Here is a 140,884-nt window from a genome sequence, read left to right as displayed (position 1 = left end):
CCCAAAGTGTTTAACAGGTGTGAAGAGCAGCCTCCTCCAAGGAATGTGGGAATGCTGCCCAGGAACCCACTGCCAGCTTAATGGAGATGGAAGGAGAGAGGGAACCCAGACACTGATCAGTGAAAGTCAACTTATTTTTAAGCCTGCTGTGCAGTGAGCAGGAGCTGAAGTGCAGCAGGCAGGACTGGGTGACTCTGGGGCTTGTGTCACTTGGCTGTGCTCTGCCCCGTCCCCTCACAGCAGCTGAAAGACACTTTATTAGCAAAAGTGCTGAGATCAAGGCAGGAACCATCAGTACAACCCACCCAGCCCAGCTTCACTCCGGGCAGGGATAAAGGCACATTGTTCCACTGCACAACCCCCCTGGCCAGGAGTGGGGGATGCTCCAAACCCTGAGCTGCACAGCAGAGCACAGGCCACACACAGCCAGGTCTGGGAGATGCCCATTTGCTGGGAACCTCTGTGCTCAAAATACCCAGCCACTCTCTTCCTTGGGAGTTTATTTTTCCCTCAGGAGAATTATCTGATTCTGTGAATCCTCTTCATTTTCCATTCAAGCTCCCAGATTGTGCAACTTCCCCTCTGCACCTCCTTTTGGAAACCAGAGGGGACCAAAATTACCAGCAGCAGTGCAGACATTGGTTTCCTCATCTGCCCCTTTGAAGTCGTGGCTCATGCTCCTAGGAGTGATTGAGTTGATGCTCTGGGCTGAGTGTTTTGTCCAACAAATCAGGGCAGATCTGTCAGGAGTGTCAGAGCTGCAGGAAAAGCTCTGGAGAACACGGGGCAGTGTCTGTGCTCAGCCACAACCTCCGTTCTTCCTTCTCCCCCTCCCCTCCAACCCTCAGGCAGTACCGAGGTCCCAGTGGCCTCTCCAAAGGGCACATCCAGCCCAGTTCCTGAGGATTTGTGCTCTGGAAGCACAGGCAGTGCTCAGTCCCCCTGCACCACCATCCTGGCCAGTCTCCAGCTTTGTCCCCACACTCCAGCCCCAGGAGAGGATGCTCAGGGATCTTCCCTGTATCCCTCAAAAAGAGTGAAGTTTCTTTTGCAGTGAGTGTAACACGAGTTGGAGAGTCCTGGGAATGTCATTTTCCCATACTCTGAGCTCCACCCAACCCCCTGGCATCACCTATCCCAACAAAAGCAAAAGAAACAATGAAAAAACCCATTTTTTCCAAGGAAGAGGGTTGTGGGGGTTTTTTTGGTTTTTTTTTTTTTGTTTTTTTTTTTTTTGTGAGCAGAGGGTCTCCATGAGGCAAGTGGAAAGTTACTGGGAGTTTTTCTGTCCCAGTGTTACGCCACAGAGCAGGACTGCAATGTCCCAAGAAGATTTAGATCTACACTGGTGCCACTGATGTCAGAACTGGGCTGGCATGTACAAATAAATACAAAGTATTTCTGTGCTCTGTCACAATGGCAGCAGTCTCTTTCCCATATTTATGCCTGCAAAATGTTGCCCTGCAGTATCAGAGAGAACGTCTGTGCAATCCAGGAACTGGTGACAAGACTCCTTTAATTGCACTCAGAAATATATTTTTAGGAATAAGACCAAGAAGTCAACGCAGCTTCCTTCTTGTTAAAAACTAAAATAAAATGTCTGATGGGCTGGGAGCAAAGAAAAATGAAAGTATTGATCAGCTCAACAGCTGGGAAAATGATTACTAGTACAAATAAAAAATTTAAAACCCTGTTAATATTCTAAAGATTGTGTGGCTGGGGAAAAAAAAAAGTCAAATTTTATTTGTTTGTTGCTGTTAAGAACTTACAGCTTCTGGAGAGTCAGGTTTCCATAAAAACCTATCTACTGTTTAATTCCACTAAAAGCCTGGAAAATCAACTTCTTAGATATTTAACCTTTAACTCACTGGAAACCTAACAAACCTCTAAAGGAGATGTGACAGCTACAGTGGGGATTTTATTAATTTCAACATCAAGGGGGATATGGGGAACTTTTTAAAGAGAAAACCACTCTTGTCCTTGACCCCAGAGAGCCTTTTGTTCCTCCCACCCACCAACAGGGAAGAGCAGGCTACAAAATAAAATGTAGGAGGCCTGGGAAATTGGATTATTTCTGCTCTGAGTGCCCCCATAACACAAGCAAGTGTGGCAGGCAGGTGCTGAAATGTTTCTTCTCATCCTGAGTGTCCAAGCTAAGGGACAAAGCAGGTTTTCACAGATTATCACCTTTCTCCTCCAGCTAAAGCCAAGGAAAGCTGCAGATGCTCCCCAGCTCAAGGACTTGAGATGAAGCATTTCAAAGGGGAGTTCACAAAAATCAGAGGCTGCTTCTGAAAAGGGCTTCTATTGCTCTGCAGTTCACACAGCAGCACATGAAATTTCCAGAGATTTTTTTTTTTTAGACTTTTAAGTCACCTTAAGCAAAGCTAAATGTCATTTTTAATAGATGACAAAACCACCTCTCAATTCCAGTGCCAGCAGTCAGAAAAACTGTGAAGCAGAACTGCTCCTGCCAGCACAACTCACCCCTCATTTCTTCTGAGCAGTGCAGCAAAGTTCGAACTTTACTCTTAAATGCAGTTTGGGCTGCTTCCTTTAGAAATGGCAAAGAGCTGATCCATTTCTTTCAAAGTTGGCAATAGTAAAAAAAAAAATTTAAAAGTCATAAGCAAAGCCTAGTGATGTTGAACTCCCACTTTCCTCATTTCTTAAAGAAATCCAAGAGCATTTCTGCAGAAAAATCACACTTTCTTAAAGACTTTAGCCTGCAGTTAAGTGCTAGCTTAACTTTTTCCAGCTAAAATTCCCAGTCCAGTCATAGAATCCAAGCAAAAGAGCCACCAGAAAACAAGAGGCTTTACTCCACATCATCTATGATTTATATTGATGATGACCATGCTAAAGCACGAAACAAAGCAGATTAATTTTTATAAATGCCAATGTTGCAACCATTGTGCTGCTGCCTGAAAGTCACTTTTCCTCACTTTTGAACGGGGCAAATTTGCTCTGGGGTCCATATCCCAAAAAAATAATGAATGAATAAAAGATGGAAGACTGATGCCAACCTCACATGGATCATTTCCAGATTCCAGCCTCCCTTTCACATTCTCTTCTCTTTGATCCTCACACGAGTTCAAAAGTATTTGTTTACATCGAGGTCATTCCAGCTGACTCGATAATTCAGCAAGACAAAATGTTTGAAAGAAAACAAGTGGTTAAAGAAATTATTGAGGGGTTTGTTATTTGTTTGTGTCGTGCCATAAAGCAGAAAATTACCTTAAATATTGAAGGAAAAGACAAGCATGAGAGATAAAGCCCAGACAGAAGCACTGGGGTTCTGGATAACAATTTACAGCAGCAAATACTCTTGAACTGTTTAACTTCTGCATGATTTCAGAGCAGGAGAAAGTCTAACTCTGCAGCAGGCAGGCTTTAACCCTAAAAAACCTGTTCAAAACCATGAGCTTCTTTCATCCTTCCTGACTTGATTTTTTTTTTGTTCCTTCAGTTCTTTTCTGTGTGAGTGATGAAAAGTTTGTGGGTTGCTTTTCCCACTCCCCTTCCCATGAACTTGCAGACTCTCTCATGGGCACAGACGTCCCAGTTTGGCTGGAAAAGGAGCTAATGGGTAAAAATGACAAACGTCCTGCAACAGCTTCTTTCCCACTGGGTTATCACCCTGCACAAATCAGAATAGACACAAGCAAATTGTGCCCCACTCCCTCTGAGGTTTTTTTGACTTGGAGGCAGCATTAATCCTATCAAGAAACAGCGACTTTCCAACCTATATTTAGGAGCAGAGCTTCTCAGCATCCCTTGCACGACAGCAAAGAGAGAGAGCAAGGTTCAGGAGAGCAAGAACAGCAGTAATTTAGTGCACTCTGTGATCTGCATTTATGCAAAATTCAAAGAATTTCACAGCTCTGGGGGCTAAAGGGATGAGCTCCCTTCAGGTGCACTGATCACCTGGTGGGACCTGGCTCTGATTTCAGTGGAGTGCAGCTCTGTGTTTGCTGGTTTTGTGCCAGGGTGGGACCTGTGTGCACACATGTGCTTCCCCATCGTGGCAGAAAAGAATACAAACCCCCTCTGTTCCAAATCTGGTCAGATTTCCCAAAGCCAGGGAAAATAGAGTGCAGGTTTGAGAGCTGAGAAACAATTCAGGGATTCATCAGAAATTACACAGGTGTCACAAGAAATGAGTTTTCTTGTTGGAATCAAAACCCCAGCTGTGTACAGAAAAAACTCCAGTGCCAGGTTTAACCCAGGATTAACAATCCTCTGTGCAGACTAAAATCTCTCCCCATCTCTTATCCTCCAAGCCATATTCCTTCCACAATCCCCACCTCTTCACTGATTTAACATTTCCCTAAAGCCAGGCTTATCCCCATGCCCCATTCCCAAGCCCAGTCCCAAATGTCTCCCCAGCACAGTGGATGACTGGGAATGCTCTGGACTGAATTTTATTCCTCCCCCAGCCCCTGCTCAGCCCAGCTTTAACCTCTAGGGACCACCATGGAGGTGTCCTCCCTTTGTCACCACGTCACTGAAGGAATGGCATTTTCATGGTGAAATCACCCTTCTGCCTTCAGAGCTTTCTAGAACTGATAAAAAGACTCATTACCTGCATCAAGCTCCAATAATGAATTACTATTTTGTGTATCACAGTGCTTGAATACAATGGGGAACCAGCACCTGCAGCTACCAAAACTTTTTATATCAACTCTTAAAAGCTGCTGAGAAAATTAACATGATAGCCTAATCCAGCAGGAATGTTCCTTTAGGTCACACTGAAACCACGTTTGACCACCTGATTTCCCCTCAATTCCCCCATGCTGATCTCCTTCCCTCCATTTGGTGGACAGGCTCCAAGAATAGAAGTTTCCCCCACTCAGTTTTACTGAGAGCATGGCCCAGCACACTCCACTGGACAGGAATTCAGCTCCTCGAGTGGCTTTGCAGGTCAGACTCCAGCAGCCACACCAAAGCTCAGATGGAGAGCAGCAATTACTGGAACGTGTGAGATGTGGCAGGAGAGCAGCCTGCAAAGAGTGTGGCCACCCTGGCAGCACCTCCAGAAACTCCTGTGAGGTGGGGATTTAAACTCAGCCAGGTCTTGTGTCATCATCCATCCGTCTCCTTGGCTCTCCCTCTCCGGGAGCAAATGATGAATGTGACCTTCTTTGTTTGAGTTCTTGCAATGAAGCACTGTTTGCATAAGGCTCTTTTTTATTTATTTTTTTCCTGCGGCTTGTTGACTTTTATAAGACATTCATAAATTTGTTCTGACTGCCAGTGAGATGCTTAATGGTGCTAAAGGGAAGGTATTAAGGATAGTCGACTCATGTTAGAACAAGCCACTTGAAAGTAGCTATAAATATTTGTCTGGATTTCATTTTGCTAACAAACAGCTTCTTTTCTTCTTCTCCTCCCATTTGCCCCCCTTAAAGGGTTGATCTCATAAACAACAGAAGAATTTTCTCATTAATAAAAAAGCACATGTCTGGATTTGGGTTTTTTAATAGAAACTTTCCTATTGGGGACATTTGAGTCCTTGTATTCTGTCTGCATGGAGTCAGCTCCCTTTTCAGGAAAACCTTGGCAGCTTAAGACCTCCAGGGTGAGCTCATGTTCTTTTGCACTCCCTCAAACTCATCCCTGCTCTTTCATTGCTCTGGCAATGAGTTTAGGCTAGACTTAGGGACTGCAGTATCCTAGAAGCAAGCCAGTAGCTACACATTCCTCCTCTTTTTGCTCATGAGCACACTGGAGTGTTTTGGATCCCTTCAGCACCGGAGCCACACAATTTGGGAACTCCACCCTCCAGTCCCATTGCTCCAAGGTCACATTGACAGGGACACACAGAATATCCTGCTCTCATTGTCCCTGGGAGCCAAGTCCCCCTCATTGGGAGCTAGGACTGGCAACTGGGGGCTACCACCCGTGCAGCCCCCTCCAGCTCCCTGCCAGCCCCAGGGCAGCAGAGACAGCTTTTCACACCAGAACAGTCCAAAGCTGCTTCTTGGAATCAGCAGGGATCGATGCTGAGGGCTTGTCCCAGCCTCTGGCTTTGGGCAGGCAGAGCCCTTTCCTTCCCAGAATAGTCTCTGCTTGTGTCGCAGCACGGGAAGACCAAAGTTGTGTTGGGATGCAACCACCACTGGAGGTCTGAGAAGCTCCAAACAGCTCCTGCTGGTTCAGATGAGCAGATAGCTCAGCACTCAGCCAGCAGGAGAGCCAAGGAAAAGGGGATGCCCAGAGGAGTCAGATGGGAAGGAGAGGAAGCCTCACTCTTTGAAAAGCAATTAGGAGACCAACAAGGGTGGGAAAATGAGGTTTGGGAGGGTCTTTTTATTTGGTTGGTTTAACTCTGTGGAAAGAATGAGTTGTCAGTCCAATTTTTTATTTGTTTTCTTGGTGTTCTCACAGAGCAGAGCTCATTACAGCAGTCCAGAAAGAATCAGCAAGGAAATCCTGAGCACTGTCACCTCAGACAAGTCCCATAAGAGCCAGGGTGAGTTTTACCTGGGGAAGGACTGTCAGCTTTGGCCTGAGCCAGCAAACCAACTTCGATTTGCAGCTTGAAGTCACTGCTAAAATTATACAAATCCCCCAGAGAGCTGCCCCAGACAGCAAGGAAAGCAAAAGAGAAAATAAACTTTCTAATACAGAGCTCTGAACTGTCTCCAGTGTTTTTTCTGGATCCTTTTGGATTTTCTGGATATGGGCACAGCACTCTCCGTTATAAGGCATCACTGTGGCACAAACAAACCCTGCCTCCAGCACAGGGATGGAAAAGACCTGGCAGATGGTCCAGATCAGCAGAGATAAGAGCAAACTACCACACAGGTGAGGCACCTGCCCGGGGGAAGGCTGCAGTTCCCTGCCAACATTCAGCTCCCTGCTTCTCTTGTTCTCCCTCCTCCCTTTTTTTTCTCTTTATTTTTTTTAAAACTCGTGTATATCACTCAAGCAGCTTTCCCAGTGCCTGCAAATGCTAATTGCCATGGTTTGTAACATTCTGTACCCCACTAGGATGAGATGGCAGCCCAGCAGCCCTGATGGTATCGTGGTGAATGATTTATCCACCGTGCACCACATTCCTGCACTGTGCTGAAGCAATAATGCTGGGGAGAGCTTGGAGTGATTAGTTTGCCTCTGGTGTGGGCTCCAATCAAAGGTTAATGGCCTTGAGCACCCAAGAAGTTCAATTAATGCCTTGGAATGGCCTAGCTGGAAGGCCTTTATTAAATGGACCATTAACACAAGGAACACTATTTCATGCCTTTGTAAACATGAGTAAAATGCTCCTCACATCCAAAGCACCCTGGCCACATGCTAAATTAGCAAGCACCTGAAGAACACTTTGTTCAGAGATGGGCCCCAAGTGCATTATGGACACACATTTCCACCATCAGCACAAGTTTAAGCTCTCTAAAAGGTTGAAAAATCTCTGGTTTCTGACACTATCAGGAAGCAGCAGTTTTTTACCACCTCTACCTCTTCAGTTTCTGCTCCCACCAAAATCCCCAAAAACCTGAAATAAGCACAGTGAAGAAGAGCATCCTTCAGAGTCCCCCAGGGGAGGAAAAGGAGTGCTGGTGCTCATGGAAGGAGCTTTGTTAGTGACTGTGGGGACACACCCATGCCATGAACCATAAAAACTTTGTCTGATTGCTCTGCTCACCCTTGTCACTGAGTGTGAGGGGGAAAACGTGGATGGCAGTAACCAAGAGCTGCTCCAGCAGCTGATTTATCAAAATGTAGAAAGGTTTTTCTATCAATCGATCCATCAGTGCTTCCACCACCAACAATCACATCCCTCCACCCCTCAGAGGAGGGCAGGGAGAAGCAGCCAGATCATTCAGGGACCACAAGATAACTCCTAGAGATGATTCTAGCAGGAGAACAGCTGGGAAGACACCCCCAAGGCCAAGGACTTGCACAGAAATCAGTCACCCCCCAGTGCCCTGGAAGTCACACACTGAACTGGTTTTTATTGGCCAGCCCCAGCTCCTTCCTCTGCTGGAGACTGGTGCAAGGTCCTTTCTCCATCTATCCATTTTTAGTTCACTTCTAAACCTTCACCCACAGCACCTTCCTGGCCAGGACCAAGCCAGCTGTGACACAGCGAGGCAGGGGATGTCACCGTGCAGCCAGCTCAGGTTTGCTCTCTGGGGCTGCCCCTCCCAGCCCTAAACCTGCCTGCCAAGGCAAATTGGATTAAACTCAGATCAGATTATGCCAGAGCTGGGCTGTGGGGACTTTTCACTCTGGCTTTTCTTCGGCAAAAAGGACTCCAGAGGCTCAGCGTGACAACAAGAGAGGGAAAAGGGAGAGAGCCTGGAGCCATGGGGAGAGAGCTGTGCTCCAGGGAGGGGAGAACAAAGAAGATAACTGCGAGGTAAATCAAAGGCACAAGAGCTTAGTTGTGACTTCAGAGAGAGAAAGTGAGGGGCAAGGGGTCAAATTTTACACTAATTAACCTTGTATCAGCAAACTTTGAAAGCCTGAAAGCCCCAGGGGCTGCAGCACGGGAGGTCAACCTGGGCCATCTTCATCTTTGAAACCAAGGGGGAAAAGAGTGACAAAAAAAGGGACAGCTCCACCTTCAGAGCCCAGGCAGTTTGCAGCACTACAGGTCCCACCTGAAAACGGGAGTTTGCTGTGGAATCCCCCTCACAGCATCGTTTAAATTTGTTTTTTAAAATATAAAAATTTAAAAAGCCCTGTGAAAACGCGCACCTGCTCCCTGATCCACCAAAGCAGGGATCTGTGTGCTCAGCTTTAATCATAGGACACTGCTAACCCAGACCATCTGAAATCATTAAACATTTGCTTAAATACATTTCTGGATCTAAGTGTTGCCATGGGTGTCCTCAGGCTGCACAGTTAATTAAAACAACACCTGGTTCTGTCAATGCTGTGGACACAGCAGGAAAAAACAGGCAGCAACTCACAGATATAGAAATTACAAAGACTAATGCATAAAATACATTGAAAATCCATGTCTTGAACAGGATATATAAACAGGATATAGAAAAAGGGTAATTATCTCTGTTCTCAGTGGCTAATCTAAGGGAAATGGTAAGCCTGGTTTGGGTGTTCTGGCTAGAGGAAGCACAGCATAATTGCCATTTAATGCCTTTACTCGTTGGCTTGGAAAGAGAATTTGAATTCTTGGTGTATTACCACTGAAAAAGCATCAGAGGAAAAGGTGCTTTACTCAAACACTGAATACCCAACTTTATCCTGATAAAGAAAACCAACCTCCACAGCATCTTCCTTATTTTCCCCCCATTAGCACACGGGATCCCCAAAACCACTGGGGGATCCACTCACAGCTTCTGCACACAAAATGGAGATTTGTGTTTTTTCCTTATTGGTGGAGTCCTGAATTGCAATCACAAACACCTGGAGTTACTGCAGGACAAATTAACTCTGCTAGAGGGTTACCAGGAAGATGAACCCCACAATCATGACTGAAGGCACTTCTCTTTATCAAGCTTCTGTCTGGAAATTCTGCACACCTTTTCCTCCCGGTATGGAATAAAAATATCAATTTTTCAGGATTTGGGGGAGGTAGTGCCAGCTCTGCCTAGCCCCTAGCCCACACCAAACAAACTAATGATCCCAGCAGAGGGAAGAACAAAGCTGCATTCCCATTCTCTCAGTACGAGGGGCCTGTGATTGAGAACTCCTGAAAAGCTCCTTTTGCTTCCCAGTCCAGTTTGTATTTGTTTAAGCCCAAGGCAGACAAACATGAGAGGAGCCCCCAGGAATCCATAACCACCCTGATGCTTCTGGGTAGCAAATCATCTCCACTGCCATCTGTTTTCAGTCACTTCCAAACGAGTTCTGAAGAGTCAATTGTTTTCTTCTAGGAAAAATAAACATGCAAGCTGCTATTCACCCGATTTCCAGCAATTTTCTGCTGTGGGTAAATGTAGCTTCAGATTTTAGAACTAAGTCTCATTCTCATCCAAAGAATTTTGCAATATAATTACCTCATTTTTACTGACTTGGATAACTGTTGCTCTTTGAGTAAAAAAATAAAAAAAAGGAAAAAAAAAGGGGGGTGTAAAGTCTGCAAGACTAATTCCTCCTCCTGCCCCTTTGTTATAAAATCTTGGAACAACTGACAGTGATTAATCTCACTTGATATTTCTTTGGTTCTCTGTTTGTTGATTTAAAGGCATTTTATGACTGATTGTTTTCAGTTGCCTGGACAGCTGTCAGATCTGTACTGTGGTTTGATTTGGCTTTCGGGGAGCAAAATTATTATTTTTCTTATTTTTACAGCTCCAAAACATAGTGGCTGACGGAGGTGGCCCGTCAGAAACCATCTCTGTGGAACCAAAACTACCTCCAGATTGGGAGAAGATGGCTCAGACATTCTGCAGGCAGATTACACAAGCAAGATGTGGAAGGCAATAACACCATTATTTTATTTTATTACTAGTTTTTAAGATGCCCAGCTTGCACATAGTCTCAAATACAGTGGCAAAATCCATCCTAAGTGTAACATCAGTAGTTTTGTAGGAGTAGCTTTGGCCTTTGGAGCAGCACTGATGGAGCTGATGTGGAGCTGCATTTTCTGCTTGTTTTGGGGCTGGAGTGCTGCATCCAAGCAATTCCCATCCCTGCTTGCTTGGGAAAGGCTGTGATCAGTGAAAAGAGTGTGAAACAGGGCCTGAGAGTCTGAGCCATGAAAAAAAAAAAACATTAAAAAGTGAGGAGAGCTCAAGGGAGGAAGGTGTTAATACTAAATGGCTCAATATCCACCACCTTCAACCTCCTGTCTCTAACAACCTTTGACTTTAAACTCTACCCTCAATTTTAGCCTCTTTTCGTCTCTGCATCTTCCTTTTACTTCCATCTCACCACTGTGGCCACCCAGCTGCCTTTGTGGCTCTTCCCTTCTCTCATGGTGCATCTAAAACCAGGCTAACATTCCCTGAACATCACCCCTGCCTCATCCTCCTGTCCTTTCTTTGGGTTCCAGGCTAAAACCTCACCAGCTTCTACCTCAAACAAGGCTGGACAGGGCTTGGAGCAGCCTGGGATAATGGAGGGTACCCCTGCCCATAGCAGGGAAGTGGAACTAAGTTTTCTTAAATGTCCCTTCCTGCCCAAACCATTCTGGGATTCTCGGATTCAAAATTTACCTGTGAGCTTGAGCCTGTGGAGAGAGCAGCTGCTACTGGCTCCAGATGGCTAAAATTTTAGCACAAAAGAATACATGCTCTTTAAATGCTCCACAACCTGGTGTTTTCCTGGTTAAATGATGGGATCTGTTTGCACATCTTCGTGTTTGTCCCTGTCCAGCTGGACAAGACTGGGAGAAGACAAGGCAAGCACTAGATGGTGGCACCTCAGGGACAGTCACAGCCCAGGGCCCACGCTTAATCCCTCATTCCTTTTTGAAATCCGTGGCTCCCACCACCCAAAGTTTGCAGCACATGAAACAGCCAGAACAAGTGCACAAACACAGTGAAATGAGGGGTGGGACTCATTACTTTGCAGACTCTCACTGCTTGCAAAGGAAATTCTCTCCATCACCTGAGCCACCTTCCCCTTTCACTGCCCACATCACTTCTCAGCCTGCCTCCTCTGGTATTCCTAGATGGAATTAGGATTATTACCAGCTCTCTTAAAAATAAAAATAACCCATACAGTTTTCTTTTTTTAGTTACCAGATTATTATTCACCCTTTCAGCCCATTCTAAAGCATCTTACATTATTCAGATGCAATTCCCCTGCTTTCCTCACTGAGGGCCTATGGCCCTGCTGCTCTTTTCAAGCTTCACAATTCTGTTTTCATGGAGTTTTACTTTTCCTCTTCCAGACCCCTCCTCCACAACACACTGCAAGCAGTGGAAGCGAGCCCCACATTTTGCCCTGAGAGCCTGTGTGTAACAATAGACTTGAGCTTGGTTTTACTAAATCACTCATCCCAACATCTTCTCTCCCTTGCTTTCTAAACCATGGCCATAAATTGTTGGGAAAACAGCAGGACAGTCATATCTTTGCATCCATGCCCTCATCAGCTCTTCTAACACCCTGCAAATCTGGGCCACCACATCCACCAGGCCACGCTGGTGAAGTTTCCCTCACCTTTGCTCACATACAGATCTTTCAATCCAGCTGAAACACCTGGGAATTCTTTTCCCAAATCCCTTCCATTCCTGATCCTCTTAGAGATTCCATCTTCTCCAGACTCATATCCCTTCTCCTCAGCCACTTGGACACAGCACAGATTGGGACCATCCTCGAGCAAATAAATCCCAGTGGTTTTCCCATCTCCTCTGCTTTCCACCACTCTGGTCTCATTTCTGTCATCTGATTCCTCTTTATCCACATTGCCTGTTCTCATACCCATTCACGTCACACATTTAAGAAGGTGGCAAAGAATGTCAAATGTCTTTATAATCCCACTAAGCCACATTTGGCCTCTCCAACCGCCAGCTTAGTTCACTGTGCTCCTTTTAAACAAACAAAAACAACCCCAGAAGATGTAACAACAACAGAAACAGGCGGGCAGCAGAGCAGGACATGCTGAAACTCAGCGTGGTCCCCCATTAGGGGGAAAAATTTGAGTGTTTTAATCCTGACAACGGCACCACAATGAATCAGTGGATCTGACGGGTCAGCCTCTCGGCTGGTGCAGCGCCAGCAGCTTCCACAGGGGTTCATCAGCCACGAATTGGCCCCATATGTGAAAACCCTCCACAATTTGTCCAGTTTCTCCCATCCCCGCGGAGCAGAGCCTCCATATGTGAGATCCCACAGAGCTGTCAGCCAACGTCACATTTCAATAAGTGCAGAAACAGCCGGGGCTGCACAAACCGGCGGAACAATCCCATTGCTCATAAACTGGCAAGTGACCTCCGCTGGCAGAGCTTTTGTTGATCACAACCCTTTCTATGGAACAAAACATAGAAGCTATCACGCCAGAACAGACTCAGTGATCCATCTTCCCCCTTCCTCCTGTCTCCAGCAGAGGCCAAGGTTGATGTTGGAACGGGAGAGTGAAGATGGATCCACGACGCCTGCGAGGCACCTGGGCTGCTTGTGCAATATTCTGTGCAAGATTCTGCCCCTGACCCTTGAAAAACTCTCCTGCTCCATGCAAGTGTGCAATATGTCATCCCAGAGAGGAAAGGCTCTCAGGGGCTGTCATAAAGCAACATATGTCCAAGTCAGACTACTGTCCTTTCTGTCTCTGTCTTTATTTTAGCTTGATTGATAGAACTGAACATCTTCCTCTTAAGATCAAGCATTTGACTTCACTAATTGAGTTTTGTGTCAAAAATATTGTTCTTGCCTAAATTAATATCTTTTCTCGCAGAAGGAGATGCATAGGATTTTTTTTTTCACCTTACCCAGTTTCTCAGGGTTTTAATCCCTTTCTTTGCCTATTCAACACCAAATTAATGTTGGTCCATTCTATTTCTTTGCAGATAAATTCTCTCCCTCCAAACTTTATAATTCTCTTCTACCTTTATTCCATCTTGCCTTGGACATGATTTATATAGTTCAGCTACAACACCATTTGGCTCAGTCCTGAACAGAGATTGCATTCTCAGTTCCCACAAGGCAAACAAATAGATTAGGTGAAAAAAAAAATTTAAAATCTGAAATAATATCTTGTACTTGAAGTAGAGTTCAGGGAAGATGATGAGATGATGCTGATGGCTGTACAATGAATCAGATCCTTTCTAAACTGAGATTTATTATAAAGTACAAACCATTCTTCAGTTCAAAAGTGGAGGTGGTGATCGGACAACTGTTTTATTTGCCTGTCTTTTTGTCACAAAACAACTGATTTTGCAAATATTAAACCCAAAGAAAATATGATCTGAACTATTTCTTTTATTTTTTTTCCATCTCTGAAAGCAGCACTTTTAAAATGCTCTGCCATGCTAACGTGAAAGACTCTCAAATTAATTTAGAAACGAAGTACAGATATTTTTAAGCTACTAAAAGTAAAATAAAATTAAAATTTAAAAGAAAAAAAATGTCGGCTCTCTCAATTTATATATTATTAACACTCAGAACATCTCCTGATTCCTGAGACTGAAACAGAGAGGGAAAACTCCTACATCCATCCCCAAGCTGAATATTTCGTGAGGTACCAACTGCCAGTCCTGGCAGCCCCGCCACCCTCGTTAGGTGATAAATTAATGCTTGGCTCCCGCTGTGCCCTTGCCAAGCGGGCAGAGCTCCAGCCCGAGCCTGGCTTGTCCAACCGGCACCCACCCTCTAGTGGGATGAGGGAAAAGTGCTGCTCCAGCTGCTCCCGGATGGATCCACCCTGCGGCACGGACAGCTGTGGACACCCAGAGGATGCTCCTGCAGCGTGGCCAAGCTGGGATCTTCCCTCCTTTGCTCCCCTCTGCCCTCCACCCCTCTGCAGGGTCAAAAGGTGTTTTAGCTCTGAGAGGTGATTGCAGCCAGGATGAGCTTCTGCAAGAAATCCTCGGATAATCTTTTCTTACCAGCTCTGCACTGCAGGGTCAGGGCCATTTTACTGCATTTTTATAGGGGACCAAGCAGTGATAACCCAGGGAATCAGTGGCTGTGAGTGTCATTCTGTGCCAAAAACAGTGCGGCAGCAGGAGCAGGGCAGGGACTGTCCCCTGTGCTGGCACTGCTGAGGTGACACCAGGATTGATGTGTCCAGTTCTGGGACAGCAGAATCCTTGTGCAAACGGTGCACAGAAATACCAGAACTCCCCGCTTAAACAAAAAGTTAAAAGCAACAAGAGAGAGGGAAATATTTGATATTAATCCTTAGGACACTGATTCCTGTGGGGTTGAAGATCCAAATGAATGAGTGGGCAAGAGAAGCTGATCCTGGAAATAAGTTCACGGAAACAAAAGCAGGAGTCTGAATCCAAGAAAATTTTCCATTTCTGTACAATCAGGGCTATAAGAGCAGAAGCAAACCCGTACATTTTCTTATTAATATGGAAAAATATCAGCCTAAGGCTGGAGAGGGATGGAGCACAGGCTGCACTTGATGATACCAGAGCTCTTTTCCAACCTTAATGATTTTATGATTCTACCTTTCTTTTGTTATAAGGAAGAGACCAAACACACAATCAAACAAAATTGCTTAGGGAAATAACATTTCAGCCCTAATCCATCTAATATGAAAATACATTAGATAGACCAATATAAGTGAAAAGTAATTAAAAAGTGAAGCGTTTTTTGTTCAACAATGAGCGCTGCAGTCGTGGCACAACCTGTGAATGTGCAGCAGAGCTGTAAGCAGCGGAAAAGACCAAACACAATCAAACAAAATTGCTTAGGGAAATAAAATTCCAGCCTTAATCCGTATAATATAAAAATACATTAGATAGACCAATATAACTGAAAAGTCATTAAAAAGTGGAACATTTTTTGTTCAACAATGAGCGCTGCAGTCGTGGCACAACCTGTGAATGTGCAGCAGAGCTGTAAGCAGCTCTCAAATATTAGTACAAAATATAAGAGGTGAGCAGCCTTTAGGGAAAACACTCCTGAAAGGGTTTGCAGACCCTCAGAGATGCTGCTCCAGAGCCAGCCCAGCTCCCAGGAAGGCTGTGGCACATACTGCCCTGGGCTGGCTGGCCTTGACTCTTAACAGCACTTCAGTGATCTCCTGTGAGGAAAAGTTTGGGGTTGTTGAGAAAGGAAAGGTTTGGGGTCAGCTGAAGGGAGCCCACAGGAAAGATGGAGAGACTCTTTACAAGGGATGGAGGGACAGGACAAGAGGGAATGGCTCCAAACTGGCAAAAAGTAGGGTTAGATGGGATATTGGGAAGAAATTGTTCCCTGTGAGGGTGGGATGCCCTGGCACAGGGTGCCCAGAGCAGCTGTGGCTGCCCCTGGATCCCTGGCAGTGCCCAAGGGCAGGTTGGATGGGGTTTGAAGCACCCTGGGACAGTGGAAGGTGTCCCTGCCATGGCAGGGATGGCACTGGATGAGCTTTAAGGTCCCTTTCAGCCCAACCCATTCTGTGACTTGGAGTTGCCCTGGGATTACAAACACAGCCTGTGCAAGCACTACCCAAAGGAGGTTGACAGTCTCCTGTCTCAGAGCCTTCAAAGGAAAATGGTTGAAAAACATGATAAGCAGGTAAATGGCTACCCTGGGGTGATGATCCATCAAAATCAGCTGAATAACACCAGCATTCATTATCAAACTTTGCCCAACATAATACACTTAACCCCAAATTTTAAGTCACTACAAAAAATTTCTCTTTAAATAAAGTGGAAATGTGTTGTAAGCAACTTCTTTTTATTTCACTGCAAAGAATACAATCTATTTTTTTTTTTTTTAGCTGCAGTTCACAGAAGACAGCCTGGTTTACATGGGAAACTGGGGAATGAGCATTCCCTGCAATGGGTCTGCAGAGGGAAAGAAATGACTTCTCAGAAAGGGCCAAGTTCAGGATTTCAGCCTGTACTTTAAGCAGGGGCTAAGAGTAAAGTCCTGCCTGCTGGAATTGTGAAATCTCTGTAAGCAAGTTTATAAGCAAGTATTAGCACAGCTGGCAAAGGCTTTCAGCTAGGAAAAAGTTATTCCACTGGTGAAGACGTGCAGGAGGGAAGCAGATGAACTGAAGTCTGAAAAAGCACAGCAGATGGGGGCTGTGTGGACTGCAGACCAGTCCAGAAGCCATTGCAATATTCATGAAGGACTTTAGGTCTTTAGACCAAAATGCCTTAGCAGCTATTAGTAAAATTTCTTTTCCTCTATTTGTTTTTCCTGTTGCCTGCTCAGACTGGAGTTTTGCAGACAGCTACAATGAAAACTGCTGGAAATGCCAGACAGAGGGAGGAGATGGGCCTGGCACAAAACGTGCAGTGAGGAGACTGCTTTGGGATGTCCTGGTGGAGCACTTCAGCCCAGCAATGGATTTGGGAAGCAGCTTGCACTGAGCTGAATGCAAAACTCACAACAGGAAAAGATGCCTGTTCGTCCCAGGGCTCCACTAAAAAAAGCTGCTGTGAAAAGTCAGGTCACAAACAACCGAGGAAAAGAAATCCAAAATCTACACTGGTGAAGAAAAGGAAGGTAGGGAATTGATGCAAATGAGCCAGATTCCCCCAGGGAAGCAGAAAGAGGGGTCTTGTTAAAGCACCAGCTGTTAGCTCCCATCTGTGTGCGATTTCCACTCCTGCCCTGTGTGTAGGATAAAGCCCTTCCAAAGGGATTGTGAGTGAGCTGCTGAAAGCTGGAGCAGGCCCAAGTGCCCAAGTGTGGCCGGTGTCCCACAGCTCGGAGAAGAGCTTGTGTTTCCCACAGGGGTTTGAGGCCAGATGCCATCTCCAGGCAGGGCAGAGGCAAAGGTCACCTGTGACAGGATTGCCCAAGTGTAGGGAAACCACATGGGGGAAACCAGAAGTTGCTGAAGCAGCAGAGTCCCCATCCCCAGCTGTCCCCAAGGCCCAAGCAAAACCTCAGGCACTCAGCTGCCATCAAAGGTGGGACAGTGACAGCCTGGGAACCACACTGCTGGTCAGAAATAACTCTGTCCCACGGAAAACATGCATGCCTCAAGTACATGGAACTGCAAGAACCAAATAAACTATCATTTTCAGCCCCATCAGGAGAAATCCAGCTCTTAGTCGAGTTCATGTATAATAATAAATTATACAGATATGTCAATAAAATGATCACTGTCTGCAGGGCTGTGGGGCTCTGAGTGACCCATCACTTCAGCTACCTGCTGTTTTACCATGGTAAGTTAAATCAACTGAGAAAGGTGCTGGTTTGGAGGGGGTTCATCTCTCTGTTGACTGGGCTAGGTTTTCTCCTGGACATTTCCAGTGGGTGGGAATAAGAACAATTGCTGACTCTGAGGGCAACTCATGGTTTCCTCACTGTCCCTGCAGGGTGACAGAGATGAATTGCCCCTCATGTGGACTTTTGAGTAAAATTGTGGTGAATTGTGACAGAGATGAATTGCTCCTCATGTGGACTTGGAGTAAAATTGTGGTGAATCCTGTTCACAAAACCCATTCATGATCCTCCAGGCCTTTGTGCCATTTATACAGGCTGGTGGGAATCAGCTGCTCCTGCTGCAACAGTTCAGGCTGGTCCAAAGACCATATTCTGCAGAAAAATGACATAATCAGGTAGAGTCTGGTGGAAAGTCACGTCACAGGGGACAGAGGTCGGCATACGTGGTGTCACAGGAGAAGAGGCTGGCTCTGAAACAGCTCAGTGAGGTAAAGGCTGGCAGATGCAGCAGCAGAAAGAAGAGGAAGGTGTAATGTGGCTCTCATGAAAGGCCAGTCCCTTCTCCAGGACTGAAGAACTTGGGAGCCTCATCCAAAATGAGGCTGCAGCAAAAGCAGAGCAAGCCCTCCAGAAGCTCTGTCATCATGGCACTGGTCAGGCAGCAAGGGAAGAGAAAATCTCACCCTGGAGCACAGCCAGAGGCAACTCTGAACTGCCTGAACTGCCCTCAGCACACCCAGCTGCAGCAGAACCAGATGCCAAGAGACACTTGGGCACAAGGATTGTCTGTTGAAGCCTTCATTCACAAATAAATCCATTTTTATCCCAGGGCAAACACCCAGGATAGGAGACACCAAGGGAAATATGTTTATAGGTTAGATATGGTGCCATCAGACTAAACCAGCACCCAAATATCAAAGTAAAACAATGATAATCTGCTCTGCTGAACGTCATTCAAAGCCATAAATGCTCAAGAGGTACGTCAGAGAATGACACACAGTCTAACCCGAGATTTGAAAAATGAAAACATCCTCACTTAGGTTATGTTGTTTCTGTCCTTAAAACACAGGCTGAACTTTTGGTAGGAGAATAATAGGCTCCAAATCATTTTAATGAGACAAGAGATGAAATTTGCAGGGACTAGGCATCAATTTGAGAGAAATCATATCCTCCTGGCAGGAGATTTAATCATCTGATTATTTCAGGAGACACTTTTTGGCATAGGAGCTGTTTGTAGGCGCCAAAAAATCGTGCAGGTTTGTTCAAAACTTCACAGAAGAGGCACAGAACTATTATGTCAGCCAATTAATAGAGACTTTTGACTGAAAAAAAATAACAATCCATCAAAATTGCCTAAAACAATCCTTTCTCATGTATCTGAATTCAAAGTACTTCAAAACCAAGCGGATCTTACATCACCAGCCCATATCCTGCTCCCTTCTTTTCAGTCTTCATGGCTTCTCTGGGGTGATGATCCATCAAGGTCAGCTGGATAACACCAGCACCTATTATCAAACTTTGCCCAACACAATTCACCTAACCCCAAAATGTAAATCACTACAAAATATTCTCTTTAAATAAGGTGGAAATGGGTTGTGAGAAACTTTTTTTTTTTTCACCGCAAAGAACACAATCGACTTTATTTTTTTTTTTAGCTGGAATTCATAGAAGACTGCAGAACATTACCCTGACTTGTTCTTGTGAATCACTGTCACAAGGCCACTTTGAACCTCTCCTCAGTGCTCCTCAGCCAGCTGAGGACATCTGTGCTGAGCTCTGCTTTCCAGGCACGGGGAGGAATGTGTACGGACACAGATGTGCATCCACACATCCCCGAGGGCTCCCTGTGTCAGGAGGGCTCTGAAAGGGGCACCCCAAGGTCTCCATGCCTAACAAATCCTACCCAGCAATGAGGAAATTGAACAGCCTGTATTTTAGCAAATACAAATCCAAAGAGTTGGTCCTTCTTAGTGCATTGAGCCCACCAGAGGTGTTCATTGAAGGAGAGGCAAACGATGAGGGAACTCCATAACCCTCCTAGACAGATGCAAAAAAAAGAAGAATTTGGAAATACCCCAGTGTGTTCCAGCAGCCTATAACGGGAGACTGGCTGTGGAAGAAGAATTGCTGGTATGATCTCAGGACTCAAGCCACTGTAGTCAGCCAGTCTGCCCACAACGATGGGCCAGCCAAGACAATACCAGCTCTATGCTCTCTGATAACCCAGACCCAAACACAAACTGCATCCCCCTGACTGGCCATGCCACAGAAGCAGGCAGGAGGACGTGGAAACCTCAGGAAGATAGCAGGCTACCTGCTCTCCTAGGTCAAACAGCAGGGAAATTTCTTCTGCTGCTTGCAAAAGCTCCTAATGGGGTCAGCTGAAATGATGGATGTAAACAGCTCCTCCAGCCACAGGCAGTGCCGGATACTCCTACAAGTACTGAGCTCCTGTGGGTATTACACAACTGCCTCTATTCAGGAGGCTAAAAAGGAGTTCAGTCCTGCTTGTATATGCTGGAATCATTACATACAGTGTTCCCATAAATCATATAAATGGGTGTTACTGTGCCACTGGTTGGGACAGCTGCTGTTATTATTGAAAACCCTCCTGGCAACCCAAGCCCGGTGCCATTCAAGCTGAGGCTGGCCTCAGTGCAGCTTGTGCTGGGCTCAAGTCTGCGCCCTGCACTTTTCCCAAAAGATTTGGGCAGAGCTGAGGCTGCTGTGCCCGTTCTCCATCACCCAAGGGTGACGCATGTCGACACAGAGCCCTGTCACCAGCCGCTCACCACGGGGAGCTCTGTCCCCCTCCAGGCTGCTCTGACCCCTTGGAGCAGGGGCTGCTCCACATCCCAGCCTGTTTTCCACTTGGATGGAATGCCTGGTGTGTCACAGGCCACTGGGGACAGCCACCCCAACCTTCCTGCTGGGGACATCACAGACACAGAGGAACCTCAGAGCTCTCAGGGCGCCCAGCAAAGCTGCTGGGGACAGAAGCACAAAAGCAGAGGCAGCTTTTACCTCAGCCAAAGTGCCACCAGTCATCAGAAGAGAGACTTGGCTAAACACAGAGACTGGAAATGACAGAGAGGAGTCCCAGGAGCAGCAGAAGGCCATGGACACCCTGTCTGTGGTCTTGTTCTGCACATTCCACCCTCAAGTCGGCTCTGTCTGAACCTCTCACCCACACACTAATTTATTCCTGTGGGTTTTCATGAAATAGGAATTCTGAAACAAGATGTACAGAAAGTTTAGTACATGGTGTTAAGGCTAGCATCCATCATGCCAGCTCTCCCTCTCCAATGAATTCGTTCTGCTTGTTATTATCATCTGTCTATATTCATAAACAATACCCTTATGATTTTTTCCATGCTTATTTATTTCCTCAGTCACTGACTTGGTTTCCTGAGGCTATCAGAAAACTACATACAAATATTTATACAAACAGATCTCTATTTTGAAATGGTCCCCAGCTACTTCTGAATGCAATATGACATCAACCAAAAATCAAGGCATGCTTGGCACACAGAACTCACTACTGACTATGAAAATGGGTGTAGCTGAAATAGCCCCAGGAAAGGACCCACTAAACTCATATTCAGAATATATTTCATATATATTATGTTTACATTGTATTATGCTATATGATGCATGTATTTACATTCTATTATTATGTTTACATTATATTTCAGTAAATATGGGGCCCAGGATTGGTACATGGATGGGCAAAACTCTTGGGGAGATGGGAGAACAATTTCATGAGGGGCCATTCATGCACCAGCCAGATGTGCTGTTAGAGCTGTAGTGCAGCAGCACAGCTTATTAAGGGGGTGAAAGGATTGAATTGCACTCCTGGACACATTTCCAGATAAAAATCTGATTACACCAGGACGGAAAATACAGCAAGTATTATCTCTGAGGGTTTTTCACACAGAAAACAGCATCCAGCAGTTCTTCCATTTTGGGTTATAAAGTAATTTGGAATGAGGAGGAAAAAACCTTCTGAAATAATGCCTTTGCAGACATGAGAAACTGCCATGTACGGTGCCATGCTGATGAGCCCAGCTATAATCCAGTCTTTGCTTTCTGCTGACTGGCTGAGCTCTGGTGGTTTATGATGTCAGAGGAACCCCTCAAAAGAATTATAGCCTTTTAGTCAGCTCTGAACCACGTATTATTATGAATACTGAACTGGTTCAAGTGCTCCTTTGGTCTTGCTCTAACATTAGACAAAGTCTCAAGCAATTACCTATCTCTTCAAGGAATGTGTTTTCCTTGGCGTGGGATCCTGCTGGAAGCAGGAGGGAACATTTGTGGATACAACTTCCCCAGAGCCAGCACAGGGCAAGGTACAAACACCAGGACAGGGCTCCCATCCCCACAGCCCCACAAAATAAAAGGCTTCCACCACAAGCAAATCTTATTCATCGTAAAAACACGTTCAATAAACACAGATAGGGGTGATGCAGGCGAGAGGCACATCGTGGTGGCAAAGTTCCTGCAAGTTACATTGTGGTGGGTAAACACTACGTTAATTTGGAAACAGATGCCAGCAGTAGCCCAGCAGATAGAGGGGTTCAGGAAGTTCCTGCATCCAAGTGGCCCCAGTAAGATCCATGACAGCAGCAGGACCATAATTTGTATTTTAAAAGTTGTCTGTCCAGTGTTGGTAGCTGGAGCAGGACCACAGCTCTGTGACTCTGCTCCCTACACTGATCCCTGGTTTTTCTAAGCCTGGCTCATAACTGCTGAGATTTGGAGAATCTCTTTAGCCTCAACTGACAATTAACTATTTACTTACAAGTGTGGAGGTTTTTTGTTTATTTTTTGGGTTTTTTGTTTCTTTTTTTTTTTTTTATGTGAATTTCAACTTACAGTACTCATTATTCCACAGGAAGAATAAAAACCTATAAATTGTGTCATGTAGGTCACGGATGCAATACCTCTAAGGCAACATGGTCAACAGGCTGTGCTGTGTGTCAGAGCATCTGCCCAGATCCCACAGGAGTGAAAAGAGAGGTCCTACCAGGCCAGAGGAACACCTGGACCTATGGGTTAATTATTGTCTGATCCAACTGAGAAGTCCTAAAGCAGTGCGAAGACCTTCTATAATAAAAAGTGAAACGTGGTTATGGAAGGCCAGTGAGAGCCCAAGATCAGACTGCAGAGATTATTTTCTCCCTCAAGGCTCTTCCCAGCCCTGCAGGATTGCACTGAATTTCTTGGGTTCAAAACATAAAACAAGAAACTGAGCCTTAATTCCTTCACCAGCTGTTGGCCTCTGCACAGCCATTCCCAGGAGCAGCAGATGCACTGTGGATCCCAGGTCAGCCCAGCTGAGAGCAGCCAGAGCAGCTCCAGAGCACTGGATTGTTTGGACTCTGATTGTGGAATCGCTGCTCCGTGCAGTCTGTGGGTGGTGACTCGGGTGCTATAATTACCACTCTAATTACATTGGCACGTTTCCCTCTTGGCGAGCCCCATGGAATTACAGTCCCGTTACCTGACCTGGCTTTCTGATAGTCCTACCACGATGGGCTGGAGCATTTTGCTTTTGGTCTGGCCACGAGCTGGTAAGCTTAGTGTGAGTTGGAAGGCCAGGAATGCCAAGGTAGGTTTTTTTTGTTTTTTTTTTTTTTTCCCAGAGCAAAAAAAAATGTTGTCAACGTCCGCTTCGACTGCAAGTTTTACTTGTGGCTCCTTCACAAGGTGAGGAGGAGGAGGAGGAATGGAGGAACCAGAACACTGGAAGGATCTGGTACTTCAGAGGAGAAGGGACTAGCAAATCTTGCCTATCTTTAACTTCTGCCTCGTGTAACTGCATCACAAACACACAAAAACTGGGTGTGTCTGATAAATATGTCACCTGGGACACGGGATCAAATTATTTGCATTGTGCTTTGGCATTAATGTCATAGGAGTAATTCTCTCCTCTCCTGTAGATACTGCTTCATAATTTGGTGGGTTCAAAAACTCAAAACCATCCTGTGCTGCACGTGGAACCCAGCTCACCTCTGGATTTGATGCTGCCCATAACTGAGCCCATGTTAACCTTGAATCACATAAAACAAAGAGAATGCTTTATGTGCCATGGAGTCTTCAGGTGGGAGACCCAGAAAATGCTTTTTTGCTCTCTTTTCTCCCAAAATCAAACAGGGTTTCTGCAGAAGAGCTGTGAGGAGTTTCCATGCTCCTCCAAGCTGGATCCCACACTGCAGCCCTGGGTTGGGAGCCAGAGCTGTGTCCCAGCAGGCCGTGGTCTGGATGAAACCAGAGACTCCACTGCAAATCTTTTGCAGATCCTTCCTTCCTTTACAGCACTCAGGGGGATTCGGTTTTGGTGACTTTGCTGAACAATTCTCTAAATCAAAGCTGCTTCTTGAAACTCTCCATTTTTTTTTTTTTTCTGATGGATTTTTCTCCCTGCTGATTTGGAGCCAGCCTGGGAATAGGGGTGCTACAGGACATTCAGCACTTCTCTGTGTCAAGCTGCAGCTGCCTGAGGTAGCCACTTCACTCGAGGAAATTATTTGAGGTTTTCTGAGAGCCTCTTGACAGTAGGTAAAGATTGTTTCAGCTTGTGGGAGTGCCAGCAAGCAGCCTCCATAACCTGAATGACATGCAATGTCATAAAAACTCCTGCTAAAACTCACTCTGTCCCTGCAAGATGCTGACTCTGACGTCAGGGTCTGTCATTTCAGCCATCACTGAGCAGCTCATCTGCATAAGGACTGCAGGTTGGAGATGGCCTACAAGTATCTCCCAGCAAAGGACCCTTCCATGGGTTATTTTAGCTAAGAATGCAACTCTCCACGTCTTGCAGATCTCTTCCCTGTTCTCTCAGGGCAGAAAAAAAAAATGCACTACTGTGAGAAAAAGGGAGAAATGGATGACTTTTGGCCAAAGCTCTTCTGTGGTGACTAAGCAGACTGCAGTCTGATATGTCTCAGTCTGAGCAGCCCCATTTTGATGACCCTGTCACACATAATTACCAACAGAACTTCCAGTTTTTCCTTAGCTCGTGCAGTAGTCCCAGAAATCCTGACTGTTGGGCATTATCTGCCTTATATGAGTTGTAATCTCATCACATTTTTGTTTATATCCACCAGTAATAGAAAACATGCATATCTTCAGTTTGACTTTAAGAATAAAGTAAATATATAATTCTGGCAAATTGTTTGGAATTACAGTTTAACAGCATCTGGTTCAGATATTCTGTAGTAAATTGTTGGCACAGGCATTGCCACATTTTTATTATTATTATTATTATTATTTGAACCAAAATGTTCTCAGAAACATGTGTTTTTAGTCCAATTTCCATGTAATCCGTTTTATGATGGCCACAAAGCTGACGAAGTTTGAAACTTAAACTACCTGGGCAGAAGGGATTGTTTCTGGACACTCATTACACAGCTGATTAACTGAGGAATAAGCAATTCTGGCATGTAACCCGGCGTGTCAGTTGTTTTGGCTTTTTGTCTCAAGGAGTTGTCTTTCTTGAAATACCTCCCCAGGTACAATGTGTACATTCCACCCTGTTTTGCTCACAAATTACATACCTGTCTTTTATGTCAAGTCCAATAGAGCTGCACCAGGTTTTCTTACTCCACATTAAAAGTAACCAATTACTTGAGTAAATACCTGTTTTAAAAATATCTCAGAGTGGTTTCCTGCCACTCTAAATACTGAAATATTCGGCAGCATTTCTGACTCTTATAAATCGTTCCAATAGTTCATATTTTATCAAAGAAGCCACATCAGCTTTAAACCTGTCCATAACTCATTGAGAACATTCCTCAAATACATGATTTTTACACAAGCAATCAGGAAGAAAACGTCTGTGTAATTTTTAATATAATTAGCTTTGGCTTTTTATCCATTTAATTTTCTGTGACTTTATTGTCAACTTCTGCTCGTTCCTCATAAAAACTAGCTACCAGAAATTCAAAATCGATGATGAGAGGGGAAAAGTGGCTTAAAATGCAACCCTTTGAAGCCTCCCAACAGACCTACATTTACTGAGCCTAACAGGTTCTCCAGTGTCGAATCCCATTTCAGTCACTGTCAGCAGCTTTATTCGCACCATCCGAGAACCAGCTTGTGGGAATTAAATCAACGTGTTCCCAGAGCAGGTCCCACACCAGGAGGAACCAAGTCCAAGAGGCAGCTTCCCCCGATCTCCTGACCACGTTCCCAGCAGGGCTTTGCAGCTCTGGGCTGGCCTCGTAATGATGTGTCATTTGCAAGTCAGCACCTTGCACTAAGCCTCGAGGTGGGAAAATTACCCAGGAGAAGAGGCAACACTAAATTCCCCTGTCTTGCTTATTTTCTCGAGTCTGATGAAATCCCACTGCGCTGCTGGGGCTGCACAGCACAGCTCACTCTAACTCTAGTGTGAAATGTGTTTAGTCACAGATAGAAAGCCCAGAATGCAGACCTTGGCACACCTTCCCCGCAGCATCCTCTTCCCTTTTGAAGTCATCAGCCTCTCTGTCCTTCAGAACTGGGTGTGCTTGCTCTCTCCCTGTGCGCTGGAGCCTCTTGCACAGCATTCCTCAGCCTTCACCTGCCTGCAACGGCCTTGCAGGGACACAGCCCTCTTAATAGTCATGAGGGCAGCTCATCTCCCTAAAGACGCCAAACAATTAAACGCTTCCCATTTCAAGGCAGTTGCAAAACGCTCGTGCCACTGCTTGATCATACGAAGCCTCAATCGAGTTATGAAACACTCTTAAAAAGAAAAGCCTGTGTATGTTAACTAAAGGCAGCTCAGAGTGTGTTCCTGAAAGCCAACAGGTGTTCAGAACTTCTGGAAGGAGCTGTGATCCTCTCCAAGTGTTACTGCTCAAATATGTCCTCAAACGCCTCGCAGCAGGACACCATCCTGCGGTCTGGCTCCTGTGTCCACGCAAGCTCCCAGTGCTGGAGCAAAGCTGCAGTGCCTTTGGGATTCAGGCATCCCAAGTGCCCTGGAAACCAGCCCCTAGATCACTGGAATTGGTAGGTATTCTATAAAATCACCCGGCGGTCCATCCTGCTGCCAGGGAGCGAGTTACGCCACGCTCCGAGAGACGCCAGATTTGCTGGAGCATGACCTGTGGATCCCTCACAGCACTCACTCCAAAGTGCAGCCACAGCTCCCTGACTCCCTAAGGACGGGCTGCATGGCACCAGGTCCTCTAATCCCAGGAGCACCCTGAGGAGTGACCTGGAGAGAGAGAAAAGCAGGGAAATCCCACAGCTCTGAGTGCCACCCGCTGCCCAGCTCTGCTGAGCAGGAGGAGATGGGAAATGCTCAACGTGCAGATTTCTTCCCCAAAGTGACACGAGAAGGGGCTATTTTAGGCACGGTTTTGGCAAGGAAAAGATGTTAAAATAACCTTGATTGCAGCTATTAGTACAATATGGGCTGAAAAGGAGGAGCAGCCGACTAAGACAGCCAGGGCTGCGGCACTCGAAGGACGGGCTCTGAGAAATTAGGAGAGCTGACTAGAGGAATCAAGCAGAGGGAGGAGCATGGGGTCTGGAGGATGGAGACTGCACAGAATGCAAAAGTCAAAAAGGTAAAACACGTCCAAATTTTAAAAACTTTAAAAAGAGGCAGAAAGATTGATGAGGAATGGCTGCAGAAGGACATCAGACTGAAAGCAGCCGGGAAACAGCATTACGAGAAAGCATCATTTGCCAGGCACTGGGAAAAAAAAATATATTATACAGATATAATAAAAACTCACTGGTTAGAAGCAGTGCATTGGCTGTTATCTCCTACAACAGAGAAAAACTGCCATCCCTTAAATTCTCCTGTCCGAGTTCAACTCATTCAGCCCCCGGTCTGTGAGCGCTCGAGCTAAGTTAGACCTAGCAAAGGCAATTAAATAGCAAAACTCTTCAGCAGTATAAATAGTAAGAGAACAAGGACAAAAGAAGAGCCAGGCACTCCGGGTGAGGTACAAATGAAGAAGAAAAAGCTATTCCTTTATTAGCCTTGCTGTCAGAAAGGGCAGAGCCCATCCCAGGGGCACGGGGGCTTTGCAGACATCCTCACTGGCACAGCCAGCTCCTCAGAGGAAAGCTGCAAGTTGCAGTTCCGAAGGCAGCAGCATGTTGATAAAAGGGAATTTCCACACGAGCTTGGCACCGCCGTTAAGAATTTCAACCTTAAAAAAAAAAAAAAAAAAAAAAAAAAAAGACGGTTGCGATGTCAAACCCTCCGCAAGGATAAAACGTTAAAATAAAACTTCGCACGGCACACAAACCCCGTGGGCCTTGAGACAAAACCGGGGGAGGCCGGGGCTGCCTGGGGGCTGCCAGGGGGTGTCAGGACGTGCCTGCTGGTGCGTAGCCGTGGAGCCATGGTCCTGCGGCGCGGTGTCACGTCCCGCCGAGGAGACCCTTGCTCGGGGAGGTGTGAGTGGATTTCCTCAAGTGCATTTTGACAGCTGTGAGGAAGCGGGCGGCAGCAGCAGCTGGAGACATTCCTAGCTGCGCCCCCCCCCCCTCGGCGGGACCCCCGCCCCCGGCACGCCACAGCCCCCACGGGGGCTGGGGGGCTGCAGGGGAGGGGGCGGCAGGACCGCAGGGGCCGGCGGGGTCTGATGAAACATCTGATGTGCATTACGGCAGGGGCAAGGGGAGACACGCTCGCCCCTCCCCAGCCAGCGCGGCACTTCTCATCACCTGCTACGGATTTTTCCTACGTCGTGCTGTGGTGTGTGCGTGTCCCCCAGCCCGCTCCAGCTACCGGACAAAAGGCAGCAGCCAGAGCTGCTGGGGGGGTTGCAAGGGTGATGCTGTCTGAGGGGAGTTGTCCCCCCCGGAAAGCAGCGCCCGTCCCTGTTCGCCCATCCGGGTGTGCACCCAGGGTACCACTTCCCCCCCTCAAGTGATGTACTTGGCTCAAATCCCCTCGCAGCAAGCATGGTACAAAATCCCAGGGTGGGGGGGGGGAAAAACCGAGGCAGTGGAAGGTTTCCAAGAAAGTCATTGCAATAGCTGCTTCGGAAAGGGATTTTTTTTTTTTTCTTTGAAATCAAGTCTTGCCATGAGGCGGCAGTGCCGCAGGACGGCCGGCGCTGGCAGCCGGCTCCGGGCACGGGCACCCCGCTGCTCCTCGCGCAAAGCCGGCGGCGGCTGGAGCGCCCCGAAGTTGCGGAGGGGGTGGGAGAACCGGCCGCTGGCTGCCGCCTCCCTCCCAAGCGTCTCAAAATCCCGCTTTTTCACCTCCTTTTTTTTTTTTTTTTTTTTTTTTTTTTTTTGGCTTTGGGCTGCTGATATCAGAACCATAGAATCAATAAGGTTGGAAAAGACCTCCAAGATCATCAAATCCAGCCTTCAATGGAATGTCACCGTGTTCACTAAGCCACACTGTGAAGTGCCACATCTACTCATTATTCAACATGGTGACTACACCAGTTCCCTGAACAACCTGTTCCAACACTCAATCACAGAATGACACAGAAACACACAGAATAAGCTGAGCTGGAAGGGACCCATAAGGATCATTAAGTCCAACTTCTGGTCCTATGCAGGACACCCCAAGAATCACACATTGTGCCTGACACAGCTGTCCAAATGTTCCTTGAACACTGTAAGACTTGGCGCTGTGACCACTGTCCGGGGGGCGGGCGGCTGCAACCTGCCGGCGGGGCAGGGCCGGCCCCCGGCGGGCGGGCGGAGCGGGGCGGCGGCTGCCATTGGCCGCGGCGCGGAGCGACACCTGCTCGGCTCCCTCATGCGAGTGACACCGGGGCTCGGCGGGGATATTTGAGGCTCCCTCCGGCGCCGCCGCCGCCACTCCGCGCTCGCCGCCGCGCCGGGCACATGCGGTTCGCGGGGCCGCGGCGAGCAGCGCGCTGGGCCCGGGTGCGGCACCCCGCGGGGGAGGACGCGGCGGCGGCGGTGGGGGGAAGGCGCGACCATGTGCGCGGAGCTCGGCGGAAAGCTGGTGGCCCCGGCGCTGCTGCTGGCCCTGCTGCTGGCCAGCGCCCGGGTGGCCGCGGGCACTGAGGCCACGCACCCGCCGGAGGGGCCGCAGGACAGGACCCCGCAGCAGAAGGGGCGCCTGTCCCTGCAGAACACAGGTACGGCATGGGGGCACCGGGCTGGCCTCTGCGTGTCCCCCTCCCCTCGCTGCTGCTGCTGCTGCTGCTTGTGCTGCTGCAGCCGCGTCGAGTTATGACAGGCGTTTTATTTCGCTGTCCGACTGTCAGGCGTAAATCATCGCAGGAAATCGGAGCTCGCTCCTAATTACCTTTACAGCCCGGCTCTGCCAAGCACGTGTTGCCCGTGCACAGCCGCGGCCCCGCGCCCGGCTCGCAGCGCGGCCGCAGCCCCGCGGAGATGCTGCGAGCCCGGCGAGGAGAAAGTTTCTCGGCGCAGCGTTTGGAAGCGGGTGGAGGGCCGGGGGCAGCCGGGAGGGTCCGGGGATGACCGGGGCTCTGCCTCCTCCGGAGGGAGCCGGGCAGTGATGCAACGGGCCGGGGGTTTCTCTCCTCCTCTCCCGCCCCCCGCGCTCCCTCCCCCGGGCATTATCTGCCTAGGAAGAGAGAGTTGGGGCGTGCACTTGGCTGGATCGCTTCCCAGCCGTGCAAAGAGAGAGCGCGGGATCCAGACGCTTCCCTTCCCCCCCCCTCTTTCATCCCGCCCCCCCTGCCTTTTCTCCCTTTCCCCCTTTTTTTTTTTTTTTTTTTTTTAACACTCTCCGTGCTGCGAGACGTGTTTAAACACACACGAGCAGGAATGCACGAATGCCCATTAGGGACTGCCACATGTGAATCACGGCACTGTGCAGTTCTCAGCACGCTGGAGCCAGGACATGTGATCCGGCAGAAGGGTTTTGCATCCGGATGCCAACACAAGCACCGGAGCCGCGCTCCCGGCCCCGAGCGCGCCCGGCTCCGCGCTCCGCAGCGCTGCCGCCCCACAAAGGGCTCCAGTGCCCCTTCCCCCCCGCCCCGGTGCGGCTGTGTTTGCGCAGCTTCCCCTCTGTGGCTCAGACAACCCCTGGATCCCACCCCTGTGCCACCCCCAGATGCACTTCAGGGCAGGTAGAAAGGGAAAAAAAAAAAAAAAAAAGAAACAAGAAAACCGTGGGGGGGGGGGGGGAGAAAAAAAAAGTGCGGCGGCAGTGATTTGGGTTTTGGGCTGGTGGCGGGGGGGTCGTGAGAACTCCGGCATTTCCATCCGCGGCTCCTCGCTCTGCCTTGCAGCGGGTGGAAATTAGACCGAAAGTTGCTGTAAAGACTTGCAAATGGACCGCATGGCAGAGGGGGAGGCTGGGGATGGCTGAAACGCGCTGCGGTTCGAGGGGGATTAGGCTGGCTCCCAAGGGCGAACTTTAATTAAAGGTACCACAGGGCACAGAGTACAGGAATTCTTAGCATCCTCAGTTCTGGTCTAAAAGCTGCCCCTGTTTAACTTTATCCCCAGGCTTTTTAAGCAACCACCTTCCCTCTGGCAGTACTACTACATCCATTTTTTTAAAGGACTAGAAGCTGTCATGTTGAGAATTAGATTTGTGGGTTGGTGGGGTTGGTTTGGTTTTCTTTTTTTTTTTTTTTTTTCCTGAAAGTGAGTATTAGACAGCATTTTTTGCAGTATTACATAATATCTGAAAGGGCAGAATAAACACATATGTAACTGCTAGGTCCAGTACATCTATTTTATGTACTACATATAGAAATATAAATCTTTTCTATTGATTTCTGTATAGCTGAGCACACAGTTGCATTTTTATACAACTCCTGCTGCAAAGGACTTTACCTATCAGTGGGAGTTTTGCCACTAACTTGAGAGACGTCCTGACAGGCAAAACCCAGTGGTCTGTAAAAAACCTTGTGCTAAATGACCAGAAACTTGCTCAAAGTACCAAAAATGAAAAATTTTGGCTGACTGGGTCCTGGGCTTCTCATTTTGGCACTTAAATTTGCTGGGGGGGCTTTGCACGAGCCAGAGCGCAAATATCACGCCTGTCCTTTGCTCCTGAGGAACTCAAGAGCATGAGACAGTTCTCAAGTGAAATAGCTTGACGTAAGCATAGTGGATTTGGCATTTACTTCTTGGATATCACTTTCATAACGTAATAGACCCAAGTTTTGGCCTAATTCCTGCGAAAAACGGGCACGATTAACCATTGTCACGCATTTTTCTCCCAAACTGATGTTGGTAGCAAAACAACTCTGTCCCTCTACCCGCCACCAGTTCCTGTGAAGAGTTCTTCAAATTAACTCTAACCAATACTCGTTTTAGCTGAAATCCAGCACTGCCTGGTAAATGCTGGCGATGTGGGATGTGGAGTGTTTGAATGCTTTGAGAACAATTCTTGCGAGATCCGAGGCTTACACGAGATCTGCATGACATTCCTGCACAACGCTGGAAAATTCGATGCCCAGGTAACACAGGGAGATGTCCTACCTGTCTGCTTGCTTCTAACACACACTTGGCATGTACTGCAGCTCCTTAACGCATCTTTGCACAAAAAAAATTCCCAGAGCCGGTCTACTTGCCACGATTCAATAATTCACTATGAATTTTTTGGTTGAAAGGTCCAGAATCAGGACCTCAGGACAGTAATAAAGCAGCAAGCTGTCCTAGGAGACAGGCTGGCTGTAGCTGCAGCTGCCTGGATCCCTTCCACCTCCTGTACCCAGGTTAATTCCAGCAGAACCCTTCGTGGAGCCAAACATGAGCTTAAGAAACCTGGGTGGCTTAAGCCTTCTACACCATGTTTGTTCAAAGCTGACTATGAGGCACAACTTGGGCTCCCAATTCATTTAGAATTATCTCAGCATTTCCCAATGGGCAGTTACCAAAGCTGGCCCTCAAGACTTGCACACAACCAGCCCAGGCAACCTCCCAAAGCTGCTGTACCCAAGCAAGCCTTGGGTTCGAGCACTGACGTTAAAATACGTTACTTCCATGGTATGTGGTATTAAGTTTGTCTCCTTCATTTTCTCCCCAGACCATTTATGCATCATTGAGCCATCCTGTTATTATGTCTTGTAAACCTCCTCTCCCATTTCAGAGTGGAGGGAAGGGAACATTCCGACAGGCCAGCTGCATTTGGCCTGACCAGGCAGCTTGCAGAATGACTTGACTAAAAGCACCAGCTACATGGCACTGCTCAAAGTGTGGCACAAAGCAGAGCTGTCCTCAGGATCCAGCCTGTCCCATGAGGGGTGGTGGGACCACCAAGTAGGGAGCACTTTTTAGGAGTGCTGGAGCTTTAGGCTCAATGATGTACAAAGGGCCTGGCTACTCCTTGGAATGGGAATTGCTGCTTTTGTGGGTATCTGAAAACCTTCAACTTCCAGAAAACACTCATTTATTTTTGCACAATATTTCAGTCAGTGGACAGAGTTGACCGAAGGAGTAGGGAAGGAAAGTTGGGAAGGCAGGGAATGGTGCCTATGGAGGCTGAGAGCAGCCATTGATGCCAGATCCCCAGATACTGCTCATCAAACACAGCCTGTCTCACATCCAGGCTGTCCCCAGTACAGAGCAGAAGATTTAAACGCCTGGAGCTTTATTTAACGTGAAGGTGACTTTAACCTCTGCTATGACATGGCTTTTCACAGCTCCTCTCTATATCATCCCCAGTTATTTCAAGCTGCATTGAATGACAAGACTAACACTGGCCATTTTCTGTTCTCTGCTCTGAAATCCGAGAATTGATGTCAGTTTGGGTTTTATATAAGAATTCTCTTTTTCACCCCTATTTGCCTACTGTGCTGTGTGTGTCTGTTCCTAGAGGGAAGGGCAAGGGAGAGCCTTTGGTATGGGAAACAGAAAGGGGTGAAAGCAGCTCTTTGATGAGCAAGAAACATTTCTGGCTTGAAACAATTTGGGGACAAGGTCTGCTTGCAGGTCTGGGTGAATCTTATTTAGTGTCAGTGGAGCTGGGGCACTGCACTCTTGGGATAAAGGGGAGCAAGGCTTTGGTCTTCATGGAGCACCTGCATAAAAGAATCTGAGGCTGATGAAGAGCTGGGGGCATTGCCTTCCATGGGCCTGTTCTCAGCAAAGCACAGGGAGCAGAGCTGCAGCTGCAGGGTCCAATAAAAGAGGAAAGGAAGGGATAGGTTTGGTGCCCACCAAGCAACTGAGTGAAGGAGTCACAGTGGTTAAAGAGATGCTGCTAAAGCAGCTTTCCTCCACCTTATTTTTTAGCTTCTTGGTGTGATTTTCTTAATCTCACTTTGAATTTCTTGCAACGGGCATGAAGACACTGTAGGATTATGATGATGATGATGATTATTATGAGTGCTGATTTGAGTCCCTCTCTGAGGAAGAAAATACTGATAGCTGGGGAATAGGACAGGTGCATATAGATTGTGCATACATGTCTCTGAGTTTGTAAACTAATTTTAAAATTAAAAAAGAAAAAAAAAACCCTGCAGTTACTGAATGGGTATCTGCTTGTGGTCCTGAGGAGCTCAGCCATGGCAGGATGCCCTCTCCTTTGTGTGAACCTGTTCTGCCACCCTGGAAGCAAATTAATCCAGTAACTCCAGCACTGAATTACTTCAAGGTGCTTACTTTTGCTCTTTCCCTCGTTGGGCATTCATCTGTTGGGGCAGAGGAAACCTCAGAGTAGCAGTGAGGAAGCCCTGGGTGGTTCAGGTCCACTGGGACAGCAAAGCTGGGTAACTTGGCAGGGTCTTTAAAGGCAGAGAAACAGAGAAGAAGGGGAAAGCCATGAAGTGATATCCTTAGCACTGTAATAACCCTTGACATTGTCCTGCAGAGAAGCAGCTGGCTGGGCATAAATCAGCTGCTGTGCTTAATGGACAAAAATACAGACCTACTCCATTTCTTTCCTTCTCAGGGAAAATCCTTCATTAAAGACGCTCTGAAGTGTAAGGCTCATGCCTTGAGGCATAAATTCAGCTGCATCAGCCGTAAGTGCCCTGCCATTAAAGAGATGGTGTTCCAGTTACAGCGGGAGTGCTACCTGAAGCATGACCTCTGCTCTGCTGCCAAGGAGAACGTCCAGGTCATTGTGGAGATGATTCACTTCAAAGACCTGCTGCAGCATGAGTAAGTGCCTCCGTGCTGGTGCAGTCAGAGCGTGGGAGCTCCTTCCAGGAGTGCCAGTGGGCTGTGCATCTGCCCAAGAGCTGTTTCACCTCCTTCTGGCCTTAAGCACCTCTTGTTTTCCCATGTACAGCACCAAGGTAAAGCTCTCTTTGCAGGGCCCCTTGAAGTTTGTGTAGCAGGGGTGAGATGTGACTGTGCAAGGAGGTGAAATGAGTTGGAGTTGGATGTGCCAGTCCCCTTGGTGCTCTGGCAGATACACCATGGGTGGCTGCCATTTCCAGAGGCATCTCACAATGCTTTTTTTGTTTTCTGAGCTCAAAGGCATCATTTTGACCCCAGTACCCTGTTGGAGGTGACAACTAGAGAAGGGGGAAGAGGGTTTATGCAAAGTTGTCAGCAAGATGATAATTTCTTCTTTAAATACATACTTTGAAATGTCTTGTAGTTAATTGTCCCTGAAAGAGCTGCAGTCCCCCAGGTAATCTCCCATTCATCTTATTCTTTATTAATCTCAGATGCTTTTTAATAAAACATGGGGCTGTACAGAATGAAGGCACAAGTCAGATTTTTGAGGACTTCATTCCTCTGACTGGGAGCACAGCTGTCCTCCAAGGAATGGCAGGCACAAATCCTACTTGGAATTGATCAAAGCTGCTACATGACAGCAACAAACCAAGCAGAAGCTGTTTGTACTGACTCTTTGTGCACAAATGCAAAAATCAGAGCCTGTTTTTCTTGCAGGTGAACATCTCACTCCTGAAACAAGAAGGCTGTGAGCCACAGCCTGGCATCAGGCTTAACCTTAGAGCATCTTCCTACCACACCTCTGTGCCTTGATATTAGCACAGAAACTCCAAATCCCAGCAGTCACGAGAGACAAATTTTTTTGCAGAATCACCTCTTTGGGAATTTTAGCCTTGCATTTTATGCTCCTCACTACCCAAAAGAGCTGTGCTCTGATTCCCTTAGTGCTGAAAGCCACCCCCCACTAATATTTCAGCTGCAGTTGCAGAGAGATGCTTTAGTGCCAATTTACTGCCATAAATCCTCTGCTGTGGTTTGTTCAAGCTGGACATGGTGGCCTGAAAGCAAGGCCCTTGCCCTGGACATTCCTGAGGCTGGGATCAAAGGCATGGCTGGGGGCAGAGCTGCTGTGCCCAGGGCCATGGGCAGCATCCTGCTGGCTGAGAGAGAAGGGCAGCAGGGCTCCATCCTGCCCAGCAGCAGCACCTCTCTGGGCACTGCCTGGGCTGTGTCAGCAGCTATAAATTGGGTACTTGTCACCAATTAACCCCCCCCATCATTTGGGGATGAAAAGAAGCGTGCGAGCCAAAAGCCTGTCCGAGGAGGAGTGAGTTATCCTTATTTTATGAACAGGCTCAAGCAGGAATGCTCAGAGGCAGCTGCTTATTTCTGGGGAGCTGAGCTGGGGGGTTGTTGGTTGGAGAAGAGAGGGTCATTCAGCTGAACACCTATAATTTGCATGATCTCATTTAGCGCTTCCTACACTCCAGCATCTCCCGGAGTGGGAGCTCGGCTCTCCTATGCGGGACTCCCCAAATAGAACCAGCCAGCCTCCTCCCCTCCCCTAAATTTAGAGGCCATCTCTGAAGCTCTTGAACTAAGGAACTTGTTCGAGATCAATAGGCAAGTGTGGCAGAGCTGGAAATAAAATCACGTCTGCTGACTTGCAGCCTTGTGCTCAGTTCAGGTACTCTGGTCAGGCCGGCTGAAATGCAGAAAGTAAAACAGGCAAGGAGAAATGGGCCAGTATTAATCCGCAGGGCTCTGGCAGGCTCTGAATACCTGAAATATTTGGCAGCTGAGCCACTTTTTAGTCATACCAGTGACCTTTTTTCTTACAAAGATTTCTGCAGAGGTTATGCCCAATTTCAAGAACTCATTTCTTGGGAGGGATGGACGTTTATGTCCTTTTGCTGGATCACTTTGTATGCAACGTGCTCAGCTCTCTCTTATCTCCTACTTTACATTTAAAACAAAAACCTAAGAGCAGGGGAGCAAGTGGCAGCTCTCAGGCTTGCTCTCTGTTTTGCTCTGACTGTTCTCTCCCGATGAGTGTTGGGAACGCGGTCGGGCAGCGAAGCCTCCTCCTGAGTCAGCTGTGGGGGTCAGGCTGATTTGCTATGGTGGAAGTGGTGACAGGCCTTGGCAGATTGGTCCCTGCTGCATTCCAAATAACTTTTTTTTTTTTTTTTTGAGCAGCAGGAACAATCCAGCCATGGGAAATATTTTGAGATAGGGGGAATAGGTGGCTCTCCAAGATTAGCGATTCAAAATGAGTTTAAGCGGTTGGTAAAGTTAGACACTGATCGTAATCTGTTGGTTTTCCTCATTTCTTCTGTCTTAAGTGAATGAGAATGGATTCAGACTTGTCCACGGGCACTAGAGCTGGTGGATGGGGTGCCCAAGAGGTGCAGCCCCACCACCCACCCCACACAGCCACGGGTGCTGGCCCCGGGCAGCTTTCCCCTTGTGCTGTGGCTGGTTCCTGCCGTGGAAGATTTTTAAGCACGTCCTTCTGGGCCTGCAAGCAGCTGAGCAGTTGTGTCAATAGACAACATCAATATTGACCCACAAAACTTGTGACCACAAGTATTTTAAAATTGCTGCACTCGGTGACCTGTGGCTGAGAAGCCCAAGTGCCTGTGCTCGAGCTGCTGGTGCCTTGGGGACACTCAGGGGTGGGTGGGAAGCACAGAGGGGATTGAGCCAGGGCATGTTTCAAGGCCTTGTTTGGCTGGGAAAAGGTGGCTACTGAAAGCTCTGCAAGGAAATGAAGAAATAAAACTTGGTGTGGGAAGAAAAAAGTGCCACCAAAGTGGATTCCAATTGTCTGAGCCCTGTTCAGGCAGATCCTGGGTCCAGAGAGGATCTTGCCTGTGATGGAGACCAACACCCAGTGCTCCAGAGATGATGAGGAAAGCCAGAGACTCTCTAGCTGAGTGAGAAAATGCCTCCCTCTTGCAAACTGGGGGCTGGTGGGTGCTCTGTACCTGCCATTCACCCAGAGGCAGAGCCTGCTTGGTGAAGCTGATGGCTCTGGGCAGGAGCAAGTGTCCTTTGCCTGGTGTCCTGAGTAACAAAGAGGGGAGGGTATGGAAAGAGATGGAGGCAGAAAGTGTGAGACAGTTCTTCCACTTGCCAAGCCAACAAGACCTCATCTGTTCTCTGGTGAACATTCCAGTTCTCCCAGAGTATCTCCAGGGGGAGAGCAAGCAAGATCAATCAATCCAGAGAGGCTTTGACAGGATGCCACTGTGCATTTCCTGCAGCAAAATGCCTGATTAGAATATGGTATTTTCCATAATTAACGTGGGCAGAATTGCTGCTGAGTCAGGGGGTGCCAGGGACTCACACCACTGGATTTGCTGTGCCCAGGGAGGGTGAGGCAGATTCTTCACTGATTCCCTGGGATGGATTTTTAACTCTCCTCTCACTGCTCCCTTTCCCTCCAGGCCTTACGTTGACCTAGTGAACATCCTGCTCACCTGCGGCGAGGAGGTGAAAAAGGCAATAACCAGGAGCGTCCAGGCCCAGTGTGAACAGAACTGGGGAAGCCTCTGCTCCATCCTGAGCTTCTGCACCTCGGCCGTGCACGGAGACGCCGTCCTGGGAGCCGACAAGAAGGTGGGGGAAGGCAGCCGGGCCGCTGCTGGCCGCGGGGACATGGTGGCCCACGCCGACGCCGAGCACAGGGAGAGCCCGCGAGCAGCCAAGGGAGAGAGAGGTACCAAGGGCCACTCCAATGCCCGGGTCAAGGCTGGGGGCCACGGTCCCAAAGGGGCCCACGGGGTCCCGGACCGGGCAGACGAACTGTCCGACTTCTCCGACATCCGGAGGTGAAAAGAGGCACCAGCTCCCCCTTCCCCCCGCCCTCCCCCGGAAACCTCCTCCCTTGAGTTCCATCCTCCCGTCTATGGACATTCCAAAGCATTTCCCATTCAGAGGTCAAGCACAGGGCATTGCAAGATATCTATGGACCTCGGCATCAGTGTGTATATAGTAGCAAAGGGAGAGCAGTGGCAATGGGTTATCGATCCAGCAAACTCGGCGCTCGGGTGGCAAAATGTCTCCAGCTAAATTCTTTCCCCCTTTTTTTTTTTTTTTAATGAAACGGACATCATCTGAAATTTAGGATCTTGTTTGGGGGTTGTCGCGTTGGGTTTGGTTTTGGGGTTTTTGGTTTTTTTTGGTTTTTTGGGTTTTTTTTTTTTTCCTTTTGGGTTTTTTTTTTTTTTCCCTTTGGTCTCCTTGGCAGGGGAGAAGGTTCCAAGCGGGCTCTGCCAGGCTGCATGTGGCTGCTTGTGGCTTAGCACCTCCAAAGGTTCAGGGCACAGCCTTACAGCAGATGGCTGAATTCCAGGGGGATTTGGTTTCTGCCTGTGGCTGGGAACGCCAGCGCTCAGGGCTCTCTGTGTGAAGCTCTCTAATGAAGGAGCTGCCCCGTCTCTGGCACAGGAACCGTGTGGTCTGGAGCTCCACCACTTTCTCTGAAGTAACTTCTGAGCCATTGTTCCCACCTGGGCGACGCTGCCTGGTTTTAAGTGCCCCCTGTTAGTTTCTAACAGCTGCATAACTTGACACTTGCTGATCACAGAACCATACCCAGTCACTTCAAAGGCAAGTAATCAGCTTCCAGACAAGGCATTGTGACTGTTAAAACTTGCACAGGGTGGAGGACCCCCAAAAGTATTCTCATGGACCTCTGAAAACCCTGTGCATACTCTCTGCTTCCGTCTGCCCCCTCAGTGATACAGGTCTTCCATCCTTACAGCCCAAGCCTAAAGGGGCAGGTGTGGGCTCAGACAGAAAAGGACCCTATAAATCCCCATATATTTAGTTCTTATCAGGGCTGCACTGAAGGCCCATCAGAAGGCTGCCTCTCCTTAGCAGTGTGGTGTGGTTTGCTGGGATGTGGAGCCCCACTCCAACCTGCCTATAGCTTGGTTTATCCAAATGCCAAAGACAAGGAGGGGGGATTGACTTGGGTTTTGTAATTCTTGTGCAGGTGACGACAACCAATCTCCACAGAACGAGTTAGTGAAGGGGAAGAGTGTCAAGAGCTTATTGTCTTTAAGCAGTTTCAAGTGTGAATGAGGTGTTTGGCCATATCTCTCCTACCCCCTATGCAATTGTTATTCTCAGGTTGCAGCTCTGCAATCCTATATTCCCAGATATTGTACTGGAAGTGGAGGCTGCAGCACCCACAGGGACAGGAGGGTGAGCTCTCAGCTTCCTCTAGAGGAAAAAGAGAGGTTTTCTTAGAAAGTGGGAATCACACTGGGGATTGGAGCCTTCTCATTTGGAAAGTTGGGGAGGAAAGCTGTGGGGGCAGGAAGGCAGTTCAGCAGAGACAGAACGTACCCATGAACTAACGTACGTCTTGCTGCATGGTGGGAAGGAGCTGCATAAACAGGAGAGGAGGGTGTTGGAATTTGGCTACAATTTCCAACTCAGATTTCAGTTCCTGCTAAGTGAGCACGGCTCCTAATAGCTACATTCAGGGTTTAATGCAGGGATCCACCCGCAGAACTTGGAGGCACTGCTTTAAATAGCAACCACGTAGGAGGCAAGAGGGGACAGTTGAGTTGAAAAGGTGTCTCTGTGATCACCAGGTCTTTGCTTAGAGACGTGGCCTCGATCCTGCCCGATTTTAGCAAAGTTCTGTGATGAAATTTTCATTTGGTTTCAGTGGGAAGAGCTGGGATCAGGCCAGGTGCTGTAGCAGCAAAGAGCTCGGTGATGGTGCAGTGAGTGTGGCACCTGCCCCGTGGGGCTGGTGACAGCTCAGCCACCCCTGGGGCACCTGGGCTGCCCCACAGAGCACCCTGGTTTGGGCCTGACTCTCTTGGCCACCTCTTCTGCTCCAAAATCCTGCTGGTGGTGCCCTAAGAAGGTTTCTGGCACGTGCCTCCGTGGGTTTCCTGCAAGTGTCGTCTCCCCCTTGGTGGCACAGAACCACCACGAAGAACAAGCTCAAACCAAAAAGACAATCCAAGCATTTTAGCACAAAAAAAAAAGAAGAAAACTATTAAAAAAAAAAAAAAAAAAAAAAAAAATAAAAAAAAAAAAAAAAAAAAAAAAAAAAAAAAAAAAGCTAACACAAACCAGAAACAACAACTTGCTACCAATGTTCTTGCATTGAACTAAAATAAGATCCCTCTGTCATTAGAGGTCTTGATTCACCAATGGGAACCAAACAGAGATCTACATCTTTGAATGTCTCAGTCAACATATCACCTCAGCATGCATACAGTTTTATTTGTATTCATTGGTTCTGTGGGGAAAATTGTGTATTCCCCTTGTTTAGTCAATGAAAATTGGGGAGGGGTGGGACAAGCTGTGGGTGGGAGGGATTTTTGTATAAGGCATCATTTTTTTTTTCCTCTGTGTGTGAAGATTTTATGTGTTCATCTACTGATTCCACATATGCTATTATTGTAAATATTTAACATTTCTATTTATTATAGTGTCCCCATTTAAAAAAAAGAACACTGCTGGCTATGATAATTTAAACGTATGTCATGACCTGTGTTGTATATATTCATGCCACTAGTATGGTTTTTTTTATGTTTAAAGCTGCGTAAATATAGTTTTATACAGTTCCATAATGTTATTGACAGCATAAATCATTTATTTATTGTTAAACCTTTCTTTCATATCTAACAGATAGGGTGTGTTTTACCTGAGATTATTTTATTGTGACATCTACATAGCCTTAATTCTTTATAAAAAAGAAAAAGGAGAAAAAAAAAAAAGTCCATTTAGATACTGTATGATGCTTTAATTAACATTCCTTATGAACTTGCTGTTCATGAAGGAGGTTTAGCTTAAAAGCCAAGGTATGAATGTTTCCTTTATGCTTTGCATCTGGAATGAGCCTTGTTCTGGAATGAAAATACTGCGAGAGAAGCAAAACGCCTACAGGAAAAAAGATAGCAGTAAACCCTGGAAAATGCTGTCCTAACTTACAGTGCTGAACTAAAAGGAGAAAAATAAAATGAAATAAATAAATAAAAGACAAACTGTCCTTAATTCCAAATCTCTGGGAGAAAAACATACTAGTTTTATCTCGTGTAGAGTTTGCAGCCAAATAAGCTTGTAAATACAGAAAATGCATATGGCTTTAGACAAAGCTCTGTACCTTTCACACACTATTATTTTCCTTAAACACTAATAAATGTTTTGAATAAGTCCTGTGGCTGGGTTTTGTGTAGCTGGAGTTCCAGCTGCTGTGAGATAAGGGGTGGGAAGAGCCCTGTGAGGCTGAGCCAGCAGCTGCAGCCAGGCAGGGCTGAGGTGCCTTGGCTGCTGGTGCCCACAGCCAGGCAGTGGCACAGGGACATGGGGACAGAGCCAGCCCTGCCTCTGGAGCAGGGCACGGGCCCCGTGTCATTCCCCAGGAGAGGGAGACCTCCCTGCTGATCTATCTGGGACCTGGAGGTCTGGTTTGAGGCAGGAAGGGAGATGCAGAATCAGCTCCGGGGTGGAAAACAGCGAGCAGAAGCTCCTGCAGTTCTGCAGCTCAGACAAAGCCCCTTCAGGAGGTTTCCCCGAGGGTTGGGGTCACTGCAGCTTGTCAGAGCCACCTCCTGGCTTTGGGTCAGCAGGTTGAGCTTGGGGCAGAGCAGTGGGGCAGCTCCTGGGGGTTTCTCCTCACTGCCCTGGTGATCCCAGATTCCCAAAGCCCTCGGCAGCTGGCACACCACGCTCAGCCAGGCTGGCTTCAGGCACAGCCCAGCATCCCTAAGTGCATCCCAGAGGAGCCAGGGAGGGGATCTGTGGCTGACCACAGCACCTGCCTGTGGCCGAGGTGTTGGCAGCCCCCAGAGCCCCGAGTGCTGGATTCCAGCCAGACCCATTAACAAATACAGCAGCAAACCTTTCTGCAAGCTGCAAGAGCTGATAAGGTTTGTCCTGCACGTAAGAGAGACTCAGTTCATGTCACAGAGCAAGTTACCCTTTCAAGATTTTACCCTAAAACCAGAGGACATCCATTTTCACTCCTCACTGGCAGCTATTAATAACCTATCAGTAAGTACCAGCCAGTGGCTCATCACAGGAGCTGTAATTCTCTCTTAAATCAGATATCGAAACCTTAGATTCTTACTGGAGTTTCAGCAGAGGAGAAAAGCAAAATCCTAAGGTTTACAAAAAGCAAACTGCAGAAACAGCCCTTTGTGTTGTCTCCAAAGTCATTTTCATACCGTGTCGGGGTGTAGGCAGCAAAGGGATGGGGAAATTATGAGAAAGCACCTCAGAACATAAAGCACGGATTTTTTTTTTTAAATTTTTTTTAAGACTGCTTGCATGAAAAAGCACATTTTTAACACTCCTTCTGTGGGGTTTAAAAATAACTAATCCAGTTGAAGCCTTTGGATGAGATGGGCTTCACAAGCCTAAATGTGATTTGCAGCAATGTAGGACCTGTAGCATTTCTTTGCCTGTAGGTGCAGCAGCTCTTTATAATCCTGTCATGGACTGTCAAACACCAACGGGAGAGTGCACCCTGCCAGCAGAGCTGTCACAGAGTTTGGTGGGATGTGAGCTCAGACCAACCTGCAGCCAAGGAAAAGCTTGTGCTGGACCCTTCACTGGCATTCACCATCACAGTGCATTTTTTTTTTTTTTTTTTTTCAGGAACTGCTCCTCACCATGGCTGCGATGCAGCTGAGGCAGCTGCATTCTACCTCTACCATCCTCCCCACAATTTCAACCAAAAAAAGTTATTTTTCATCTCCCAACGTGAAAAATGGTGAGCCTGCATCCTGCTCCCCAAAGTGGCAAAAGTTAGTGATGGAGAAACGATCCCCAGCTCCCCTTAGGGCATCACGTCTCACAAAATAGCACAGTCAGTAACAGAGTGCTGACATTAAAAAGTGCAGAAGCACAGGGAGAAAAAGAAACACTAAAACAGACTGCAGAGCAAGGATTCTGCATTGCACAACCCACTAAAATATGTTTAATACCAGCTACAAGTCTGCTTCAAGGCTGGAGTGATCTTAGTTCAATTTGCTCCGAGTCCCTTTACAAGAGAGGTGAGGAAAACCAAATCCAGCAAATTCAAACTGCAAATGCACATCCACAGCCAGCTGAACAAATCCCCCCAGAATTCATACTTGTGATCCATTTGGACTTATCCTCTTTACGGGCTCCCCTGTCTTGCCTCCCAAAAGAACAAAATTAATTCCAGATATTGGCTTGCTCAGGCATACCAAAACATTTACAAATGTATATGGCAATTTACATATGTCAGCCCACACGGTGAGCTGAGTCAGAGCTGCTGCCAGCGCTCCTGCCTGCTCTTCCCAGGTTCCCAGGTGCTGCCCTTCCCTCTCCTCCTTTGCCTGGAGATGCCAGGAGAGCCCAGGCAGCTCCAGAGCAGCTCCGTGCTGCGTCACGCCTGAGGAATCCATCCCAGTGATCTTCCCAGGTGAGGGAATAGTTAAAAGCTTGCTGGGAAGCCTCTCAGCAGAGCATTTTTAAAGCTATTTCCTGACATCTCACCAGAAACACAAATCCCACTCAGTTTTCACTGCTAGTTATGTTCGTGTTTCCATGCTCTCCTCGGAGACTCTCGCAGGAAAGGCTTCTCTCACACCTGCTCCAGGCACTAATTTTCCTGCCTGTTCCCCCAGGGACAAGTTCAGCACATCCCCAGCCTCGAGCAAAGCCTGAGCCATGGTGGGCAGCTGCCCTGTGAGCAGCCAAAAGGGAATTATGGAGGGGGGATGCCAGGGGGTGCAGCTGGACCCTCCCCCCCCCAGAGGCAGGAGCTCCACTGGTGCCTCCCAAAGCCTTTCCTAGGTCTTTCCTGCAGCACCAGCACCAACAGGTCCTGGTTACAAGCATAACCTTGTAATTAATGAAATCCTCACTATTTTTGTAGCTGTACGTTTTCTATAGGGGAAGAACCTCCCAGCCAGTGCATTTTGCATTTTGAAATGAAAACCTGGTGTCTTTCTTGATTGGGAATGTGAAATGGGGACTCGAGGGTTAGAGGCATGTCAGATTATGGGAAGCTGCAGGGGCTGAGAGTTCCTATCTCCGAGAATACTGCCTGTTACAGCCTTAACCTTTCTGCAAATACCATCCTTCCCTATAAAAACGTGGCTTGGAGTTGATTTAGAAATTCTTTTCAAGTAAGAAGCCGTTCTTTGGAGAGTCTGCAGTGAGGTTCTCCGTGTAGATGGAGGCTTTTTTAAGGAATTCTGCTGGAAGGAAGTACCCCAGGGCAGTGCTGGATATGCTGCCACACATCTCAGTGGCTCTGGTGACACCACAGACACCAGCCCTGGCGTGGCTCTGCAAGAGGAACCTCAGCAGGGTTGAAACCAGGGCTGGCCTGGCTGACACAGAGCAGGAGCAGCACCAGCTTCCCCAGTGCCACTGGAAAGAGCAGCTCATGGAAAAGCTAAAACCAGGCTGCATTTCAACCCAGCACAGGACCAGCCCTCTGCTAGCTGAGCCATTATGGCACGAAATCCCTGCTAGAAACCCCGCTTCCATTTCTCAGATTTTCTGCAGTTTGTAGCTGCTTTTCTATATCCCACAGTCACACCGGGCTACATTTGTCACCCATGAATAATCCCACTTACATTGCAGAGTCTCTTCCTACCCTGGAGAAAAATGCAGTGGGAGGTGTGGGGAAGCTCAGTGAAAGCTGACAGCCAGGAGAGACTGGGAAAGGCCTACAGAGCTCCTTATTTAGATGTCCTATTTTAAGATAAAATGAAGAGGAACTATGCACATTCAGCATTTTGCTAAACTGACATGAAACCAAGTCACTACAAAATCAGTTTGCAGAGGGATGCAGCGCATATGCTTGAAGCCTTCTGTAAAATATTATTATTATTATTTATGATTGCAGTAGCTCCTGGCTCTCAGCAAGCCCCAACCTTGGGGCTACTGATCCGTGTATCACAGGAGAGAACCCTGGCCAAAAAAAGATTCCATGGGTAGAAGGAAACATTGCCCTTTGCCTCCCCATGCAGAAAATGAAAGAGTGCCTGCCTGGGCACTCAGCATTAGCTGCCTGCACAAGATGCTTTGCAACAGCAATGACAGGAATTATGTGGTTTTCTCCCACCTACACTTGCTGACCCAAAAGCTGCCACTAACTGATGATGAGTCTGCAGGAGCTCATTAGAAGCGTTTCAGCCTTACCGAAAGAGGGATTTAAAGCAGCCAGGAGGGCTTGGAGGGGGCAGAGGATGCCCAGGGAGGCTGGAAATGCTCTGCAGCAAGAAAGGAGAGTCCCAGCAGCCCATGGCAGCAGAGCTGACTCTGCAGATTCCTGGGAAAGGAGATGTGGCTCTGTGTGGGACATGGGCTGGGGAAAGCTGGCCACAGCCACCAACCCAGGGCTGGGCAACGAGTCTGGGGTAATAATTAAAGGCCCAATCTTGGGTTCATCAAAACCTCTAAAACAACCCATTGATAATAGTAGCAGGACATTAGGATTAGGCTTTTTCCCCGATCACTGAAGCTTTCCTGACTCCACAGGCTTATCAGGGACAGTCTTGTCAAAGCCAGAAAAGAGATGAGGCTGAAAATAATCTGTCCTCAAACTTCCCACGTTCAGAAATGCCTGATCTGAGGCACGGGGTTTTCATGCAGCACTCCCTAAGCACAGCAAACCATGGAAAAGCAGGAAATCCATCATGCCTTTCCACATAATCCAGAACTGTACAACTCTTTAAGCATGACAAAGATAAGCCTTGAATGCTGCTTTTAAAAGTCTGCAATAAAGTTTGCTAAGGTTTATGACATAATATACCCTATTGCTTGAATTCTGGCCATCCTGCACTTTCCTTCTGCTGGTCACATATCACAGCTTTTGCACAGCCTGGAAAAAAGGCCAGGCCCTCTCTTTAAAGGAGGAAAGGACAGCTGTACCTCCCCAAGGAAAAGGGTAACAGGATGAGACCATTTTGGGGGGGAAAATATAGTAATTATTCTGAGCAATAGCATAGAAATCAAAAACCTGAAGGGGTGGAGTGAGAAAGGAGCAGAGACAGTAGTGAGAACATGGGATGATGCCAGTTCAGCACATAAACTCATTTAGGAGCTTGCTTGGAACAAACTGTTCTTAGGGCATTGCCAGACTGACCAGACAAGAACAGATTTCAGCCCAATTGACCAACAAGTTGGTCAAACCCTCTCTCGTGCCACTGCCAGCCAACCTTGTAAACACTGAAGGTCAGATAAACATCCAAATGTTGCAATTTATTGGATTCACATTCCTCTGGCGATTCACCTATGTTTTCTTCTGTCGGGACAAAGGGTTGTGGGCAGCTCACAGGAGGATCATGTTCTTTACCAGCACGAGGCACGGGCAGGACAGAGAGAGCAGAAGATGAAATGTGAAGCCCAGACTTTATAGGAAAAACAAATCCCCAGTGCAACACCCATCCTCCTCTTCAAATGAAAAAACTCAAGTAACTCTCCTATCTCAGCAGCTCTCTACAGGACGAGAAAATGAGTGAACTTCAAACCCTTTCAGGGGTCACAGAAGCAGGTGCTGCCGCTGAGGGCTGGCTTTGGGACCACACCAGCGGGGAAAGGAGGGCTCTTCCAGGGCTCTTCCAGGGTGGTGACAGTGGAGCAGGCACGGCGTGTGCCCGGCAGCACGGCGGTGACGCACGGCTCGCCGCAGGCACGGCACATGAAAGGCAGGGTCAGCTCAGTCCAGGAGATGCCCCAGCCCCACACGAGGCCACTGCAGTGCCACAGGTGCAGCTGCAGCCGTAGTAAGGCTTGCACAACCCCTGCTCCAATACGCCGGAGGACACACACCCCCACGCTCACAGTTTGCTCCTGCGGCAGAAAAACAGCAGGGCCAGAGCCAGGGATCCTCCTGCGGGTCACACTGATGTCACAGGAGGGCTGGTGCCTCCAGTCTGTCACCAGGATAAAACAAAAAGTATTCTGATTGCAGTCTTACGGCCCACGAAACCACAGCACGAGAGCACGAAGCTGGCTCTGGTTTCTCGTTATCACGCAGGTGAAATTGCCACCAAAACACAGGCCAGGAAGGACACCCCCAGTGTCTACAGGCTTTAGAAACAGATGCTAAAGCCCATCCAGGGTGGGAAGAAAAAAACTGTGGGAATATTTGCCATATCTGCATATCCCTAGTGAGGAGCTGCAGAATCAGGCAGGAGCAGGGTGGGATTGGATCAGCCACAGGAACAATCCCAGCCGCCTCTGCCTCGTGCCCTTCAACAGCTCCCAAAGACAGGGCAAGGACTCAGCAGAGAGAGCCCTGCAGCACTGCTGGGTTATTTTATTTCTGGCTTTGAACTCCAGGACCTTCCAGGGTTCCTGGATGTGGTGTCACTCACACCAGGTGGATTTTCCCGGGGTCTCTGGTGCCTGCTTTCCATCTGACAGCAGCACAGCTGAACCAGAGGGATGCAGAACTAATCCTGGGGAGAAGGGAGCCAGAAAGGGATTCCAGCAACGCAAAAAGCAGAGGGAAATGCTGGAGTCTGTGATCAGTATCAGTGACCCTTTCATTTTCCAAGAAGCAGCAATGATAAGGCAGCTCTGCCCAGGTGAAAGATATCAGCAGGGCTAATTGTGGCTGGGCAGGCTGATTCTCATGGCAGTGCTCTTATCTCCCTGGATTCCAGCTCCCAGCAGCTGCTGTCACTGCTCAGAATATCCAGCAGCACAGAGAGAGAGAGGAAGAGAAGGGGGTAGAAAACAGAGGGGAAAAAGCGAGGAGAAAGGGAGAGGCAAGGAACGAGAGGAAAGGAAAGTGTAAGAACAGACAAGACAGAAAGGGGAGGAACAGAGAAGATGTGCAAAGATGAGAAGGCAAATGGGGACTCTGAGCTGCTCCACAGTTCCCTCTCACAGGGGTTTCAAGGCAGTGGAGCTGACAAATAGCTCGCTGTGGGTGTATTTCAAGAGGCAAACTCAGCTCGACCCTTCCCTGAGGACACCCATCCTCTGCAAGGAGGGACTGGGACCGCGTAGAAGACACGGGGAGTGAAGAAATTACTGCAGAGACATTACCTCTCCACTGATTACTAATGAGCTGCTAATGAGGCTCAGCCTGTGCACAGAGCCCAGCGCAGAGGCGAGGCTGCTCTGGTCCCCAAAATCCGCCCCAAGAGCCAAGGGATGTGCCTGCCCAGCAGGAGGGCAAAGCCAGGACACAGAACTCTGTGTCCACCACCACCACCACCTCCTGCCATTCCTGCACCCACCCACCCGTTCTCTGGTTCCCTCACCCTAGCCAGCTGCCAGATTTTGGGCAGCCCCAGCTTGGAGCAGGAAGGAGCTGCGGGCAGTGCCCTGCACGGTGCCCAGCACAGGAGGGAACGTGCTGTGCCCACGCTCGGCCAGCTGGACCTGTCAGACCTGCTGCAGGTGGCCCTCCTGATTATTACCCTCCTAAATCCAGGTAAATACACGGTGCAAGAGTCCCTGGGATGAGGAGGTGACGCTGCAAAGAGCCACAGCAAAGGATGAAAGGAGCAGTGAAGTGACTGGCCCAAAACCACAACAGCAGAGCCCAGCAGAGGACAGAATGGGTTTGTTGCCAAAATACAGGGGTCAGGAGCCAGCTGATAGGTGTTTTGTTTTCCAAGGGGCTCCAGGTATGGCCCAGGACCTCCTGCAGGCCAAGCAGGACTCCTGAATTTACAAAATTAACCCAAAGCAGTGCTGGGTGTCCCTGCTCTGCTCACGCCAGGCTGCAGCTCTGGGCACTGGGAAAACATCTCCAGCAGAATCCTTAAGCTCAGATGGAAAAAGTCCAAACCCCTCACAACAACTCTTTGAGCTGTGTGCTCCAGGAATAAATGTCAGGAGGGTGAGAGCAGAAAAGAAGAAATCCTCCCCAGTCAAGATCAGTGCCAACAAAACCAGTGCCAGCCTGAAAATACCTGCTGGGTCATCCAGCAGGGGCAGAAGATGTACATTGGTGGAGATGTACATTGAATTATTACATTTTGGGTTTGTTTTTTTTTTTTTTTCATTTTGCCTACTTGAATTTAAAATGACATCAGAAATAGAATCAAAATTATGCCATCATGTCTTGAAATCCTTTGCACTACAGAGAAAAATTGCACAAATTATACAGGATGGGAATGTTTTAAAGGAAAGTCAAACTGCTGAAGTGGTGGAAGCCACATACCATGACCTGAACGTGGCAAAAAACTCAACAAATTTTGAGGAAAATAACTTTTACTGCAAATACAGAAAAAATTATCAGAATCGTTCATTCTGATTTATTCAGTTGGTTTGAGGGGGGTACTTTATCATTCAGGTGTTAATTAATGAATTGAAAAGCAGGAAAGTTTATTTTCCATTTCTATCCATCAAAAAGTCCAAAATATATTCTATTACTAAAACTGTCAAGACCTTGACCAGCAAAAATACTTCATTTCACTCTCTACTTAAAGATTCCCTCAACAAATCAGCTTTATACACAGAACAGGCCTTTATACTCTTTATTTTTCATCTGTAGTTGACACATTAGACAGCTTAATTTAGATAATAATTCCTTCTCATTTCTTTTCTGATTTACTGATAAATTTCATAAATCATGAAAGAAAACCAAGTCTTGTCAAAAAAAAAAAAAAAAGACAAATAAAAATGCCCAGCATAATTTTCTTATGGAATAAATCATCCTTCTAAAAATCTGAATAAATGCCTGATAAGTGGAACAAAGTAAATGTATACAGGTATGGCAAATCCAGAACAAATTTTATGTAAGTATTTTGGGCTGACATTCTCTGGTCAGCCACAGCAACCCAGTTTAGGATCCCTACAGGATTTTGCTGCGGGTCACCACTCCTGGAGCAAAACCTGCCTCCATCTCAGGAGGAGTTTGGTACATCAGCTGAAACCATTGGCAAAGGTCAGTTTGTCCCCCACAAAAAAACAAAACAAAACAAAACAAAACAAACCAAACCAAAAATACCCCTCCAAAAAAAAACCCCAAAAAATAAAGAGAAAAAAAAAAGAAATACCAAACCCCCCCCCCCCCCAAAAAAAAAAAAAAAAATTGAAAAAAATAAATGAATGAACCAAGAACCAAGAACCAAGTTTTCGGACTGGAGAACTGCAAGGGCAGCTTGTCCTGTCCCCAAGGTGGGGAACTGGGGCAGTAAAATCCTAAATTACTGCCATGAGATTCCCCAGAGAACATCAGCCAGGAAATCTGACTGCAAACCAGGATCCCTGCAAGGAAACAACTTGCATCCCACATCAGTCTGGGACAGGACTGGGCTTCAAAACGTGAATATCTTGATTTAAAGCATGACAATATCAGTGACTCCTTGACCCTGGAGCAGCCCCATGCCCAAACCTTCCATCCTGTGCACGGTGCAGAAAAGGAACAGCACCATGGCAAAGGTGGCTGAGGCACTTCCACCCACCTGTGGGGCAGGCAGGGCGTGGAAGCATCCCCAGGGAGGCAGTTTTCCCTGGGCAGGAAGGGCAGGAGCATCCCCCAGCTCTGCCGGGGTCCCCCACTGGTCCCCCAGTGCTGCCAGCAGCTCCTGCAGCCTGAGAGCCACAGGGACAGGTTTGGGAGAGGAGGAAGAGGAGGGAGAGGAGGAAGAGGAGGGAGAGGAGGAGGCCCTGGCCCCCAGCAGCAATGCCCACCCACACTCCTCTCCCAGAGCCACAATTCCCTATTCTGCAGCACCATCTTCAGCAAGAGGGAGGAAAACCCCTTCTGCAGCATCCAGCGGGAGGGCTGGACCCGCAGGACCTGCGGCTCCAGCCAGCAGCAAAACAGCCACAGACGGGAGCTCTGGGCCAGGGATGGGAGATCTGCCATCCCAGAAAAACCCCAGCACGACCAGGCTTGGGAATACTTTGTGGGATTGGGTGTTTTGTTGTTACGCCGCGCTCACAGCCCCTTTTCTGCCTGCGGAAATGCAGCGTTGGGCTGCTGCGCGCCCAGCTAAAATCAAATTATCTGCCAAATTGTCTTCTTGGGTTTGCTGCCAGCAGCCTGCCCTGCATGGCAGGAAGGAAATGTGAAACAAACGTGATTTGCTCGGAGCCTAAAACGTCAAATGTGGCCCCACAACCTCTAGCACGCTGTCCCCAGCACCAGAATTCTCTCCCATGTGAATTCAGAGCATCAGGAAAAACAAAAAAAAAAAACCCACTTTCACACTCTTCTGCTGATGGGGAGAGGACACAGAGCAGCTGGAGGTTTCTAATTTGTTTGAAGACACTCCTAGTTAGGTCTCCTCATTTCTGGAGAGGAGTTCATTTTTCTCCTGCCACTTTTCTCCACTTTCTCATACAACTCTGAGGGTAACAGCAGAGGAGGTGCAAGCACTTAAAATAAAAATAATATTAATTTAGAACCTCCAGAAAAATGGATGCTGGGCTCTGAAACAGTGGAAAGTTGATATTAATATAAGTAAATGCTGAGATATTATTTCAAGAGCTATTTTAGTAAAAGAAAATAAAATTTAAAGAAGGCTATTTTCAGGAAAGTTACACTCAGACCACTTGTGTCATTAATTCTGAAGTTAGTTGCATTTTTTTAGGAGAAAGATAATCCAAATAGACCAAAATTACCTGTTACTAATACATGAGATATTTTAAATTCTCCATTAAAAGAAAAGCAGAGCAATGGGCTGCTGGGAGGGAGAGCAAAGCTGATCCTTTTGCACACTCAGGGAGAGTCTGGCCTTTGGTGTCAGGCTGAGTGGGTGAACAAAAAAACTTATTTCTACTGAAGGAAAACCAGGGCAGGGTGAGAACAGCCCCGTGCCAGGGGCTGACTCTCAAAGGTGAAGCTTTGACTCCTTTTGGCAGCCCCAACCTTTCCCACCCAGCCACAGCTCAATCTTTGTGATAAATTCTGCAAATTCAGAGTTGTGCAGGCCACAGATTCTGATCGGGATTGCCAAAATTATGGACATTTTGTCAAATTATCGGGGTGGCAGTTTGTTCCTGCGTCTTTTTTATTCATAAATTCTCTTGTCCTGTGAAGTGCAGAGCTGCAGCTCCCGCAGCCTTCATCCCTGCCTCCCTGCAGTTCCTTTCTGCTTTCACTTGAAGGCAACCTTGCACTGCTCATGGGCAGAGCAAGGGGCTGGGGAAGCACTGCAGGGTGTAGGAAATGGGTTTATAGAGAATTCTCAAAGCCTGGCAGAAGGCTCACGTAGTGCACATCTGAGTGCAGACCTTGAGATAAGAAATGCTGGCTCAGAATTGCCATGGGATGGACAGACATCGCTGAGAGGGAAATTGAAGTAAAAACAGGTTTCAAAGGATGGACTTGCAAAAAAGACTGGATACTTTAGAGAAATAGAACTGTGGAAGATTCACTGTAGTAAGAACCACAAGAGGTAATTTTAAATTATTAGCTTTGAAGCATTTACAGCATGGTGTGACTAAAGCTAATAAGCCAAGAAACACTTATATGTATTGTAATTAAAAAATAATTAGTATCTGATTGTGATAGCATAAATTATAACATTTGTATTATCCCATCCTTCACGTGAGACTAAAAATAGAATAAAAGTTTTTTTAAAACACCTCTCAGCTGGCCTATCTCTAAGTCAGAAAAAAGCATAATCCAACAGCAGGGATCCCAAAATCCCAGGATGGGCCAGGCTGGAAGGGCCACAGAGGGTCCCTGGTGCCACCTCCCTGCTCCAGCAGGGCCATCCCCGAGCTCAGGGCACAGCAGTGTGTCCAGCCTGCTCTGGAACGAGACCCCACAGCCCCTCTGGGCTCTGCTCAGGGCTGGCACTGCCCAGGAAAAAAGGTTTTCCTCATATCCAGGTGGAACTTGCTGGGATCTGCTCCTGCCCCCACAGATCTGAGCCCAGCTCGAAGCCCTCCCTCCCTCACAGGGCTCAGACACGGGGAAAAAACAGCTTAATTCATTATACAAAATCTGATTAATGCTCCTCTGAAGAGGATTTAACCCCTCTCTGCCCACAGCCCTGCAGGGAGCAGGGAAGAGGCTCAGCAGCTGCAGGAGAACAAACAACTCCTGCCTTGGCTCCTCTCCTCACCCAAAGCATCAACAGCGGCCACAACAGCAGGGACAGCTCAGTTCTGAGCGGGGCCACAACCAGCTGCAGAGTGGGATATTTCCTAATCAGCTGTCCCCGAGGAATTTTATCCTTGGATCCTCCTGGAGCTGCTTATCTGGGCCATTAGTGAACTTGTGAGGGACAGGTGAGATACAGCAGGCAGGCAGAGGGCAAAGGCACTGCCTGGCCTCAAAAGCAGGGGCTGAGAGCAGCCAGGCAGTTACAGACCTGTCTGTGATGCCAGGAAAAAGCACCAGGAGAAAAAAAATACCTGAGAAAACCAAAATGAGCAGCAGGGCCTGTGAAATGGTCAGTAGCGAGTGGCGCGTGGTAATGGGGTTTGTGCAGAGGAAAAGAGCAAAAGGAGAGGCAATACAGGAGAATTCTAGAGTCCAAGGTTTTAAATTGGGCTTTTCCATTAATTTCAGGGAACAGACACATTGATAAATTACACACATCCACTTCTTGACACTGCTTTGGAAGGCATAGCCCACAAGATTAGTGTGCATGGAGCTGCATTTATGAAACCACTCTTCAAAGCAGAGCAGTATTTAACATTTTCTTCTTTTCCTTCTGCTCAAAATGACCATCTGGCAACAGATTTTCTGGAAGGAAGCCTTTTCTCTGGTTTCTGTTTGGGGACAAACCTGTGCCAACTTCCAGCAGTTCATGTGATTTAGGGATGCAGAATATAGTTCTCCTCTGAAACGTGCGTGGGCTTGGAGTCAAATTCAGACAGTGAAAAGATCTGGTGTGAAGCAAGCTGTGGGTTGCAGTACAATTTTCTCTCTGTGCATGCAATGTGCCAAACTGGAGAGATTTGTATCCCTTTCCCTGCAGTGTCAGGCCAAATGGTAAATTCTGGATATTATCCCCAGTTATTTTACCTACCCAAGCACATCAAACCTGCCTGAAGTCTCATTTAAAACTCCAAGGAACTTTCATTTGGAACTGTAAGATGCAAGATCCTCCTCAGATTTAGCAGGCACAATTACAGTCAATTAAATTTTCTTTAAAAATAGAATAAAATCTCTCTGCAAGAAGCCAAGAGGTCTCAGGGGCAAAACTTCCCATTTCAGGAGGGTGTGGGAGTCCTGAAGGACTACCCTAAAAGAAGAACAATTATCTCTGTGCTCATTTTAGAAAGTTTTAAGAGCTAAACTGTCTTGCCTGAGCTCAGCCATCAGTGCACACAGAGAGACACAGGCAGGGGGAAAAAAGGCTCCTCTAATGACCTGCACTGCCTCTGTGACCATCCAGCCCCAGCTCCACCCAGTGTGGGGGCAGAGAAGAGGAAATGAAACCTAATTCCCTGCTTGGAAACTTCAGGCCAGATTTCTGATCTTTTTTTCCAAATGCCAGAGCTCTGAAACCTGGCTGTGTCCATCTGGGATGGGCAAGGAGCTGCACACCAGGGCCTGGGAGAGCATCAGCAGGAGGGGGAGCTGGGCTGCCCAGGCTCAGGGTCACCAGGGGATCAGGCAAGGACAGCCACATGCATCCCTAGGGAATGCCACCAGTCTCCCACTGCTCCTCAGAAAAGTCTCCAGGAAACCCTCACTGAATAATCTTTTTTTTTCCTTAAAGGTTTTGTCTTTCTGTGTCTAAAATTTGGGTGGCTGGTGTTGGAGGGTGTTTTTTGATGGATTAAAAATAACTTGGCTTTTATTTCTTGGAGATAAAATGTGGCTGAACAATATTTCCAAGGGAAGAGGTTTGTGTCTGAGTAGAGGAAAAGAAGGAGGGTAATTGTGCCTTTGTGAACACAATGAAATGCAAAAATAGACATTAAAACCTGGGGGAAATTAATTACTTTATACAATTCCTTTCAGCTATAACAGTCCCCACTTTTATTGTCATTTATTACACCTACATCCCCCAGCTGCACAGCCCAAGGGATGTCATTTGTCAGGCAACCTTGATGCACAGCTTTCCTTGCTCCCAGGGAAGCCACAGCTCCAGCCCACCAAGGAGCCCCTGGGTGTTTGCAGGAGCCCAGCCCTGCAGGGAACTCCTGTGGGTAACACTTTTAACACACACAAAAATCAAATGGTCGAGGTAAGAAACTCCATCAAAGCATTCACATCAAGCAGGCTGGGGAAATTCACTGGGTGAATCTGTCAAGGAAAGAGCCGAGCACCTCCCTTGCTTGGAGAAGCTGGCCTGGTTGTATTTCACCAGATTAGAGCAGAGGAAGCCTCAGTTCCCTGTCTGTGGGCACAGATAACAGGGAGCATTACCTGCTAAAATCAGACAGCAGCAGGAGATGCTGCTGTGCCCTGCCAGAAGCTCTGAGCCTGCTCCCCAGACAGCTGTCAGCTCCTGGGACACGCCAGCTGTGCCTTGGCTGCCCCCACACCACAATCTGCTGCCCGTGTCAAATGTCCCCTTTCCCCAAGTCTGCAGGGCTCAGGAAACAGAGGATCCAGACAGTGCTTTATCTCAGTGACAACTTTTTCTGAAATCAGCTGGGGAAAACACGTCCAGCTATTGCCAAAAAAGATCTCCCACAGCTACTGGCACCCCCAGCCCCCGGTTACGTGGCTTCCCAAGTGGCACAAGGGATGACAGATTCATATTAATTCCAGTCAGCAAATGGATTATAAATACTCCCCCAGCCAGTTGCCACCTGATAGGACTGTCCTTGAGTCCTCCAATTGTGGAAGGGACTTGTCAACTCTAAATTTACCCACCAGTATGTATTGTATAAAACATAATACTGTGTGATCCTCGGGAGACACTTGTGCTGCAGCCCAGCATGGATTAGACCAGAAACTGCTGGTTCCATCAGCCAGACATCTCACTATTGCTTATCTCCAGCCTTGGATGGCGGGGAGGAGAAAGGGATGGCTTTGACAGGATGCCTTGGTGCTCCAGCCCTGGAGTTGCCACAGCAACACATCGAGTCTGAGTTAACCAAGTGATCAAAAGGCAGGCCCACCTCACACCTTCCCCATGAGGTAACAGCTTCTGTTCCTAAGGATGGCCTTTCCCAGCAGAAAAATGTCCCACCCCCCCTGATAAAAGTGAAGCCACTCAAGGATGGGGTGTCCCGAAGCAGAGCTGACACCAACAGGCTGAGATAGCATTCCCTGCAAAAAGCAGGAAGGCAGGATGCTGCAAGTTTGTACAGATGGGCTGTTCACATGAAGAACCACAATTAGATGGGTTTAAACTTACAAAATGGAAAGGAAACAAAAAGCAAGCAAGGAGCTCCACTTTTTCTAGCTTTAGAACGGTGCAAGTGCCTGCAGGTGGAGCAGATGCAGGTGTTGGTGGCACCTGTCTGCAGCAGATTTTCTCATCCCAAAAAAAGGGGCTGCCTGAGTGGGAGGACAATTTGTAAACCATCAGTTCAGGGCATTTACCCAAGAAAATCTCCTTTTTTCCCCCCTGTTTCTTGTTCATGTACAAAAGCTTTCCAAACTGGCCAGCTGGAGAAGCCTCTCGTCCCTGGCTCTCCACCTAATGGAGACTTGACTGATATTTCCATTATTTTCACTTACTAAACACTTTTTAGCAGCTGAGCCAAAAGTCACCTGGCTCTTTTTGGAACCTGTATCTACCTGCTTTATTTGGAAAACCTCAGGGGAGAGAGCAAGTTTGGGAAACAATGCATCCGTAAAATCCCAAGGATTTTTGCTTTGAGTGACTGTAACACATCTGTGCATTAAGGAAAATATTTCACCTTTGCACCAGGACCAGCAATTTTTCTTATCTACATGAGAATCACCTAAACATAACCAAGTTACCCTCCATTTAATAGCAATTTCTCCAGGCTTTCTCCATGCCTGGAATGCTGTAGCATCTTTTAACCTCCAAAATTCTTTTCATTCATGCTGCAACAATCTCACATGGAGTACCACAGATGCTTTAAACCTCACAGTCTGCACCTTAAATCCAGGATATTTCTATCCTGGATCTAATCCTAAATCTAATCCTAAAATTCCTGGATATTTCCTCTCCACACATGGGATAGGCAAAGGCAGAACCTCTCACAGCTTCAGAGCACTTGGACACCCCTGAAATGAAGGAAGAACTGAAAAACTCTGAGGTTCAGGATCTTGCTGTGGAACAAAGCCGGGAGCTCAACAACAGGGATAAAACTAAATATTGAATTGTTACTTTCTACACGAGCACTCTGCATCCTGTGCACTTTGGGACACACAGGCTTTAGGGGGGAAAGGCAGAGCTGAAATAAACCCAAAAGCCTGACAGGGAATGTACACAACAGAGTCACATCCTGAGTGCTGCTGGCTTTGCAGTTTGCACCACGTCCCTTTCCCCTCATGTGTGATACGTATAAAACACATAAAAAGTAGCTCAGAGTGACTCCAGTCATACAAGGGGCTTTTTCAAAATGAGGATTTACTCCAGGGCCAGTGGAGCTTACAACAAAAATGTACACAGAGACAGCAGCATTTACTGCCCTCAAAATGCAGAGCAGAAATCCCTATTGCAGGACATTTTATCCCACTGGAACTTTAATCCAGCTAATGCTAACAAGTGGCTCAGAATAAATGTGCTGGGAATGAGGGCAGGAATGGGAATGGGAATCTCTTTCCATTAGATCTCCACCGTGGTGTTATCCCTGTCCATTGCCTCCTCCTGAGCACCAGCACAGCCAAGGATCAGCCTGCAGAGCTTCCCCATCCCATCCCTGGTGAAATCCACATTCCCAGGATGGGAGATCCGTTGGGATTTTCCGCTCTGTTTTGCCACAGCTTCCATCACCTCCAGTGCAGAGCGCTGCCTGAATGTGAACTACTGGATCAGGTTCATATTTTGTAAATATTATTGTTCTTCCATGAACTTTGGCATCAATGAGAGTGAAGCTGGAGAGGCTGGAATATGACACAAGGCTTTGGGGCTTGGCGCTGTTATTTGCCCATTTTTTAAAAAGTGGGGAGGGATAAGGAAAAGGATAGTTTAGAATTGTGGTTAAACACTTTTTTTTTTCCTCTAGAGACATTGAGGATTTTGGCTTTGCTTTGTTTATTCTTCCTTGGGACTAAGTAAAGTCATATTTTTAAACACAGGACATCGCCCCCTTTCCTTTTATATGCTGAAATCCTCAGAGTTGCTCTAGACAGGGCTCAGGCTGCTCTGGCTACTTGGAGCCAAATGCATCTTTCAGAGCGTTTTCTTGTGGCCTAAGAACACATTCATTTTTTCAGTCATTCCACTTTGATGTACCTTTGTTCACTTTCCAGGGGCAGTTCAGTTTCATGACTTTTTTTTCTTTTAAATCACAATATGTCGTTAAAATTCCTAATTTTTCACCTCAGTTCTGTTAAGAAAGTTGAAGCATACAAGAGATCCTTGTAATTCAGATATTTAAAATTTGATCAGCACTTTAGGATCTCATTGAATCAGTGCTTCAATATTTCTTTATTTCTCATTGAGGAGTTTATGATATTTTTACCTTTTTTTGAAAGTGGATGCCTGATCTAACTCTGACACACAAAACTTAGGGCACATTATTACTAAAGCATGTTTTGACAGTGAAAATCAGTGCTCTGGCTGAAAGCATCGATGTACCCCCTCATTCCAGGATGGAATCCATGGAGCAGCTAATCCTGAACTACACATACAGAGGCAGTGATGGAAACAACTTCTGTTGGACACAGTGGAGGGGAAAAAAACTCAGAAAATAATTCAGGGTGGAGATTTCCACCTCCCCGGGCTGGCTGTGCCTAAAATCCCAACCCAGGGAATGAAGATCCTGGAGGAGTCAGTCTCCCTGCGTGGACAGTGTCCCTGAGCTGGAGGTCGGGAATTCCTTGGGCACAGAGGGGCTGTGCTGGGGCAGCTGCAGGGCTGGAGTGGGGAAGGCATCTGGGAAGAAGCAGAGCAGAGCCTGACAGCTCAGAGAGGGCCAGATGTTTTCATCATTATGGAAAAAATCCGGTGGTGCCTCTTTGCCCAGAGAAACACTGGAGGAGGAAATGTCCTCTTGAGCTCTGATCAAGGCTGAACATTAAAACTGCGCCGGGCCGGGGTCAGGAAAACAACAGAAATCAGAGGAAAGGAGATTTTCTGACTCCAGCTCTAACCTTAAATGTGAAGGTGCCTCAAAAAGCTGCAGTGCCTCCCCAGGGACCTTTTCCCGAATCAGAAAGCTGGATAGACAGGGCCTGGCGATGGGGTGAGGGTGTTTCTGCAGCACCATCATCCCCCTGCAGCAGGTGCTGCCCGGGGGATGTGCCCTCCTGCGGACACACGACCCCCGGGGATGCTCAAGGACACATCAAAAACGCAGCCAGGGGCTGGAGATCCCCGTGCTGGCTTTAAAAACCGGCTCTGAGAGCCCCCGCTGTCCCCCTGCCCCTGGGGGACACAAACCCCGCATCCCAAAGCCGAGATCCCCCCCAAGCCCCTTGTCCCGGGGCTGATCCCTTCGCTCAGATTCCTCCTTTCCCAAAACCAGCGCGGCCCCCGCCGGCTCCTCGCACTAATTTTAGCTTTCAGGCAAGGCAGATACGATGTCATTAAAAACCAAAAGTAACTCCAAAGGACCGCCCGGGAGAAGAGAGGACAAAAGAAAGTGGCAACAGCCAACCCCAAATCCTTTCGATTCTACAACAAATAAACGCTGCCCGCGAAATTAAAGGGCGATTGAGGTTTTGTGCGTTTCACTTCGATTTTTTTTTTTTTTTTTTTTTTTTTTTTTTTTTTTTTTTTTTTTTTTTTTTGGTGTTAATTGACAAATAGAAAAGGCGACGGCAGCGGCTGGGCTTGATCCGGGCAGAGCTGGTGGGGAGGAAAACACCGAGGCACCCGGGCACTTCTCCCTCCATTCCGCCAGTTTTTTGGTTGGATTTCCAGGACTCCAAGAAAAAAAAAAAAAATAAAGGCTGACGTTTAAAAGGTGTTTTCCCCTCTACCGCTGAAAGACGGGCTGATAATTAAGGCAAAATTTTGGGGAAAAAATTCAAACCTGGTTTTATTTATGCGACATTTCTTTGAAATAAAAAATAAATTAATAATAATAATACTGGCGAAAATATTCAAAACTTGAAAATTTTACTCAGAATAGGAAAAAAAAGAACAAGATAAAAACTTAGAATAACTTTTACAAGATTTTCGTTTCTTTCTATCCTTTTGTTCTTGCCATGCACTTGAAATATCTGATTTTTGCCTATGGTAACTTACAGACTCATCACGCTGGTGAAAATCCTTTCTCCTGCATGTATTTACCGGTTTCTCTTTCTTACACATTTTAATTTTGCAGGGATTTCTTCCCAAACATTTGCTTTCTACAAAAGAAGCCGGGGGAGCACCCGGAGTTTTTGCTTTCCGGAGAGGATGCAAAAATGAAACAATTCGGAGAAACCCATCCATTCCCCGTCACACCTTTACAAAACCCAACAACGGATAATTTTCCCCGCTTCCCAAAAACAAAAAAAAACGGCTCAAAGTCCTGATTCTGCTCCGGCAGGGTTGGGCTTTTCGCGGTGCCTCCGTTGCGGGATTCAGGAGTGGGGAAGGAAGACCCGGCTCTGCCAAATGCATCTCAGGGCAAAAATAATCGCGGGTCCGAGAGCTCCGTGCGAGAGGAGGGTATTCCTTTCTTCCTTTTTTTTTTTTCTTTTTTTTTTTTTTGTTTTGTTTTGTTTTGTTTAATTTTGGTAGTTGTTGGTTTGTTGGATTTGAAGGATATTTTGGTTTTTGAGGAGGGGTTGTTGCGGGTTTTTTGAAATTATTTATTATTACCTGAAAGAGGCGCGGCGCTCCCAGCAGGAGCTCACCCTGGGGAGAGGAGGAACATTTCCCAGGGCAGCGGGGAGGCTCCCTGGGACAGCCCAGCGCCAAGTGCGGCAAAAACAGCGCGGCCGAAGCGGGAATTCGCTTTTCTGGAACACGGAGACGGGCAGGAGGGGCAGAGCGGCCATCCTGAGCAGGCCCCGGGGACGGGGAAGGGGACAGGGAAGGGGACAGGGACACACAGCCCAGGACAGCCGATTTCATGGCTCTCCGGTGGTGGGGCACAGGCTGGGAGCAAAGGGGACACGGCCGGGAGACGCCGGAGAGGAGCCGGGGGTCAGGGCTTGTAACTCAAGTCACCCGGGTTCATCCTGCCATCCGTCTCGGCGGAGCTGATCCCTCAGGAAGGGGCTGTTCCCTCAAAAAAATGGGCTTTTCCAGAGGGTAGGGGCCGGGATGGATCCTGCTGCGGGAGCCCCGGGGGAAGGCGCAGTCCGGCCCCGGCACCCCCGGCAGGGCGATGCCGGGATGCGGCCGGTCCCTCAGCTCTGCGGCTGTGTGCGGGACAGGACACAACACTTTTAAGACAAATTAAAGCCCGAAGACCCTCTCGTGTTAAACGTGACTCCCCCTGACCGGCCCGGCTCCCCCCGGGGCTCCCGAGGAGCGCCAAGCGCGCACGGTGACATCGCAAGACGGATCGGATTTTACACGGCCAGCAGGAAGTTCCCGAGAAGTCAGACCTTTATGTCCTCTGGAAAGCATCGTGCGGACAGACAAGCCGCAAACAGCCTGAAATCGTGCTGCAGTTTCGGGCTTCCCGGCCGAGCAGCGCTCCCGTTCCCAGCGGAGCCGCTGGGACACCTCTGCCCGGGCCAGGCGGACGGGGACAAAGCCCCGCCGTGTTTAGAGCTTTGTCCTTCGAAGCAGCCCAGACTTCCCAGTGCCCGGAAGGTATTTCGTTCTTGTAACTTTTCCTGTCTCCATCACTGGATATCCCGCCCGCGGGACGCGTGTGACAAAGCATTGTCACATCAAAGTCTCGTCGGTCGTTTAATTCCCCTTAAAAATCACAGTACGGCTCTTGCCCTGAGTGCTTCCCCATGGAAACATAACGAACAAGCGCTTTGGGGATTACCTGGACGGGTTAAAAAAACTTTTTCAGGAGCGCAGAAAACCGGCGGGTCCGAAACAAGCACAAACAACGCGACCGCTGCCCGGGGAAGGGGACAGGGCGACGGGAAGGTCGGAGAACTCCCCCATCGCCCTCTGCTCACCAGCGAACCCAACTTGGTTACAAGTAGGAAAAAAAAAAAAAAATTACAGGCAGGGTAGAATTAAAGCTTTTCATTTATCTGCCCAGCTCCCAGCTTTCGCTTCAGCCGCGGGGGGAAAAACTCTTCCAGCACCCCGAGGTGCAAGAAGCAGCTGAATTGTCAGATTCCAGGCACGGAGCCCAGGGCAGGAGGGGAAACTCCACGGAGGCATTTGCTCTCCAAGTCCTCTGCCCGAGTCCCCGCAGCCGAGTCACCGACAGAGGCGGAAAGAGGCGCCCGGGCCGGCCCCGGGCTGCGGGAGCGGGGCTGGGCTGTCCGGACCGAGGCAGCACCGGAGAGGTTTGACCGGGGGGCTCCCGGGGCTCCGCACCCCCTGTCCTGCCGTGCGGGGGACGCTCTGTACCCGCCTGCTGCACTCCGTGCTGTGCCCTGACACCCGGCCGCTGTCCCTGCGGTTTGCGCGGAGGGAAGGGGCGCGATTGTTTCCCAAAAATAGGTGAGCTGCGAGCCGGCAGCGGTGGCGGTGGCAGTGGCAGGGCCACCTGGCTCCCCTGGCCGGTACCGGGCTGGTCCCGGAGGAAGCCCCGGGCTGGCAGCGGCCCCTCGCATCAAAGTCCAAATTCTTTTTTTTTTTTTTTGACGGCCGGAAAAGGCGAGCTTCGTTAGAGCTTGAAAGGAGAGGGGAAAGAAGAGAATAAAAAACAATTTTAAAAAATGGGGGAAATAAAGAGGAGGGAAAAAAAAATCTGGGAAGAAAAGGAGGTTTAACTGCGGCGAAGTGAAGTGCCTGGACAGCTCCAAAGCAGGTTTTTTTTTTTTTTTTCCCCTCTGCAGAATTCCAGAGGAGAGAAAGCAAAACCTTCCCTGGCCCCAGCCGTCCCCAGCAGCCCTCAAGCGCCCTCCTGGAGCCCCGGTGGGACCCCGACACGCACGGCCATCCCTGGCAGCATTTATTCAGCCAGGGCTCGCCCGTTCGCAGCACCCTTTCCCAACGGCTTGGGAAGAATTCCTGCCCGAAGGACCCTGGCGAGCCCTCGGGGACCCGCAGAGATGCCGGGGTCCCGGCGGCTCCCGGCGCCACGGTGGGAAGCGGCAGATTGGCACCGGTTCTCGCAAGGAAACCCTAATAGGCTATTTCTGGACTACTGGCTCTTAACAAATCTATAGCACCTGAAGTGTTAGCACTCAATTAGTGACAAGGTTTCAAACCCCAGCGTTTACTGGCGAGGTATAAACAGAGTCCTCGGGAGATAGCTGGGAATTAGAACGGGAGGGGGCCCTGGACATCTTAACCGGCTGGGATTAAGAGGAAAACTTTTTTAAAAGGTACCATCTCTCTCTCTCTAAACAGTCCGAGGTGTCGAAAGCTCCGAGGGAGAGAGGATGTGCCCTCTGCAGCTAATTGCGGGGTTGGGAATTTTTTTTCTCTTTGTTTGGTTGGTTTCAGTAAGAAAAGGTTTTTTTGTGTGTGTGTGTTTTTGTTTTTTTGTTTGGTTGGTTTCAGCAAGAAAAGGTTTTTTTGTGTGTGTGTGTTTTTGTTTTTTTTTTTTTTTTTTAAGAAAAAAATAGAAATTAAAAAAAAAAATACAAAAGCGCACTAAACCAAACATTAATCACATTCAGCAGTCCAGGAGAGAAGCAACGAGCGGGTGTGGACGACAACCCTCGCCTGCGAGAGGCCAGAGCAGGCTCAGTCCCCAGGGGACAGAGAGAGCAACCTGCAAAGAGAGTGAAGCCGGCGGGGGACAGAACAGGACACCCCCATTTCCCCTGACAGCCAGAAAAAATAGCAGCGGGTTTTCGCCCTCTCTCCCGCACTTACACCCCTGGGGCCTGGGTCTACGGAAAGGGGTTTAGGGCGCTCCTCGGGGTCCTGCCTCGTTTTTGGTTTTTTGGTTTTTTCGTGATTTTTTTAAAAATGTTATTTAAACTCGAACAAAAAGGAGTCCGCCAAAGTTCAAAGTGATGCGGGAGAGTTCGGGGTCCCCCCGGGCTGGGCAGGACCCTGCGGGCTGCCAGCAGCGTCCGGAGCTGGGGGAAGCTTGGACAGCCGGAGCCTGGCTTCAGGGGGCTGCTGGAGAGCCCCGGGGAAGGGATAGAGGGGCTGGGAAAGGGGGGAGGAATGGGTGCTGAGCCCCGACCCGGAAAGTCCGTGAGCTGCTGTACGTCAGTAACTTATTCATCAATCAGCCGGACACAGAGCAGACCCGGCCTCTCTTTGCGGAGTGTTTGCTTTTTCACCAATTATTGCGGCCCTGCAGCTCTTTTTGTTGATACAGTAGTTCTAAAAAGTGCTAATGTTCATTTATCAGGGGGCCGAGCCCGGGACTCCCACTAGTTGTGATTCTTCCAAAAATATAAACACGAAGAGAAGGGCTAAGGCTAAAGCCCCCATTTGTTTCTAAACTGCAGTATTAAAAGTGATGCATTGTTGAAGATAAAGCGGAGATAACGCTGTCTGTCTCCAATGAATGTCTCCCCGACGCATTAATGACATTCCAAATGATAGCTCCGGCTTATCGTTCAATTAATCACTTCCACCCTGTGCAGCCGGGCCCACATCGATCGGCAGCCGCCGTGTGACCGGGGGGCTGGAGGGAACAATCCCCAATCCTTGAGGCAATTCCCAATCCTTGAGGCAATTCCCAATCCTTGAGGCAATTCCCAATCCTCAGGCAATCCCCAATCCTTGAGGCAATCCTCAATCCTCAGGCAATCCTCAATTCAGCTCCCGCCCCGCCGGGATGCTCTCCGGGCCCGGCTCGGACCCGCCGGGTTCCCCGGGCCCAGGGAAACCTCCGGGGCAGGAACAGCCGTGCGAGATCCAAGCCTGGCCCGGGAAGGGCGTTTTGGCCCGGGATAAAGGAAGGGAGCGCTGGAAGGCGCCTCTGCCATCCCGCAGGATGGGGATGTCGCCAAGGCGAACCTGAGATTTTTCTCTGGGTTTGGGGAGGATCGGGGTCGGCTTCGTTGTTTTAGCCCGTATCTAACCTATAAGCTTGTAATAAAAAGGAGGCAGCGAGGTTCAGAAAGGCCGCGGAGGGCCAGGGATGCTGCAAACACTCTGCAAAGCCCCTCCACAGGCCCCTCTCCCGAGGCTGCCCCCACATTCCCGGGCACTGCACCCTTCCTCCTGAGCAGAAGAGCATCCATCCCCTGCAGATATTTCCCAGGGAAGCCTGCAGGAAACGCAGCCGCGAAGATCGTCCCCTCCCCTCATTAAATCACAATATTTCAGGCCTCCCCGTTCGCAGGGATCGCTCCGACTGTCATCGCCAGGTCCGGGGCTGCCAGCTCAGCCCAGCGGCTGCAGCGCCGGGGATGCTGCGGCTCCGGGCAGCGCCGCCCGCAAAAACATCCCAAATTCAAATTCAGCTCCCCGGGGCGCCGAGACACAAAATCCCGGGGGGCAGCGGCTGGTTCGTCCTGCTGGGGGTGGGCAGGCGCTCACCTTTCCACCCGGCCCGGAGGGTCCCTGCTGCGGGAGGAGAAAGGATTTGCACAGCTGTGACCCCGCCGCTCCCGAGAGCGGGGCTCAGCCGAGAGCCCCCCAAACTCACCGCAGCCCTTTAGGGTTTCTCTGCTCTGCTCCCACCGAGCCCATCCCGTGCCTCTCTCAGCCGGGCGCTGGAGCGCCAAAGGAGATTCTTTATTTATTTCTATTTTTTTTTTTTCTTCCCCCTTAACCCCGGGCAGCGCCGCCCGCAAAAACATCCCAAATTCAAATTCAGCTCCCCGGGGCGCCGAGACACAAAATCCCGGGGGGCAGCGGCTGGTTCGTCCTGCTGGGGGTGGGCAGGCGCTCACCTTTCCACCCGGCCCGGAGGGTCCCTGCTGCGGGAGGAGAAAGGATTTGCACAGCTGTGACCCCGCCGCTCCCGAGAGCGGGGCTCAGCCGAGAGCCCCCCAAACTCACCGCAGCCCTTTAGGGTTTCTCTGCTCTGCTCCCACCGAGCCCATCCCGTGCCTCTCTCAGCCGGGCGCTGGAGCGCCAAAGGAGATTCTTTATTTATTTCTATTTTTTTTTTTCTCTCCCCCCTAACCCACAAAGCCCTGAACCGCCCCTCCGCAACCTGCGACTTTGCAGCTAAGGTTTATTTGAGCGGCTCCACGCGAGTTAAATGAATGAACCCCACCTCTGCCGCATTAACCGGGGACCACGCACCCACCCGAGCTGCGGGACCCGGCCGGGACAGCCCCCGCAGCCCCTTGCTTTGCTTACTCCTCTCTTACCCCTTGTATTTTGCAACATCTTCACCCGCGCTTGTTTTGATTGATTTTTTAATTTTTTTTCCCCCCCAGACAGTGTTGCATTTTTTGTTTGAAAGCTTTACAAACAAATGAGAGGAAAGCCCAATCGGCATTTCCCTCTCCAAAGCCAGGCAGCGGCTGCTCAGGGTCTGTCAGCTGGACTTTGCAGTCACTGTGCTGCTTCAGAAATTCTGTATAAACCCTGAGCGCGGATTTCCCCTTGAGCGCGCTTCACACAGCAGTGAACTCCCGTTTTTTAGTTCCTGCCATCGGATATTGCAGAATACTAAAAACGAAACCTCCGTTCTCTCGTTTAAAAAAAAAAAAAAATTAAATCAGCACATATTTGGTTGATGGTTTCCTCCCGGCCTGTTTATTTAATCTGACTGTATGATAGATAGCATCAGATAGTGACTTTGTACGCATTAGGCCATTCTTCTTTTTTTTGTTTTTTTTTTGTTTTGTTTCAAATGGATGAGCAACCCCTCCTCTGCAAAGCTGGACAAATGCAGTGCCGCCCCTTTAAAAGAGCGGAGCTGTTTTTGAGATGTATTACTATATTAGGTGACATGGAACTTTGCATCTCTCATACCATCACCGCAATGTTGGCCAATAGAAAGCTAAAGTCACCCAAAAACTGCCTAGTCCCTCCTTCCCTGGCCTTATGGTCCGCTCCTACCTGGCCCAGTGCACAAGGCAGGGCTACTCTCGGGAATGCTATGTGCCCCCTCCGGGAGCCCACGCTCCAGCGCTGCTCCACCTTGCCTGCTCCCCACCTACTTTTCCATGACCCTGGGCTGCGGCCGCTGCCCCGCTGTCCTCCGCAATGTTTCCTAGCCCTGTGACAACGACGCCCTTCTCGGTGAAGGATATTCTGAACCTGGAGCAGCAGCAGCAGAGCGGCCTGGGCTCCATGGAGCTGGCCTCGCTGGCCTCCCCGTCCTGCATGCTGGCCAGCTTCAAGCAGGAGGCGTTCAGCGCCGAGCCCCCGGCCCTGGCCGAGCTGCGGGAGGAGCTGCCCGAGCCGCCCCCCGGAAAAACCGCGGCCGCCTTCCCCGGCTCCTACTACGGGAAAAGCTACGTGGAGATGGACTCGGCCAAGGAGGCCAAGGCGGACAAGAAAGGTAAAGACAAGAGCTGCTGCGAGGGGCTCGATGGGGATCCGCCTGCGGGGTGGGGTGCTCGGCCGGGGGTCCCCAGGGCTGCGGGGGACAGGGGACAGTGCGGGGGACAGGGGACAGCTCCGCAGCATCTTTATCCCGGCCCGGCCCTGCGGGAGCGGGGCTGACCCCACCGCGGGGAGGGTCCCGCTGACCCCGGCCCGCAGACCCCAACGGGACGGGCAGAGCTGCAGGGTGACACGCGAGGCCTCGAGTTTGGACAGGAACCAGGTGACAAATGCGACTCCTGACTCGCTTGGAGGCCGGGGTGGGTTTCGGCACAAAGCTGCGAGTGATAAATCCAGGCTGGGGCACAGGCGGGCGAGACGCGCATCAGTGCACGGGGCAGAGTGGTTTTCAAACAAAAAAAGACGAAAAATTTGCTGCAGAGGTACCTAAAGAGCGGGGCAGGAGCGGGCAGCCACAGCGGCCTGCGAGGCCGAGGAAGAGCCACGACTCGCTCAAGTTGTATCCTCTTTATTAAATACTGATTTATAATTTTTTTGCACAATTTTCTCCTTCCGCTGTTTTCCCTTCTCCCCTTTATTTTGCTGCAGAGCTGTGTTCCCTACACAAGAGCCTGGAGCAGGAGAAAAGAGACCTGGAAGATCCCGAACGCCCCAGACAGAGGAAAAGGAGGAAACCTCGCGTCCTCTTTTCTCAAGCCCAAGTGTACGAACTGGAGAGAAGGTTCAAGCAGCAGAAATACCTCTCGGCCCCGGAGAGGGACCATCTAGCCAACGTCCTAAAGCTCACCTCCACCCAGGTGAAAATTTGGTTCCAGAATCGAAGGTACAAATGCAAAAGGCAGAGACAGGACCAGACGCTGGAAATGGTGGGGATCCCTCCCCCGCGGCGGATCGCCGTGCCGGTGCTGGTGCGCGATGGGAAGCCCTGCCTGGGGGAATCTTCCCCCTACAGCTCGCCCTACAATGTCAGCATTAACCCCTACAGCTACAACGCCTACCCCGCGTACAGCAACTACAACAGCCCCGCCTGCAACGCCAACTACAACTGCAGCTACCCCTCCATGCAGCCCGTGCAGCCCTCGGCACCCGCCAACAACTTCATGAACTTCAGCGTGGGGGACTTGAACTCCGTGCAAACTCCCATCCCGCAGGGCAACGCGGGCATCTCCACCCTGCACGGCATCCGAGCCTGGTAGAGCCGCCCGTGCCGGGGGCATCGGGACACTGCCGGGGGCATCGGGACACTGCCGGCGGCATCGGGACACTGCCAGCCTGCGGGGCTGGCTCAGCGGGGCATCCCGGCGGATCTCAGCGGTGTGGTGCCCATGGACGGGCTGGGTTTGGGTGTTTGCGGTGTTTCGTGCGGGGCCAGGCAAGCACCGGCGGGGGATGCCCGCATTTCCCGGCCCCTCTCGCTGCCTTCCACCCGGCTCTTCGCCCCGATAATTCCCCTCCTTCCTTCCTACAAACCAGCCGGTAATTCGTGTGACTTGTTCCCAACAACACCCAGCCAAGCCCTGCAACTCTCTCCTTTTTTTTTTTTTTTTTTAACTTTTACTCTATACTAATTATTATTGACATCCACATTTAATTTTTGCACTTCCCGTACGGTCCCCGCTGTTCGGTCAGTTCGGCATCTCGGCACCCCCAGGCGTCCCTTGCGAGGCTGGGCAGGGATGAGGACAGACAGACTCCCGAGGGACACGGACACTCCGGCCCGCCAGGTCCCGTAGGGTTCTGCACTAAAACGTGAGTTAGCATGGAAATGCACTGTCCGCCCCTTGGAACGTGTTGCCCTTTGCTGTACAAGCTGACGGAGATCAGCGAGTTGTCATTAAAGAGAGTGGCTGAACCTGGACTCCCTGGCGTTCTTGCGCATCCCGGGGGGGTCGGGGTCTCCCATCCCGGGGCTCCCCCGGGCCGCCTGCCCGCTCCGGGAGCCTTTCCCTGCCCGTCCCCCCGGGTTCGTGCGGCCCTCCCGTGCGCTCGGCATTCCCGTTTGGCCGCCTGCAAACGGTGTTTGTATTTTAAGGAGTTTTAAAAATTATTTTAAAGTCTTTTTTCGAGCTCCCAGCCCGGCTAAGCACCGGCCCCTGTCTCCGGGATGGGATCGGGACCGACCCCATCGTTCCCAGTCTACGGGAGCGCGGGGCTGATTTATTATTCCCTGCACAGAAATCGCTGCAAGAAGAAGTACCGACAGCCCAAGTCATAACCCAAAGCCCCCAAACTGCCACGGGAGGTTTTCACAGCCCCTGCAGATCCAGTCCCCATGGGGAGAGGCTCGAATGACCCCCCCGGCTGTCCCCAAATGCCCAGGGAAAGCGAGCGGGGCTCCCCAGCACCCGGCTCCTACCTCTCCTCTGCCGCAGCCCCAGCCCCTCGGCCGCTTTTACGGTAGTCGCTATCAAATGTCAATTATTGGGAGTGAGAAACAACAAACATTGTAATTCAGCGCAGTCACAACATCCTCTGAGAGTGTCTGAGGCTGTCCGGCCGGTGACAGGGCGATTAGGGGGACCTGCACCCCCTCCTGCCCCGGCCCTATCGGCCCCATCAGTAAACAGGGATGGAGACAGGGTGGCTGTGGCCCTGGGACAGAGGATGAAAGGCTGCCGGGGAATGGAAGCTGCCTGCAGCCTCTCTCCCTCGCTCCCAGCCCCACACAGCCCCCGAGGCAGGATTGCACAGATAAGGAGCTCCCAGCTCCCTCCAGCCCCTGCCAGGGGAGCCCTGGGCGCTGCCCACCGACCCCTAATGCAGAGGGCAGGGCAGACACCTGTCTGGGGCTCAGGGCTGGGCAAACAGGGACCTTCAGCCTCATCCCGAGGGGAATCTGCCTCGGGGGACTCACCCCACAGAGCCACCGGGACGTGGGGTCTGTGACAAAGGGGACCCGAGTCTGCCAGCCTGAAGCAGGGGGACAGGGCACCCGGGCAGGCCAGAAGGAAGCAAAGGCCACTGCCCCTCGTTTGGAACCATCTCCAGGGCTCCACGAGGGCTTTGCCTTAGGAGGACACAGGATCCAGGTGGATCCAGCAGAGCAACTGGGAAATGCCCTGCCTGAAAAGAGCCAAGGTGTCCCAAGAACTCAGGGAAAAGAGACTGGAGTGGGGCAGGGGAAAGCTGGGTTTAAACTGATGAATGGTGGGGGCAGTCACAGCTTGGGGCCACTGCTTGCCTGAGCTGTCAAATGGTCACAGTGGTGCCACCGTGCCACTCCTGCTGTCACCCCTGCAGAGCCTGGCCAGGGTCAGAGCACACAGGGAGCCCTCAAAAGAAGGACAAGCCCTGAGTTAACAGGGAGCAGGCATTGAGAGTTAGCTAAAACTTAAACTTTCAGAAACCAGCCCTAAGCAGGGCCCTTATTTGGGTGGCCAAACAAGACAGACAGCACTGAAACTTCAGAAAAAGCCACAGGAAAAAGTAACTCCCCACATCAACACAGAACCCTTCTCACACACTGCCCACATCCCTTCCTTTCCTCAGACACTGTTATTTTCTCCAAACATGCTTGTTTTCCTCCCATAATAACCCAGAGCTACAGCTGTCAAGAAATCACACTGTCCAGTGGGATTGTCCCTGCTGTGGCTGCTCTGGGCACCAGCTTTGGGTCTGATTTCCAGGGCTGCACCATGCTCAGTCTCAGCAGGGATGAATGCCCCACAGCTCACACACTCCCCTCCTCCCCAGGCTCCCTGCTCCTGCGGGAATTGCATCCCGAGCAGATGCAGGGCAGGGTGAGACGGGTTTGGAGCAGCAGCCGGAGCCTTGGAGCCGGCTCAGAAAGTGATTTAGGAGGGGACACCAGCACAGCTGGCTGGGGCACAGCAGCCTCGGTTAAAGACCTTCCATTAGCTGGATGAATGGGAAGTGCAAGGAGATACAGGAGGAATGACCTGATGCCTCAGGTCTAGCTTTTCTATTTTTCAGATTCTGTGCTGCTTTGGTGTGTGGGTTTGAGCTTCATTTTAGGGGATGGTGAGCTCTGTGCACAGAGCAGGGACACAAAATTCCTGCTCCAGCTGGACACCAAGGACAAATGATCCAAATCTCAGCCCAAGAGCACAAACCCCGTGGGCTGGAGAGAGAAAAACAAGCAGGATGGGAGTGCAGGGGCTGAGCTGGAATTGGACACTGAACTGCAATGTGCACATGGAGCAGAGCTGATCCCAGGGAGAGACCCCGTGACAGGTTATCCATTTTGGGACCATTTTGGGTTGTGCTGCCCAAGGTGGATCCATTAAAGCCTCTTAATCACTCCCCACTTCATTCCTTAGCTCCATCTAGTCGCTGTTCTAGGCCAGCCTTCCCAAGGCACCAGAACCCCCAGCACCGACCAAGGGGGCTCCCTGTGCTCCCAGACCCCATTCCTGCTATTCCTGCCCTCCAGCTCAGCCTCATTTCCAGCTGCAGCTCCACACCAGCCCAGCCCACAGGGTCAGGCAGGGGCAAAAGGTCCCCCCAGGACTTGCAGGAGCAGTGGGGCCGTGCCTCTCCGATCCCAGACCTCCGAAAGGCTCAGGAAAACTGCACCAAGCAAACCTGGCCTGCTCCTGCCTGAGCCTGGAATGCTTCCCATCTCTAGAGCAGCACTAAAACCTGTGCCTAGGAAAGGCTGATCCACAGGGAAGTGCAGGATCCAGGGAATCTGAAATTAGAGATCCTCCAGTGCCCGGGGACAGGCTAAGGGGAGTAGGGAAAGAGCTTGTAATAAGATTAATAAGATTTGCACTTGGATTTGATCTCGCTCTTCCCTTGGGTTTTTTTTGTTGGTTTTTTTTTTGTTTGTTTTTGGTTTTTTTTTTTGTTTTTGTTTGTTTGTTTGTTTGTTTTGGGGGTTTTTTTTGTTTGTTTTGTTTTTTGTTTGTCTGTTTGGGGTTTTGTTGTTGTTGTTTGGTTTTTTGGGATTACGCAGCCTGGCACTGGCATTCACGTTCAAACCCAGTTTTGGGGGTTTTTTTGTGAATTCAGTGTCCCAGCTCTACCTGAAGGTGACAGGATGAGAGCAGCTCAGTCTCCGCGAGACAAACTGCACATGGCAAGTTTATCCAAACCCTTTGGAATCCACAGAATTTGTACAGGAACAAGTTGTCAGCTGTAAGGGACTGATACCAAATCCCTTGCCTGTGGCAGTTTTGTAGGAACTGAAATAATTGTTGGGGTTTTTTTTCCCAAAAAAACACCCGTGCGGTTCCTAGAGTGCCAGAATTTTATTCCTTAAGTTCAAGGAGGTTTCACGTCGGAAGTTATTCTCTGGAGTCCGAAAACAAGATAGGGTCCTGGCAGGAATTAAGTGTTTCAGTGTTCCTGGGAAGCTCGGCAGGAAAACAACAGATCAACAACCCTCTCTCCCCGGCCCCTAATTCATCTCACTGACATCAGTTTAGATCAGTATCAGCAGTAAGTGATTTCTTGTTAACGGGGATTATTAAGAAGAATCAACACCTTTAAAATGCCACTCCAGAGCGAGAAAGGGATGGGCTTTCAGGCTGGAGTCCGATTTTTCATTCCTGGGTGGTTTGTTATTGCCCAAAACACGAAATTAACGCCGCGTTTTGACGCAGAGAAGGGAAGCAGAGATTTCTCCCAGCAGATCAAGCACATTTGTGAAAGTTCATCAATCAAGGTTCAGCAAGGTGACACAGAATACATCACTCGAAGATCTCTCCCTGTCTCCTGCAGTCACTTTAAACGCTGCCGCTCCAGCGTTTCATGCACAAAAAAAACCAAAAAAAAACAAAACAAAAAAAAACAAAACAAAAAAAAAAAAAAAACCCCAAAACCCCAAAACATTTGGAGCCAGGATCATCCCGAGCAGCCCATCAGCCACATCTCCCCTTGTCCTGCCCACTCTGCGCTGAGGAAAACGGGTGAGCTCCTCTGCCTCTCATGGAGGAGCTGCTGGAACCTCAAATGAAATAGAAATTATTCCAATGGAGACAGATGAATATGCTGAGACGGAAAATAAACTCTTTGCCGTGAGTACCCGGGAAGAGAAATTCACATTATCAGAGCATTTTTAAACCAGCTCTGTGTGTGAGCAGCTGGAGCACTGACCCCACTGAGACTGTAACACATCCCTTAACTCATCCCTGCTCAGAATAACATATTTTTTGGTGTCGACAAAGAATCCCGGTCAAACAGCTAAATCACAGGTCTGAGCCAGGAGATTGGGCATCTTTCCCAGCCCCTTAGAGAGGGGCATCGTGTTGGCAGCAGGTTCAGCTCAGTGCCCACTCTCAGCAGTCCAGGGGTGCTCCCACACAACTTGGAGAGTTCACTCAATACCTGCTCCGTTTGGAGGGCTGGAAAAATAAGCAACAACAAAAAAAAACCCCAAACAAAACACAACACACAAAAATACACAAAAACAAAAACACACCAAAACAAACCAACCCAACAACCCCCAAACAAACAAAGAAACAAACCCAAAAAAACCCCACACCACAACCCTTGTGAAACGGAATAAATCCTTTAGTGATCAAAATAATTTTATTTCTTAGAGTTGGCTAAGATTAATTGGTCTTGGGGGAGACATGCTGGAGCTAAATTACTGCTTGTGGAGATGAGTAAGCTGAAGGCATGAAAGACACTGCTGTGGAGTGGGCAAGGTCAGGAGTTAACAGGCTCAAATGGGGGGAAAGAAAAGCAGATTTGTTGAGGATTTCAAATTCTGTGAACTGTTCTCAAAACTAGTAAGACAAACAATTTAGAAAGGCATTTTAGAGGAGTTTTAGCCCTAGAACCAACAAATCTGGTTGTTGAAGAGGTTATTTACTCCCACAATCAAAACACCTGCTCTCACACATTCTCCAGGGGTTCTGGGCTTTTGGAGCAGGGCTTGGTGCTCTCTGCTGCCACAGGAACACACCACAGCTTATTTTAGCACAGCAGACGTTTCCTAAGTAGACTGCATTGTCCTCCAGCACAAGCTTGGGAATAATCACAATACTGACTCCTAGAAATTGTCCCCAGATGCCGTTTTCTTGCCCAGGATGTTTTTGCACCCAGAGCAGAAGAAAAGCTGCTGTCAGAGCAGTGGAGGATCAGCACACAGACATGGGCACTGCTGGCTGGGAGCAAGGGGAACCATTCAAAAACAGGTCACCAAAACCAATTCATACTCATTTCAGTCAAATAAACAAGTTTCTCACATTTTTAAGGACCAAAAAAAAAAAAAAAAAAAAAAAAAAAAAAAAAAAATCAGGATGAAAACTGCCTCGACTTCAGCAAACCTGATGGTGCCAAGGAGATGATTCACGCTGTGTCGAAGGAGGAGAATTTAAATCTCACTTTTTTCCAGGTCTCATGTGCTGCTTTGTGCAGCAGCTGCTGCTGCTCCCGGTCTGTACAGCCTCAGGGCCAGGAGCAGCTCCAGGTCCAGCCTGCGATCACACACTTCACTTTACAGACTGCCTAATCCCTGGGATTCCCCAGGGACAGGGCTGGGGGAGCAGGAGCCACTCTGCTCGTGCCCGGCAGCTCCCATGCCAGGCTCCAGGGTCCTCCTGCTCGTCCTGAGGGTTAGAGGTGTCTTCCTGCTTGTTCTGGGTTTTATTTGAGTTCCACCCAAGTTCCATGCCCAGGAAATGATCCGTGTGCATCCGTGGGGATTGCAGGAGTCCCCATCCTGGAGCCACGGACACCCAGCCCTGCTCAGAATGCAGGTGCAGCACTGCTGTCCTTAGGAACAGCCTTTTCCAAGCAATGAAAAAATAAAATAAAATAAAATAAAATAATAAAATAAAATAAAATAAATTTTTGCTTCATTTAGGCATAATTCTGAAGAAATTAAATCGTAATTGCTGCCATGAAAAGAGATGCTCAGCCCTATCTGCCATCCAACACTCACGTGTCCATCTGGGATCAAAAATTCCCCTTTTACATGCACACAGAGAAAAATTAACTTTAAAACCCCCCCAAAAACAGTGAGAGCTGCTAATTATTGGCTTTTCTGAGAGCCAGACATGAGGTGATCATTTGCCTGGTTAGACACCAATTTAGAGCCCCCCAATATTTCACCTTGAAAACAGAAACCTAAATAACTTCTTATACAATGAGGCATTCAAACTTTTCCACTCAAGTCCTCATTATCTACAGCATTTCACTTTTGTACACACAAAGATTATTTCCCACGTAACAAGATGATGAACATAAAAAACTCAGTATTTACCAAAAACCCCAAAAATAAGAGCACACGAGAGAATCACCCCCCATGCAGCACGTGGAACAAGAGGAACAGCTGTAGGTTAATTTCTAAATATCCTCTTGAATTCTCTTCCCTCCCTGACCACATTTCCAGCCCTGTTTGCCTCAGCATTGTGGCTGTGAAAACGCTGAGCTCTGCCCCTTTGATCAGCTCCTGCAAAGCCCTTTCATGTCCTGCTGTCTTCATTAGCTCAGGTTTTAATTGCTGGCCTTGCCGGGGACAGACAGGTGGTGCAAGGTCAGGGCAGGAGATGATGGATGGCTCTGGGCAGCGCCTGTGCAGATGACAGCCACCAAAAACCCTCCCGTGGGGCAGAGCCCTGTCCTTGGGCTGGGATCAGCATCCCGCAGCTGCAGCCACCCAGGCCCTGCTTTGGGTCCTGTCAGTGATGATTTCCTGCCCATGTTTCCCCAGTTAGAAGTTAAAATCTAATTCTGATGAGGTTTTCTAAGCCACACACAGAGTTACTGATCTGAGCACCACCATCCCTGCAAGCTCCTGGGACCAGCGCTGCACACCCAAAACACCCAGGAGCAGGAGCTGAGCTCAGGTAAAAGCAGGAGTCAGTCCAGACTGAGGCACAGGTGGCTGGGAATGGAGAGGCCATTTCAGCAATTAATTCCCATTTACCCATTAATTTCTCATGAATTAATTCCATTTTACACCACCTTGTTATTAAGATAAAATCACCAATTTTGCAGACTATGGTGTGTGCCTTCAGAACTCCCTAGCCCAATTCTTTCAAAAATCTTCCCTGAGATAATTCTTTGGTTTTATCAACCAAGATAACATCATCCTATTCACTTCTGAGGGGGATGCAAGGAGAGGAGGTTCAAAATCAGCTGAGAGAAAAGTGTGGGCTCCAGGTCTTCATTCTGTATTTTTATTTTTTCCTTAAACAGAATTGATAACTGGATTTCTTTTCTTCTTCGAGTCACTGACATTTTGTGGAAAACTTCTTGGGGGAAAAAAGAAAACCTTAAATAAAAATCAGTCTGGGAAAATCCAGCTCTGCAGAGTGCTTGTCATTGCTGCAGCATCTACTGCTTGTTGCTTTGCTTTTTTTTTGGGTAAACTTGAGAGTTTTGAGGTCTTGAAATCTAGAAGCCAATTTTAATTGTAGCTCTGACATTTGTGGAATATTGAGATGGTGGTTTCACCTCATGCATGGCATTACAGAGGTAGAGCTCAAGTGAGGAACAAGGATCCTCCATCACCTGGAAAGGCTGAAGAGACAGACAGAAATCCCTGCTCTGGATGGAAAAATGGGTGGAAAACCTTTGCACAGAGAGGAGCTGACTTTTCAGAAGAGAGAAGGCTTTTGCTGCCCTGAGCTAAAGATAGGATGAGCACAAGCAGCAGCTTTTTAAAGCAGCAGATCCCTCCTTATCACAAACCCCGGGAGGGAACAGCATTTCCACAGACACAGAGCTTCTCCTCCACTCCAGCATCACCCACAGGGAGAATCATCCTGCAGGGACCTTCCCTGAGCTTCTCCCTCGTTATTACCCTGATTTTCTGCCTGGGTACCACAGGCTTGGCCTTCTTTTATCATTTTGACTTTTGACCTTGGGCTGGAGGGGCTCTGCTGTGCCCCCAGTGCTGCTTCCTCCCCAGCCCAGGGCACGTCACAGGAGGGGCTCGGTGCTGATGGATCTGTCAGGACCAAGGGTCAAGTTTATGTTGATCTACAGGTGTCAGGAGAGTATTGATCCTCTGGTGAAGGTCCCTGAGGGGTCACCATAAATCCTCAGGGGATGAAAACCCCACGTAAGCCGCTTGCAGATGTTGCAGAGGGAGGCAGAGAAAGGAAAGCAGCTGCCCAGCAAGGGTTAGCAGAGACCCCCAGAGCAGCAGGGGAGGCCACCTCTGTATTTGCTCTAAGCCAGGGTGGCCAAACCTATAAAAAGGTGAAAGCATTGAGCAATTCAGGCCCCTGTCAGGGCAAAAGAAGCTTTTTTAGCTGGAGCTGGGATGGCTTTGGTTTGCCCAGGGCCAGAGGCAGCCTCAGTACACACACTTTGCCCTCTTTGGTCAGCACTCTGCAGTCATTTCCCTGACAGTGGGGAATTATATACACCTCAAAAAGTGCTTTTCTGCACAGGCACAGAATGGTTTGGTTTGAAAGGGACCTGAAAGATTAACTCATTCCATCTCTGCCGTGGCAGGGACACCTCCCACTGTCCCAGGTTGCTCCAAGCCCATCCAGCCTGGCCTTGGGCATTGCCAGGGATCCAGGGGCAGCCACAGCAGCTCTGGGCACCCTCTGCCCACCCTGCCAGGTAACAATTCCTTCCAATTTCCCCTCTTTCAAATGGAACCCACTCCTCCTTGCCCTGACACTCCAGTTCCCAATGCAGAGTCCCTCTCCCTCTCAGCCTCTGGAAGCTGCCGTGGGGTCCCCACCCGCCCTTCTCTGCTCCAGGCTGGACATTCCCAGCTCTCCCAGCCTGTCCCCAAAGGAAAGGTGCTCCAGTCCCCTTATCAGCCTCGTGGCCTCCTCTGGACTCACTCCAGCAATTCCATGTCCTTCTCGAATAATTTTAGAATGGGATAACTCAGTTGGAAGGGACCTGCAGAGACCATCTCGTCCAATTCCTTGATTTTGCAGACAGAAAACCCCTTGCATCAGCTACAGCCACAGCAGACACATGAAAAGAATCCCCTCCCTCTGAATTTCCAGCTCCTCAGGCAGCACTGAAGGTCCCCAAAGCATCTGACAGTGACCCACACACCCCCGTGACCCCTGGAGCCGGGGACCAGGCAGATCCAGCTCAGGGTTCCTGTAACCGGATGATTTAAGCCCAGCAGCTCTGGCAGAGCGTGATGCTCAATCCCTTTATCATTCTCCTCTCCCTGCAGCAGCCAAAGCCAGGGCTAATTTTAAAAAGCAGCGATACGGGGCTGCCGCAGGAACACACGTTGCAGTTGGCTGCTGGGAATTGGAACAGGAATGGGCACGGACTGCTCTGCAGCTCGGGGGCTGTGCCCTGACCCTGTGGGGCTGAGTTAAAATGCAGAAGGATAACCTGCCAGCTTGTTGAAGCCCAAAAGTTACAAAATAAACCTGGCAAGTTACCTTATTTGAGTGATCTTGGGGGATTAATAAACCAAAGACTGAAGCAGGTTCAATGAAAACCAATTAATGATCAAAACCAAATTTTTACCCTACTCTGTTCCTTTGGAAAAATAATCCTTTAACATATTAAATCAAGATAAAATCAGTGCCTTGCATTTCGTCTCTGCTGAGCAGTGACAGGACCCAAGGGAATGCCTGGAGCTGTGCCAGGGAAGGGTTAGGCTGGATTTTAGGAAAAGGTTCTTCCCCAGAGCGTGGTCAGGCACTGTGAGTAAAGAACCTTATCCTAAAATCCAGTCTAAACCTCCCCTGACAGCTTCATTTCTCCCACACCTGAGTGTGAAGCCAAGACTGGAGAAAGTTTTAAAGCCACCCTTGCTGCCTCTGTTCCACTCTGAGCCCAGCCAGGCTGGAACTGGCAGGTTTGTTCAGGGAAGCTGAACTTTATTTCACAGTGCTACCTAGTGGTTTCTGCAATAAATGATCAGCTCCTCCAGACAGAACCTCGGTGTGGAGTAAATACAGATGACAATAAAAATCTGAACTTCCATCTCTGCCTGAAATTAGTTAAATTGTAGGGGGGGGAAAGAAAAAAAAAAAAAAAAAAAAAAAAAAGAAATAAAAAAAAAAAGGAAAACACACTTGCAAACGAATCCCAAGGGTTTCTGAGCGGATATTTAACACATCAACAACCCCATTCCAACTTCCTACAGCTCTATCAGACGCCAGGAAAGGAATCATTACATTTATTGTATTTACACCAGGGTTTTTCCTCCCTCACCACTGCCAGGGATGGCACAGGAACACTGAGCAAGTGGCACCCACAGCTCCTCAGAGCCTGTCCCTGCCCTCTCCCAGCTCTGTGCTCAGAATTTCTGGGACACTCAGAGTGACAAATCCTCCTCCCCTCCAAAAACCCATCCAGGCCCCTCTCAACCTTTCCTTTGCCCCATTACAGGGGCTGCTGCACCAATTTCTGCTCAGGATCACCTCTCCTTCCTGCTGCCTGTTTGGATTGATTTTCACACTGATCCATACATTTTCCTTGGCAGAAAGGAAATTATTTTTTTTGCCCACACCAGACAAAGTACAGCAGCACAAATTAATAAAGTCCTGTTCGAACCTGACAGGATCCAGTGGTGATGTTAAATCCAAGAAAATGTTAAATCAAAAAAAAAAAAGTTAAATGCAAGAAAATATTAAATCCAAGCCTGAGGCACAGGTGCTGGACCTGACAGTTCTCCTCTATTTAGAAGGGGAAGGAAAGTCTTTGCTTCCCTGGGATCACCAGATGAAAGGAATCGTGTAAGTACTAAGTAGTATTAATAGTCCCAGGCACAAAATATATATATGAGAATAATATGGCCAAACAATACTTAACAGTTATTTCCAATAGCAGCATTTGTATAATGCCATCGACACTCAACTGCTGATAAGCTGGACACACTTAAGGAATTTTAATAAGCCTTTGAAAAGCTTTAACTGATGTGAATTAAGCCCTGAGATAATCCCGACGCAGGGCTATCATTCTTCAGTTAAAAATAATTGATCTTGGACGTAAACGTCACGTCTTGTGCCCCGCAGTACAAAGGCACAGAAAATGTCATTTGTCACCAGCAGTGCCCGGGGATGATGGGCACGTTCCGAGGGACCCGGGCTGTGCTCGGCCCGGGAACTTCCACCGTGGGGTCAGGGACGAGGCTGAGACCCCGAATTAACAGCACAGGGTGCTCATTGCAACAATTCACTGATACCCGAATTAACAGAACACGGTGCTTATTGCAACAATTCAGAGACACCCCAATTAACAGAGCACGGTGCTTATTGCAACAATTCACTGATACCCCAATTAACAGCACAGGGTGCTTATTGCAACAATTCACTGATACCCGAATTAACAGAGCACGGTGCTTATTGCAGCAATTCACTGAGATACCCGAATTAACAGCACACGGTGCTTATTGCAACAATTCAGAGATACCCCAATTAACAGCACACGGTGCTTATTGTCACAATTCACTGAGACCCCGAATTAATTAATGAGCACACGGGCGGGTGCTCATTGCTACAGTTTACTGAGATTCCCCAATTAACAACACGGGGGCTCATTGCCACAATTCACTGATACCCGAATTAACCCGAATTAACAGCACACGAGAGTTCATTGCTATAATTCCCTGATACCCGAATTAATTAATGAGCACACGGGTGGGTTCTCAGTGCTACAATTCACTGATACACCTCAATTAACAACACAAGGTGCTTATTGCCACAATTCACTGACACCCGAATTAATTAATGAGCACTCGATGGATGCTCATTGCCACAATTCACTGATACCCGAATTAATTAATGAGCACACGAGTGGGTGCTCATTGCTACAATTCACTGAATCCAGTGCCCCGGCGAGGGCGCAAAGAGCTGCTGCTATCTTTTGGCTTTAATCCACCAAAATAGCTCTGCTGCCATTCCCCCCTCGCAGGGGCAGAAGCAAAGTTTTCATCTGCAGCCGAGTACTGAACATAAAAGGTTTTTCTCCTTCTATATTTACTGTTTGTTGTTGCTGGAGTGAGGCTTTCTCCCCTGGCATTTCCTCACTATCTTTTCTGGAATCCTCTGACAGACACTTTTTTTTGACGAGGTGATAAGACCAGGAAGCTCTTGTTGGGATCTGCAAAACCTAAATATAAACCCACACCTTCAAAAAAATTAATTAACTTTCAGTAATGAGAAGGTAATTTCCCACTTTCTCACTCTCAGCATGAATATTACCTTATTTATTGCTTACGAAGTTATTCATCATGAAGTCTGTGAAAGATCAGGAACAAAGTTTGGGTCAAAAAGACCAAAGACAAAATTATTTTAAACAAATCTACAGATAAAGACACACGGTGCTTATTGCAACAATTCAGAGATACCCCAATTAACAGCACACGGTGCTTATTGTCACAATTCACTGAGACCCCGAATTAATTAATGAGCACACGGGCGGGTGCTCATTGCTACAATTCATTGAGATACCCCAATTAACAACACGGGGGCTCATTGCCACAATTCACTGATACCCGAATTAACCCGAATTAACAGCACACGAGAGTTCATTGCTACAATTCCCTGATACCCGAATTAATTAATGAGCACACGGGTGGGTTCTCAGTGCTACAATTCACTGATACACCTCAATTAACAACACAAGGTGCTTATTGCAGTAATTCACTGACACCCGAATTAATTAATGAGCACTCGATGGGTGCTCATTGCTACAATTCACTGACACCCGAATTAATTAATGAGCACTCGATGGGTGCTCATTGCTACAATTCACTGACACCCGAATTAATTAATGAGCACTCGATGGATGCTCATTGCCACAATTCACTGATACCCGAATTAACCCGAATTAACAGCACACGAGGGTTCATTGCTACAATTCCCTGATACCCGAATTAATTAATGAGCACACGAGTGGGTGCTCATTGCTACAATTCACTGAATCCAGTGCCCCGGCGAGGGCGCAAAGAGCTGCTGCTATCTTTTGGCTTTAATCCACCAAAATAGCTCTGCTGCCGTTCCCCCCTCGCAGGGGCAGAAGCAAAGTTTTCATCTGCAGCCGAGTACTGAACATAAAAGGTTTTTCTCCTTCTATATTTACTGTTTGTTGTTGCTGGAGTGAGGCTTTCTCCCCTGGCATTTCCTCACTATCTTTTCTGGAATCCTCTGACAGACACTTTTTTTTGACGAGGTGATAAGACCAGGAAGCTCTTGTTGGGATCTGCAAAACCTAAATATAAACCCACACCTTCAAAAAAATTAATTAACTTTCAGTAATGAGAAGGTAATTTCCCACTTTCTCACTCTCAGCATGAATATTACCTTATTTATTGCTTACGAAGTTATTCATCATGAAGTCTGTGAAAGATCAGGAACAAAGTTTGGGTCAAAAAGACCAAAGACAAAATTATTTTAAACAAATCTACAGATAAAGACAATGGTTGTTTGGGTTTTATTTTACCTCAATTTCTTAAAAAAATATTTTTATTGGTTTGTTTTGAATAAGCAGGTTACTACCACAAGCCAGTGAAAGTCAGGAGCCACATTAAATCATCTTCATTTTTGTTGTAGCTACTTTCAGACATCACCTCTGTCATTTAAACAAACGGGAAAAACACGATGAAGAAATTGCAAATGCTGCTAAGAATATCCAAATGAGAAGCAGCAAAAGCAGCATCTTTTAAGAACACTTCTGAGGAAGGAACCCTTCATTATTTAATCCAAACACTGCATTGGTGGATGTATTTATAGATGCATTTATAGATGTATTTATAGATGTATTTATATGTTTATCAACATACAGAACGGGAAGGCTTGGCTAGATTTGAAACAGCGAGTTATTTTTTAATATATATATTATATTTCTGTGAATATACTGAGCAAGGGGAGCCTTGTTTCTCTTGCAAACATCAAGTTATCATCAGACACAGGACAGGAGGCCGGCCGGATCAATAGACTTGCTCAATATAGAAAAATCTTATCTCGCTTTCAGGCTGGCTGGCCATAATGTCAGCACCCAGATGCCTCTGACAGAGTTATCTCCCATCAGCAGCGGCAAAACCCGCTCAGGGCTTGGGTGACACCTCGGAAAAGCCAATAACCCGAAGAGGAGAGTTGAGTCCCGCTGTGCATTTTGGAGATGAAGGGCAGGAGCTTTGAGGCGCTGTCAGAGCGCGGCTCCGGCCCCGCGGCTGCCACCAGCGAGCATCCCGGGGACAGCCAGCCCGGACCCCGCGGGGTCAGCTCCCACAGCGCCCCTGGACGCCACACGCAGCCCCGCCGCTGTTGAAAAGGAGAAAGCGAGAAGCTTTCATGTGGTTCTATATATACGCGGCTCTATCTGCGGCGCCGGTGTGCGCTGATGCCCGCGGAGCCGCTCTCCCCGCCTGCCCTCGGCGCGCTTATCGCGGCCCCCGGGGACACACGCGGCTTTATCGGCGGGCCAGGCTCGGAGCAGCCGAGTGGCATTTTCCTTTCATGCCATCCCCGACACCCAGAGCGGGGCAGAGCCTCCGCAGCGGCCCCGGCCGATAAGAGGGATGCGGGAGCCGGCTCTGATGTGGCAGCGGGGGACAAAGGTCGGCGGAGATAGCATCGGATCGGCCTCGCGCTGCAGGGTAAAAATAAAAGGAAGCAAAAGTGGAAGCGGTCTGAGGCTCGGCAAGGTGTGACAGCACTCACGGGAGCAGGGGTCACTGTCCCCCAGCTGGCCAGGGTCACTGCCAGCCCCGCGGCAGGAGCAGCCAGGGCTGGGTGGGTCTGGGGCAGCGTCTGCTGCCCTTCACCAGATTTGCTTCTCAACTCGGAGTCACAGAGTATTCAAAGTTGGAAGGGACTCACACAGATCACCAAGTCCAGGTCTTGAGTAAAAGGCCCAGTCAGCAGCACCAGCTGAGCCCACCAGCCCTGCCCAGCTGAGCCCCCCAACCCTGCCCAGCTGAGCCCCCCAACCCTCCTCTGACCAGCTGAGCCCCCCAACCCTCCTCTGCCCAGCTGAGCCCACCAGCCCTGCCCAGCTGAGCCCCCCAACCCTCCTCTGCCCAGCTGAGCCCCCCAACCCTGCCCAGCTGAGCCCACCAACCCCAGTCCAATTATTTTTACTGGCTTTGCAAAGCTGCAGGAGCCTCATGATTCACTCATCATTTCAGTGCCCAAGGCAACACCTGGAGGTGTTAAACTGAGTGGAGATCTCTGTGAACACACCAAGGGCCTGGGTCTAAACCAAATTAAGTCAATAAAGATCCCAGTCCCTTCCTCAGACTGTAGCTCTCTTTATGTGGGAGAGGATTAAAGCTTCAAGGCACAGGTACAGTGAGCCACCACCTCTCTCAATCCATCACCAAAAAACTGGCACAGGGTCTTCATCACAGGTTCCTGTGAGAAAACCAAACCTCAGCTCGGTGGAACTGTCATCCCCTTTGTGGCACAGAGTTTGTACTATTTTATATAGGCTAGCAGATGATAATAAAATTGTGTTTATTCAACAGCCTCAGCCTGAACAAGTCCACAATCAGCTTTCGATAGCAGCAGGATGATTTGAGAGGTTGTGGTACAAAGCACCTGCAGCCTGCTTGGAGAACAGTTCTCACCTTTGTGGAAGGAAACTCAACAAGCATTCACTCGGTGACAGAAAGGGCTTTGCAGCAATGAACAATCACCAAGACACCACATCTGGGGAAAACACTTGCTTCAGGTTCTCTTCTGTGAGAATCACACCATTACAAACAGCGTGGCAGAGCAATATTGAAGATGATTACAAACAGGGTGGCAAAGCAATGTTAAAGCTGATTTCCAACCTCCCCTTTTTCCAAGGGAGAGCCCCACATATTTGCAGACAAGCATGCACATGTCCCCTGGATATTCTCAGCCCCCAAAGATTCCAGCCTGGCTTGCTCTGGGCCACTTGGCACGTGATAGCAGCCACGCACATTTGGCAGAGACATTTTTAGAAACCTCCAAGCTATGAATTCACCTTTCCATTTTGGTAAAGTCAGTTATGTGGAAAGCATTTCAAAAGCACAAACTTCATTTCCCCTTGATTCTTGGAGGGGAGGAGGGAATAAACAGTATGATCCTCTTCATTTGTTTTCCCAGTGTTATCCTGCAATATTTCTGTATTTGATAACACCACAATCAATAATAAAATGAGTCAAATCAAGTCAGTCTCAGCACATTTATAGCATATGTTAAATTCCCAATGCTCCTCAGACCCACGTTTATTGCAGCCATTAAAAGGCAGCTTTCCAAGGAAACACAAACCTAACTGAACGCTCTGGAAGTGACCCTCATGCTGCAGATTTCGGGGATGTAATGGCACCTGCTCCTGCCCACAGGCTGCCCACCATGGGCACGTGGGAATGGAGAGCAGGATTAGATCTACACCCACAGCCAAATATCCAACAGCACTGCCTGGCTCCTGACACTCCCAGGCTCTTCCCCCTTTTTCCACAGGTGCTCAGACAAAGCAAATTGCTCTCAGCGGGCTGGACTCCACAGCAGGACATTAAATTCAGCACAAACCTCCAAGTTCCAAACCTCTAAATGCGCTGAGACATCAGAGCTGCCTCATCCTCATCCCTAAGTGGCTCCAGCTGCTGAGCCAAACACCCCCAGCCCCTTCAGAGGCTGCAGCCCCCCTTGCCTGCAGGACAGTTAATGAACCAGCCCCGGACAATGAGCAGGAGTTCATTAACCCACTTGATTGCTGCCAGCTGGGTGCCTCAGCCCCACAGCTCCACAGCAAGAATTCAGCCCTTTTTAAGCTCCTAGGGGTTCCTCGGTCGTTGTTTTAAGGAAGTGTTGTTCTTCAAAGGAAAATTACTTTTATTGCAATTGTTTTGTGACAGTAAATCTCCGCCCTCCACCTTTTGGAGGGCAATGGCCCAGGAGTAACAGGGGCACTCCTGTTTGCTTTCACCTGTGTATGAGCCCTCCAGCACAGCCCTGAACACTTCTCCAGAGGCCAGTTTCTGCCTTCCTCCCCAAACACTTTATACTCCTGCAGTCCCTGGTCTCAGAAGGGCTCCAGCCCTTGGCCTCCAAGCCATGCCCAAGAGCAAAAATGCAGAGGCCATTCCCTTCTCACCATCCCTGATGGCTCTGCTGCACTTGGTAATGCAGAAAATGCTACTCCCTTTCAGAAAACCAACACAATGCCATTTTTTACCCTGCACAACACAACCTCGGGCACACAGCAGCAAGACCCCAAGGCACATCATCCTGAGTGCAAATATAAAACCCTCTGCAGACACAGAAAAACTGCCCAGGCACAACTTTCCACATTCCCTGGATCACACAACAAAAAGCCAGGCACAGCTCTTCCCAAAAACGCTGCTCCTGCTCACTTTGCCAAAAAAAAAAGAGAAATCAAATCCTACCTTTACTGCAGGAGCTGAGTCTGTGAGCAGGAGCAAGGCAGAGAGCAGAGTGGGTCTGCAGGGAGGGCGTGTGAGCAGCAGCCAGCCCCAGCTGGGCACTGGTGGAGCTGACTGGGCACCCCACCGTGCCAGGGTGGCAATCCCCACCAGCTGTGCCCTGCCCTGGGCTGGCACTGAGGCACTCCTGAGCTGCTGCACCAAGCCGCCCTCCTCACCCCAAAGACAAACAGCATTGATCTCGTTGTCTCCACTGATTATTCCCTGCCAGGGCTGTGGCCCATCAGGAGCCTGGGAGGTTCCTGGCTGCCTGTGGAAGGAAATGATTCAAGAACCAAGTGCTCCAGAACTACCTGCTGCATCCTGGAGTTTCTCCTCTTCCCCTCTCTCAAAGAATCCAGTAGTCCTTGCTAATTTTTTTCCCTAATTTCTTTGACTCTAATTGTCTCTCTGTAAATGCCAGTAGGTTTATTTACAAAGATTGGATTTTTGAAGCGGAGTAATTTCTCTTATTCAAGCTCCCAATGTGCACATCACCAATTTATTTTGTTCTTGGTGCAATTCTGTATCTCAGGAAAGGCTGGGAGGAAGAACTGCCCTGAAATACCAGGAATGAACAGCATGGAAACCACATCCATCCTGTCCAGTCTGCCTCAGGAGTTAAACCCTCCAAGTGCCAAATGAACACCTTGGCAGTAATTTTGTAAAGATAAAGCATGAACTGAAATTATATAAAGAAAAGGAGGAAAATGATTTTTGATTTCAGTAGATTGCCAATCTAATTCTTTAACTATTGTGTGAATTCATAGTAACAAATGGGGTTCCCATTTTTGCTTTGCTCAGAGCCCTCCCAAGGCCAGAGGGACAGAGCCAGGCTGTGTTATGCTCCCAGAAAAACAATCCATAAGCAACTGCTGCTGAAGAAAAAGCAGAATTTTTACACTGAAAGGCTCTTCCAAGCCATTACTTTGTTTTTAAACAAAACTCCGTTGACATGAATACAATAAATATTTTATTAATGGAATGTGTGAGTTTTTCTCTTCCATCCTTCCTCTTACTCTCAGCACCTTACACACAGATGTCAGAGCAGCTTCCAGTCCAAGCCAAGGACAAAACTTCATTTCAAGGCAGAAATCAGTGAGAGGTTGAAAGTTCACACTGGCACCTTTGAGTGCCCAGTCCCTCAAGTGTTTGATTCCCCAAACCTGCAGGCCAACTGGCATTTCTTCTTTCCAAGCATGATCTATCAATCTCTTCTGAGGCAGCTCCCAAGCTCCGTGGGGACAGCACAAATTCCTGCCCACTCTAACGCTCCTCCAGCTATTGCAATATCCCTTTATTATTTCATTTAAAGCCCCACCGTTATCAACCACCTCTTTCTGATTATTTTTTTTTAATAGTTCAGTGATTGTTGGGATTTTACAAAAACGGGAAGAGTCTCTTTTTGAGGATGTAGAGCACTGTGGCCAGGAAGAGGGCCAGGGCCAGGAAGATGAGCAGCTTGTCTGTCAGCTCCCGGCGGTTGTACTTGGTGATCAGCTTCCTCCCCAGCTGGATGGTGCCAGACATGGACTTGAATTCCTCATTTGCTTCCAGGATGGTTCGGGAAGAATTGGCTGAAATGAAAGAGGAAAAAAAAAATTAAATCAGCAAACCCAGCAAAGTGTGTAAGGATGAGACATTTGGTAACACAAAGAGTGCCTGAGGGATCCTCGTGGGTGAGACATTCACAGAGTTCTCACAGCTCAGGGTGCAAAGTGAAATAAGAGCACTGAAAAGCTTAAAGATCCTACTGAAGTTCCTGAATTTTGAATTTTTGGCTTAGCAGGTCAAATCTAGTTCAGGTTTTTTTAGTCAGCACTGCTGGAAGCAGAGTGAAATAGGAATGGTGCTAGAGAGAGAAATCAAGCAGCAGCAGGACAGGGTAATAACTGAATGTATTAATTGCACCACTGAAAGTGTTCCCCCAAGCCCCAGCAGTAAATCAGTATGGACTTGCAGAATTATTCAGCTCAAACAGTTTTTAATAGTAATTTTTGACAGACAGAGCAATTCTTTGCCTAATAAAAATGAGAAGGGTCAGCTAGAAGTGTGTGAGAAAACGAACACATGCCCCAAACTTCTCAGCCTTGCTCCTTTCAAATTGCTAAGCAAAAGCCCTGGAATGCCCTTTTCTCTGCTTCACAGAAAGCACAGCCTGCAGGACAGTGCATTACCCTACACTGCTCACAGAAAGGTCAAATCCAAAAATCTGTGTCACAAGAACAGAGCAGAAACAGGTCTGCAATATTTTGCAAAACATTTCATCCCATCCCATCCCATTTCAAGAGGCATTTTGATCCTAGTGAAAACAGAATACTTGTTTCCCAGACAAAGCAGAGCTTCCCTGTTCCACAGCCTCAAACACTGCATCCTAGGGAATGCTCAGGAAGCAGGAATCCCCACTACTAACTCAGAATTTGCAGCTGGGTTTTGTAAACGACCTTTGGTAGCTTTTCCCTTGATGAATTCCAAGTGCTGTTCATTCAGAAACAGGGTGAAAAAGTGCCTGCCAAACTGTCCTTTTAATGGGAGAAGGAACATGCTACTCCTGCAGCAACAAACTGTGCCCAGCTGCCACCCTCAGATGGGGCAGAAAGCAAGGAGGGCAAACTTGTGTTATTTATCCTTGTCTTTAAGGTTCCCTCCTGCCCAAAAGCACAGCTAGGGAGAGGCCCAGGCAGCAGCTTGTGAATGCTCCATGAATCACCAGTTCTGACAGGTCACTTGATTTATGGTTTTAGGAGCTGAAGCCAAGGAACTGGGTGAAATCTTGGTTTCACAGTGCCTGATGCACTGCTGACAGAGCAAGTGACCTCGGGTTCAAGGCACTTGATCTCAGTGTCTCAGCCATCCCAGCTGGAGCCTGGCTGGAAGCAGCCTCCAGACACTCCTTGCTCTGTGCAGGGACTTGAACCCAAGCTTTTGTTTCCTCTGCTGTCCCCAAATCTGTGCCAGGACAGTGGCACTGAGTAACACCAAACACACTCTGGGCACTGTGTGAGCTCAGTTTGCTTTTACAAGAAACTCAACCTCATCCTGACTCCTTTTTCTTCTCAGGATCATGGAACAGAAACTCCACAAAGTCCACTGATATTTCCTGTTTATGTCCAGCTGCTGGAGTTGTTCAGTCCTTTAATCATCATTGTAGCACATTCTCCTCCTCTGCTCCTCTCCCCAGGCTGACAGAGCTGCCCAAAGGTGCTTCCATGCCCCCCTCCATGCCCAAATGCCAGCTGTACCCAAGGTCTGCACAGTCTCCTCGCTCTGCTGCACCTGCTGGGACATCATCCTGCTGATGCCCATCAGACTCTCTGTGATGTTGCTTGCACTCTCTGCCAGACTTTCCTTTGTGGTTTTCCTGAAAAGAGAAAGAAGCAAAGCAGGAAGAGGTAAATTTTTTTTTTTTTTGGATGCTCTGGGAAAATGCTGCTGATAGGGAGATGAGAGCAACACTTGGCATTAAACATCTCTGCAGTGTACAAAAGACACAATTGGTTTTCACTGCATAAGAAATTCAGATTATTTTCACTAAACAATAAAAATAATCACAAAATATGAAAGTCCCGAGCCCAAACAGCCCAGAATCTCACAGGGCCCTGTAGTTCACCACTTGTTCACCCAGGACTGTGTAACTCCATGAGCTGCTGTGGGAGCACCAACACAAACCCATTTTATCATCCTGAGTATCCCAGCTGCTGCTTTCAATACACAGCCTGCACACACACCCAGTTCTGAATGTGAAAACAGCTTGGATAATGACCCAGGTCTTGTCTAGAACCTATCTGGAATTAATGTAAAAGACAATATGTAAGGCTATGAAGGTTAATTAATCCTCTTTTCTGCTTATACATGCCAAGAAAACCTCAATTCATCACAATCCTTAACAGCCCAAATCTCCACAAAAAGGAAATGCACTTATAAAAGAAAAGCTACACTCTATATAATTAAATAAATCACAAATATGATGTCACTTCCATTTAAAATGAGTGAATATAGGAGACACTGCTTAAATCCCACAGTACAATGGGACACTCCAATACCTTTGTCTCAAGATGTCTCTTCCCTGCAGCAGCTGATCTTTCTCAGAGTTGTCAATAGCAATTTTGCAGGCCAGATTTGCCTTTCTCCAGGCTGCCTGGTTGCTGAAATCACAAGAGCAGAGTGTTGTAGAGTGATGGGAACACCTTGCAAGCACAGACAATTTTCACTGAAGCAACCACCACAGTAACTGGGCACCCCTGATACATGCAAGGACCCTCAGAATCCAAGAAATACTTGGGCTGGAAAATACGTCCAAGATCATCAAGTCCAAGTTGTATCCACTCCCCACCTTGTCCCCAGCCCAGAGCACCCAGTGCCACCTCCAGGGATGGGCTCTCCAAACCTCCCTGGGCAGTTCCAGTGCCTGAGCACCCTTTCCATGGGGAAATTCCTGCTGGTGTCCACCCTGAGCCTGCCCTGGAACAACTTGAGGCGGTTTCCTCTCATCCTGGATGCCCACCTGGCTGTCCCCTCCTGTCAGGAGTTGTGCAGAGCCACAAGGGCCCCCCTGAGCCTCCTTTTCTCCAGGCTAAGCCCCTTCCCAGCTCCCTCAGCCCCGCACTTTCTCTGTATTCCTACACACAACAACAACACTCTATCCTCACATTCCCACTCATCAGTGCAGCATTTATGAACAAGGGAAGAAGAAAACTGTGCCAGCTGTCGAACAGCCTACTCCTAAGCCACCGTCTTTGAGCTCAAGTGCTCAAAGGGACAGACCAGAGTCAGGAAGTCAGGACAGGAGAAGGGAGCTGAACCCTTCCTGTCCCTGACCTCTTGGTCTGGGACAAAACACGTGTCAGGATCTGTGCTGCCAACCCAGACTCCGAGAGACGCTGCACCAAAGTCAGCCAATCTCTGCTTCCAGCGGGCTTGGCAACAGCCCCAGACCCACCTGAGCATCTGCTTCTTGTGGTTCTCCACCTCCCGCAGCAAGGCTTGTTTCTCCGACTCCTTGTCCTGCTCCTTCGCCATCTGCTCCAGCTCCTTCGGCGGAGAGCACAAACACCAGAGCCTCACCAACCACCCGCCACTCGCACAGCCCAGCCCCGGCCGGATTCGGAGCAGATTTATCTGATAAACCCCAAACCCAGGGCTGCGACTCCCCAGATCTCAGGCGGGACCTCCAAACCCAAGGCCGGGATCCCCCAAACCCCGGCCGGAACCCACAGCCGGGATCCTCCAGCCCTAAACCACAGCCGGTGGGCCCGGAGCACAGCTCGGTGCCCTCAGCAGCCCCCGGGCCGGGCTCCTCACCTGGATGCGGCCGCGGAGGTGCCGGAACTTCTCCTTCACGGCGGCATTGAGCTCCGTGAGGGCGCTGAGCGGCCCCGGGCAGTCCCGGATGTCCTGGAACACAACGGCGCGGTCAGCGCGGGCCCGGCTCTCCCCGAGGCCGTGCCGGGGTGTCCCGGGGCTGGCGGCGGTACCTGCACGGCCGCCTTGATCTCCAGGTCGAACTTGACGATCTCCTGGTGGCAGACCCGCAGCGGCACCGCCGCGGCCGCCGCCATCTTGGCCGGGCAGGGCCGGGCCGGGCGCGCGGGCGCCCCCTGCGGGCGGCGGGCGGGGACGCGCGGGCCTGAGGGGACGTGGCGGGGCCGGGGCCGATGGCGGGGGGGGTGCTGCTGCCGAAGGAGGAACGGCAGAATTCCAGGATCACTGCCGGTATAAAACACCTCCGAAACCCATCGAGCCCAAGCTGTGCGCGATCCCCACCCTGTCTCCAGCCCAGAGCACCGAGTGCCACGTCCAGCCCTTGCTGGGACACTCCAGGGATGGGCTCTCCAAAGCTCCCTGGGCAGTTCCAGTGCCTGAGCACCCTTTCCATGGGGAAATTCCTGCTGTGCCCACCCTGAGCTGCCCTGGCCCAGCCTGAGGCCGTTCCCTCTCCTCCTGGCAGGGAGTTGTGCAGAGCCAGGAGACTCCCTGGAGCAGTTCCAGGTTTACATCCAAGAGCCCCCTTGGGCTCCTGGCCAAGGCTGACACTGGGCAGGAGCAGGGTGGGGGAACACCAGGGCACTTCTGCACCCCCAAAACGAGGAGCAGGCTTTTCTTTTCCCTTTGCCTTTCTCCCAAACTCACCCCTGTGCTGTGTCCTTCCCCTCTGCCCTCAGACCATCTCCACAGGAGCTGCAGGCAGCAGTTTCTCCAGGCACTAACCCAGCTTCTCCAGAGGGTCCCGCTCCAATCCAGCAGCGCTGCGAGGCAGCTCTGAGCATGAGGAAGGAAAAACCAGATATTTCCTTACCTGGCTGTCATCCCTTCCAAAGGAAAGTTCCTGGAAATACCAGGAGGTCACAGACTTGATTCAAGGCAGCAGAAGCCGTTCACTATCACTCCACACACACAATGACTCGAGACAGTATTTCCTCCACAATTTTTATTTTAAATTACAAAGGATGTTGCATACATTGATGAATTTGTATCTGAATAGAAGTGCTAAGGGATCAAGGGTGACAGAGTAAACAAAGTCAATAGTTTAATTGTGCCTCTTTTCAAAAAAATAAAACTGCACAACTATTAACCAACATTTAACATTGCAACTCTTAACAGATCATGCTTTGAACAAGGTAAATTTATTTTCTAACAGAGACAAGACTTTCAGTAAGTTTTTCTGAGCTCCAGTTGGAAGTTGATTATAGAATATCAAGGACAGCATTACAATCATGACCCCAAGCATAGGCAGAACAGGATGCCATGTTTTGTTTAAAATGCCTTATTTTTTTTTGCATCTGCATGTGCCATCAGCCTTAAGAGTTCACCCAACCACAAATACTGAGCAAGAAGTTTTCCTTGGATATATAATATTCCAGGAAGATAGATTATTCCAATCAGAATGTATGAAAATCCATCATTATAAGAGAGATTAAAATTAAGTTTTCTTACTAGGTTCTGTTTCCTAAACAGAAGATTTTGATAGGGTGGGATGTGCTTTTTCCAACACCAGAAAAGCCAATCCAGAAGTTTTCCTTACAGGAGCTAGTTAAATCACACAAATTTGACTTTAAATATACCCAACTAAAAATTACTTTAAACTCCAGAAAAACTATGAACAATGATGTTATCTAAAAAGTTTGGAATTTTGTTGTTTTTTTTTTTTCTTTTATGGGGGAAACAAAAAAATGCAAGTGTGGCTTAAAAGAGCTCTGGTTGCACTTTTAGCTCCATAGCTTGTTAGAAAGACAATAAATTCAGAGTCAGTATTTGCTCCCATGGAAGTTCATGGATGTCTAAGAGGCTGAGGATTATATTCAGAGTGCAAAGACACCTTCTCGAAGCACTGGAGGGAAAACATGGCATATTGTGAAATGCAGGTTGTAGAAAGACAGAGATTTTTGTTTGCTGCAAAGATACAGCCTCAAAGTGCCATCTTTGATTAATGACATTGTAGAATCCCAATTTCCATTGGGAGATATTCAAGAGTGGTGTTTTCTCAACAGACTAATGCCCTTAATACAGTTACAAGAAGGATCAGTCACTGAAGCAGCAACTGTTTGAAATGTACTTCACACGATCCCTGGGGTAAACAAAATAAACTTCAGCTGTGTGCAAGGCTGTGTCAACAAGCCAAGACCACATCTAGCAGCACACTCCACTAGGTGATTCCAACTGAAGCCTCCAAAAGAAGATCAAATCATGCTTAGATGCACTCTTGAAACTCGGGTCTCAAGGCCAAATACAGATCCTGACATTCACGGTCCAGAACTGGGTTGTGCCTCAGCAGAATTTCAGGAAGACGAGCAAGCACGTTTGAGGAACAGAACTGCATTTGCTATTTCTGCTGGAGGCAGCTTGGATACAACCCCTGGAAATTCTCCTGATAAAACCTTTTACAGCTTCTTTTAAAAAAAAAACAACAAAAAATAGCTATGTTTAAATGATTTATGGAAAAGCACATCCAGTCATTATAGCTGTGAATAAGCTGTTTCATTAATGAAGGCAAATATTTGATAAGTACTGGGGGGTGTATTTTAAAAATAAATTTTAAACTGACACCTCTACATTTCCCAAGTGTCTGTTTGCTTTTAGGTTAGTTAAAAGACCTTTCATCCATTTTAGGTTGGTTTTTTGTTTGTTTGCCTTTTTTTTTTAAAAACCCCAACTTTTCCCTGGCCCTCTTAATATGGAAAAAAGTCAATCTATAAATTAGGAACTGAACACAGCTGAGCCTGACTCTCACATCAGCTTTACAGCAATACAACTTTATTAAATCACAATGATTTCAACTGGTATGATAAGAAAATCCAGCCCATCCACACGTAAACATAGCTTTAGTATTAAGCCTCTCTCATCCCAAAAACCAAAAAGTACTCACCAAGTATCAGTAAATGTGTTCAATAAACCATAAAAGGAAGCGTTAGCAAAAGGGGTTTCGGGTTTAAAAACACCCTTCAGGAGCACCCCCACGTTTTGCAAGGCCATTCAAAAACTGGTCTTCCATAAAATACAAAAGGACTACTGAGAGAAACTGCAATCAGCCCTGTCCGCACTCGCTCCAGCACGCTTAGATCAGCTCTGATTCCACCTCAGAAGCTTGGACGAGTTCAGAGGGAATGAAAAACACTTAGTTCTAGATGTACAAGTAAGGCACAATATAAAGCCACATCATCATCTGTCATGAAGGGAGGGGAAGGACGAGGGTCATACATGGTACAGCAGAACAAGCAGCCCATCGATTCCAAGTGTGGCACCTACGTTCAGACTGACGAGATCTCGACAAGAGCAGTTATGACAGCATGCTTTTAATATGGAAACAAATCCTAGAGAATCCAGTGTATCAGAAAAAGGAAGAGCTTTCTGGTTGTATTAAATCAAAAAATAGATCATTGTTTTTGGATATAGGATTAAAAGTGAATATTCACAATGCCTACACTCAAAAACAAACAAAAAAAAAAAAACAACCCAGGACTTCATTAAGATCCACATACTATGTATGAACACTGAAAATCTTTAGAAAATGGTCTTCTCTAAAGATCACCCCAAAACGCATGCCACAATTGCCAAAAAACAGAACATGTACATTTGTTGGTTTTTATACCCTTATAAGATTTTTGTTTGTGATAAGTATACACTAAATGTATATATTTTAATGACACTAGAGGAAGCAGATTGTTACTGGCATTAAAGTACAACCATTTCTAGACGGTTTAAATGCCACAGAGTCCCCTGGTTAAAATGTAAAGCTGCACAGCTTGCCTATGTCACCTTTATGATAAAGTTAAACCAGCAAAAGGTCTTATCTTTACTCTACATTTTACTGCCAGGTTTTATTATCTCAAGTATCGCTGCAGCATTCTGACCAGCCCAGAGTTAGCAGCAAGTGGCAGGAATCATATAAAACGCAGTTTCTTTTTTTTTTTTTTCTTTTTCCTCCTTTTTTTTTTTTAAACAAAGTGCTTTTCTAAGATATACATACATATAAATAGTTACAAAATAAAGTGTCAACATTAAAAAGCTCAACTATTTCAAAGCTTTAACTTAAAATAATACATAGGAAACACTGAAATGCGAGGGTATGGAACTCACTAAAGATTCAAAGTCTACTTTGAAATGCGAGACCAAAATCATAGTCTGGTTTTCAGACAAAAATAAAAGGCTATAAAGTTGTGTGTTGCCCAGGATTCCCAGGCAGTAAAAAAAGGGGGGGGCTTTTAAATACCTTGTCAGTTGAATTTGTCCCAGAAGTTTTTACCTGATTTCAAACTGCTCTCTCTCCATGCTCAGATGCTGCCTCGCCTGCAGGGTTTGGATGGAGCTCAGGGACAAGCCCCGTGTGCCAGCCCTGCTCAGGCACAGCCTGCACCTCACAGGACACATTCTCTGTCGGGGTTTTTGGGGCCCTGGGCAGCTCCACAAGAACAAGAGGAACACACCAGACCCACCGTGGAAAGCAGCAGCCAACTTTCACCTCACCTGAACAACAACAACAAACAAACACCTCGAAGGAAAACACCCACATTCCACTCAGATTTTGCAAGCCTTAAGTGGATTTACGAAGTTTTGCCTAAATTGCCCTGGGTATTTGTTCAGTCTCTCGTAGGAAAGACTTTCTGCACAGCTCAGTAGTGGTATTTTGGCCTCCTCCTCCCTTTTGAGTCTTCCAAAATCTTTAGGTACAAAGGAAGCTGTGAGTGTGGCAGGGCCACCACTTTCACCGGCCACTCTTCCTGCACTGTTACCGATTCAGGCTTTTTTCTCTTATAGTACAAGCTCGGATATAAAAATAATCTACTTATAAACAAAAAGGAATCACAGTACAAACAAACTCAGACAAACCAGAAACGAAGTGGAGAAGTTCCCCAAAGGGAGTGGGGAGAAAGCCTTCATGGACTTTTGCATTTTTTTTTTCAGCAGCTACATTTGAAAATATTTGGTATTTCTATTTTCAGTAAACAGTGTTCTGTCATCTTTAAATAGGGAGAGAAAGAACAGGGAGGAAAAGGAGGGGGGGTCCATGAAACCAGAGAATGATCTTGCCTTGAGATAAAGGACTTTCTCATCAAAGGCTAAAGCTTTTATCTGTACGTTAACACTGACTACAAAGCCAACTCTTATTAGCAGAAGAGCAAATAAGAACTTTGTGTTAATAGTCTTCAATCATAGAAACTACTGAATTAACAAGAATAAGTCACATATAAGTCTGAAGAAGCTAGTTTCGAAATACCTGTACAAAAATATAAAAGTCTATAAATTTTTTTTTTGTTTTGTTTGAAGCCTGTGTTGATCCTTGGAAACATCACATGCATAATAATACATCAACTGGAAAAGTGGCAACTAAGGAATTAGATATTTGTAGCTCTTTTTTTTTTTCCTCTTTACATATATACATGTTACAATAAAAATAATTTTATTTTGGTTGTTTGGTGGAAGTATACTACAACAAGCTAAATACTTTTTTTTTTTAAATTCTCAAAGTCGAAAACTATTTTACCAATAGCTTACTAAAATCCAAATATATTAAAATCTCCTACAGTAAGTGCAGAGAAAAAAGATTTAAAGACTCCAAGACGGCCACCAACTTATCTACCATGGAAGCGAACTACAAGAACAGCAAAATAATATTGTTATGTATGAATGCTCCTTCTGTAGATAATTGGACCCAAACAAAAAAATTCACAGTTCAGTAAGATCCCTAACCCTGACCTTTAATTTTTTTTCTTTTTTTTCTTTTGTTTTTACATTCAGTACAGTATCATATAAGCTGTGCAAAACTTTACTTAGACTGGCAGTTCGCCATATCAGTTGCATTTGTCTTTGGTACAAAAATAAACAATCGCATTAATGTGCAAGTATTTGTTTTCTTCCGGCCAAAGTACCGAAATTGAGTTTTCTAGAGCCATCTTTTATACAATACATAGACTCTGTGGCATATATCTACATTTTCAACATATTCCTATATACATTCAAAAATTTTTTAAGAGCTGGAACAAATACATTAAAACCTAAAATCTCACCATCTATACAGCTCGGTTTTGCCCCTCAGGGTTTTCTTCATACAAAACTTTACCAGCTTATACTGATAGCTCTCCCCACAAAATACAAGGCACAAAGAATATACTTTTTTTTTCTCTTGCTTGCACGGACATTTAAATACTCTATTAAGCTCAGAAAATTAAAGTCTTATATGGCACACTAGCTCTAATGCTGTGTGTGCTATGTACAAGTTAATGGTTGCAAAGAAAGCTTATTGGTTTTTTTAAGAACAAGAAAAGAAAATCCCATTACTTAAAAATAAAATAAAAAAAGAACAAAAAACTCCCTACATTGACAGCTTCACCAAAAAAATGCTTCCTCTTACTTCACTTGGACCATAAACCTGTCACAATGTCTGGCAAATGCTAAAATATTTTCTCTAGCAAACCCATATTTTTGCTTCTAAAACAAAAGTGATATATTCTGGTCCTAGATCATTTGAAAGAGAACTCTCATTTCTGCCCTTGAGCTTGAAGCAGCTTTGAAACTATCTGGTTTATGGTCCAAAAATGCTCCGCAGCATTTTCTACCACGCCGTGATTTGTTTTCCTACACTGTTACTTGAAACCAATGGAACCTACAGGTGAGTGTTTACAGAATGCTAAGCTGACATGCAGACCAGAATGCCATTTACAACGAGGAACTGGGCAGCAGAGGCAGAACCTGCCCGGGGAGCAGCTCCAGCCCTGTCCTACACCTTGGCCATGGGTATCCGCAGCCCCACCAGGCCGCCCGTGGGGTCTCCCTCCGCTGTCTTCTCCAGCACCTGGTTCACAAACTCTGAGGTCTGTCCAGCTACAGGAAGTCCTGAAAGGGAGGGAAGAGAAGCTGCTCTCAGGTCACATTGCTACTGATGCCTTCAGGTTTTAGCTTTTATGTGTTTCAGGTTCTGTGCTGCTTTAGTGTGTGGGTCTGGGTTCATATCAGGGGATGGTGAGCTCTCTGCACAGAGCAGGGACACAAAACAATTCCTGCTCCAGCTGGGCACCAAGGACAAATGATCCAAATCTCAGCCCAAGAGCACAAACCCCGTGGGCTGGAGAGAGAAAAACAAGCAGGATGGGAGTGCAGGGGCTGAGCTGGAATTGGACACTGAACTGCAATGTGCACATGGAGCAGAGCTGATCCCAGGGAGAGACCCCGTGAGCGCTCGTGCATTTTGGGACCATTTGGGTTCATCTTGGGTGCAGCCCTGGCTGGGCTCTTGTGCTGCCCAAGGTGCATCCATTGAGGCCTTTCAATAAATCCCTGCTTTATTTTATTTATTTTTTTTATTTTTTAACTCTGTCTGGCCTCTGTTCTAGCTCAGCCTTCCCAAGGCATCACTACAGGTCACACAAAGCCAGGGGACACTTTGGTTGGGACAAATGGATTCAGGAAAGGGTTCATTTGTTCCTCTGTATCAGAAACTCTCTGCAATCAAATACAGCAAGCCCAGAGGAGGCACCAGGATGATCAGAGAGCTGGGAGAATTGGGGTTGTTCAGCCTGGAGAGGAGAAGCTTTGGAGTGACCTCACTGTGGCCTCACAGTGCCTGAGAAGGACAACAAGATGGAGAGAGACTTTTTACAAGGGATGGAGTGACAGGACACAGAATGGCTGCACACTGCCAGAGAGCAGGGATGGATGGGATATGGGAAGGAACTGCTCCCTGTGAGGGTGGGCAGGCCCTGGCACAGGGTGGGCAGAGCAGCTGTGGCTGCCCCTGGATCCCTGGAAGTGCCCAAGGCCAGGTTGGACATTGGGGTTTGGAGCAGCCTGGGACAGTGGGAGGTGTCTCTGGTGGAATGGGATGAGCTCTGCGGTTTCTCAGGGCATTTATGATTCTACATCTTCATATCCAAGTAAATACACAAAGCTCACTGCTTACCAAGAGTGTCTTTAATAAGTATGTTCAACTTTTGTTCCATGTTGATTCCTCTGTCATCTTTAGGTACCTGCACCCGATTAACTATTTCTTGTTTAATGGAGTTGATGACAAAGAGTAAATTATCTGGAAAAGAAAAAAAAAGGATTAGCTTTATATCACATTCCCTTGGAAGGGATTCACAGTTACCCACACACAGCTATCTGTGTCAAATGTGTCACATCACACTTACTGTAAAACTAAATGTAATAGTTTACATCAAATATTACCAATATTTTCAAAATTATTTACACAACATGCATACATTTACATAATTTACACCTGCAAAGTAGCTCAAGTTACCCAAATTACATTAATTTCATTCAATGAGCTGGTTTTGTACCACCAGAATTGTTGGATTTGTACCAACTCTTTTCTCTATGAGCATCACGGTGCAAAACACAGACTTGCCCAAACAAAAGGAAAATTAAGATGTGAAGAGTTGTATTTACCATATTCCGTGTTGAGACCCCAGAGTTTAACTTTATTGGCTTCATACTGGGCTTTCTTTTTTAGTCTACAAGCCCTGTGGCAAGAAGAGGGGAAAAATTAGAGCACCACCAGAAATTGCAGAGTAGTAAGAGCCACACGAAGTCATCAACCAACCCTCCCAGAGCTGTGATGCACAAACTCATCCATCCTCACTCACCTGCACTGAAAACACTCTGCTACCTGCATCTGCTCACATCTGACACTTGTGGAATTTGCTACTGTCCCAGCTGTTTTCCCCACAGCTGAGGAAGCCAATTCCAGTGGAAACACATCCCTACATAGGAAACAGGCAAACCACAGCTCCCAAGGTGCCAGCTGCTCTGCTTTTTGATAAACTGGAAATTGCCATTTGGTAAAGTGGTAACTCCCATTTGATAAAACTGCCACTCCCATTGCAGGAGCTGCCACATGAAGCAGAATTTCTTTAGGCAAAAATTATTTAGATCTTTATCACTCACATGTAGCAATCCAACTTTTCTCATCCCTGCAGCTCTACCCAATGCATACCTGGAAGCCAACTTGTTCTTTTCTTTCCTTGACCTGGGCCTGGCAGTTAAGGGAAGTTCACTGACAGGTGTCAGGTCACTGATCACTTTATTCAGCTTCCTCAGCTCATTACCAATCTGGAGGAGTTTTCTGGGGTTGGGAGTCAGGTCTTCTACATCAGTCCTCCGTGACTTCTTTGCTGCGTATTTTCCTGTTTTAAATATGCAGAAAAATGGGTAGGGAAGTGACATAATACATACACACTCTAAAATAGGCATTTTTTGGGTGCAGTTTGAGTTCCTTTGTTCACTGCAGAAGAATGGGCCGGAATCAGGTGATCCCTGTGGCCTCTCACAATACAAAAAGCATTTCCACACAAAGAGCTTTGTACAATTCTATCCAGATCAGATAAGAGCAAATACTGCTGGCCAGCCCACTGGATGTGACAGAGAGCATACACACAACTCTGCTGAAAAATGTATGTCACAAGTTCAAACCCTGTTGTTTTGCTCCAGCTGTAAACTTGTTAACTCATATGCAGCCAAAATATCCTCCTGCACACTCCAGTGGATTAAACTCCTAAATAATCTTGTTACCAAAGTCCTGTACACAGAAAGAGTACTGAGGCCTGGTGCTGAAAAAACTCTTCAGCAATGCTGAGATGAAATGATCCACATAAATGCCAGTTAACCTTGTTTATTACATGTATTTGAAGCTATTTAAGGCCTGGTTTTGCACTTGACTTAAAGGTCAAGTGGTCAAGTGTCTGGTGGGTTTGAGTCCTCAGAGTATGTTTAGTTATTTGGTTTTGGCTAACAAATATAAAATAATGGAATCACAGAATGGTTGGGTTGGAAGGGACCTTAAAATCATCTTTTTCTCCCCCTTGCCATGGGCAAGGACACCTTCCACCAGACCAGGTTGCTCAGAGCTCCATCATGAGAAAGAGCAGTGATTGGACTTTAGGTACTGATATTTCACTACAGGATAAAGAAGCTTTTAAAAACTAAGGACATTTTAAAAATTGCTTTCTTCCCTGAATAAATCTACAAGTAACAGCAACAACAACAACAAAATCTTATGATTTAAGAGAAGGCCAATTGCCATGTTAAAGGCAGTAATTTTCAACTCTAAGGGAACATTAACCTTACAACCAGGGAAGTTGGTTTAAATTGCTCCTTCAAAGCCAAAATCAAATGGAGCAGCCTAAAAGAGGTCCTGTGAGAAGAAAACAAAAATACCCCTAAGAGTTTGCTTTGGTTGATGTTAATCATGTTTGTGGTGCAGTAATTGCTCACTGGGAATAAATCAGCTATTAGAGCAACTGGTTTAAGTTTCTAAGAGGGCATCTTAAGGAAATGGATTATTCCCAGAGGAGTAACTGCTTCACTGTGCTGCATTCACAGGGGAAAAACAAGGAGGGAGAAGCAGAGAGAGACAGCTGTGCCTTAGTGCTTGTCCTCAGCTCATACCAGTCCCCTGAACTTGGCACCCCAGAGCCCTCCCAGCCTCCTGCTAACACAGGCAGCACTGACAGGAACAGCCACCAGCAGCAAACACCAGTCAAGTCACCATCCAATATTTACAGTATCACACTGAGAAAGCTTTGAACTCTCGGGGTTTCCACTGAGAGCCCTTGGAAGTCACAATTCTCAATTCATCCACACTCCTCTGGAAGAAACCACACTGAAAGTCCCTTCTGTGTGCTCTCTGTGCCTTCCCTGGGCACTGCAGAGGAACAGACTTACAGTGCTTGAATTTTCACGGCCGAAACCTCTCAGCACTCGCAAGGAGCACAATTTGGCTTCTGACGGTGTCACAAGGAGAAAACAGTCATCTGTGACCAGAATGAGGATTTCTTACCATGGTGGAGCCCATTCTTCTGGTACATGTTGCTGGGCAGGGTGTCCCTGTCCCACTCAGATGGCCTCAGCATCCTCTCCTGCTGGGATGGTGTCAGCTGCTCGCTGTACTCCCAGAAGTATCTTCGCTTGCCTCTTTTCCGAGAGGATATTGCAGTCATTTCTTTCAAATCCTCAACAGAATCGTTTTCATACCCTAAAAGGATGCAGGGATTGTTTATATGCTGGTGACAGAATTGTTTGAAGCCATTTAGCAGCAGACTGAGGATTCAAGTTGAGAGCAAAACCACAGCCAGCTCTGTTTTGCATTATCTAACACTCTGTTTCCAGCATCAACTGCTCTTGGGTACTTGCCTTAAATCCAGGGTAGACACTGAGCCACTGATGGGGCTTCATTAGTTGAAAAAACCAGAATTATTTATGCATTTAAACTCTCTTTGTGTTCTCTGACCCCCTAAACTGTAGTCCCCCACAATCCCAGCAGTGCCAAGTACAGATAGATGTTGTTTGTGCAGATGTTGGACCACGTTCACCCATCCTGACAATTTTCCCCATGAATTGGCAGGAACACAATCCTAACTCACCTCCACATTTGACAAAAAGCATGGAAAGAGAAGCAGATTAAATAAAAAGGATTAGCAAAAGACAATAAAGAAAAAATTATTCAATTACAGAACACTCTGAGTTGGAAGAGGCCCACAGGATTGAGTCCAACTCCTGCTGCTCCTTTAGTCCAAAGACCTGCAGGGAATAAATCCAAGCACTGATCCCTCCTAGGCTGGAGAAAGGGGCTCTGGTATCAGGACAGTGACCAAAGGGCCACCTAAGCTGAAGGGATGTGGACCCACTGTTCAACCTCTTCCTCCTCTTTAGTGGGATGAGAAGAAATGACCCTCAGTAAAGCTGGACAGTATTTTAGAGGTGAATTATGATGCACTTGATATAATGAACTGCTCATGAACGACATGGAAATTGTAATGCCACTGCCCACATCACAGAAATATTTTACTATAACTATGTAAACCCAAACCACAGGTTCTCAAACCCCAGATATGCTTCAGAAAATAAAGATAATCTATACTAAGGTTAAAAAAATTCTCAAACCACTGCATGACCTTTTGTGCTAAATATTAGTTTACATTTACTCCAAAAGGAGCATTTCTAAACATCACATAGTGTGATAGAGCTAAAGGAAAAGCCACCCATGCATGGACTGTGGGCTTAGCAAGCCTTGACCCCATATGCTTCAGCTCTGCTTCATCTTCCAGCAGCACAAAGAACACTTTCTTCCTTTTAAAACACTCCATTCAATTAGTCTGTTTGCACTTGAAAAACCAGTTGAAAGAGGAAAAACAAACTTTCTTGCTTTGGTTTGACTCTCACATCATAACCCAAAGCACAAATAGAAGTCAGGTATGCAGAAGGATGAAATCCATCCTGAAGTTCTGTTTCTCATAATTTCATCAACTCATTTACATGGGTTCCCTGGTTTGTTGGAAAGGCAGGATTTTAAAGGCAAACCAGACAATGAAACATGCTTTATAAAACATTTGTGCTGTATAGCCAAAATAATTGACAATTTACATTAAATCCAGTTTCAAATACCATAAATATCTGTAACTGTAGCTCCATTTCACTCAAATGCTGTTTTTGACAAAAGTATCAAAATACACTCAAAAAGCCCACTGACTTTCCACCTAAAAAAAAAAGCTATGTAACTTATTATACAGAAATACATAAATTGAGCCCATCTTCATGATAGCACAGAATTAATCCAACCAATGAAAACAAATCTCTGTAAGAGCTGAAGTGTACAAATGTACAACGAGGTTAAAATCAGGACTTCCTGTTTGCTTATTCAAACTGTAATTAAGTTAGCAACTTCAATTACATTGACTTAATACATCCTGCCTTGCAAGCCCAACGCTGACCTGCTGCCATTATAAAGTTACATAAAAGAACCCAGAGCAGTGTCCTAACCTCACACAAACTTGTTTAGCTGCTCTGCACTGTATTTATGCCTCCTCTCAGCAAAGATCACACAGCAGGGCAGGCTTCTAAGAAATCTGAAAGGGTTCTTGCATTTAGCTCTGAAGCCCTTCACATCCCCCTCCTAAAAGTCCTCCTTCACATCTCCCCCCGTGGTTTCGGGTTTAAATGAAGCAGAACAGAGAACAGGGTGCACGTGACTCCTGCATCTCACCAGGTGAAAGCCAAAAATAGCCCCAGAGAAACAAAGCCAGAGCTCCTGCCCTCCATCCCTTCAGCACAAATCCTCCCCAGTGCTTTTCCCAGCTGATGCTCCAGGTGCTCACACTGACCCAATGCAGCTTCTTAAAACAATCTCTGTGTCTCTATCAGCATTTTTTCATTCATTTCTTCTCCAGTGCTACTGACAATGAATAAATTGCTTTATTTCCCTTTTCTGGAATCTCCTGACTACTCGATGGCAGGAACAGTCTACTAAATGAGATAGGAAAAATATACTCAGTAATAGCAAAACCACCATGTATAAATGCTAGAAAAGGTCTGGGCTGGTAATTCCCATAATAAACTACCTTTCCCATCTCCCATAATAAACTACCTTTCCCATAACAAACTACCTTTCCCATAATAAACTAATAAAGACCAAAATTGCTAAATTTGTGTCACGGTGATAATAAAAACACTGTTGTCCAAACTTGCCTGAGAGCCAGTCACATTTTTAGCTATTTTTCCTTCACTATATCTAAATATTTCCTCAGATAACACTTGAAGAAAGCATTTCATTCACTCTAAAAGCATACATGAAGAATAACCAAAAGCAAATTATGTATAAAAAACCATCAGAGGGTCAGCAATAACTAGCAGATTTTTGTCCTTTCAGTAAATTACATCCTCACTCAAAATGCCAACTGATTTTGCTTTCAGACCTGTGGAAGGTTTCATTTTCCTGTGCTGTACCTATTTTTGGATACTTTACCCATAATATTTACCTTTAGAGGTAAAAAAGCAACACAAAATACAAAAGTGACATGATTGGAATACCTGGGTATGTTATTTCCTAAAACAGACAAATAGATGATAAAATTTTTAGTATGACCACATTTGAGGTGAATGGTTTTAGGCTTCATTCACGGAAGGGTTTGGCAAGGTTGGACAAGCCCAGATCCTCAGCTACTGCTGCAGAATGTGGATTGTCGGTCAGTAAAATCATTAATTAATTAATTCCACCCACAGCATTTAACACAACCTCTCTTTTTCAGGCACCAGGCTCCCAGTGCAACACATCCCCCACGGGCTGCAGAGCTGGAACAGCTGCTCAGGGCCCCAGAAAGCAGAGGGGAGTTCACTTCAGAAGAGAGGAAGAGGCTTCAAAATGTTAATAAAAATGTGTTGTGTGCATGTGAAAGCAGCATAAAGGGCAGAATGCTTAACAAGTTTAATGCCAACGCAGGAAATCTAATTAGAAAATAATTTCATCTGAGAGTTCATTATGACAAACACTGACAAGCTTTAGGGAAGCTGCTGTTCTCAACAAGGAAAAATTTCAGCTGCTTTATCCCCTCCAAGTTACATATTGCCAAATGTCTGAATACTTTAATTCTTGTTCTCTACTACAGGGCATTTATAAGATGTGAATATTGTAATACTTTCTGAAGTGAAATTAATACTTGGGTACAATCCTGTTGTTTTCTCTGCAGAATTTATTTTTATACAATGTTACTGTTTTGTTACATTCTAGGTGAAGGTTAATTCTTATTCCTGCTCTTAGAACTCCATTTTTAAAGGCAGGAGAGAGAAATTCAGTATCCCCTGACCCCCACTAAGTGTTACTGCTGAAACCACCTAGAAATAATTCTATTAATTTCAGTCATTGTTTGGAGTCTGTGGAAAAACTGTACCTGAAAGGAGGACTTAAATAATTCTGAAATCATTTCACTAGGGATGTGACTTCATCCTGACAGATCCAACTCTGGATAAATTCACAGCTACAAGAAGTGCTAGAAAGCTCTGCACATCCTACCAGAGAGCTACAATAGAAAAGAAGGCCACACTTGCAGGCAGCTGCTCTAACCTCAGGCTACAGCTGGGCTTCCTGTATTCTCTATCATTATTTTTGTTGCACAACCACAGTTGATGCAGTTTTTCACGAAACAGGGCAACAGAGACTTTGCATGCTTTGAATAAATTGCATTTTGCAACGCACTTAGAAAACGTGGGAGGAGAGTTCACAACTTAAGATCAGTGCTGCTCATCTGTAACTACCAGGAGTTAAAAGCTTTCCTTCCCACTCAGAGGACAAACCCACCACCCCCACGTCACCGAAGCCCAGCTGTGCTGGTACCTGGCTCTGAGAAGGTATCGCTGATGTCATCGTCCTTATCGTCCTCGTAATCCTCCTCCTCATCATCGTTCTCAGACAGCTCGTGCTCACTGCCAAATCCTTCATCGTGGTCCTCATCTTCAATATCGTCCTCATCCTCCTCCTCCTCCTCGGGCTCTGCTTTGGCTGACTGTTCACCCAAAGTGTCTGTTACAAAAAGGGAATAATTGTGCTCTTCTTTCTTCTGCGAGGAGTCCGACACGGACGTGCTGGCGGAAAGGCTGCTCTCCCCCACAGCCAGCCCTGGGCTCTCCTGGGGAGGGCTGAGGAGCAGCTCTTGAGTCTCTTTAAAAGGCAAACCAGGAGTTGTGCTGTGGCCATGGGGGGACTCGAGTCCTTTTCTCTCCTGTCTCTTTGCTACAGCCCCACAGTAGCAGGTGTTTTCCTTGGCTGTGTCAGCGTGCGCCTGGCTCAGCACGGGCCTGCTCTGCGGCAAGGAGTTGATCTTTACTTTTGCTTTTTTAACATAGTCTTTACATTCAACGTGAATGTTCACCTTTTCACTGCTGTACACGTTGGTCTTGGCCATGATCTGTGCACTGGAAGCAGGCTGGCTGCCAGGCTTGCTGGCCTTCTGGGCACAGTCCGACAGCGCGGCCTCGGCCTGCACGTTCTTGGAGGAACAGACCGGCGCCGCTGCTCTGCTCGCCATCTTTTTGCCAGGTAACAAAGGATTTAAAGGGTTTTGTTTCACACTAAAGAGCAAATCAGGGTAATAGAGTGAATCTGAGACAGGCTGGGAGTCCTCGCTGTTCAGCTGAGCCAGTGTGGGTGTTTTGCTTATCACCTCTTCATCCTGGTATGGGCTTGAAAAGTCATCGAGGCCCAGGTAATCCACCTCTTTTGTTCCCCAGATGTCACAGCTGGTTAACTTAGTGTACTTAGTTAGGTCTTCACAGTAGGTATCCCACTGCTCCCACTTGGAGGTGAAAGCAGCTTCTTTGTCCAGGATGTCTGTAAAAGACTCCAAGTTCTCAAGGTCTTTGCAGTCCTCCATGAAAAGCAAGTTGTCCCTGGAGCTTTGTTGGTAGTCCATTTCTCTGTCCTGTGCACAATAAGGTAAGTTAAAAGTTAATACAAATAAAGTATCATCATCTCTTTCCTCTCCTTAACCTGGTAAGGAGAGCTCAATTCTAGTGAAGTATGGGAGAGTGGTGACAGAGGAAGAGACTTCAGCTTTCAACTAAAAGCTTCTTTTGAAGGTCAGAATGAAGTTCAGCTCCTGTGCTTCAGCGACAGGTCTTTCTGAAGACACTGCTCTTCCTATAACACTGTATTTTTTTGCTATTGCAAATCCATCTCCTCATCAGGAACTAAACCAGTACCAATATCCACATATTTAAAATATGAAAGACATCATAAGCATGTCTATAATCTAGGTCAATCTTTGCTGTGTGCTTAACAGAATACACTTGAGTTTATCAGTTCCTGGAAAACCTCATTCTAACATGACCAATTAATGACCTTTCTCCTTTGATGCAGGGAGAAAATGAAAAAGGGAATGCTCATACAAGTAGCTTGTGAGTCAACTTTATTTTCCTTCCCCCTGCATTCACAGCTTGGGTGAGATGACCTTTCTCCTTTGATGCAGGGAGAAAATGAAAAAGGGAATGCTCATACAAGTAGCTTGGGAGTCAACTTTTATTTTCCTTCCCCCTGCATTCACAACTTGGGTGAAGCAGAATATTCCCTGTGAGGGTGGGCAGGCCCTGGCACAGGGTGCCCAGAGAAGCTGTGGCTGCCTCTGGATCCCTGGAAGTGTCCAAGGCCAGGTTGGACAGGGCTTGGAACATGAGTGCAAGGTGGATTTGAGCCTGTTTGAAGAAGTGCCTGCTGAATAAGCATCACACTTGCTGGACAAGCAGTACAGCTCTTCCCTAACCAGCAGCCAGCAATAATGAATAATTTTCCAGCATTCTTCAACCAACTCCCCTTTATTCCTACAGGAACTGGTGAGGACATGGAATTCTGGGCACACACAGGTGACCTACCAGTTCATACATGAAGTCTGGATCCGAGCTGCTCGCCAGGAGATCCGTGCTCATCAGAGTCTGCTCTGAAAACAGGTGGCTCCGAAAGGCATCCCCGAAAGGAGGGTCCATTCCACTCACACTGGGCTACAACACAATGGACAGACATTTCAAACATGATATGAAAAGGCACATTTTCATCTTCAACAAACAGAAAGAGGATCACCATTCCTCCTAGTCTCAGAAGGTTTTTAGCACCGCAGATAAGCACATCATTCCCCAGAGGCAGAGAATGCTTCAGCAGCAGCTGACAACATGCAGGAGCAATCAAAGGACACATTTCTATCCACCACAGAGCTGCAAGAGCATTCACTGCTCCTTCATTCTTCCCTGCTCTTTCAAAGTCTTATGTTTACCACATTTTGGGATACGTTGGCATTTGTAGAGATGAGGGCCAGTACTGGCAAGATCTGGGAGTCCCTCTAATACAAATAATTTCGTACTGAAGCAGTGTTGACTGTGTTTAGAACCATTAGGATTCATAAAACTTCCATATAAAATTGTAAGGAAAGCAAAATTTATGACAACCAAATCTAGATTGTTACCTCTCTCTCAAGAACGAAGTGAAATTTGGCAAAAAAAGCATTATGCAGGATGACTGGGCATGCAGGGAATGGGCAGCAAGGCCCATTTAATTCCAGACCTCAATTTCTCTTCTAGACGCTCTCACCCTGAGGGTTGGGAAGGCAGAGACACTGTGCTGCTGAAAGTCATTCAGTGTGCTGAGTGTGAATCACTGCAGTAATAAAAGGCTGTTCTGCTCTCCAGGCATCCTCCCTCACCCACAGACAACGTGGCTGGGGCTTGAACAAACACAGGACCAAGAGCAGCACCACAGCTTCTACCACACACACTACAGGGACCCTACAAAATATATATCCTTTCATCTCCTACACATCTTCCCTCCTAGTGCTGGTCAGATTTGTTCTTAAACAGAGGCAAAAATATTTACAGAAGCAAATAAAATCCTAGCAGACTTACCTGAGGCATTTCCAAGCCCAGATTCCCCAAATCCAATTCCAAACTTCTTGTTTTATTCACTTGTAGATTCCTTTCCAGCTTTACTTCAGTCTCAGGGAGTTTACACCATCCATGCAATGAAATTTTTCCTTAGGATAACTTCAGTTCACCCTGATGGAGCTTTTCTATTTGTCGACTTCTGTGCAGAATAAACACAGCAAACCCCCAAGGAGGTGAGTAATCCTTCACCAACAAGGTGAAAGCTTAAAAAACAGCCAAAGGCAAGAATTTCCCCTGAAAGTTGATTTTTTTCTCATTCTGGAATGTATAGAAATTTTCTTCCCCTGGCATCTTTCATTGAATGAAAAGCTACAGATGCTAGGGAACAGAGTTGCTGCAAAAACATTTTTGGCCAAGTTACATTTTGTTGCCTTTTCTCCTCTCTGCTGAGAGCAGCAGCTCTATAGACACACCTGAAGAGAAAACCGGCCAAATTGGGAACAATAATCAGCACACTGCTGGGTATCCAGGAGAGAAACAACCTTTATGACTAATGTAACAGAGCCAATAAACTCTAAAAATGTCTCAGGCAAAAGTCTCAAAATACAAATTTCAAAACAGGCAGAAATGCTGTTTCGGTGGTATCTCCTCCTTTTCTTCAGGGATGAATCCATTCAGCATCAGATAAGATTACATCAATCATTCACACAGCAACATCTAGTGGTAGAGGATCACAGAAATCATCCAGCAGCAGAGCAGAAGAGACAGGTTTCCCCAAGAGAACAAATTAAAAACTGTCAAACTCACAGCTGTCTAATAAAATATCTTCTCTATTAATTCAACTAAGGCATATGTTGAAATTGGACCAATTTATCTACTGGTAGTGTTACCAGTTTAGGAGTTTCTGCAGACCTGCTCTACTTGAGATGTTTGTCTAATGACTCTTCGGAGCTTAACCCAGCATTTTGAACAGTGTAAGGAAAACCCTCACTCAGCATTGCTCCTAAGTCAGACTTTGGTGCAATCTGCTCAGGCTGTGTTTATTCTCCTCTTTTGAAAAACAAATAGTAAACTCTAAGTGTTCTCCCACAGCTCAGAACCCTCCCCCAGCAGCACATGACAGCATCCCCGTGATTATTCCCACTTTCAGATGGTATGTCAGCTAGTTTGTCCTCTTTAGCATATGGACTATCAGACTGTGGTAAAAACAGACACTATGCAAAGAAGCCTTTACTTATCAAAACAGCCTGCTTTGCAAAGAGCAGCTGGAATATAAAGAACAACAGTTCCAGGTCCAGTTCCACAGGAGTTCTCAGCTGAACCCTCGCTACCCCTCACAGGGCCCTGTGGTGAACGAGCCAGTTCCTTGGGAGAAAAGCTCCTTTCTGCTCCAAAACCTCCAGGGAACCCTTGATTTATTTAAAAGTGACATTTAAAGTGAAGTTTGTGCCTCAGCAAGCCCTGTCTCCCTTCACCCACAAAGGCCACACCACAGCAGGATGGTCCTTCCCAGGTGGGGACGGGGCAGGAACGACTGAGTCACTTCACCTGGGCTAGGAGAAGGGGTCTGTTCTTCAAAACAAACACAGGGATGTTCTCAGACACAAAGGGAGAGGCAAGGTTATGATTCTAAACACCTGAACACTTTCTTTCCATGCAGACTGATGCCTTTTCCATCAGCACATCAGATGAATGATTTGGCATCACCACCAAAGCACCTCCTGCATTCACAAGGAGACTGCCAGAGTTCTCCATGACACAAAGGGCAAAGAAAGGAAATATTTGCTGCTTCTTCACTGGCTATTCTTTGTTGTGTTTTTTGTCAGAATATGGGCCTCAAGCTGTTCCACACACAGCCAGCAAAGGGGGTGAAACTTCATCTCTACTGACACTGATTTCAGTAACAACCAACCAACACTTCCAGGTGCCAGCTTTTGGATCACTTCCAAATCCTCCAAACAAACATTAAAGGCTCAGAATACTTTTACTATCTCCAAGACTGGAGTGATAAACTTCTTGCACTATTTAAGAATGCCAGTGCATGACCTCTCAGGTCACAGCAGTGTATCAGCTGACCCAATTATTCCTGTAATTCTCTTTATATTTCGTTTTTGATATTTTATAATATTAATATTTAAATGTGACTTGGATCCCAGTAGGATCTAGTCAACTATTCCACAAGGCAGGGTTTTTCTTAGCCGCTCTGTGGAGGAGGAAAACACAGTGAGGCCATGAAAAGAAAGACATTGCCTCAGGGAGCTGCACAATCCAGATATCCTTCACGCTCCCAAAAAGCGGCCCTGCTTCCAACTGCTTTCCAAATTTCCCACAAAGATCAAGGTCACCATTAAAAGCCTCCTGCTGTTTACACCTAACTACCAGTGTTTCTTCATGAACTGCTAAATAAAGATGTATGGCACAAGTCAATGACACATACAGGAGCACAGGTGTCAAACTGGAACTTGCTGTGAAGGAAAGTAATTTGCAGACTGCAGTTAAAGTCCCATTCTTACAGAATTTATCATTAGTGGCACTTTCAGCCCAAGACTGAGTTAGAAAAGAATAGTCCAGCTGTTGTGTTATCTATAATGAATGCAGCTCTGAATGAACTAAAAGAGCTGTGGCAGAGCTCAAGTACAGCAGCACGAAGAATTACTGAAGATAAATATAGCAGGAATTTCTACTTCAGGACAATTTCCATTAATGCCTTCCCAAATGCAGATACAGGTGGAATACAGAGCCCGAAGCAGCGGGCAGGGTGCTGCTCCTCTGGCAGCAAACAGCCTTGGAAGTGTCCAAATTAAGGTGATTAATCACATTAAGGTGATTAAGGAGCCTGGCCCGGAGCTGGTTCTGTGTCTGCAGGTCTGGAGTCACATCAGTGCCAGCTCTGCTCCTGGGAGGAGGCTCCTGAGGAAGGGCAGGACACCTGAGGGGAGCCTGCGACACACACGGAGAGGGACTCTACAAGGAATGGGGTGACAGGACAAGGAGAATGGCTCCAAACTGACAGAGAGTAGGGTTAGATGGGATATTGGGAAGGAATTCCTCCCTGGGAGGGTGGGCAGGCCCTGGCACAGGGTGCCCAGAGAAGCTGTGGCTGCCCCTGGATCCATTAAAGTGTTCCAGGCTAGGCTGGATGGGGCTTGGAGTAAGCTGGGACAGTGGAAAGTGTCCCGGCCCATGGCAGGGGGTTAAAATGACATAACCTTTAAGGTCCCATCCAGCCCAACCCATTCCATGATTCTGTGATCTCAGGAACAGCTATGTCCCTCTAACATTTAGGAATCTGGGCTACTGATGGAGGCATGCACATGGACATTGGCTAAAATCCCATCAGCCATCAACAAGGAACCAAAGCCTGTTCTATAGAGTTAACATCTAATTAATCTAATGACAAATTCTAATTAAAAATGATCCCCTGTATTTAATATTTACCTTCTGAAGATGAACAGTGGTTCCAGGATGCTCAGGAAGACTGAATTTCCCACAGGGGAGCAGCAGGTGCATTAGCTGGGATTCCTGGTGTAACCCAGCCTGCAGCAGGAGCTGAACTCCAAACATGCAGCATGCAGGGACACAGTGCAGCTCCTGTGCATGTGCTGCATCTTGGGCCACTAAAACACCCTCCTGCCACAGCACAGCACCTCCAAAGAAGCCCCTCGAAGAGAAAACCCCAAAATTCAGCTTTTAGCTCTGAAAGTCTTCCTCGGTCACCTGCATGAATCATTTGTACCGTGGCTGTAAGCAAAGCTGCTATTTCTGGCCCAGTTCAGCTGTGTATTTGTACCACTGGAAAGGCACATGGAGCCTGGCTGTGCTGTTTTGTTGGCTGCACAGTGCTCATTATCCCAGCAGCTAAATGCCTGCTGTAAGTGCATTACAGGAACAATTACACTTTCATGATGGTGACTGCATCACACAGCACAGCTTGTCAAAGTCACAATTTTGATGCAGGTATAAAAAAATAGCTCATGAGAGCCTGCCAGTACTAAACCTGAAAGCTCAGGCTGAAACATTCATGGCCAACTATGAATTTCAGAGAAAGCACAAAAACTACACCATGTGCTTGGAAAGAACCATTACGTACCTTGCACTGTTTGTGATATCTGGACATTTTATTAAATACTGGAGTTAGACATGCAAGAAATTCTCCTGCACGTTTCTTAAAAACATTTTTTTCATTCCACAGTTTGTGCCAACTTGTTTGCTGTTACACCCTCTGCTCAGGGCAGTCTTCAAGCTGAGAACGTGCAGACTGCCCAGGGTGGTGTCCAGGAACATCTGGAAATGGCACTCCAGGCTCTGCTCTGGTTGAGAAGGTGGGAATCACTCCCAGGTTGGACTCAATGGCTTTGAAGAACTTCTGCAACCTCAATGAATGTTTATGTTTCTTATTTTTGTTTCTGAATAATGTTCCTTTTTTTTTCTTTTTACATGATTCTTCAATGATTATCCAGACTTAAAAAAATTCTTTTACTTTTCTCCCCCACCACAAAGACTCTAAGTTTATTAGTATTATTATTTCATAGCAGTGAGCAAAGACACTCTTAAAATGTCTTCATATATTTCCACCCACTGCAGTCTCATTCCTGGACTCACAAAAGCAACCAAGTCCCTCTTGTTGATGAAGGATTGTTGGTGAAGGATTCCTATTAAAATGCCAGCATCGAAGGCATTATGCTCTTTTTTGTCTTGGAGAGAAAACAATACCTGCTTAAAACCCCCAGATCCTCAGTCTGATGGAGCATTGCCACTTAAAAGAACTAAAGATATTCAGACTGTTTCACTTCTACTAAGCCTCTTCCCTTCAGGAGAGGGAAACTGTTACTTCACTGTCTCTGTTCCTGTTCCTCCACTGACCATCCCTTCCCCCTAGAGTGGTATTTTTCCAATCCTACTTGCCCAGCAGACAGACTTCAAGACCTGGAAGTGACAGCTCTGAAGAGAAGCTCTGGTCTGCAATGACACACACACCACCCCAGGCAGCAGAGCCCCAGAAGAGCACAGAACTCAGGGACCCCCCAAGCCAACGCCAGCTCCCAGCTCTGGGGGTGCCCCAGCTGCGTCAGCAAACAGCAGATCCCAGAAACTGATGGAATCCCAGAGTCACAGAATGGTTTGGGCTGGGAGATTAAAAATCATCTGGTTCCACTCCCCTGTCATGGCAGGGACACCTTCCACTGTCCCAGGCTGCTCCCAGCCCTGTCCAGCCTGGCCTGGGACACTGCCAGGGATGCAGGGACAGCCACAGCTGCTCTGGGCACTGTGCCAGGGCCTCCCCCCCTCACAGGAAAGGATTTCTTCCCAGTATCCCATCTAACCTCACTCTCTGTCAGTGTGAAGCCATTCTTCCTTGTCCTGTCACTTGTAAATTGTCTCTCCATCTGTCCTGCAGGTTCCCTTCAGGCCACAGCTGTGTCACCCCAAAGCTCCTCCTGCCCAGGTGAACAACCCCAGCTCTCCCAGCAGAGCTGCTCCATCCCTCTGCTCCCTGGTGCCTCCTCTGGGCTCTCTCCAGCAGCTCCAGCTCCTTGCAGGGCTGGGCCAGCTCTGCAGGTGGGGTCTCACCTGAGGGGCACAGGGCACAATGCCAGCCCCAGGGCACGGGGGGCTCCCGGGGCCAAGGCAGGTCCAGCTCTTGGCCAGCAGCACCCCCAGACCCTTCTCCCAGGGCTGCTCCATCTGTCCCAGCCTGTGTTTGTAGCCCAGCCTGCACTGATATTGACCCTCACGCAAGAGGCAGAAGCAAAAGCAAGTGATTGCTTTTTATACTAACAAACATTCTGCGGCCACATATTTTGTAACAAGTATGCTCATATTAATATATTCCTACTAGAAGCACTTTTTTCTATGTTCTGCAACAAAGACTGAGATTTTATTCTTATTTTAGTGCCAAGAGTGGGATGTGCAGCACGTTAAACTTATTAGAACTATATTAACGGACTTAAATTAATTTTTAAAAATGGTTAAATTTAAAATAGTCATAGTATAAACCTTATTAAAATAACACTGCAGAGTTAGGAGAGTTGTTTGCATATGAGAATTAGTAGTAAAACTAACATTTAATTTTTTTTTAAGCTGTAGTTTTCCCCTGAATCAGAGTGAGGTGAAAGCAAAGGCAAAAAACAAAAGCAAAATTAAACAACAATTCAACTTCCAATCTCCAGCAATATTCTACATCCTGACAGGATGGCTGTTCTTATATTTTTTTTCTGACAGAGTCTTTCAGACTAAGAGAAAAATTAATTCTGTAGTTTCCAGGAAAAAACAAAAAGCAACACAAGTCTTATGATGAAGGGAACGGTACAGTCTGGTCTACTCTTCGTACTGTGAAATTACAATTGTTATACTCTCATACAGAAATTTAGAAATGGGGCATCTGTACCGAACACTTCAAAGCCAGCACCAAATTCGAAAAACGCATCAGTCAAAATTGTCCAAAAAGTAAAAAAAAACCCTGTGACTTAAGAGTTTAAAACCAGAAGGATTTAAAAAAAAAACAATCAGGAAGATTTTTATAGCAAGATCTAAATCTTAAATTTACAATTTTAACAAAACTCTTGGTTTAACTTTCATGCCAATGCTGACTCTCAACCACTTCTTATGCAGTGCCAAATCTCCTGATCAAGGTTTGATGTTAAAATATTCAGCTGAACTTCCCAAATCACAGAGCAGAGACACACAGGCCATGGGAATGTAAACCCGTGGGTTCCCTTACTTATCCCATCAGTCTATTAGAGGGAAAAGCTTCTGTTTCTCTCCAATTAATTCCTGCTAATGCTGACTTCAATCTCTGTCCTTCACAGGCTGTTTGCCTCTCTCATTATTTAAAAACCACCTGGGGAGGTTGTTCAGGGGGTCTGGTGCTTCTGCTGCAGGAACACTCTCATCAATTCAGAATAATTCCTTCTGGGCTCAGGTGAACTATTGCCTATGGACATGTCTGAGGTCTCTGAGCTACTGTTATTTATGCATTTAGAAAGGAATCTCGCTGAGATTATTTTAGCAGGAAAGGTTTCTTGCAGAATGATCACACCCAGAGCAGCTGTGGCTGTCCCTGGATCCCAAAAGCCAGGCTGGACAGGGCTTGGAGCAGCCTGGGATAGTGGAAAGTGTCCCTGCCCACGGCAGGGGGCTGAAATGAAAAAATCCATAAGGTCCCTTCCAATATAAACCATTCGGCGATTCTATTATTTATTTTCCATAGAAATTCTAATTTCTCACTTAAGGAGCCAACAACAGAAATCGACCACATTTCTAAAGCACCTGCCTCTCTCTAAGTTTTACTATGAAAACACATTTAATGATAATCATAATTAACCTTCCCCACAAGGATGCTCAGAAGCGACCTTAGAGGCCTTTTAAACACAATCTTTAAAACATTTAGAAGTGTTTAAAGCCAACAGGAGTATCTGATTCTGTTCTGCCTGTTATGTGGAGCATGATTTCAAACAAGTTACCCCCAGAGTGGCAGCGACAGAAAGATCACGATCGCTTTAAGTGAGAATCGCACATTTGGGCTGGCAGCGCCTGTTGCAGGGGAAGGCTCAATAAACACCGTGGGTTTTACACCGAGTGAGACAGGGAATAATCCCGGACAGGGAATTAGCCCGGACACCGGATCCCCTGCAGCAGCCGCTGCCCTCAGAAATGCCGTGGGCTGCCAGGGAGCAGGGAGGGCACGGGTGGGGAATGACAGCCGTGCGGGGACACAGGTAAATAATAAAGATTGCCTTTGAGTCCTCGGTGGCACAAGGGGCTTTAATCGAGGTGTTCCCAGCTAGGAACAGGCGTGAGCTTAGAGCAGACACGGAGAGGTGTCCGACAGCCGTGTGGGGACACGCTGAGACCCGCGGGCTGCTCCTGAGGCGGCCCGGGCAACTCTCGGATGTTTTATAACCCAAATGTGCGGGACACGGCAACGCGCCCCGTCCTGCCCTGAGCGCGGGGAACGGGACCCCCCGTGCGCGGGCACCGCCCCGGGCCGCTCCCGACGCTTAGGTGGGACAGCCCCCCTGAGGCAAAGCGCAGCGGAGGGACGGGCACCGCGGGCGGACCCCGCGGCCTCGGCCCCGCGCGGTGCCCGCGTCCCCCCGCTGTCCCCCGGCCCGGCCCTGACCCACTAACACACCTCCGGCCAACATGGCCGCCCCGCCGCCCAGCGCAGCCTACCCCGGCCGCCGCCGCCCCGCCCTCCGCGCCCGCTCATTGGCTGGCTGCCCCGCCGCGCGCGCTCCCATTGGCCGCCGAGCCCGCCGCTCACCCGCCCAGCGGCCCTTTCAAGCTAGGGTGAGGCGACATGTAAACAAACCCCCTCCCGCCGCCCCGGCCGCGGCCCCGCGACCAGCCGCGTCCCGCGGGGGGCGGGCCCCGCACGGCGACCCCCGTCAGGGCTGCGGGCAGCCGGAGCGCACCCGCCCTGCCCGCGGGAAGCCCCTTCGCGGGGCCGCGGCTCGCAGCCGTCCCGCCGCTCTGTCGTTACATATGGAGCGTGCCGGAGCGGGGACGGTCCCGTCCTGCCCTGCCCCGCACTCGCGGAGCGGTGACCCCTCTCCGCCAGCTCCGCAGCCTTCGGAGCGGAGCCGCCCGTCGGGCACCAACACACCCCGCACAGAGACCCCGCACGGCCGCGGGTCAGCCCCGGGCATTCAAACAGGTCGCAAACGGAGGAGGCGACTACGAGCCCGAAAGGAGGAGCAGGAGCTGCCGAAGCCTCCTCTCGGCTCCCGGGCAGCCGCTCCGCCCGCACACCCAGAGCGGCCGCGCTCCCCGGGCAGGACGGCGCTTTCCTCTCCCCGGCGCTCGCTGCGAGACTCGCTTTCCTTGTAAAGGCACGGGCCGCTCCTGCCGGGCGGAGGCTGGAGGGGGCAAAGCCGACAACTCTCCGCTCAGCCCGCGCTCCGTCCCTGCAGCCCCTTCTCACCGCCCCCAGCCCAGCCGCGGGCCGCAGAGCCCCGCTCCGGCACCGGACACCCCCCGCGGCCCCGGCAGCCACACCCCCCCGGCGGGCGAGCGCAGCGGAGGGGCCGCTGGCACCATCCCCGTCCCGCCGCCCTCGGCAGCCGGGCACACACCTCGGTCCCGCTCTCCCTCCGTGCCTCTCTCCCTGCAGCCCCCTGCCCGCCGCCGCCTCCTCCCACCGGACCACCCGGGCCCCCCGGCCCCCAGCGCCCTCGGTGCCGCGCAGCCCCCCGGAGCCCCGCGGTCCCCCCGAGCCCCTGACTCACGGTGCTCAGCGGGGGCCGCAGCCCCGCGCGGCCCGGCCCGGCCCCTCCATGCGGCCCCGGGTTTGTTTGTTTATGTCCCTTCCTGACGGGTTCCCGGAAATCGCGTGACTCGACCCTCACGTGGCCCGAGGGGGCGGGCGCGCGGGGGGGGAAGGGGGCTGCGCCGTCCAATAGCAGAGGGCTGTCTCCGTCACGTGACGGCGGCGCGGCGCGCGGGGGGTATTTAAGGCGGGGAGGCGGGTGCCCGCGGGCAGAGCGCGGCGGGGCGGAGGCGCGGCCGCGGCTCCCGGGGCCGGGCTGGGTTCGCGTTCCACGGTCCGGTCCTGCTCTCTGCGGCTCCAGTCACGCACTTATCCCCTGCATCCGTCCGTCTACCTACCTGCAGCTCTGTAATTTTTCCTACTGTCTTCAGCTACGCGCACAACCACCTTTCACAGTGACAGGTGGCTGGCCTGGACTGCTTCAGACACAACTGGAGAAATTATTACTAATAAACATGATAAAAAATAGAGCCACCCGTTCTCATGTTGCTATTTGTAAAGAATGTATTCTATTCTTTAAAGAAGTTTTTGCATTTCACCCCAATTATTCTATTTTTGCCCCAGAGAGTCCATGACATTTAATTCTGGGAACAAGGGAGCAGCCACCCACCTCTGGTAACTCAGCCCTTCACAGGAATAAAATGCTTCCATGATTTCCACTAGAGGAAAAGTAAACTTCTATAGAGTCTCCAGGACAATTTCTTGTGAGGGGCAGGCAGAGATGCAGGTATTTGCATTTCCTAAACAATGTGAACAAAAGCAGTTACAAGCATTTGAAATGACCCTGACCTGAATTCTCACTCTACACATTGCCAGTTTGACTTCAAAGTCTTCACAACTTGACTGTGGAGACAGCTTCCTTCACCTTCCTCATTTTTTACCCAAATATATTTCAACACAGGCACAGGTTTTCCATTTCAACCACAAACTTCTTTCTTTTATAGTTGAACACTCTGCTTTCTCTGCTGCCAGACAAGAGAGGGATGTGTGATCAATGCTCTGGTACCTGCACTGTTTGTTCAACACCAGTGTCTGAATTCCCTCTGTTCTCATTTCCTGCAGTCATGCAAAAAAAAAAACCCAAAATTATCCCAAGCAGTGTCAACTCCTGGCACACAAGGAGCAGACCATTCCCCAGCCACCATGCAACATCCAGCAGAACACACACAAAACATTATTCTTTCAGCTTCTTCAGTCTTGCTACCACCTGGCATCTCCTTCAGAGGAAACATTAACCACTCTGGAAAAGGGGAATGTCTTTCTGGGAAGCATCTAGGTGAAAATTGCTCTATGGCTTCTTTGTCCTGGCTTGGAATAATTCTTTCAATTCAGCACCAGTGAGACACCCCATGGGAACTCTGTTATTTCTCTCTTCTAGAGCAAGTGATAGCTTAGAACCTAAAATAGAAAGCTTGTTAAAGACAGTGGTAACACAATAAACAGCACTCTTTGTCACTGAGTGTTTTCTCTTGGGGTATTTCACTTCAGGCTAAATATGACAAGCAGAACATATTTCAAAATCTCAAATCTGTCAATGATATCTTGGAGTATTTCTCTCCCTCTCTTCATACAATGTCAACATATTTTATTCTCCACACACTTCACAAATCAAACAACAACTTTTAAGTTTTTATATGATCACTTGGTTTCAGTTTTCCTAGGAATTATTTGCTACAGACTGTGTACCATGACAGTGTACAACATCTTGCATGATAAAATACAGCTCTTAGAAGGTAACATGACAAAAAAATTCACTATTCCAGTCCCAACAGCTGCTATGCTTATTTGTAACAATGGGCACGTTCTTCCTTCTTTTGCAATTCACACTGTCCAGTTTTGGATCTGCAAGTTACATGTCAGGATCTTGGAATTTCCTGTGTAGTAATGAGTGCTGTCCCACTGAACAAGTTAATGGTGCTATCCAAGAGGGAAAAGCAAATAAAATATTAACCATTCCCTTATGCCCTTGTGCTTGACAATAAAGGGAATAATTGTAATTTATCTGGATGTGAGGCAAGGAGGCACTCAGGGAGCAGCACTGATACCCTCTGAAGCTGCTCCTCAGCAAACAAATGCCCAGATCCATCCCAGCTGACACTGAGCAGCCTCAGGAACCTCTTGCCTACCATGTGCTTTCCCAGGTCTGCAATTCCACGTGCAAGGGTCAGGTCAGTACAAAACTGGAATATCTGCTGTTCAATTCAAACCATTTGTTCCTACAATATCCTCCAGGGATTAAATCAGCCTCCTGTCACAATCACAGTGAAGGCTTCATCCAAATTAACCACGTTACCTTTGCTACTCTGAGTCCCCCTCAGAAAATGGGAAGTTTCTGGAAAAGAGGCTCTCAAGACAAGCATTCACTTATTCCTGCACCTTTCAGCAGTTTTAAATTGAAAATTTAATCCTATTATAGATCTACCCCAGAAGTCTCAATGCAGGCAACAATTCCCCATCTATTCCTACTATTTAACTTCATTACAATTTATCCACATCATCTAAATATCCTCAGCTCAACTCCAAGTATCCAATTAAACCCACAGAAAAGAACAGTTAAACATGGCACGAGAAGGTTTTGTATCAAGCAGAGGATTAGTTTTATTTCCAGGCATGAGAAATTTAAGGCCAGATTTCTCAAGAATACCAGAGAAAAAAAAAAAATTGCCATCAGCACATGGTACCACTGTTTCTTCTCTCCTCACACAGTTTATTGCACACATTTTTGTCCAGTGCAAACAGAACAGGGGTGAACAGCACAATGACAGACAAGCTAAGAGCTGCAAATATAAAGAGTTATTACAGACAAAATGAACAGGAAACGTGATTCCACGACCCGTAAAAATAGAAATTTTCATCACATCTGGAGTTAACAGTCAAAAATTGACAGTACCAAAGAGGAGTATAAATTTCATCAGGCACTCTGTTAAAATGGAATAGTAGGAAAGAAACACAGGACTTTGAAGAAGCCACTTGAAGAATGTTAGAAAGGTTAAGGCATTGCTGCAGGCTTCATATCCAACCAGCTACAGAAAGGGCACCTTTGGGTCAGTGGAGGTTTCCATCTCTTCTTCACCTGCAAAGCAAGAGGCACCTTCATTATTCCTTGCATGGAGACAGTTTGCTAATTGAAGGCCTGGCTGTTGGGCACAGCTATTTCCATTCCACAAACACACTGAGCAATGGTCAAGAACTGGAGATAATTCATCTGTGGGGATGTTTTCTTGGCAGTTTCATTTCTGAAGTTACTGCAATAGTTATAGTTACATTATAAGCTGGTAGAACAACTATTTCCCTCAAATGTTTTCATTGCTGTAACAGCACCCAGCGAGCTGGATGCCAGCCCTTCTCCACTTGCACAAAGACAGCTCCTGCTCTGAGAGCACAGCCTGTGAATTCACCAAGCTGAGGAGAAAAGGCACTGCTGGATCACAGCTTGGAAGAGTGCACAGCCTGGATTCAGTGTGGCTACAGAGCTCTGTGTGCTCTTGCACGCTGCCATTGCCCTGGTGATGTATCAACTGAATTGCTATAAAATCATCCCTTGGATGGGAGGGAGACTGCCTGAAAACAGAGCAAACTCGTGGAATTTGGCACAGATCAATCAAGCCAGCATATGCAGAGTTCCTCAGCAGAACACAAGGAGCTCACTGGAGCATTTTCAGGCTGCTCAGTTAAAGTAAAATGTGTTTGCTTTAATCATCTTTATTTTTAAGGATCTTTCCACTTTGGGAGTTAGCACTTCATTTTCTTTGCATTTTCCATACTAATCCACCCAAAACTCAACTGAAAGGAACAGGAGGCAGAAACAACTATAGTACATGTCCCCCTGAAAGCTGGAAAAGCACAGCTCAAAATCCAGAAATAACTGGTTGCTACACTGATGGGAATCCATGCAGTGTCAGAGAGACATCCCAGCTCTTATCAGGTGGAATCTCACTCACAGCTCCTGTCCAGGCACAAACTCCACAGGAGCAAGGACAGGACATGGAGCACCTCAGCCCTGCAACAGCACTCAAACAACACTGCAGGGCTGTGACCTGGGACAGCACATTTCAAGCAACAAAGAACAGATATTTGAGGATTATTATATGCTTTTACTTTTATAAGCCTTTCCTTTTCAGAGACAACAACCTTAATTTTATTCCAAAATCAAGGCAATAAAATCAGATGAAAGGTTAAAACAAGCTCCTTCATGTAACAAAACAGCATGTGCTGAAATGGGCTGAAATGCTCCATTAATGAGTTTAAAAACGACAGCTCCTCAGAAACTCTGCAGTCAGCTTCAAACACACAAGGTCTCTCTCTTCCTTGGTACAAATTTAACTCCAGTTCTCTGGAAAATCCTCCACTGGAATGGAGGGGAAAGGCCTGGTTCTGTTAGCAGGAGTCCAGAGCTTGTGTCTCACCTCCTGCCTCTCCTTGCTGCTTTCAACACACAGACCATGAAACCCAATTTTTATGTCCAGATAACTCCAATTTCAGATCCCAGGCAACTGAATCATCCTATGGGATTCAGGGATCTTTGTGCCCATTACCAAAACACACTGTTCTCTGTTTTAGCTAACTAATTATATGTTAGCACCCAAGCAGTGAAAATGCTCCTAGGAAATTCTGCTTGACTGACTTAGCTAATTACAGGCCTGGAGTTGAAGCAGGGCCAAGTCTACCTTTAGCTTCTGCCTGGTGCTTAAAAGGAGCTGCAGACACACACGGGCCCAGCCTGAAAACATCCCAGTTCCCAGGAAGCCTTCTCTGAAACTGGGGAGCAAATGTCCAGGATGCTTCACAGAAAGATTTAACAGAGCTGTAACATCAGCTGTCACTGCCTGCTGCACTGAGCTGAGACTGTGTTGTACAAGGACAAACAAAAAATGTGTTTAATTATTCAGTTACCAGCTTAAAAAGTATAATCATGGCTGCTTGTTTCCACATTTCCTTCATTTGAACATTCAATTCCAAATGCTGCCCTCCTGAACAAGCCCACCAGCATCAAGGTACTTTTAGTACAACACTTTATTTTTGCTGGCCCTGTCAAAAAGCCCAGGAACTGCAAGAACCACATTCCAGCAGCAGTGCCCTGATAGCAACCACCAGGCTCAGCTGGGATTAAAGCTGCACACAGGCTGTCATTAAAAACAAAATAAACCACCAAGCTGTGAGCTCAGGAGATAAAGAACATTCTAATGGCAGCTCCCATTCCAACTTCCCAGATGAATGAGGGCAATGCTGTGTTGCCTTGGAAATCAGGACAGGTCTTAGATGAAATGGTAGCAGGCTTGAGGAGAGGTTTAACAATTGGTAAAGATTAGGAAATCCACTTATGTTACTCAGTCCAATTATATCTTTTTTTGGAAGTAGTGTTTTGTTCTCCTTACAAACCCCTGAACACAGCACTACACGAGAGGATAGAAAGAAAAATGACTGTCAATAATTCAGTTCAAGCTTTTCACATATCCAACCCAGACTAACATCCAAAATGTTTTGTTGCAGCCTACACAAAGACAGATTTCTCCTACAAAAGAGCTACAGTGGTTTGAGCACACTGCTCACATTACTATTCAATGTCTCCTGAAGCTTTAACACACCAAATCTATCAATAAATCTGACCATACTCACCTGCCAATGAACTGCAGCACAGCACAGGCATCCTCAAGGCCAGTGATATCTGAGGTACCAGATTGTTTCATTGCTTAACTGAGGCCCAAAGAGAGGGTTGAGCTGAGCCAGAATTGCAATCAGCCAACTGCAAGACAACCCCCCAACCCAACAGAGACAAATCAGCCAAATGACAGCTTGTGACAGTGGAAAGGTTGTCCAAACACGAGGCCTATCAGAGAAGAAAAGGCTTTTTGAGGAAGGTCTAGGTTCAAATAAAAATTCTACTCAAGCTCAAACACAAGGACCAGCCACCAGCAATGAAGTTATGGCACCAAATCATTCTGCAGCCAAAACAGATTGCCCTGGTCAACTGAAAGCAACACCAAACCACCTGACAGCACTGCCCTCACACCTCTCTTTTGGCAGGAAAATGTTTTGAGACACAAGAAACTCAGTATTTGGGGGCTCAGATGAAAACATAAAAGAGACAAGAAGGGCTGTTTTCAGTGCCTTTGAAGCATCCTTTAAACAACAACCTCTGAGAAATATCCTCTCTCTCATTTGCTTCTCAGTGCACGACAACCTGCCCTTGCAGACACGGTATATTGTCCAGAGACTTAACAAAAGTGAATTTAAACCTGGCACAGAGGTCAAGAAACAGGGACCCCAAGCAAAAGGGTACAAAAGAACACAAAAAAAGGTCAAAAAAGAACCCCACAAGAACAACCCCAATGCGACACAAACCCCAGATTATCAGCACAGCAGCCTTGTCATGGAGCAGAGCACAAACTAACACTGCAGAAGCCATGGCCAGAACTGAGAACAAGAGGAATGTAGTTTGTGGAAAATATCCAGGAAAGCTAAACAGAAATAAATATTCCACTCTTAAAAGATGTATTTGCTTTGTAAACGTTACAAGAATCAGAAAAAGCAATGGATGCTTCCACGGATTTAAATCTATGTTAAATACTAACTATATAAACACATTTAGTGAACACACTGGCTCATCTGTCTGCTATTTCTAGAATGCTTTGTAAGGAGGAGAAAAAGCAGAGCAGCTTTGTAACGGGAGCTGCCACAAATGTATCAGAGTGCTTAGGCAGTCATGGAAAATTCCACACAAACCTTGATGCTCTGACCAGCAAACCAAGTGCAGGTCGGCTGCCTGCAAGAGCCACGGCAAAGATGTGGGTCAGGCTTAAAGAAAACACATCAATCCTCTTCAAATTTACCAACATTTCTTTGCAATGCCCCTTTCAGTTTGGCACGGGGTAGAACTCCAGCTAAAACAAGGAGCTGAGCCTGCAGCAGTTCATCAGTCACACAAGCCCTGGGACACGTAGCAGGCTCTACGAAGGAATTAAAACATCAGCAAGACACCACTGAGAGCAGCCAAAAACCTTGAGGCTGACACGTTTCTACTTTGCTGTCCAAAGCACTGACAACAATGTATTTTGAGACCGTGATGTTAAATCTACTTAAGGGAAAAGCAAATCGGCTCTTAAAATTATCAGGGAATTTCTTTTGTGAGGGTTAACTTTTCAGATCCAACAGACAGATCCGAAGAGCACTGTGCCATCTGCCTCCAGCATCCTGAATAACACAAGTGGGAGGAGGGTAGAACACTAAAAGCCTGTTAAAGCACATTATTCCTTTTGTCGTCGCAGAGCAGGAAGGAACTCCTTGCACGAATCTCTCACCTCTCACCGCTTCCCGAGCTCAGGCCCGGCACGGCTGTGAATTAAACAAGCGGGGAGCACATGGAGAAGCTCAGCGTGTGGAACCAGGCTTCGGGAAAAGCAGCGTGGAGGTTTCAAAAGGCATTTGTTGGGGCCGTGCGGGATACCCGAGCTCGGAGCAGGGTGGCATTAGGGCAGCAGCACACTCCTCCTCCCCCTGCTCCTCGAGGGCTGAGGAATTTAAAGCACTTGTTAGGCTGCAACTGCCTCGCGTTCAAGGTAAGTCACGAAAAAGCTTTTCCCATGTTGTGTTTAAGGGATGCTGCTTTATACAACAATCCAGCGTGACAACACACAACAAAATGCAGCATTCAGTAAAACAAACCTCTGTGGCCAAGATGCAATGTTCCAGAGCTGCTAAAAGCAGGTATGGCATTCGAGCCACCCACAGGTCTTTAAATTCTACCAGATCCCACTTAGAACAGTAACTGTTAATTATCAGCTCAGACAAGGAAATTAAAGTCCCTTCTGTTGTAGCAGAAAGATTTTTTAAAAGGTCTTCCCACCACAACTGCCATCTGTCTGTGCTCGAGTTACAAATTAAGGTCCTGCTATCTCTGTTTAAATGTCAATTTGGGCATCCATATTTTAATCCTGTTAGAATCAGTAACAAATAATATGATTTTCCAAGCACCCTGTCCTCTGTTAGGACGTGCTGACACTGTTCAGGAACTGCTTTGTGCACAGCAAAGTAGATTTAGCCTCTGACAGTATCTCACAATATGGTGTAACCTCCAATTTCTGCAGCAGTAACGCCCTGGACTTTGCCTTAGACTTTATGAGGTTCCTGAGTGGTTTATTCTTCAAAAGGCTGCTGGGTACAGGATCTGTACACAAATTAGATGCAAATATCTTCCACAGAAGAACCAAATGAATCCCATGTAATCAATATGGTTATTCAAAATGATCGCTGTTAAATCTAAATACAGAAGAAACAGCTTTAAGTTCAAATGTGATTGACTTCGAATTAATTTCAGTGAAATTCAATTTGTCAATCAAGTGGTGTTTAATGAAGACAGGAAATTGTTTTTTCCCTATTTTCAACTGGAAAAATAACTCAAAAGAGTATAAAAGCAGGTCTAGCAGAGACTAAAGAGCTGCAGAGAGGAGCACAGGACAGCACAGCCACCTGCTAAGGACACACAAATACCTGGGACAGCAGAAATTATTTTAGTCCTAACATATCTAATGAAGAACCCCCAGAAACAATTCTTTGGGCTTCCTTCAAGGCTGGTATAAAAAAATTAATCTCTTTCTTTAACCACCTAAAATTAAGGTCTTAAATGTTTTCAGTACCTCCTCCCCAAAAGGAAAAGAATGCAAGAACAATAAAGTTCCATATGTTTGAATAAAACAGAGGGAAAAAGGCTGGACAGGATCTTTTGAGGTCCTTTCCAAACAGGGCTGTTCTACAATTTTATACAGAATAAATGAGCAAATAAAAAATGAAAGACTTTGTGATGAGGCAAGTTCTGTCTTGGAACATGATGAGAAAAATCTGCTTTTTGTTGCATTCTGGCAAGCAGACACTACAAATGCAATTTATGTGGTTGGGTACAACTACAGAGGGTTGAAAATATCCTAAGATTTTGCTGCCTTTTTTTTTTTTTCCCCCCAAAGTATAATTGAAGAAAGCCAAAGGAAATTTGTTAGAGACCAAGTTAGAAATTTACCAGAGAACCTCTGGACATGCAAAAGAGCAGTTTATAAAACATGTTAATAACAGTAGGCTTTATAAAGGGTCTGTTTAGATAAAATAATCAAATAAACCTACAAGTCACTGTAAATTGGAAGAGTTCACGGAATTTAGCCAAAAGTTAAGAAATTCTACAAAAAACACATTTCACATCACAATCCAGAGGATGCTGCAGATGCCACATGGCCTCTGCTTCAAGGAAAACTCTCCTTCAAACAATACAGACACCAAACTTCATGGATTTTAGAAGAGTGGGGCATTATTTCTGTAGAAAAAACCCAAGTGAGAACTTTAAATAAAACCAAAACAAAGCTAAACCCTTCTCCTAATTAAAAACCACCCAACTTACTGTAACATAAACACAGCAACCCAGTAAAAATCACCAAAAAATTGTCCTTTCTTAGTCAAACATTTGGGACCTGTTGTGAGACTGGGCTGTTACAAACTTCATGTGCAGGGCAAGGAGACCTCCATAGCTCTGAGATTCCCAAATCTCAACCCCAAATTCAAGCTGCTTGCACAAATTCTCAAATTTCTATGTCCACTCAGCAAAACTTAGAATTAAAAACTTCTGTGGATACAAAACAGAGCCAAGTTTGCTGGACTTTTACAGTTAAGCAAGAGTGAATCCTTAGGAGTTCACACATCAAATACTTTGAATAGAAATAAGTTTTCTAGAGCATAAACTGATACTAACCCTGGATATCACATTATTAACCCAAACCAAACCTGTGTAAGTTGTGCCACAGTCTAACCCAACTGGCCTCTCCTGGAACATGTCAACACTGAGATGCATTTCTCTAAATGTTCCTTTTAAATTCTTTTGAATAGCAGAAATAATGCCTAAATAGTTCAAGAAAGTACAAATAGTACTCAGGTTCGAATGGAATCTCAAATAATAATTTTTATAACAATTTAACCCTTAAGATCAAACCAGAATTTATCACTTTACTCTCCATAATAAATTCTTTCAAAGTTATTTCTGCACAGCAGTTTTTTAAAAGATCAGTCTTCACACTTTAAAAAGAGGGAGAGAAAAACACAAGCAGGCTTTGTCTTGCACTCTCCAGCTACAGCTGGCTTAAATCCTGATAAAAAACCATTATATGAAGAACTCTCAACAAATCACTTTGTAATTGCTACTAAATCTCCTACAGAAAGGAGGCAGCCTCAAAATACACTGTGCATTTAAACAGAAATTGTCTTAATATATCAAAGTCTCACTAAAAACCCACCATGCAGCAGCTTTTCCACCCACCACTCTACCAGATTTTGAGAATACATTAAAGGAATCTAAAAGCAAAACTGTTCAGTGGGTTTGAGTTAGTATTACCTCAGAATTAAATATAAAGTGGAAAGGAAAAAAGGCAAAAAAAAAGCCCTGAGAATCTGGAAAATCTTAGAATTATCATTATAATTGTGAGCAAATGAGGCAGGGAACTGGAGAGGAGGAACAGCAAGTCCATGCAGAGGACAGCTCACAGCCATGTGTCAGAAACAACAGGAGGAATTCAGGTTCCTTTTAATTCAGCATTTTCCAAATTTCTTCAGCACACTGAAGGTCTTCAGAACTCAGAATTCCACGAGCTGTCACAGAACACGTGACACATTCAAAAAGCTTCTGACTGCTCTGAGGCTGTAAAAAAGGAACCTGTGGGCCTTGCTGAAGAGGCAGGACATTGTTTGTACTTACAACAGGTAGCAGCAAACAGCACAGGTCACCAGCATGGTGTTGATAACTCTGCCAAGAGGAAGGAGAAATGTGATCACCACAAGATCCACAGAGGAAAAGCCCACAGCAAACAAGGACAAGTTCCACTTTGATCATATGAAAGATGACTCAACATGAATGTTCTGGCTTCTTCCAGCTGAGTGAACTGCAGAGCTCAGATCTGCAGGACTGACACAGCTCTGCCAAGCAGTTTACAGCTGGATTTAACAAAATCCCTGTGAACAGCAGCAAAATCTGATGCAGTGTCCCTCACATTAGTGAACCACTGAGGCTGGATGCACACAATAAATGCTCTCTCCATTTGTAGAACTCTACTTCAAGAAAGTTTTAGTGTCAAATTGTCACTTTTAATTTTACATGATGAATGAGGGGTTTAAAAACTGAACACAAAATAAAACCTCAAAGCTGTAGTGTAAAATTTTCCTTTCTTGGGGAAGCACAGCTGTGTCAGAACCCACTGGAAAGCTGAAAAGAAGGAAGAACCAAGCTCTTGGAATTGAAAAGGGTAAAACTTCAGCTACACACACACAGATGGGTCTGAAATGGGAGAGGAAATGGGATTTTTTAACAGTAATCTCTGCAGCTCATGGAACTCAGTGGTGAAGTGTTGGGCTTTTTTCTTTTCAAGGCATTTCCCTCTATGTATTTCCTCCCCCAACTGAGTAACAAAACCTCATGGCAGGTCAGTAACTGCTGTTGGTGAGGCACAGAATTCCCACACTTCCATGCCTGGGAGCCATTTTTCCAAGGTATTTCTGAGGACAGGTAACTTTCCAGGCATGAAACACACATCAGGTTTGACAGTGAGGCAGGAAATATCAGAGCTAGAGGAATATTGAGGGCTTAGATAAAGAACTGAGAGAAAAGACAGTTGGTACCTGTGGAGTAGAGGGAGTGTCAGAGAGAGGAAGAGAGATTAAGAAGCCATTATCTCCTAGAGAAAAAGAGAAAGACAAAAACTTGTCTGCTTTTTAATCTGAGCAGCCACAACCACTGCAGGCAAAACCCGAGCTTAGAAGCCCTGCTGCTGTCCCCAGCTACAAGGGCACAGCACACATTTCACCCAGAAATCCACCTCTGCAGCCTGCCCAGCCTCACCCAGCGTGAAACCAGAGGACGGTGGAGTCAGTCAGGAAAGGTCAAGTAAGGAAAGGAAGAGAAAGCTGTTGCTCAAATACCGCCTGACAATGAACCACCTTGACACAGGACGTTCTGCCAAGACCTTAAACCTCATCTCGTTCCACCCCCTGCCATGGGCAGGGACACCTTCCAACATCCCAGGTGCTCCCAGCCCTGTGCAGCCTGGCCTTGGGCACTGCCAGGGATCCAGGGGCAGCCCCAGCTGTGCCAGGGCCTCAGGGGAAACCCAAACCCGCGAGGGGCCCCGTGGGCACCGCTCGGCCCTGGCAGCCCCAGGGGCCGCTGCTCCGCTGCCCCTCGGCCGGGCCGGGCCCGTCCGCGCTGCGCCCGCGGGGCTGCGGCGGCCCCGGGCCCGGGCAGCCTCGGGGCGCCTCCGCCGGGGCCTCCCCGCACAGCCGCGGGGGACGGAAGGGAAGGTGCCCGGTGCCCGCCGCCCCCCGGTCACTCACCCGCGGTTCGGCCCCTTGGGTACGAGCCAGGGCAGGACGCCGCCGACCACCCCCCAGAACACGCTCATGACGATGATGGGCACCGCCAGGCCGCCGTACGCCATGGCCGCGCTCTGAGGGGAGCGGGGGCGGGGCCTCCCGCCACGCCCTGCCCGGCGCTCACCAATCAGCGCTCGCTACGTCACCGGGGCCGGCGGGAGCGCGCGCGGTGCGGGAGCCGTGGGGCCGCGGGAGCGCGCGGTGCACGTGCGGTGGAATCGGGGCTGGGATGGGGACTGTGATGGGATCGGGATTGTCGTGGGATCCATGATGGGATCGGGATTGTCACGGGATGGGGACTGTGATGGGATCGGGACTGTGATGGGATCAGGGCTGTGATGGGATCGGGGCTGGGATGGGACTGGGACTGTGATGGGATCAGGATTGTCACGGGATCGGGATTGTTACGGGATCCACAATGGGATCGGGACTGTGATGGGATCGGGATTGTCATGGGATCCACGATGGGATCGGGACTGTGATGGGATCGGGATTGTCGTGGGATCGGGGCTGCGATGGGATCGGGATTGTCACGGGATCGGGGCTGGGATGGGATCGGGATTGTTATGGGATCCACGATGGGATCGGGGCTGCGATGGGATCGGGAGTGTCACGGGATCGGGGCTGGGATGGGATTGGGATTGCCGTGGGATCCACAATGGGATCGGGGCTGCCGTGGGACCCCCGGCCCATCCCAAACAAGCTGCCGGGTAAGGGGACACGAAGCTCCTGCCGGGTAAGGGCTGGCTCTGAGCTCCTCAGGGAACTGGGACACGATTCCACAGAGCAGCTCTGCACCTGGAAAGGGCCCGGTAATGAACAAACCTCACGGAATTCCTCAAACACCCACTCAAGGTGAAGAAATTTCGTACTGAGCAGCACAAGCTGGAGGGACAAACCCCCCGAGCCTTCATGAGAGAAACCCACCCACAGCCCACCGAACACAGCTTCATGCCAGGCCCATGAATGGCTCCTAGAACAATTCTCCTCGACTGCCAGCATCCTCTTTTTTAAATTCCAGTTGTTCAGACAGAGGAATTTCTGTCTCTCTGGAGCAGCAATTAGAGGGCATTTCACTGAGCCAGTCAATTCACAGCTGCAGGGCTGTTTTCAACAAGCAGCTCTCAATTATGGAGGTACAAAGTGCCAGGAAAGATCTCCTCTCACAGAAAATTCATCCAAAATAGCACCACCAGCAGCGCTGGGACTGCTGCACCCCATCCCTTCCCAAACCAGTCAGCTCTGCCTCCTCAGCACTGCTCATACACCCCTCTCTCCTCATTAATACAAGACCCAAATTAATTACATATACAGTGCACAGAATGAACATGTTAATATTAAGAAAACCATGGACACATCTAATGAAGAGACAGAAACACAATCACTGTTAAGATGGATGTTTCACTGCACTGCTCTTTCAGGTTGGTTGAAGCATTTCCTAACAGGGAAAAAACTCTTTTTCTTACCAGTAAAAACAGGTATAAAGAGCTTTTTAATTTAGTGCATTTTCTACAAAGTCAAAACGAAAGTAGGAATATTTAAACGCAGAACACATGAAGATTTTTGAAAGAAGACACACAAGAGGTTGAATTTTAGCAGTTTTTTTAATGGTGTCAATCAGGAAACCAGCTATTCCTGCATCTTCTCGATTGTCTCCTCCTTGTACTTGCCCTTCTCCTTGCCAACCTGGCGGGACTTGGCTTTGCGCTCCAGGATCTTCTTGCGGTCCTTGTCCAGCTTTAGCCTGGTGATCACCACCTGCAGAGGGCACAGACACTTCAGGCTACGTAGCCACATTTTATGGAAATCCTTTGCTAGGGTTTTTCTCCTCTTCTAGCTGAGAAGCCTCAGGAAAGAAATGTAAACAATTAACTGTCTGGCTTGCATTCCACAGCCAGCAATCTGTGATTGGGGCATGGTTGTTTTTAATTAATGGCCAGTCACAATCAGCTGGTTGGACTCTCTGAGAGTGTCAAGTCTTTGTTATCATTCCATTCCTGTTCTTTCTAGCCTTCTGATGAATCCTTTTCTCTCTATTCTTTTAGTACAGTTTAAATATAGCATTTTCATATAATATATATATATTTATATCATAATATAATTAATCAGCCTTCTGAAACATGGAGTCAAGATTCACATCTCTTCACTTGCCCCCATAAGGCTCCCTGTCCACAGGGAAGGGCAGCAGCCAATCCCAAACCCACCTGGGCCACAGCACACAGCTGATCCCAGCAGCACAAAGGAGGAATCAAAGCTGCTTGGACGCTCCAAGGGCAGCCACAGCTTCTCCAGGCACCCTGTGCCTCACCACCCTCCCAGGGAAGAATTTATCCAACAATTCCTGCTCCTGCCTCCTCAAACTGGCAAAGAAATTGGTACTGGAATTGAAATTGGTGTTACTGAAAGCACTACTGGAGAACAAACCTCACGGAATTCCTCAAACACCCCCCGAGCCTTCATGAGAGAAACCCACCCACAGCCCACCGAACACAGCTTCATGCCAGGCCCATGAATGGCTCCTAAAACAATTCTCCTCGACTGCCAGCATCCTCTTTTTTAAATTCCAGTTGTTCAGACAGAGGAATTTCCGTCTCTCTGGAGCAGCAATTAGAGGGCATTTCACTGAGCCAGTCAATTCACAGCTGCAGGGCTGTTTTCAACAAGCAGCTCTCAATTATGGAGGTACAAAGTGCCAGGAAAGATCTCCTCTCACAGAAAATTCATCCAAAATAGCACCACCAGCAGCGCTGGGACTGCTGCACCCCATCCCTTCCCAAACCAGTCAGCTCTGCCTCCTCAGCACTGCTCATACACCCCTCTCTCCTCATTAATACAAGACCCAAATTAATTACATATACAGTGCACAGAATGAACATGTTAATATTAAGAAAACCATGGACACATCTAATGAAGAGACAGAAACACAATCACTGTTAAGATGGATGTTTCACTGCACTGCTCTTTCAGGTTGGTTGAAGCATTTCCTAACAGGGAAAAAACTCTTTTTCTTACCAGTAAAAACAGGTATAAAGAGCTTTTTAATTTAGTGCATTTTCTACAAAGTCAAAACGAAAGTAGGAATATTTAAACGCAGAACACATGAAGATTTTTGAAAGAAGACACACAAGAGGTTGAATTTTAGCAGTTTTTTTAATGGTGTCAATCAGGAAACCAGCTATTCCTGCATCTTCTCGATTGTCTCCTCCTTGTACTTGCCCTTCTCCTTGCCAACCTGGCGGGACTTGGCTTTGCGCTCCAGGATCTTCTTGCGGTCCTTGTCCAGCTTTAGCCTGGTGATCACCACCTGCAGAGGGCACAGACACTTCAGGCTACGTAGCCACATTTTATGGAAATCCTTTGCTAGGGTTTTTCTCCTCTTCTAGCTGAGAAGCCTCAGGAAAGAAATGTAAACAATTAACTGTCTGGCTTGCATTCCACAGCCAGCAATCTGTGATTGGGGCATGGTTGTTTTTAATTAATGGCCAGTCACAATCAGCTGGCTGGACTCTCTGAGAGTGTCAAGTATTTGTTATCATTCCATTCCTGTTCTTTCTAGCCTTCTGATGAATCCTTTTCTCTCTATTCTTTTAGTACAGTTTAAATATAGCATTTTCATATAATATATATATATTTATATCATAATATAATAAACCAGCCTTCTGAAACATGGAGTCAAGATTCACATCTCTTCACTTGCCCCCATAAGGCTCCCTGTCCACAGGGAAGGGCAGCAGCCAATCCCAAACCCACCTGGGCCACAGCACACAGCTGATCCCAGCAGCACAAAGGAGGAATCAAAGCTGCTTGGACGCTCCAAGGGCAGCCACAGCTTCTCCAGGCACCCTGTGCCTCACCACCCTCCCAGGGAAGAATTTATCCAACAATTCCTGCTCCTGCCTCCTCAAACTGGCAAAGAAATTGGTACTGGAATTGAAATTGGTGTTACTGAAAGCACTACTGGAAAATAGAACTATCAAATCACAGAAATGCCATACAGGCACACTTCCTCCTTAATTCCCTGTGCATTAGGTCTGAATTGTAATTCCCACCTCTCTGCCCCAGAGATGTACAAACTGTTCACACTGCAAGTCTGTAACAAAACATTCCTCTGCTCCCTGCATTAATAACCAGAATCTTTATGCAAAGCTTTACTGAGGTCTAGTTCCCAATTAATAAAAATTTTCCCAGTGAAGAAGCAGCAGAAAATTCAGTTTTTCTCACTGCTATTCAGCACAGATACATGCACTGGCTCCACCACAATGTCACCTTGTCAGATGTTGTTGCTGCACACAAGTCATGATGTTTTGGAATAATTCTGCCCTCCCTCTGCTGAACACACCAACCATTTACACCACAAAACCTGTTACAACTGGATTTTTTCCACCAACACTTCCATCTTTGTGCCCACGTGGCAAGGCTGAGGCAGACTGAATTTATCTGCTTCAAACCAGATTTTGGCAAGTTCTTGTGTTTAGTTTGCAATGTTTCCTGTTATGATCTAAACAGGCTTTGCCTGGTTTTCACCAGCTCTAAACACCTCAGGCTAAGCCCAGGTTCAGAAGCATTCAGTTCACAACTGCCTGCAAGAACAATCACAACTCTGAGCATGTGTTTAAGCCTCTCCAGCACCTCCTCAACCAGTGCAAGTGCCACACTGCAAAGACAAAGGATTGTTCTAAATGATCAATTCTGTACTTTGAAAACATCAGCCTCTTCAAAGATGTATTTGAGCAAGATAAAGTTTCTAGCAAGTTTCTACTTCTAGAAACAATGTGGTTTCAACTCACATCTCTGCTCATGACACACTAACATTTCCTTGAGGCAACATCTCCATTTGTTATTCACAGAACCCCACAGTGGGTTGGGTTGGAAGGGACCTCAAAGCTCATCCAGTGCCACCCCTGCCATGGCAGGGACACCTTCCACTGTCCCAGGCTGCTCCAAGCCGCAATGTTCAGCCTGGCCTTGGGCACTGCCAGGGATCCAGGGGCAGCCACAGTTGCTCTGGGCACTGTGCCAGGGCCTGCCCGCCCTCCCAGGGAACAATTCCTAATTCCCAATATCCCATCTGACCCTGCCCTCTGGCTGTGTGAAACCATTCCCTTTATTCTGTCCCTCCAGGTCCTTCTAAAATTCTCTCTCCATCTTGTTGGCTTCTTCAGGCACTGTGAGGCCACAGCTGTGTCACCCCAAAGCTCCTCCTGCCCAGGTGAACAACCCCAGCTCTCCCAGCAGAGCTGCTCCATCCCTCTGCTCCCTGGTGCCTCCTCTGGGCTCTCTCCAGCAGCTCCAGCTCCTTGCAGGGCTGGGGCAGCTCTGCAGGTGGGGTCTCACCTGAGGGGGCACAGGGCACAACGCCAGCCCCTTCCTGCTGCCCACTGGGGACCAGCCCAGGGCACGGGGGGCTCCCGGGGCCAAGGCAGGTCCAGCTCTTGGCCAGCAGCACCCCCAGACCCTTCTCCCAGGGCTGCTCCATCTGCTGACTCAGGGGCATTCCCAGCACTTGGCAACAGGTCCCACCCAACCCAGAGCAGCCATGTGGCCCCAGCTGTGCTGGCAGGTGCCAGGCAGCCCCGGTGCCCCCGTACCTTGCTGGGGTGGATGCCCACGTGCACGGTGGTGCCGTTGGCCTTCTCCCGCTGCACGCGCTCGATGTAGATCACGTATTTCTTCCTGTACACCTGCACCACCTTGCCGATCTGCTGGCCCTTGTAGTGTCCCCTCACCACCTGCACACAGCACACACACACACACACTGAGCTCCAGAACCAGCCCTGGGGCAGCCAGCCCAGCTCACAACCCAGCACAGCTGAGCTGCACAGGATCCAAACAAACACATGAGTGACCCGACAATGTCAGCATTACTAACACAGAACATAAAACAGATCAGGATTGTGCTTCCCCCCATTTTCTCTGCAGCAAACCCTAATGAGGGAGCTCTGTAGCTCTGCAGCCAGGTGTTGCCCTGTTCTTCTAAGCCTTCTGATGTTTACGTTCTTGTAATGAACTTTCTCACGCATTTTTATGTAAATAATTATTTTACATTCTTCTGTGGAGGAAGAGAAATCTGATGGGCTGTTGTCTTGTCCAGTGTCATTGGAGAGGTGGCACTTTCATCCTCCAATCCACTGTCACTTTTGAAAATCTTTAAATGTTGGAGTCAGAAAATAAACTTCCCTTCCTTTTACCCTGGAGGTTCCAGCATGCCTGTTGTTTTATTTCGTGTCCTATAGCGACAGCCAGGTATCAATTTTTAACAGTTTTTGCCCTCATTTTTCACCTATCATTGTTTTATACAAAAAAAGCCACTTAGCTTGGACTCATTTCTAATCCAATCTTTCAAATATCACAGGCAGCAAACAGTCTATAAGAAAACCCAATTCTTTGCTTTGTGCTTTATTGTTGAAAGTTTTCAGTTCAGCACAGTGATCAGTGCATGCAGCTGAAGTGCAGCACACCTGTGCCATCCTTATCACTGAAGTGAATTTAAATGAAGTGAATTTAAGAAACACTTGACAGCCCAACTCATGACGTGATTAACTTAGATTATTTCTGCCATGCTTAAGACACAGCTCCAGCATTAATATCAGTTTGTCTCGTCCTTGCCATTTGCACAAGCTGCACATGAAAACAGAATCCCAGACTCAGCTGGCTTGAAAAAGACTTCCAAGATCATCAAATCCAAATTATGCCACATCCCCACCTTGTCCCCAGCCCAGAGCACCCAGTGCCACCTCCAGCCCTTCCTGGGACACTCCAGGGATGGGCTCTCCAAAGCTCCCTGGGCAGTTCCAGTGCCTGAGCACCCTTTCCATGGGGAAATTCCTGCTGGAAAGTCCCGGGAGGAGGCGCGGGTGTGGCAGGGCAGTACCTGGACCTCGTCGTCCTTGCGGATGGGCATGGAGCGCACGTTGTACTTCTGCCGCAGCTCCTTGGACAGGGGCGAGGACATGATTTTCCTGCGGATGTGGGAGGGGGCATTGAAGTGCCTCTTGCGGTTCTTGCTGCGGTCCGAGGTCACAAAGGGGTTGAACTTCATTTTGGCTGCAAAAAAACCCCCAAAAAAACACAGCAGTTGGAGAGGTGCTACAGCACACACACACTCCATCACCCACGCCCAGTGTGCTGCGGCATAAAAAATAATTTTAACTGTTTTAAATCCCAGCACTGGTCAACAAACCCTGGTATCCCTGACTCCAAATAAGCTGAAGCCTCTGCCCTGCTGGCAGTGACCCTGTGACTGACACAGGCGCACATCACACTATTCTTCCAGCCCGAGGCTCCCAGTGCCCAGGACACCTGCATGCTGCCCTGCTCTCATTTATATCCGTCTATAAAAATGTGTATTTTGGGCTTGCAGAGGGCACTCGCACTGCTCCAGCACCGCCAGGAACGCTCCTCGCCACAGCGTACAGGTGACACATCTGCAAATCCAAGATAATTCTGGCCTTTCCTAAACTTTAACAGCTGCGCTAGAGAACTGCCAGTCAGGACACCACTGATCCTGACAGCAAAGGGTAAATTAAATGAACGATAAATTAAATTAAATTAAAGGCCGGTTTTGCTCAACTCCCCAGCTTCTGAGCGCACAGCCAGCACGTCCCGGGGCTGGGCTGCGCTAACTCAGTAACGCACCAGGGCAGCGCAGCCTCAAGGAGGCCGAGCTCCCCCCGAGCCCCAGCTCTCCCCGTCCCGCAGCCCCGGGCGGGCTCTCGGCCACCCGAGCCCCTTCCCGCACCCCGCTGCTGTCCCGCGGAGGCCCCGCCGGCCGGAGATGGCCGCGGATGGCCCCGATGGCCGCGGATGGCGGCTCCCGGTGCCTCACCCGCTGCCGCCGCCGCGCCGCCCGCCCGGAAGAGGAGCCAGAGGCGCTTCCGCCTCCGCTTCCGGCCCGGCCCCGAGCCGCGACCCCTGGCGGCCGGAGGGCAGCGCTGCGGCGGGGACAGAGCGGGGACAAACCCGGGATAGAGCGGGGATGGAGCGGGGATAGAGCCGGGATAGAGCGGGGATGGAGCCGGGATAAACCCGGGATAGAGCGGGGATGGAGCCGGGATAAACCCGGGATAGAGCGGGGATGGAGCCGGGATAAACCCGGGATAGAGCGGGGATGGAGCCGGGATAAACCCGGGATAGAGCGGGGATGGAGCCGGGATAAACCCGGGATAGAGCGGGGATGGAGCCGGGATA

The 140,884-nt window shown here is 47.7% G+C and overlaps 6 protein-coding genes across 8 annotated transcripts; 2 read left to right on the top strand and 4 right to left on the bottom strand.

The window, feature by feature from the left end:
• The first annotated feature begins 29,508 nt into the window (after positions 1-29,508).
• Positions 29,509-41,953, top strand: STC2 (stanniocalcin 2). The gene is made up of 4 exons (XM_041397943.1): positions 29,509-29,780; positions 31,948-32,090; positions 34,526-34,737; positions 38,214-41,953. Exons 1-4 carry the CDS (start codon positions 29,618-29,620, stop codon positions 38,599-38,601), a joined length of 906 nt encoding a protein of 301 aa, XP_041253877.1. The 5' UTR covers positions 29,509-29,617; the 3' UTR covers positions 38,602-41,953.
• Positions 41,954-67,717: 25,764 nt separating this feature from the next.
• Positions 67,718-70,000, top strand: NKX2-5 (NK2 homeobox 5). Of its 3 annotated transcripts, none has more exons than XM_041397723.1 (3): positions 67,718-68,151; positions 68,745-68,953; positions 69,142-70,000. In XM_041397723.1, the coding sequence occupies exons 1-3, from the start codon at positions 67,854-67,856 to the stop codon at positions 69,634-69,636; spliced, it is 1,002 nt and encodes a 333-aa protein (XP_041253657.1). In that variant the 5' UTR covers positions 67,718-67,853; the 3' UTR covers positions 69,637-70,000. The 3 variants fall into 3 exon arrangements, with proteins under 3 accessions (XP_041253657.1, XP_041253660.1, XP_041253658.1); XM_041397726.1 differs by having other exon boundaries at positions 68,745-68,979; positions 69,142-69,422; XM_041397724.1 differs by having other exon boundaries at positions 68,745-69,422.
• Positions 70,001-88,322: 18,322 nt separating this feature from the next.
• BNIP1 (BCL2 interacting protein 1) lies at positions 88,323-93,030 on the bottom strand. Its single transcript, XM_041398052.1, has 6 exons — positions 92,886-93,030; positions 92,713-92,805; positions 92,351-92,442; positions 91,455-91,556; positions 90,654-90,772; positions 88,323-88,988 (listed from the first exon to the last, which is right to left on the bottom strand). The coding sequence occupies exons 1-6, from the start codon at positions 92,967-92,969 to the stop codon at positions 88,792-88,794; spliced, it is 687 nt and encodes a 228-aa protein (XP_041253986.1). The 5' UTR covers positions 92,970-93,030; the 3' UTR covers positions 88,323-88,791.
• A 793-nt stretch (positions 93,031-93,823) lies between these two features.
• On the bottom strand, positions 93,824-121,989 carry CREBRF (CREB3 regulatory factor). The gene is made up of 9 exons (XM_041398051.1): positions 120,264-121,989; positions 111,055-111,232; positions 110,035-110,160; positions 108,005-109,088; positions 103,679-103,873; positions 101,837-102,026; positions 101,290-101,363; positions 100,802-100,924; positions 93,824-99,738 (listed from the first exon to the last, which is right to left on the bottom strand). Exons 2-9 carry the CDS (start codon positions 111,061-111,063, stop codon positions 99,623-99,625), a joined length of 1,917 nt encoding a protein of 638 aa, XP_041253985.1. The 5' UTR covers positions 111,064-111,232; positions 120,264-121,989; the 3' UTR covers positions 93,824-99,622.
• An 888-nt stretch (positions 121,990-122,877) lies between these two features.
• On the bottom strand, positions 122,878-132,815 carry ATP6V0E1 (ATPase H+ transporting V0 subunit e1). The gene is made up of 4 exons (XM_041398054.1): positions 132,659-132,815; positions 131,031-131,078; positions 125,921-126,047; positions 122,878-123,377 (listed from the first exon to the last, which is right to left on the bottom strand). The coding sequence occupies exons 1-3, from the start codon at positions 132,760-132,762 to the stop codon at positions 125,954-125,956; spliced, it is 246 nt and encodes an 81-aa protein (XP_041253988.1). The 5' UTR covers positions 132,763-132,815; the 3' UTR covers positions 122,878-123,377; positions 125,921-125,953.
• A 3,013-nt stretch (positions 132,816-135,828) lies between these two features.
• On the bottom strand, positions 135,829-140,583 carry RPL26L1 (ribosomal protein L26 like 1). Its single transcript, XM_041398053.1, has 4 exons — positions 140,523-140,583; positions 139,569-139,741; positions 138,286-138,426; positions 135,829-136,001 (listed from the first exon to the last, which is right to left on the bottom strand). The coding sequence occupies exons 2-4, from the start codon at positions 139,734-139,736 to the stop codon at positions 135,873-135,875; spliced, it is 438 nt and encodes a 145-aa protein (XP_041253987.1). The 5' UTR covers positions 139,737-139,741; positions 140,523-140,583; the 3' UTR covers positions 135,829-135,872.
• Positions 140,584-140,884: the final 301 nt, after the last annotated feature.

The sequence above is a fragment of the Onychostruthus taczanowskii genome, unplaced genomic scaffold, assembly GCF_017590055.1.
Source record: "Onychostruthus taczanowskii isolate IOZ18803 unplaced genomic scaffold, ASM1759005v1 scaffold14, whole genome shotgun sequence".
NCBI lineage: Eukaryota > Metazoa > Chordata > Aves > Passeriformes > Passeridae > Onychostruthus > Onychostruthus taczanowskii.
This window is presented reverse-complemented; position numbering and strand designations above follow the sequence as displayed.

What these genes read in the sequence shown, in the direction of transcription:
- STC2 (XM_041397943.1), top strand. Translation starts at nt 29,618, where the DNA reads ATGTGCGCGGAGCTCGGCGGAAAGCTGGTGGCCCCGGCGCTGCTGCTG. An exon ending in CCTGTCCCTGCAGAACACAG is followed by an intron (nt 29,781 to 31,947) that starts GTACGGCATGGG and finishes TACTCGTTTTAG; the next exon opens with CTGAAATCCAGCACTGCCTG. An exon ending in CTGGAAAATTCGATGCCCAG is followed by an intron (nt 32,091 to 34,525) that starts GTAACACAGGGA and finishes TTTCCTTCTCAG; the next exon opens with GGAAAATCCTTCATTAAAGA.
- NKX2-5 (XM_041397723.1), top strand. Translation starts at nt 67,854, where the DNA reads ATGTTTCCTAGCCCTGTGACAACGACGCCCTTCTCGGTGAAGGATATT. An exon ending in GGCCAAGGCGGACAAGAAAG is followed by an intron (nt 68,152 to 68,744) that starts GTAAAGACAAGA and finishes ATTTTGCTGCAG; the next exon opens with AGCTGTGTTCCCTACACAAG. An exon ending in TAAAGCTCACCTCCACCCAG is followed by an intron (nt 68,954 to 69,141) that starts GTGAAAATTTGG and finishes TAACCCCTACAG; the next exon opens with CTACAACGCCTACCCCGCGT.
- BNIP1 (XM_041398052.1), bottom strand. Translation starts at nt 92,969, where the DNA reads ATGGCGGCGGCCGCGGCGGTGCCGCTGCGGGTCTGCCACCAGGAGATC. An exon ending in ACCTCCGCGGCCGCATCCAG is followed by an intron (nt 92,443 to 92,712) that starts GTGAGGAGCCCG and finishes TCTCCGCCGAAG; the next exon opens with GAGCTGGAGCAGATGGCGAA. An exon ending in GGAGACTGTGCAGACCTTGG is followed by an intron (nt 88,989 to 90,653) that starts GTACAGCTGGCA and finishes CTTTCATTTCAG; the next exon opens with CCAATTCTTCCCGAACCATC.
- CREBRF (XM_041398051.1), bottom strand. An exon ending in CAGACTTCATGTATGAACTG is followed by an intron (nt 109,089 to 110,034) that starts GTAGGTCACCTG and finishes TATTGTGCACAG; the next exon opens with GACAGAGAAATGGACTACCA. An exon ending in ACTTATTAAAGACACTCTTG is followed by an intron (nt 99,739 to 100,801) that starts GTAAGCAGTGAG and finishes CCTCCCTTTCAG; the next exon opens with GACTTCCTGTAGCTGGACAG.
- ATP6V0E1 (XM_041398054.1), bottom strand. Translation starts at nt 132,762, where the DNA reads ATGGCGTACGGCGGCCTGGCGGTGCCCATCATCGTCATGAGCGTGTTC. An exon ending in CCCAAGGGGCCGAACCGCGG is followed by an intron (nt 131,079 to 132,658) that starts GTGAGTGACCGG and finishes TCCTCTTGGCAG; the next exon opens with AGTTATCAACACCATGCTGG. An exon ending in GCTGTTTGCTGCTACCTGTT is followed by an intron (nt 126,048 to 131,030) that starts GTAAGTACAAAC and finishes GTTGTCTTGCAG; the next exon opens with TTGGCTGATTGCAATTCTGG.
- RPL26L1 (XM_041398053.1), bottom strand. Translation starts at nt 139,736, where the DNA reads ATGAAGTTCAACCCCTTTGTGACCTCGGACCGCAGCAAGAACCGCAAG. An exon ending in GCAAGGACGACGAGGTCCAG is followed by an intron (nt 138,427 to 139,568) that starts GTACTGCCCTGC and finishes TGCTGTGTGCAG; the next exon opens with GTGGTGAGGGGACACTACAA. An exon ending in TGGGCATCCACCCCAGCAAG is followed by an intron (nt 136,002 to 138,285) that starts GTACGGGGGCAC and finishes TGCCCTCTGCAG; the next exon opens with GTGGTGATCACCAGGCTAAA.